At 43.7% G+C, this 144,179-nt stretch overlaps 7 protein-coding genes across 8 annotated transcripts; all 7 read left to right on the top strand.

The window, feature by feature from the left end:
• The first annotated feature begins 2,135 nt into the window (after positions 1-2,135).
• LOC139374846 (uncharacterized) lies at positions 2,136-14,644 on the top strand. 2 transcript variants are annotated; one of them, XM_071115997.1, is made up of 6 exons: positions 2,136-2,633; positions 6,552-6,682; positions 6,883-7,056; positions 12,402-12,563; positions 12,934-13,045; positions 13,331-14,644. In XM_071115997.1, the coding sequence occupies exons 1-6, from the start codon at positions 2,360-2,362 to the stop codon at positions 14,287-14,289; spliced, it is 1,812 nt and encodes a 603-aa protein (XP_070972098.1). In that variant the 5' UTR covers positions 2,136-2,359; the 3' UTR covers positions 14,290-14,644. The 2 variants fall into 2 exon arrangements, with proteins under 2 accessions (XP_070972098.1, XP_070972099.1); XM_071115998.1 differs by having other exon boundaries at positions 2,147-2,850.
• Positions 14,645-18,816: 4,172 nt separating this feature from the next.
• Positions 18,817-22,120, top strand: LOC139374849 (uncharacterized). The gene is made up of 3 exons (XM_071116001.1): positions 18,817-19,277; positions 19,626-19,756; positions 19,963-22,120. Exons 1-3 carry the CDS (start codon positions 19,001-19,003, stop codon positions 21,124-21,126), a joined length of 1,572 nt encoding a protein of 523 aa, XP_070972102.1. The 5' UTR covers positions 18,817-19,000; the 3' UTR covers positions 21,127-22,120.
• A 6,407-nt stretch (positions 22,121-28,527) lies between these two features.
• LOC139374845 (uncharacterized) lies at positions 28,528-55,246 on the top strand. The gene is made up of 6 exons (XM_071115996.1): positions 28,528-28,971; positions 44,498-44,628; positions 44,787-44,945; positions 53,175-53,339; positions 53,509-53,620; positions 53,841-55,246. The coding sequence occupies exons 1-6, from the start codon at positions 28,692-28,694 to the stop codon at positions 54,863-54,865; spliced, it is 1,872 nt and encodes a 623-aa protein (XP_070972097.1). The 5' UTR covers positions 28,528-28,691; the 3' UTR covers positions 54,866-55,246.
• Positions 55,247-61,396: 6,150 nt separating this feature from the next.
• On the top strand, positions 61,397-72,481 carry LOC139374414 (zinc finger protein 271-like). Its single transcript, XM_071115469.1, has 7 exons — positions 61,397-61,471; positions 61,595-61,720; positions 64,317-64,487; positions 65,027-65,380; positions 67,320-67,346; positions 68,905-69,016; positions 70,500-72,481. Exons 1-7 carry the CDS (start codon positions 61,397-61,399, stop codon positions 71,414-71,416), a joined length of 1,782 nt encoding a protein of 593 aa, XP_070971570.1. The 3' UTR covers positions 71,417-72,481.
• Positions 72,482-75,263: 2,782 nt separating this feature from the next.
• On the top strand, positions 75,264-84,782 carry LOC139374847 (uncharacterized). The gene is made up of 6 exons (XM_071115999.1): positions 75,264-75,792; positions 76,217-76,341; positions 76,514-76,690; positions 80,865-81,005; positions 81,395-81,506; positions 81,647-84,782. Exons 1-6 carry the CDS (start codon positions 75,501-75,503, stop codon positions 82,498-82,500), a joined length of 1,701 nt encoding a protein of 566 aa, XP_070972100.1. The 5' UTR covers positions 75,264-75,500; the 3' UTR covers positions 82,501-84,782.
• A 943-nt stretch (positions 84,783-85,725) lies between these two features.
• LOC139374848 (uncharacterized) lies at positions 85,726-90,368 on the top strand. Its single transcript, XM_071116000.1, has 3 exons — positions 85,726-86,219; positions 86,431-86,561; positions 88,764-90,368. Exons 1-3 carry the CDS (start codon positions 85,949-85,951, stop codon positions 89,988-89,990), a joined length of 1,629 nt encoding a protein of 542 aa, XP_070972101.1. The 5' UTR covers positions 85,726-85,948; the 3' UTR covers positions 89,991-90,368.
• Positions 90,369-103,101: 12,733 nt separating this feature from the next.
• Positions 103,102-134,231, top strand: LOC139374754 (uncharacterized). The gene is made up of 8 exons (XM_071115882.1): positions 103,102-103,615; positions 110,836-110,966; positions 111,178-111,342; positions 121,139-121,303; positions 121,665-121,776; positions 121,961-122,079; positions 132,503-132,614; positions 132,896-134,231. The coding sequence occupies exons 1-8, from the start codon at positions 103,342-103,344 to the stop codon at positions 133,894-133,896; spliced, it is 2,079 nt and encodes a 692-aa protein (XP_070971983.1). The 5' UTR covers positions 103,102-103,341; the 3' UTR covers positions 133,897-134,231.
• The last annotated feature ends 9,948 nt before the right edge of the window (positions 134,232-144,179 follow it).

Raw genomic sequence — 144,179 nt, 5'->3', positions numbered from 1 at the left:
GCCATCACCACAAACCAGATACTGACTGGTTTTCTGATCCACACCCCTACCTTTCAAGGTATCTGTAACCAGCAGATGCATATCTGTATCCCCAGTCATGTGAAATCCATTTATTAGGGCCAAATTAATTGATTTCAATTGACTGATTCTCATTAGAACTGTAACTCAGTAAAATCTTTGAAATTGTTTGCGTTTATATTTTTGTTCAGTATATATGACTCTGATGACTGAGGTAGACATTGTTTTTGTAATTTAGGAGACACTTATCCAGAACAACTTACAAGAGCAATTAGGGTTAAGTGCCTTGCTCAAGAAAACATCGACAGATTATTCACCTACTCAGCTCTGGGATTTGAACCAGCTCTAGAAAGATGCCCGAGTTTCCGACTTGGAATTCCTAGTTGTTTTGAAGGCAGCATCACTGTATAGACACCAGACGTTGACCAATAACCTAATTTCTCATATTAGCGTCATGGCAGCACCACAAGTTCCCCGGCAGCAACATTGAGACTTCCGGTTTTCCAATTTTTGCCTTCAAAATAAATGTCTGCGGTAAAAACGCTGTGTGAATGATACGAAATCAATATTTTTTTTCAGCTTAGTGCATAACGTTAATGTAAAAAACAACATATAAACTAAAAAGAGTGACTACTTTATATAAGTGTCACGACTTCCACCAAAGTTGGCTCCTCTCCTTGTCGCTCGCCGAACGCTGCCCGAACGTCACCGGCTTTCTAGCCATCGCCTCTCCATTTTTCATATTTCCATTTGTTTTGTGTTGTTCCATACACACCTGGTTTTCATTCGCTAATCACACTGAATGTATTTAGTCCTCTGTTTCCCTCCATGTCTTTGTGTGAAATTGTTTTATGTTATGTGGGTATTGTCACGCGCCAGACTTTTGTTTATGTTGCGTGCTTTTGGCACGTTTATGTACTTATGTGCTTTCGTTTGGACCGGAATAAAAAGTGTGCCTGTTAACTACACTCTGCTCTCCTGCACCTGACTTTGCCTCCATTACACACCAGTAACAAAAAACAATACACTGATTTCATTGAATCTCCGCCTTTCCTTCCAGTTCTCTGCTGCCAATGACTGGAACGAACTGCAAAAATCACTGGAGCCTCATATCTCCCTCACTAGCTTTAAGCACCAGCTGTCAGAGCAGCTCACAGATCACTGTACATAGCCCACCTGCACACCTGTACATAGCCCATCTGTAAATAGCCCATCCAACTACCTCATCCCCATACTGTATTTATTTATTTATCTTGCTCCTTTGCACCCCAGTATCTCTACTTGCACATTCATATTCTGCACATCTACCATTCCAAGGTATAATTGCTATATTGTATTTACTTCGCCACCATGGCCTATTTATTGCCTTACCTTCCTTATCCTACCTCATTCGCACATACTGTATATACTTTTTCTACTGTATTATTGACTGTATGTTTGTTTATTCCATGTGTAACTCTGTGTTGTTGTATGCGTCAAACTGTAGGCCTAAGAATTACATTATTGGCTTAGAGAGAGAAAAAACGATTATATGCGCCAGTGTAAAAGTGGGGTTGGAAATACTCAGTAGGGTCTGTAGAATATATGGTGTTATTTCATGGGCGACTGAGGTTGGTCCCAATGGAATGGGACCCAGGGTCGTTACACTACTCACTCCTTTCAAAGAGCGCGTCCTTGCGCTAGCTTGCGGCTCTACCTCTTACAGGAACGCGCTCACCGGCCAAGCACACGCACTGTCGTGGATGCAAGGTCCGATCACTTCCGACACCAATGTAATGAAACAGCAGGGAGCAGGTCTACCTTCTAGCCCGAGGTCCGGCGCGCTATCGACTGTGCTGCAAAAGTATGCTCGTACGGCCGGGCCGATTTCCGCGGTTATAAACCCAGGGTAGTTACAATAGTTTATGCTCTATAAGCCAATATGTATTCCATTAACAGTGATTCGCACTGGGGGCATTTATATGACTTTGGAACATGGTGCAAATTTCACTTAAATATGAATGAATGCAGGTTATTGACAGTTTTCTACTATTACTTGGGCGATCTTAATTTTGAAGAATTTCTAAAAGTCTGTGACCCGGAGGTACTTTAAGTGTTGCTACGACACGCGGATATTTATCTTCATTTCAGTGTAAACGGAAGTAAACAGTGACGAAGAACAATTTCCACGTTCGCGTTTTTATTTAGACGTTTATTAACACCATGGAAATCAAAATGTGACTCATTTAACTGCACAGCATCACATACTTACCCCAGGTAGTCTTTCATTCGCGTTGGATACAGGACTTGGTTTATAGATGTTGTCTATATAACGCTAGCTAGCTGCTAACGTTAGCTAACAATGGCTAACTGTATTGTTTTTCACGCTCAAATAGCCTCCATCATGGAGGTGCTAGCGAATGCAGCCGTGGCAGAGATCTGTAAACTCGTAGACGACGACTATGCAGTGTTTCGTTTGGAAATAACTCAAAGCCAGAAAGAAAACAGGGCATTGCGGAGGAAACTACAGCTACAGGAACTTAAGGTGTCACGAGAGGTGGCAATGCGAGAGCGCGTCCTTGTCAGTCGTCCAAGAAGTGGGAAGATCCTCGACCAATACAGAGGAATGGCAAGAGGTACATTTTGCATAAAGGCGCTGCATGGTCAACACGACGTATGCATTGGCAAAATAAAAAGACAATTGGATGAACATGACACTGATTTAATTGAAAAAATATAGCCTACCTACAGTATAGGCAGGCTATATCTTTTAATACATTTACGGTGATATGGCCTCTACTTCTTGCGTTTCGCGGAGCAGCACAGAGCTGTTGAAGGAAGTTGTCTTCTATGGTATGTTGGCAATCGCACAATTTAATGTGCATTCCTTCACCTTCTGAGTGATGGAAACAGGAAAGGGGGGGGGCTGGAGTTTCAGAAAAACTTTGCCTTCATAATCATTGACCTGTACAGAGAGTTAAGTCAAAACCACAAGTCCAAATCTCCATCCATGGCTTAGGAAAGGGCCGATTTAGTAAACTAGCTACTGCAGGACATCTACACAAGCAGACCAGAAACAATAATGAGGTTTTGCTTAGGATGTGATTTGATTGGTGTTCCCGGGAGCATAAGATACATAGGCTACACATACTGAGACAGAGGGGTGCTGTTTCCCTCGCTCTGATGATTTCTCCGGTGAGATTCAGCCACTTGTAAAATAAACGGAACATTTGGACAGAGAAAAAAACAGACATTATTTTATTTTTATTGGTCAAATATTTGGGGAAGACTCGCTTCCCTTGGCATCCATGAATACACACCACTGTATTTAGGCTATTGTTGGTATGTTTTTCACTCTGTTGAAGTAGAAATCGGAGTATAATGCTTATATGGATGTCAAGCTCAATATACACTGCTCAAAAAAATAAAGGGAACACTTAAACAACACAATGTAACTCCAAGTCAATCACACTTCTGTGAAATCAAACTGTCCACTTAGGAAGCAACACTGATTGACAATACATTTCACATGCTGTTGTGCAAATGGGATAGACAACAGGTGGATATTATAGGCAATTAGCAAGACACCCCCAATAAAGGAGTGTTTCTGCAGGTGGGGACCACAGACCACTTCTCAGTTCCTATGCTTCCTGGCTGATGTTTTGGTCACTTTTGAATGCTGGTGGTGCTTTCACTCTAGTGGTAGCATGAGACAGAGTCTACAACCCACACAAGGGGCTCAGGTAGTGCAGCTCATCCAGGATGGCACATCAATGCGAGCTGTGGCAAGAAGGTTTACTGTGTCTGTCAGCGTAGTGTCCAGAGCATGGAGGCGCTACCAGGAGACAGGCCATTACATCAGGAGACGTGGAGGAGGCCGTAGGAGGGCAACAACCCAGCAGCAGGACCGCTACCTCCGCCTTTGTGCAAGGAGGAGCACTGCCAGAGCCCTGCAAAATGACCTCCAGCAGGCCACAAATGTGCATGTGTCTGCTCAAACGGTCAGAAACAGACTCCATGAGGGTGGTATGAGGGCCCGACGTCCACAGGTGGGGGTTGTGCTTATAGCCCAACACCGTGCAGGATGTTTTTCATTTGCCAGAGAACACCAAGATTGGCAAATTCGCCACTGGCGCCCTGTGCTCTTCACAGATAAAAGCAGGTTCACACTGAGCACTTGTGACAGACGTGACAGTCTGGAGACGCCGTGGAGAATGTTCTGCTGCCTGCAACATCCTCCAGCATGACCGGTTTGGTGGTGGGTCAGTCATGGTGTGGGGTGGCATTTCTTTGGGGGGCCGCACAGCCCTCCATGTGCTCGCCAGAGGTAGCCTGACTGCCATTAGGTACCGAGATGAGATCCTCAGACCCCTTGTGAGACCATATGCTGGTGCGGTTGGCCCTGGGTTCCACCTAATGCAAGACAATGCTAGACCTCATGTGGCTGGAGTGTGTCAGCAGTTCCTGCAAGAGGAAGGCATTGATGCTATGGACCGCCCGTTCCCCAGACCTGAATCCAATTGAGCACATCTGGGACATCATGTCTCGCTCCATCTACCAGGAGATTGCACCACAGACTGTCCAGGAGTTGGCGGATGCTTTAGTCCAGGTCTGGGAGGAGATCCCTCAGGAGACCATCCGCCACCTCATCAGGAGCATGCCCAGGCGTTGTAGGGTGGTCATACAGGCACGTGGAGGCAACACACACTACTGAGCCTCATTTTGACTTGTTTTAAGGACATGACATCAAAGTTGGATCAGCCTGTAGTGTGGTTTTCCACTTTAATTTTGAGTGTGACTCCAAATCCTGACCTCCATGGGTTGATAAATTTGATTTCCATTGATCATTTGTGTGATTTTGTTGTCAGCACATTCAACTATGTAGAGGAAAAAAGTATTTAATAAGAATATTTCATTCATTCAGATCTAGGATGTGTTATTTTAGTGTTCCCTTTATTTTTTTGAGCAGTGTATGTTCATGTTATTGTCATCAATCAACTGCATTACAGTTAAAACTACTTTGACTACCACCACCGATGTTTATATGCTAGCTGTGCTACCAGTTTATACGAATGGGAGTTAGCATTTAGCAGTCACTTTTTCTAAACCTGAAAAGGGACAACTTTTAAATGTTAAGCAGCGAAAACAGCCAAATGTATCCAAATTGGATTTAAGTAACCACATTGTGGGCCTGTTACAATATATCAATCATGATGGATTTGACAAATATCCACTTTGTTAGATCAGATTTGTTGAATGTGCGTCAATCCAGCTTCCTTCTATCCCCTACGTCTGCATTTCATTGACCTCTTTACCCGCGTTATCCTCATTACCTTCCCGATCTCTTTCCAGGAGTTCAAACACATTTTTGTGTCTTTTGAAATCCGTACACGAGGTATCATAAATATGCTATTTTTTGTGAACTTCTTATGTTAAAGTTCTCCATGTTTGTTTGTCAAGAAAGTGAGTTTGTGTTTATAGAGGATTAACCGCCCCCACCTAGTGGCAACAAATCATGTCAGTGTGGAGCTATACGGAGCCCTCTGCATTGTTACACAATATGAGAGGCGCATGACATCGCTGTACAGAGCTGGATTTGGCCTCCACAATCCTTCGGATGCTCCGCAATTGCGTCACACTCTACGTACGAAGCCTGTGGATCAAGCATAAATTGGCTTTAAGCGAAAGTTCTCTCTGCTTAGTGTTTTGGGAAACACGTGAAATATTAGGCCGTTGTAGGAAAGATGTATCTTAAAACACTCCGAAGCCTAAGTTCCATTGCTATCGGGAAACCGGGCCCAGATGTGTTACCCAGAATTGGGTCTCGGTCAGTTTTTGGATAGTAGGCAATAATTCCCCATGATTAGCCATCTTCCGCAAAGACACAATATTATATTCCAACCAGATTCTGGATTGGGGCTGCAGGTAGATTAGCAGTTAAGAGTGTTGGACCAGCAACCTTTTGGGGGGGGGATGCAAATAGTCTGGGTAGCCATTTGATTAGATATTCAGGACTCTTATGGCTTGGGAGTAGAAGCTATTTAGGAGCCTCTTGGACCTAGACTTGGCGCTCCGGTACCAGTTGCCGTGCGGTAGCAGAGAGAACAGTCTATGAATAGGGTGGCTGGAGTCTTTGACAATTTTTAGGGCCTGGTATAGAGGTCCTGGATTGCAGGAAGCTTGGCCCAGGTGATATACTGGGCCGTACGCACTACCCTCCGTAATGGCTTGCGGTCGGAGGCCGAGCAGTTGCCATACCAGGCAGTGATGCAACCCGTCAGGATGCTCTCAATGGTGCAGCTGTAAAACCTTTTTAGGATCTGAGGACCCATGCCAAATCTTTTCAGTTGCCTGAGAGGGAATATGTTTTGTTGTGCCCTCTTCACGACTGTCTTCATGACTGACATTTATCAATAAATAGTATATCAAGAAGTTATGAGAAGTGTTACCTTACATCCTTGTCAATTCTAGACAGTGTCTATAGGGTACAATATAGAGTTGAGCATTGACAGTACCTAACTTAACCACCTCCCTTTCCCCAATCACTCTCTCAGGTGAAGGACATCTCAATGGAGGCCACAGAAGCTTTGTGACTCCAGCGGAACACAATACATGGAGAGATGACCAACCAATCACTGTTGACGAGGGGAGTGGAACCGCAACCCAGCACGTTATTGTGATAGAGGTCAGATTAATAGTGTTGCATAAAAATGACAGTATATCAAATGTGACGAGTTTATTTCAAAAAGGCTCCCCACAGCTATTCATTAGCTTACGTGTACATCATAATGTATTTGCCATATGGGAGCTTGTGAGACTTCTCCACGACATTGTCATCCAATTCAACTAATGTACTGATAATAACCTCCCCTCTTCTTGTGTCAGTCTGCAAATACAGAGGCTGCAGGTCCTGGGGTCAAGCAGGAGAGGACTGAAGGAGAGGAGGACGCAAGACACAGCAGAGACATCCAGACTGAAGCAGCAGGAGCGGCTCCTGTAGCTCCGGAGGATCCCACTGCCTCCCTAGTGCAGCCCAGGACCAGACGCAGCATCACGGAGGTCAGTGGAACGCTGAACGCCGTCCTCAAGTCAGAGACAGACACCGAGACTTTAACTGTAACACAAAGGCTTTTACACACAGGATCTGAACACAGATCAGACCCAGAGAGACTGGGGCTGGGGCCACAGGGCTGTCGTCCTGCTTCCAGCTCAGAGTCTTTACTTTACGGTAACACAAGCCTGAGGACGATTCAATCCCATCGGGACTCAGGTGATGCATTAGAGACTGGCAATGATCCGTCTTGTTCTTACACTACAGAGATGGACCGTGACAACATATCCTTGGGTTTAGAGACACAGACTGATCTGTCTAGAGGGGACTGGAACCAGTACAGTAGTAGTGTATACTCTGAAGGGTGCCTAGATAAGAAAGGGGAGGGTCTGGTCGTAGATGAGGTGACTGTGAAAGTGGAGGGTGACGTTCCTTCCACATGGAATGCAGATAGTCACCTCGGAGATGGACTCTCACAGGGCAGAGATTTCTTAGATTACAGGGAAAGCTTTGAATCAAATAAAAATGTTGCGACCCATTCCCCTTTACACTCTCTCAGGCATTGCGATCCAGTGTCCACGTCAATGGGTCCTACCGATTCACACGGCCATGTCCTTTTTGATCAGGAATTGAACTCAAACAACAGGGATAGAACCCAGGTTCAGGGAGGGGGAGCCACATCAGGATATAGTAAAGAGAAACCGTTCCTCTGCATGTTCTGTAACAAAGGCTTCAGTTGCTCCCAGAAGGTGGAGAGGCACCAGAGGGTCCACACAGGGGAGAAACCATTCAGCTGTACCCAGTGTCACATGCGCTTTGCCCAGTCTGGCCACCTGAAGAGACACCAGAGGGTCCACACAGGGGAGAAACCGTACAGCTGTACCCAGTGTCATATGCGCTTCGCCCAGGCTGGTGACCTGAAGCGGCACCAGAGGGTCCACACAGGGGAGAAACCCTATAGCTGCCCCCAGTGTGAGAAGAAGTTCTCAGAGAGGAGCTACCTCAGGCTACACCAGCAGAAAAAACATTCCACTCTATAACATAGAAAGTAACCATTCCACGCAATAGCTTCTGGCATTTAGATCAAACCCTGCATTAAAGACACATTTTCATTGTTTTCAGCAGAAAAGACCCACAGATGCATTTTAAATAACGAGAGTAACAGATTCCAGTGTTGAATATTGCATCCAGACATTGTGTGATATGATATACACTGAGTGCACAAAACATTAGGAACACCTTCTTAATATTGAGTTTGACCCCCCTTTTGTCCTCAGAACAGTCTCAATTCGTCAGGGCATGAACTCTACAAGGTGTCGAAAGCGTTCCACAGGGATGCTGGCCCATGTTGACTCCAATGCTTCCCACAGTTGTCAAGTTGGCTGGATATCCTTTTGGTAGTGGACCATTCTTGATACACACAGGTAACTGTTGAGTGTGAAAAACCCAGCATCATTGCAGTTATTGACACACTCAAACTGGTGCACCTGGCACCGACTACCATATCTCTTTCAAAGGCACTTTTGTCTTGCCCATTCACTCTCTGAATGGCACACATACACAATCCCTGTCTCAATTTCCTCAAGGCTTACAAATCCTATTTAACCTGTCTCCTCCCCTTTATCTACACTGATTGAAGTAAATTTAACAAGTGACATCAATAAGGGATAATAGCTTTCACCTGGATTCACCTGGTCAGTTTACGTCATTGAAAAAGCAGGAAAGTGAATCCTAATGTTTTGTACACTGTATAAGCTACATAAGCCTAAAAAGACTGTTACATATTGTGTTTGCACTGTGTAGAATGTGATGTTCACAAACGGCTGTTTCATTATTTCTTATTAAACTACTTAATTTGTTTTTATCCCCCAAGACATGTTTAATGAGAAAATAAATGCAGTTTATCAAGTTCATTAAGTTTTTTTTTTGAGATGTGTATGTGTGGTTTTAATATGGTGTATTTAAAACTTATGTTTAATAAACACAAAATGGGACTTTTCATTCTAAGACTTTCATTGAGATTCTCTTTAGTATACATCACATTTGGACCTGTATCCACAATGCATCTCAGAAAAGGTCCTAGGCATCCTGTTAAAACCTGTTAACATTTTTAAAAATAATAACCAGGTGGTAATGATGATGCAATCTCTAGTGCACTCCACACTGCCCTTTCAGACCTGGACAAAAGGAACACTTATGTGAATGCTATTCATTGACTATAGCTTAGCGTTCAACACCATAGTGCCCTCAAAGCTCATCAGTAAGCTAAGGGACCCTGGGACTAAACACCTTTAATTATTTATTTAACTAGGCAAGTCAGTTAAGAGCAAATTCTTATTTTCAATGATGGCCTAGGAACAGTGGATTAACTGCCTTGTTCAGGGGCAGAACGACAGATTTTTACCTTGTCAGCTTGGGGTTTCGATCTTGCAACCTTTTGGTTACTAGTCCAACAACTAGTCTGCAACTGGATCCTATACTTCCTGACTGGCCGCCCCCAGTTGGTAAGGGTAGGTAACAACACATCCGCCACGCTGATCTTCAACACGGGGGCCCCTCAGGGGTGCGTGCTCAGTCCCCTCCTGTACTCCCTCTTCACTCATGACTGCATGGCCAGGCACGACTCCAACATCATCATTAAGTTTGCTGATGACACAACAGTGGTAGGCCTGATCACCGACAACGATGAGATAATATAGGGAGGAGGTCAGAGACCTGGCCGTGTGGTGCCAGGACAACAACCTCTCCCTCAATGTGAGCAAGACACAGGAGCTGATAGTGGACTACAGGAAAAGGCGGGCCGAACAGGCCCCCATTAAAACCGACGGGGCTGTAGTGGAGCAGGTTGAGAGCTTCAAGTTCTTTGGTGTCCACATCACCAACAAACTAACATGGTCTAAGCACACCAAGACAGTCGTGAAGAGGGCAGGACAAAACCTACTAAGATTTGGCATGGGTTCTCAGATCCTCAAAAAGTTCTACAGCTGCACCATCGAGAGCATCCTGACGGGTTGCATCACTGCCTGGTATGGCAACTGCTTGGCCTCTGACGGCAAGGCTCTACAGAGGGGATTGCATAAGGCCCAGTACATCACTGGGGCCAAGCTTCCTGCCATGTAGGACCCCTATACCAGGCGGTGTCAGAGGAAGGCCCTAAAAATTGTCAAAGACTACAGCCACCCTAGTCATAGACTGTTCTCTCTGCTGCCGCATGGTAAGCGATCCCGGAGCACCAAGTTTAGGTCCAAAAGGCTTCTCAACAGCTTCTACCCCCAAGCCATAAACCTCCTGAACAGCTAATCAAATGGCTACCCAGACTACTTGCATTGCCCCCCCCCCCCCCCCCCATTTAAGCTGCTACTATTCTTTGTTTATTATATATGCATAGTAACTAACTCTAACCGATGCCCCCACACATTGACTGTACCAGTACCTCCTGTATATAGCATCGCTATTGTTATTTTATTGCTGCTCTTTAATTATTTGTTACTTTTATTTATTTTTTACTTAACTATATTTGACTTAACACGTATTTTTCTTAAAACTGCATTGGTGGTTAATGGCTTGAAAGTAAGAATTTCACTGTATACCTGTTGTATTCCGCGCATGCGACAAATACAATTTGATTTGATTTGAAGACACTGCCCGGGCAAACTCTGAGCCAGGAGTAAAATCAACTCATAAAAGTTTATCTCAGCTGATAGTCACGACATCCTGCAAAGGGAAGATAGTGATGACGCTCATTGACATTGTTGCAAAAGATAGGGAATAACCAATGAGGCATCGCCAGCTGTGAACTGTATAGCACGCTTCATACAACCACATTGAATGTGACTGTACATCAAATGTTGCGATGGTAAAACGTTTGATATAGTTTTCTCCTGACACGACCACGTTGCCTTCTCTTAATTATAGCCTAATATGTTGGCATAAATATGTTTTTTTTTTTTTTTTTTACCAATTCTGATTATTGTTAACTGAATTTTGACAATATTACCATTATACTGTTACCAACCCTCGTCACTTCCCTTTAACAACTTTTAACTCCCGTTTATCAAATCACTTGCCAATAATGTTGCATACGTTTGAAAGTTCTGGAATTTTCATCGGACACAATCAAAGTTTACATAAGCTTTAGATGCTTTCAGTTGCCCAATTTACCGGCATTCCCGATTTAGGCTTTTTCTTTTTACAACCTGATGTTGCGCTCCGACGGGATAACATGACATAGCATTATGTAGGTAATTAAATCATCGAAAGAAAAACGTGTTTATTTATTTCGTCTAGTCTTTATAAGTATTTAGGCATATCATGTGAAATAGGCCTCGTGAAATCATTGTCAGAAGCGCAAGAGTTACTGTTGCATGTAGGTCTAGATTATTTATGGATTGATCCTATAGAATTATACAAACATTATTTGAACAACTCCAAAGCAATTGCATGTGGCACAGGAACTATCGACTCGCTTCATCACCAGTAAACCTGCTGATAACTCTTAACTGGTTAGGACAGCTCGTGTGATTTCCTAAATATCTGTCGACTAGGTGGGACTGTTATGACTAAAGTAGCTTCATTCATCGCTTTTGTTTTTACCCATTAGAGTAGGAGTAAAATGTATCTATTCTCAGCACTTATGACCAATTTTCTACTCTGAGAGCCTTTTGTGGATACTGGCCCAACAAAGAGTCTTAGAGTAGAAGTGCTGATCGAGGATCAGGCCCTCGACCTGTCTACATCATCATGATCTGAAAGGCAAAACTGATCCTACATCAGCACTCCTCTGAGAGGCTTTGTGGATACGGCCCTTGATTTCACCCTATTCTACATACCCCCGACAGCGCATTTGACTTACTAAATATACCTACACATAACCACACACTAGCAAGCACCCACTGTACACCTCAAAATAGTTTAGTATTGTCGGATGATGACTTATCATAGCTGACTATTCACCCACACCATATTTACTGTTTGTCCACCATGATGGGTTTTAACAATGAAGTCATTCTGTAACTACAGTATAGGACCTAAACGTAGACACATGCACACACACAAACATGATAACATGTATTTTGTGTTGTAGATATGTGGTAGTAGAGTAGTGGCCTGAGGGCACACACTTAATGTGTTGTGAAATGTATTGTAATGTTTTCAAAATTGTACAACTGCCTTAATTGTGCTGAACCCCTGGAAGTGTAGGCCCTGCCTTGGCAGCAGCTAATGGGGATCCTTCATACATACAAACAGTGGGGATGGGTAAACACACCATGTTGAAAGTGTTATATTATCTGTGTGTGTGTGTGTACGTACCTGAGGGAGTGTATGTCTGTAATCTGTATCACCTCTCTTCCAGGATGAGGGTCCAGAGGTGCTGCTGGTGAAGGATGAGGGGTGTGAGGAGGGTCTGGGGAACCCTGAGGGGACCATGGTCATGGAGGACAACCAGCCTACACCTCCTCCTGAACCCACAGAGAAACCAGCTGAGCAGCACAGGACCACACACAGTCTCACTGAGGTGAGCCCACTGTGAACTACTGTCTGAATGGTATTAGGTCTGGGCCCGTATCCACAAAGCCTCTCAGAGAAGGAGTGCTGATCCAGGATCAGTTTAGCCTTTTAGGTCATAATTATGATTAAATGGAAAGATCAGCACTCTTACTCTGAGGCTGTGTGGATACAGGCCCAGATGTTGATTAATTTTGTTTTAAGTGTGGAACCCTGCATTTGAATTATCCAACAATTTACGTGTCGGGTAATCAAGTCAACTAACATGTTTACATAGTACTCATAGCAATCCCTCATTGTCCAATCAGAAGATGCTCCATAGCAGGGTGCTCATATCAGATTTCTTGATCCAACATCCTCTCACTCTGTATCTCTTATAGTCAGTAGACATGGAGGATGGGAAGCCTGATCTGCTGCTGGTCAAAGAGGAGACAATAGAAGACGGACCAGAGAGCATTGACCTGCTGAGTGGACTAAAGATGGGGGAGCAAGGCAAGAGAGAAATACATATAGCCTACATACAGTAATAGATCTTCAATGGGAATAGTGATGCACCTGACAAATGTTTTTCTTAAACACATATGAAACCTTATGAGTACTTTATTTCTAAAACAATATCAATACAATTTGTATGAAATTCAAAAACAAACAATACTATGTATATCAACATGACAGTCATATCATATCACCAGGCAAATAACACACACAAAATCCATGTATATGATTTTTGTTCTGTTGTCATGTTTGTTAAGTCTGGATTGTAACATTTGCCTGTAGGTGGTTTGCTGGAGGCTAAAAGAGGAGACATGGTGGCCATATTTGATTTCCAGACTGGTGCAGCCAAGAGCCCAGGGGATGACATCACAGAGCAGGCTGGGGCCAAAAGCGACATAGTGGAGGTCAGTGGATGGGACAGCGTCTTCAACTTCAGGCTGGGGAACAACACTGTTAACCACAGCCAGAAACAGACAGTCAAACGCAAAACAACAACCAAACTTAGTCTCCATGACAACAGACTGGCTGAGACCAGGACAAGGTTTAGATTTGGTCTGCAGGGACGGGGAGGTGTCAGTATGGGGCGGGAGAGAACAGACACAGACTCGGCTAGCGATGCTCCGTCCTGCTCCTATAGTTGTGATTCAGAGAGACAGATGGCACCTCAGGTTACCCCACAAACAGGTGCTGCCTTCAGCCAGCCTTCTATAGGATCTATAAACTGGAACATGGACCCTGCAACAACACAGACACTCCCTGGCCTTCATCCTGCTCACACTCTCCTAATGTTAAACCAGACCTCAGACAATGCCAGTGCCTCAACACTAAATGGCTACACAAGCCCATTGACAAATAACAGTAGTAGTGACGCTATCAGTAGATCCGGTGGCAAAGAGAAGTGCTTCCCATGTTCATTCTGTTGGAAAGTCTTCAGTTTCCGCAAACAGATGGAGAGCCATCAGAGGATGCACACGGGAGAGAAACCGTTTGGCTGCCACCTGTGTGAGAAGAGGTTCTCCCACCAGCACCACCTGAAGAGGCACCAGCGGGTCCACACAGGGGAGAAACCCTACAGCTGCCCCCAGTGTGAGAAAAGTTTCTCCCACCAGCACCATCTGAAGGCACACCTGAAGGTCCACACGGGAGAGAGGCCATTCACCTGTACACACTGCGGGAAGAGGTTCTCAGAGAGGAGCTACCTCAGGATACACCAGCAGAAAATGCACATGGTCCATGTATAGAGTAGTCAATTCTGTTGGTTTAGGATGTAGTAGGGAACTGGATGAGGTGAACTGAGAAAAGAATGAGTATGATGAGGCAGAGTAGATGATATGGTTGGTGTGGTGTCTGTAAAAATGCTTTACTTATGAAGAGTGACAATCTTGTCCTGTTGTTTGATGCTGGTGTTTTATAATGAGGAAATTATAGTGCCTTAATTCAGGTTTACGTGACCTGAAGTAGTGAAGTTGTGTGTAATGTTATGTTGAACCTTTTCCAAAGCATTCTAAAATTAATTTGATCAAAGCGAGGGTATCAGATCAAAGTTATTTTACTTGTCACATGTATAATTGTGTGCAATAAAAGTGCTGCACTTCACATTGTGAGTGTATGACCATTTTGTTTAAATGAACTACAAAATGTACTCTGTGCTGACTGACTTGGTTATTTTTGTGTCAATTCAGGGACTGAGTTTCCCTTACCTAAGTGGAACCAAAACATTATACTTCATTCTTGAATCAACACATAATTTTCCAATGGCTTATCGTGGAGAAATTACAAGATTATGTTCATACTTATAACGTCGTATAAAGACACATTTTTCATCAAACAAATGATCATTGCGGAGCTAATGTGATGTAGTAAAGTCATTGAAATATGTTGCATGAGAAAACATAATCCGCTTTTATTAAAAGGCGCATGCATGATCTCGCTTTACATCAATGGAGGTCGATTTAACTTGTTGACTGCTAATCTATTCATTTTGCGCATGTGAAAATCTCTGCGGAGAAACACTTGGAGGAACTTTAAGGCTATTTTCTGGAAATTGTGTCGTTATGTGCCAGATGTTAAGACGACAAACCATTGTAATTGGGTTATTTGCGGGATTCACTTTGTTATATCAATAGCATTGGGTCTACGGTATTGACTCAAATCTGGGATTCTGATTGAAATTCAACTATGGATATGTATTGAATATATGCTTGAGAATTGGCTGATATTATATATTTTATGTATTTTATACATTTGACGCATTACAGGTTCATCTTAAAATACTAGATGTTTAATAGGTGTGAAGCAGAGGTTGGTATTCAAAATATAGAGTCGTATTGTTTGGGTAGACTGAAATGAAAACAGCGCCTTCTAATCATTTGAATGGAAATATGTTATTAGTGTTTTTTTTTTCGGGTAGACTACGAATGCCCTGTTTTAGTCCGCTGGTGAAAGCGTGTGGTGCTCGCTGGGCTATATCAGGCTGTAAGGGACACAGTGGGTTAGTTTGGTGTAGAGATATGACTAAGTTGTATGGGAGATATGCTTTGGCACCATTTTGTTATCATTCATTACTCAATTCTATAGTTTAACACCAGTGAATTTGAGCAGGAAGGTAATTTCATTTCAAACGATAATCTGTTTCCGAACAGTGTCCAGTCATTAAAGTGGATTGCTGTTAGTTTTGACTGTTGCAACTTTTTGAAGGTTCTAGATTTGTTAAACAACAGGTTTATATTATTACAAAATGAATGCAACAGGTTGCAATGATTAGGTTACGGAAAGGGGTTATAGGTACGCTGAGAAATTAACACTTTCTTTTCCAGGAGAATGGGGGGAGTCATTTTCTCTCTCTTTTTGAAATGTTTTCTAAGGCTACGGTCTTAGGAGAACAGTTAGTGAAATTCGGCAGTTTTATAAGTATAAATCTACCCAACTTTATAAGGCCTGGCAATTTTTGTTTGTTTTTGCCATATGGTTTACCACACACACACACACACACAATTTACTGGTTATGAATATGGGTTAGTGCCGAGGTATCTTAAAGGGGCGCACACACACACTCAATTTTCTGAAGTCTTTTTTAATTAAACACGTGAATTATTTTGAATAGAAATGTACTGGAAACTCATTGTAAACCTGGGATACGAAATGTATGAAATGTTTGACTTTTTCATTAATTAGTCAAATATAGTAAGACACACTTCTTTGAAGGGTTTGTATGACCTCTGTCCTGACTTTCCACTGTGGTTTGATCGCCCTCAATGGAAAGCCATTCAGATGATGATTTGAAGGTCATTTGTAATACTGATCATTATGATGTAGTTCATAGCCATATTTGTGATTTGGACCAATGGGAAGAGGGAGAGGGCGTTGCCTTTGACTAAGGGTAGGCTGTATTAAGACTATTTTCCTATGATCGTATGGGTACAATGTTTTTCTTTATGGAATTATTAAATGGTAGTGATTCTTATTCAATTTGTTTTTTTTTGAACGAGTCGTGTCAAAATGGGGGAATTTACCAGTCCTCTGAGGTTTAGGTTTGAAGTTTACACACCTTGAGTGATATGTAGGAGTGTATTGAGTGATATGTAGAAGTGTATTGTTGTGCTGTATGTTCTGTTTTGTTTCGATACAAATCTCACTAGATTTGATCTGCTGGATTGTTGGGATTTCTCACGATGGGTTAGAGATCTAAAGTCCTGATCCTGTGGCTCTGCGATGACGTTGACAGTGTGATGGGGAGTATAAGCCAATCTGAAAACATTTGTTTCAGCAGAATGTGTTGTTATTCTCTTTGACATGTGTTTAGAGATTTGTATTAAAAATAATTGGTAAAAGTAATAATTTGTCATATAGTCAATGCTTGTCTGGATTTCCTGAATCAGAAATGAACTCAACTAAACTGTTGTTCTGATCTGTCCTCTCTCTCTCTCTCTCTCTCTCTCTTGGTTATCATGAAAAGTGATGTCAGATGGTGTCTTGATGCATGGGCGGGGATAATTCGGCCGAGGACGGTGTGAACCTCAAAACCCCCTCTACCCGCTGAAGAAGTGCGACAAAGGCGTTCAATATGGCCCTGTCCGCACCACTTCTACCCGAGAGACCTGAGCCACCAACCGGTGTACAGCATCCGACCGAAGCTATCAACTGTTTTTTCTCTTGTGTCTTTTCTCTCAGGAGTGTGACAGGAGTCGACGTAGAGTGAGCATGAAGGGAGATCTGTTCCAAACTTCTTTCATGTTGCTGGTATGCTGGTTGACAAATGGACAAGACATAATGGGTGGTAAAGGTGGTGGCGGCCCAGGTGAGACATTATCATGGGCCATCCACTTTGAAATATGAAGCTATCTGAAAAAGAACCAATGAAGAGACACCAGGAGAATCAGTGCCTGAAGGGGGGGGGGGTTAACTGTGCCCATAATTGATTTAGATTTGTCTAAAATTGTTTATTTTGGGTATCAGGTTGATTGTAGAGGTCTACACACTGCTACATGTATAGTAAATGAGATTAAGAATGCACTAAGATACTGATCTGTAATTATATGCATGATAAGAATGTTAATACTAGAATTATGGGTTCATTATACTGTATGTTAATATAAATGTACATTCTGCCAATGTTGGTGTATGCCAAATTGAGGGTTTTAATCACTGAACAATGTCATTCTAAATTTGGGTTGGATAATTAATTGGGTTTTGATTCTGATTTGGAAATTGAATGATTTTTAAAACTGACGGATTGATTGGTGAATGAGAGGGTGAACTCTGATCCGGAGAGTGGAACTGATCCTATATCAATTTGGTATATCCATTACCAAATTACATTTTTGATGATAATGATAATTCTCAGGAACCATAGCACGTATGGTGCTAATGGCACATAGAGTCTATAGGAGTGGCCTTATAAGTAGTGGAATCATGATGCTTGTTCTGGGTCATGTTGATTGGGCACCAATGCAATACATTTGACTTAAACCGGGATTCACTACCTGGATTTGTCCAACAAGATATGCTAATTTGAGTTCCTACAGGTGGTGTTATGGGGATGGAAATAGTTATTTCCACCATGCTGACCAATGGGAGTATGCTCAGTATCAACAAGATGATTTGTTTCATACTGATGAAAAATCTACTCTGATTTAGATTGCTGGTCATTTGTTAACGACAGTTGAATGTTTATATAATTCCCAATGAATGATAATTGTATGTTTAAAGGCCGTATCGCAAGCGATGAGTATTGACGTTTCTTAACGTTAAAACAAACGCGTCGGGATTGTAGTTCACATGAGCCAGTCGTGGGCAGAGCTAACAGCTGCTAACTGTAGGGAGAAGGCAGAATACTGCCGAGAGTTTAAGACCTAGGAGCCCCCCGGGGAGTAGGCCTGAAGAGAGAAATCCACAGGATGAGTTTAAGTAAGGTAGGATTTCTTGCGTTTATTGCTATGGTAATTAAATTGTACTGCACTGATGGGGCTTAAATCGCGGAAAATATATGTGGCAGTGGCAGCAGGACAGACATTTTTGGGTGTAAGAGTTTCCTCTTTGCAGAAGATCTACAGTTGGTTTTAAGAGAAGGGTTCCATCCTCCCAGGCTGTTGTAGTATCTGGTAAGGCTAAAGTAGTGGGATACGGGTGGTGTGTTTGTTTATGTGTAGAGTTAGGTGGAGGTGCGATTTAAAAAAAAAAAATCTGACAATGTGCAATTCACACTCCGACCTGTGAAAGGCAGCAATACGCAACACAACTAGTCTGCCGGAAACTCACACGAATAATTAACGGAAGTGAACAGTGACCAAGAACAATTTCCACGTTAGTGTTTTATTGTTGTTATTTCGATGTTAAAAAATGACTAATTTAACTGCACAGCATCACATACTTACCCCATATAGTGTTTAATTCGCGTTGGCGACAGGACTTGGTTGATAGACGTTATTTATGCAGGTTAGTTAGCAGCTAACAATGGCAAACTGTGTGGTTTTTCACACTCAAATAGCCTCCATCATGGAGGTGCTAGCGAATGCAGCCGTGGCAGAGATCTGTAAACTCGTAGACGACGACTATGCAGTGTTTCGTTTAGAAATAACTCAAAGCCAGAAAGAAAACAGGGCTTTACGAAGGAAACTACTGGAAATGAAGGTGGCACGGGAGCGCACAGAGAGGACAACGCGAGAGCGCGTCCTCGCCAGTCGTCCCAGTAGTGTCAAGATCCTCGACCGATACAGAGGAATGACAAGAGGTACATTTTGCAGAAAAAAGGCAGAGGCTGCGTAATTGGGTCTTGGTCAGTTTTTGGATAGAATGCAATAATTCCCCTGATTACTTAACTACCATGCCAAAGATACAATAGCATATTGTAACCAGATCCCTGATTTACTGTATTTCTTATTATTTACTAATTGCAAACAATGTGGTACATGGAACATAATCAGCCTACATCAATCAATAAGTAGTACATAAAGTAGTTATAATAAGTGTTACCTTACATCCTTACCAATTCTAGACAGTGTCAATAGTGCACAATATAGCGTTGATCAATCACAGTAGTTCACCTAAGCACCTCTTTCCCCCCCAATCACTCTCTCAGGTGAAGGACATCTAACTGGAGGCCACAGGAGCTTTGTGAAGCCAGTGGGACACAATACATGGAGAGATGACCAACCAATCACTGTTGATGAGGGGAGTGGATCCTCAACCCAGCACGTTATCGTTATAGAGGTTAGTGTAATAGTGTTGCATTGAAAATGTGTTACTATGTAAATGAAATATGGCCTGTTTATTTCAGAAAGGCTTCCCTCAGCTATTCACATGCTTACATGTACATCCTCATTTATCTGCCATAGGGGAGCTTGTGAGACTTCCCTACGGCATTGTTATCCAATACAACTAGTTACCAGTAACAACCTCCTCTCTTCTTGTGTCAGGCTGCAGATGCAGAGACTGCTGGTCTTGGAGTCAAGCAGGAGAGGTCTGAAGAAGAGGAGAACCAACGGCACAGCAGAGACGTCCAGACTGGAGCGCCCTCTTTAGCCACGGCAAACCCCACCGCCACCACGCAGCCCAGTACCAGAGGCAGCGTCACAGAGGTCAGTGGAACGCTGAACGGCATCCGCAAGTCAGAGACCGACACAGAGACTTTAACCGTAACACAGAGACCAGAGAGCCCAGAGAGACTGGGGCTTGGACCTCTGGGCTGTCATCCTGCTCTCAGCTCAGAGTATTTACTTTACGGTAACCCAAGCCTGAGGACAGTTCATTCCCATCCAGACGCAGGTGACGTGTTAGAAACTGGCAATGATCCGTCTTGTTCTTACTCTACAAAGATGGACCCTGGCAACATTCCCTTGGATTTAGAGACACAGACTGATCTGTCTAGAGGGGACTGGAACCAGTACAGTAGTAGTGTATACTCTGAAGGGTGCCTAGATAAGAAAGGGGAGGTTATAGTGGTAGATGAGGTGAAAGTGGAGGGCGACGTTCCTCCCACATGGAATGCAGATACTCACTTAGGAAATGGACTCTCACAGGGCAGAGATTTCTTAGATTACAGGGAAAGCTTAGAGACTAATCCAAATGTTGCAACCCACTCCCCTTTAAACGACCTCACGGATCGCAACCCAGTGTCCACGTTGATGCGGCCTTCCGATTCACACAGCCGCGTCCTTTTCGATCAGGTATTGAACTCAAACGACAGGGCTAGAGCCCAGGCTCAGGGAAGGGGAGCAACATCAGGCAATAGTAAAGAGAAACGGTTCCTCTGCATGTTCTGTAACAAAGGCTTCAGCTGCCCCCAGAAGGTGGAGATCCACCAGAGGGTCCACACAGGGGAGAAACCCTTCAGCTGTACCCAATGTCACATGCGCTTTGCTGAGGCTGGCAACCTGAAGCGGCACCAGAGGGTCCACACAGGGGTGAAACCCTTCAGCTGTACTGAGTGTCATATGCGCTTCGCCCAGGCTGGTGACCTGAAGAGGCACCAAAGGGTCCACACGGGAGAAAGGCCATTCGCCTGTAATCACTGCGTGAAGAGGTTCTCTGAGAGGAGATACCTAAGGATACACCAGCAGAAAATGCATTCCACTCTTTAACATAAAAGTTACAATTCCACTCGATAGCTACCTGGCTAGCTAAGTAAACAACAGCAGGAATAATCTAGCTAGCTGTAAAGTTTACAAGTATCCCCACTAGCTGGCTACTAGACAACCAATATAACATTTGGGCCTAAAGCTTTTTGTTGGGACCCAAGGCAAGCAACTCTTGCCTGTATCAGTATTGGACACTAGCTATAATGTGGACCAATACTTTTATAGCAATATAGCTACCTACTAATGTAATGGCCCAATGTATTGCACATTGTTTTGATAAACCGGTTAGAATAAGGCTGTCAAATCTATACCAATTGCATTGCCTATCAATTAGGGCTGGGCGATATATTGAATTCATTTGATTAATTCGACTTCATGTTTTTGTGCGATATTCCAAATGCCTGTATCGCATTTGGAATATTGATTTTTTTGTGTTTTTCTGAGCGTTTATGTCCCCTTGTTCTCATGTTGTCTTTTTGGTTTCGTTCGTTCCTTCTGTGCTGTGCACCTTCCCATTTACATCAGAGATCGGTATATAACGACGATATGCTCATGTCTCCCTGCCCTAACAATGGGGGGGGGGGGGGGGGGGGGGGGGGAGTCGCCCCAAAGGCAGAACGGCATTGGGCTTATTTTGGACAGATTATGACGAGAGTGAAACCTCTCGCTTTGTCTCTATCTCCCAAGCCCCTCCCCCTATCACTCACAACAATAAAGATGAGAGATCACTTCTTCCTCTCTGACAAACGGTTTCAACTCGCTATTTTGCATTTGAGGTTTGGTCCAACAGAATCGGTCATATGGACACCGAAACACATGGAGACATTATTTTACTGTTATAGAGGAGAAGGTAACCTTTAGAACCATACCAGACACTGCCAAAAAACGGATGTACCAATGAACATTCATTCTGGGTAATGTATGCTCAGTTTGTCATGCGCATATTACGGTACCACGTATCGCTAGCAGCATTTTTGTCAAATAAAGATTGTTTTACTAGCTGTTTAGTCTGTGTTTTCTGGATGTGGAATAAGCATAAAACAATTTATATAAGGAATTGGCAACTTGTCATTCTGAGAAATAAGGTAGGCCACTTGACCTCAACATCTGAACAAGGTGGACAGACTGTTCAAACAGTTGGAGACGGACAGAAGGGTGTGTTCATAACAATCCCAACTGTTTTGCCTTGTTAGCTGAATTCAGAGCATGTGAAATTATACCTAGATCCAAGTTGGCTAAACTTGAAATATAAATAGTAGCTGGCTACTCACTAGCACGTGGGCTTGTGCTAGAGAGCTTGTTTGAGACCGGTGTTCATTTTCTACAATACCTGCTACATTATTAGTGAATTTGCATCATGCTGTGTTAAATATGTAACAAAAGGGCATTTTCATAGACAGACTTGAAGCCAGATAAGTGATTATTGCAAAAAATCGGATTAAACTATTTTGATAAAATAATGAAAAGTATTAGTGGTTCTTATGATTGTGGAAGGCTTATATTCAGCCTAGGTATAACTTCACACGCTCTGAATTCAATAGATTATTGCAGGCTGTTTTAAATGAAGTGTATTTGACCTTTTAAATTGTACAACAAAGCTTATTTAGAGAACATAAAAAAAAAATATATATATATATATATATCTATATATATATATATATATATATATATATATATATATATATACACTGCAAAAAAAATAAGGGGAACACTAAAATAACACATCCTAGATCTGAATGAATGAAATATTCTTATTAAATACTTTTTTCTTTACATAGTTGAATGTGCTGACAACAAAATCACACAAAAATTATCAATGGAAATCAAATTTATCAACCCATGGAGGTCTGGATTTGGAGTGACACTCAAAATTAAAGTGGAAAACCACACTACAGGCTGATCCAACTTTGATGTAGTAGTGTGTGTGGCCTCCACGTGCCTGTATGACCTCCCTACAACGCCTGGGCATGCTCCTGATGAGGTGGCGGATGGTCTCCTGAGGGATCTCCTCCCAGACCTGGACTAAAGCATCCGCCAACTCCTGGACAGTATGTGGTGCAACGTGGCGTTGGTGGATGGAGCGAGACATGATGTCCCAGATGTGCTCAATTGGATTCAGGTCTGGGGAACGGGCGGGCCAGTCCATGGCATCAATGCCTTCCTCTTGCAGGGACTGCTGACACACTCCAGCCACATGAGGTCTAGCATTGTCTTGCATTAGGAGGAACCCAGGGCCAACCGCACCAGCATATGGTCTCACAAGGGGTCTGAGGATCTCATCTCGGTACCTAATGGCAGTCAGGCTACCTCTGGCGAGCACATGGAGGGCTGTGCAGCCCCCCAAAGAAATGCCACCCCACACCATGACTGACCCACCGCCAAACCGGTCATGCTGGAGGATAATGCAGGCAGCAGAACGTTCTCCACGGCGTCTCCAGACTCTGTCACGTCTGTCACGTGCTCAGTGTGAACCTGCTTTCATCTGTGAAGAGCACAGGGCGCCAGTGGCAAATTTGCCAATCTTGGTGTTCTCTGGCAAATGCCAAACGTCCTGCACGGTGTTGGGCTGTAAGCACAACCCCCACCTGTGGACGTCGGGCCCTCATACCACCCTCATGGAGTCTGTTTCTGACCGTTTGAGCAGACACATGCACATTTGTGGTCTGCTGGAGGTCATTTTGCAGGGCTCTGGCAGTGCTCTTCCTGCTCCTCCTTGCACAAAGGCGGAGGTAGCGGTCCTGCTGCTGGGTTGTTGCCCTCCTACGGCCTCCTCCACGTCTCCTGGTAGCGCCTCCATGCTCTGGACACTACGCTGACAGACACAGCAAACCTTCTTGCCACAGCTCGCATTGATGTGCCATCCTGGATGAGCTGCACTACCTGAGCCACTTGTGTGGGTTGTAGACTCCGTCTCATGCTACCACTAGAGTGAAAGTACCGCCAGCATTCAAAAGTGACCAAAACATCCGCCAGGAAGCATAGGAACTGAGAAGTGCTCTGTGGCCACCACCTGCAGAACCACTCCTTAATTGGGGGTGTCTTGCTAATTGCCTATAATTTCCACCTGTTGTCTATTCCATTTGCATAACAGCATGTGAAATGTATTGTCAATCAGTGTTGCTTCCTAAGTGGACAGTTTGATTTCACAGAAGTGTGATTGACTTGGAGTTACATTGTGGTGTTTAAGTGTTCCCTTTATTTTTTTGAGCAGTATAGTTTCTTATATGCTCTTCTGTACAATTTGTTTGCAGTCTGCAGTCCATGAGGACCTGCTGATATCCTGTGTTGCTATCGGGAGAGACTGGACCTCTGAAGTGGCTGGTTACAAACCCTGGCCACGGATCAGGACCCTGGAACAGAAAGAAGCCTTCGATCTTCCTTCCTGAGTCGGAACCGGGACCGAACCACGACTGACAGTTTCCACCACCACACAGAACACAACCAGTGGACAGGTGGACTGAACAACCGCAGTCCTGGTGGTCATCAGAGAGACCGAGGCTCCCGTCAGGGATCCAGTCTGCAGCCTAGACCCTTCTCTTCACAGTCTCAGTGCAGGGATGGAGCAGGACCTGGGGCTGATAGAGACAGACCTATGATAAAGTATCTATGATGAGCAGAGCAGGTCACCCTGGGCTTCAGCCATCACAGAGAGTGGTGTGAGACTCCCCTGATGGTAGTCTTTCAGGAAGTCTGTCTTCTCCTTACCTCAGGCTTACCACACCAATGCAGACAGGGCCAGGATGGGCGTTCACCACAAGAGGTACCTAGCCTATAACACAGCAAACAGCCCAACAACACCCAAACAATGGCTAGAGGAGGCAGCTCAGAGAGTAACCACCTGAGGGTGGTGGCTCCTGCTTCTACCTCCTCTGGTGTCATCGGGTCACAATTTGGGAGGCTGAGCATTAGGATGTACGCCGACAAGCCATACGCCTGCCCCACATGTGGGAAGCGTTTTACTGAGGCGAACTATGTGAAGAAGCACCAGACCATTCACATCAAGGAAGGAGAGGCGCTTGAAGATCAAACTATGTTACAAGAGCTTCTGCTTCCGGAGTATCCTCCCTAGACATAGGTGTGTCCACAATGGGGAGAAATTTTAGCAGTGTTCCTTGAGCTGTATTATAGTCATGTGAAGTGTCTTGGGGTAAGAGTTGTTTTGGATGACGAAATCCCTCAGTTGAGCATCTGGGTATTCTCACATGATTCAGACTTGTTGTTTGGTGTGCTGGCATAGCATGCTCCCTCAACATGAGACATCGGTGGCATTGTGTTGCGTGACGATACTGCACATTTTAGTGTACCCAGCATAAGGTGCACCTGTGCTTCTTGATATGCCACACCTGTCAGGTGGATGGATTCTCTTGGCAAGGGAGAAATGCTCACCGACAGGGGTGTAAGCAAAGTTAGCTTTTTGTGTGCACGGAACATTTCTCTTCTCTTTTACTTCAGCTCATGAAATATGAGACCAACACTTTACATGTTGCGTTTATATTTTTGTTCAGTGTACATCACCTCAGTAGGGTAAATATTCAACTGTCCTTTTTCTAGACTAGGTTTACACAAGCCTGTTTCAAATGACAAGTTAATAATGGGTTAATTACCCTCCTAAACAGAAGTAAACAAGTCGTACACTCTTAACCAGTTTGAAGAGACCCCTCTGAGATTAGCATAACCCAGGCATTTTATCCGGGTTTCTCATAACCGGGATACAAGCCTTTGTGTTATTGTAAATGGGATATGATGATTTAAATGTGTCAACTCAAAAGCAGAATACTTGAGTATCCCGAATAAAAACTGAATATTGGTGTGCATGTAGACGTGGTCAGTGATTTAAAAAATGTGTTTGATTGTTGGCAGAGGCAATGGGGTGAAAGTAAGGTAGAGATTTTTTATATTACAAGGAAATCTGTACTATCATGTAATGGGAATAGAAGGGAGAAGTTATGAGTGGATGAGATTAGGGCATATGCGATTTAATTCTTATTTTGAAATTGATAGGGAAACATGGTACTGGAATGAGGTTTGTAGGGAATTATTTTATTAGAAACTCTCTATAGCAGTATAGAGACCCACAGTGGAGGTGTCATAATACCCATAAAACCTAGTGGTCAAACAGGGAAATGGTTCCAAATGTTTTTCAACCACCACCAACATTTTTTCCCATAGGTGATTTTAGAAACACTTAATAAGAGCTGTGTTTCGTGTTGGCTTACCCTGGCGTGACATTTTGATAAGTCACCTTGTCCAATTTACAAGTTTATCAATACATTCGTCTCTATTTACTCTCAGATTTTAAAAAATCTAATTAGCATCAAAGTAGATCATCATGCAAAACTACAAATCCCTGCAAGCTCCTGCACATCATCTCTAGCTGACACCTTTGCTAACAGATATCGTGTCAGTTTAAAACATGCTCAAGACAGTTCACAGAATTTTCCATTTAAAGAAATGTTGCCAATTTATTCTTCACTACATTTAGCTAACATTACATAGTTAATCCAGAGATTCTTACCTTCGGCAGTCTCATACAGATATTCATGGAATTTGTAGTGCTTTATGATTGGCATATTAGCAATTAATAAGCATTTCATTTTAGGTGGGTAAATACAGGCAGATATATTTTTAAGTCACCTTGTCCTTGAGAGATTTACACGGCTATCAAAATGTCATGCCAGGGTAAGCCTACATGAAACTCAGCCCTTATATTAAGTGTTTCTAAAATCCTTAATGGGAAAATGAATGGTGGAAAAATTATTGGAACCATTTCCTTGTTTGACCGCAAGGTTTTATGGGTATAACTTATACTATGGTCCTCTAATGGCAGCGGCATGTATTCATGGATGCCAACAGGCTTCCCAAAAAATGGACAACAAAAAAAAAAATCTCTACTGTCTCTCTGTGTTTCATAATTTTCCCTCAATTTGCAAAAGGCTGAATGTATCTCACAGGAGAAATCATCTGAGCAAGCGATACAGCGCCCCTCGGCCTACAAGTATAGAGACAACCCATCTGATGCTGTCTGGCTCAAACGAGTATGACATTGTTGCCGCCCGTAGAATTTAAAGTAAGGGAAGCCAGCGAGCATTTGGCCTCCCTTGACATAAAATGTGCAAAATAACAAATCCCATTGAGAGCATATGGCATTAACTTGAATAGCTGCATCTCGTTGTGTTGCTGTCCTCCGGTGGCTAGCTAGCTAGCTAGCTAAAATTGTCCCTGTCCAAAATTAGCTACAGATGGAGCTAGGGATTTGGACTTGTGGTTTTACTTAATTCTCCATACTGGGCAATGACTATTACGGCGATTCTGATCCATTGTTGTGACCGGCCTAATTGGATGGAAGTTCCATATGTAGCTAACTGTAGATGTAGGCCTAAAAGGCTAATGTTAACTAGCCAACGTTGCCCATGAATGGAAGTTAGGCTAGCGAGCAAGCATTTTAGCCAGGTAGCCTAGGACAACAAACAATAAAAATGTGTATTATACTGTATGATAGAGTGATAGTGTTTTGTCAACATGAAAGAGAGGAGGCTGGCATTGGAGTGTCTCTACAAGTTGGGTGAGTCAACATGTTTTTCTACTTGCACCAATGCCCACACACAAGTCAGAACCATGGACAGCCACATCATATTTAGCTTACGTTGATTGTACTAAATTGTTTTTGGTATTAGACTAAGCATAGGTGATTTGATGTTGAATTTGAAATGTTGCTGGAATAGTGGAGGCAGCTCCTGTTGTTTTCTTTGCGACTTGTGGTAACTCTTTGTGGTTCTAAATCAATAGTTGTTTAGTGGTCCGAAAATGTCGGAAACATTTACTGGCTTGACCCCGCTGTAGGTCCTGTAACGGTCTGTTACTGTACATGCAATATGCTTTGTGGACTGCACTGGACAGAGGTTGCTATCAGTTTTTTTTATAAAACAAAAAAGGTATGGTTGAATTTATTCTGCCACTGTCTTCTTATTGTCTCTGCCTTTAGACCTATATATATATATATATATATCACTTTCGCAAGGCATATGAATTAACAGGTTACAGGCAAACAACACAATTACCACAACACAGGTTGTAATTTGGCTTCTTTTGGAGGGAGAGGGGGGTTACCCAAGCACTGCTACTGCTCTATAGCAGGGTTTCCCAAACGTGCACGTTTTGGGGTTTTGCCCTCGCGCTACAAAGCGGATTCTAATAACCAACTCATCATCAAGCTTTGATTATTTGAATCAGCTGTGATGTTCTATGGCAAAAAAAACTACGTGCACCCAGGGGGTGACCCCAAGAGGTTTAGGAAACCCTGCTCTATGGGGAGTCCGTAACCGGCCTCACACTCCAGTACAGTAGGTGGCGGTGTGTGTACCTTTCAGAAGAAGTAGTAAACGGAAGTGACCAATAATAATTTCCAAGTTAGCGTTTTTATTGTTGTTTTTCAGACATTTATTAATACCATGGGTTCATTTAATTGCACAGCATCACATACTTGTCCCAGGTAATCTTTAATTCGCGTTGGTGACCGGACTTGGTTGATAGCCAGCTAGCTTTACCTAGATAACGTCTAGCTGCGAACAATGGCTAACTGTATGGTTCTTCACACGCAAATAGCCTCCATCATGGAGGTGCTAGCGAATGCAGCAGTGACAGAGGTATGTAAACTCGTAGACGACGACTATGCAGTGTTTCGTTTGGAAATAACTCAAAGCCAGAAAGAAAACAGGACATTGCGGAGGAAACTACAACTACTGGAACTGAAGGTGGCACGGGAGCGCGCAGAGACAACGCAAGATCGCATCATCGCCAGTCGTCCCAGTAGTGTCAAGATCCTCGACAGATACAGAGAAGTAACAAGAGGTACATTTTGCAGGAGGCCTGTCGCCCGGTTCCTCTCGGTGCTTGTGCCTTTAGATGTATTACATTCTTATGGTTAAAAGGGAAAGATTCACCACTATACATTATTTGGGGTGTTTAACCACTTCACCTACATAATTATGAGTGATGAGGTGTTAAAGAAATAATGATGCACTATAGCGGTATTTTAATGTTCGTGCCAGATAGTTACACTGACGCCATCAGTTGATTGAGCGTGCTGTCTGATCTAAAAATTAATGGAGTCATGTTTTGTAGCAATTATTGTGGCACAATTTGTGTTTCGCTAATTGCACGATCACGAATAGATATGGTTGTCCCTGTTCAATAGAGCCATTGCAGGGCTTGAAATTCAGGTACATTTTCTAGTACCATGTGAAAACTACTGGCCCAAATGAAAAAAAATTACTGTTCCGAGCCAAGATTATAGGAAGGCAAGTTGAACATGCAGAATTTCAGTCATGGGTCGCTTCATTTGCAGCCTGCGCAAGTACCTTGTAGCCAACCATACCATCTGATATTTACACCGATTGTTTGGAAAAAGCTTCCTGCTGTTACTTTGTATATTGTCATGGCAGACCCTCGTTGTAAAAATGAAATAAATCAAACAGCACTGGAAACCTAGGATCCCGCTCTTTTCAATAATTGTTTTTACCGGAGATTACAATCGGCTGAATGAGGAGTTGTGGCTTTGCCACCCACCAGTTGATATTCCGATGATACATTTGTATTTTTTATTTCACCAGGTAGGCCAGTTGAGAACAAGTTCTCATTTACAACTGCGACCTGGCCAAGATAAAGCAAAGCAGTGCGACAAGAACAACAAATAAACGACATAGCTCATTTGTAGTTTGACCTAAGATAAAGACGCGCGACCACGAGGTTCTAGCTCCAGCCTGTTTATTAACCTAACCCTTGCATGTCCTACATAGGTACGGATGCCCCCAAGGGACATCCTACTACATCTTCCCCTCTCCCATGAACAAGAACTCAACATGCATAACCACTGAAGCATAACTGAAATGCAATTTGGAAACCAGTATTATTCTCTAACATGCTACTTCCCATCCTGAAACAGTATGAAAGCATTAAATCACACAGTATGAACATTAACTTAGGTACAGTCTCTTTTTGCTGGGTATGTTCCCCAGCAGTATGTTTTCTCTTCACGTAACAGTCTTTCAGCCACTCTGGTGGCTTCACATCCCTTTTGGGGCGCGCTTGTGGCTCTGTGAGCATTCTCTCTCCTTCACCCTCTTTTTGTGCATTTTCTGTGGCCTCGGTCTGTGTGGCTGGTAGATCTGGAAGAGCTCTGAGGTGTGTTTTGTTCCTTCGTACCTCTTCTGAGCCTGTGTCCACCACATAGGCGCGTGGGGAATCTGCTTTCCTCAGCACTATTGCTGGTGTCTTTGAGTTTGTAATCCACATGCGTTGACCTTCCGTCAGCTCTGGCCTCTCCTTAGCACGGTGTCTCCGATTAAAGTCTCCAGTTTGCGTTTGTTTCAGAAGTTTGTCCCTCTCAGCGAAGGCCTTTCTGTTAGGCCATCTGGGTTTGAGCTGAGCCGGCGAGACAGGCAATGGGGAACGCAGCCTCCTGCCCATCAGGAGCTCGGCAGGCGACGGCCCATGATGCAGTGGTGTAACTCTGTAAGCTAACAGAGCCCTGTATGGATCCTTGTTCTTTTTCAGCAGTCCCTTGACTGTTTTCACAGCTCTCTCTGCCTCACCATTACTCTGTGCATGGTAGGGGCTACTGGTCACATGTATGAAGTTATATTCTGTGGCAAAAGCAGAAAAGGAGCTCGCAGAGAACTGGGGAGCGTTCTCTGTAACCAGGACCTCAGCGACCCCTTGCCTGGAAAAAATAGACTTTAATCCATTGATAACACCAGCTGATGTGGTTATGGGTGTCTTTGCTATTTCAATGTATCTTGAGTAGTAATCTACCACTAGCAGATAAGTGTCATTTTTCCAATAGAACATATCCGCCCCTACCTTTTGCCATGGCCGTTTTGGCAGCTCCGTTGCCATCATTGGTTCCGGATGACAAGGTTGACATTTTGTACAGACCTCACACTGGGCCACTAGCTTGGCAATCTGAGTACTCAGACCAAGCCACCACACTGACTGTTGAGCCCTCAGTCTGCATTTGGTTATCCCCATGTGTCCATCATGCACTCTGTCTAGCATTTCTGGTTGTAGAGTCTCTGGGATAACTATCCGTAGTCCTTTCATGAGAAGGTCTCCATTACAGTGGAAGTCACTTTGGTGCACCCAATAGGGCTTCAGCAGCTGAGGCAGTTCCTCCTGCCTGGGCCATCCCTTTTTGCACTGCTGAACTATCTGTTGGCAGATGTGGTCTCGTTGTTGCTCCTCTGCAATCTGCTGCAGTTTGGTCTGAGATGCAGGTAGACTGCCCCTTATTGCATTAATGGACACCTGTACCTCACCCTCTAGACATTGCTCCTCCTCTGATAATGGATGTTTAATTGGGGCCCTGGAGAGTGCATCTGCTGTGATCAGTGCCTTCCCTGGCACATACACCATCTTGTAGGTGAACCTCAGTAATCTGAGGCGGAAGCGCAGAACTCTGGGAGGCAAGTCGTCCAGTGCTTTTGTCCCTAACAGAGCTAACAGTGGTTTGTGGTCAGTCTCTGCTGTAAACTGCAGGCCAATAAGGTATTGGCTGAGCCTTTCACATGCCCATGTGATAGCCAACGCCTCCTTCTCCACTTGAGCATATCTTTGCTCTGTGTCGGATAAGCTTCGGGAGATGCATGCTATTGGACGCCACTCCATGTTGTCCTGCATCTGTGTGAGGACCGCCCCTAGCCCAAAGGATGATGCATCTGCTGATACTTTTGTCTTAGCGTGGGGACGGTACTGGGCCAGCACTCTCTGTGAGGCCAGATCTCCTTTGATTTTGTCAAACGCTACCTGTTTCATGTATCCCCGTGACCAGTCATTCTCTTTGGCTAGTAAGTCTCTCAGAGGTTTGGTTGTATCTGAGAACTGTGGGAGGAACTTACCCACATATGTGGCCATGCCTAAGAAGGTCCTGACTCCAGCCACATTCTGGGGTCTGGGCATATCTGTGATGGCGCTGATCTTCTCTGGGTCCGGCTCTATTCCAGCTGCACTGATTTTGTGTCCCAAGAACAAGACTTCTGATTGTGTTAAAGTGCATTTTTCATTGAGTGTCAGGCCAGTCTCCTGGAGTCGGGTCAGAACTGCTGTAAGCCTTACATCATGTTCTGCTCTGTCCCTTCCGCACACGAGCACATCGTCCGCGTGGACTATGACGCCACTCAGCCCCTCCAACAGCTGGGACATGCGTCTTTGGAAATGCTCAGGACCGGAAGCGATTCCAAATGGCAAAACGTTAAAACAGTACCGGCCAAACGGTGTTATAAACGTTGTGAGCGCCCTACTCTCTGATGACAGCGGTATCTGCCAGAAACCGGAGCGGGCATCCAGCTTTGTGAAGACTTGTGAGCCATCTAACTGAGCCAGTGACTGCTCCACTGATGGTAAGATGTGTCTCTCTCTGCAGAGTGCCTCATTCAATTTAGTCATGTCCACATAGATCCTTATTTCCCCATTGGCTTTTGGGACCACCACCATCCCTGCACACCAGTCTGTGGGACTCTCTATTTTAGACACCGCCCCAATGTCTTCCATCCTCCCCAACTCTTCCTTTACTCTGGCCAATAAAGGGATAGGCACCCGGCGGGGGGTGGTAAGGGCATAGGGGACAGCATCCTCTTTCAGGTGGATTTTGTAGTCACCTTCTATCCTTCCTAGACCAGAAAACACTTTTGGGAATTTATTTTTGAAAACCTCACCTGGGTCCTCCAGTTCGCTCACTTTCTCAATGAGTTGCAATGCTTCAATTGCTGGCAGCCCCAGCAATGGTCTGGCTAGAGAGTCAATGACGAAGACAGGCTGGATGGCACTTTTGTCTTTACTCTCCAGTTTGATCACCAAGTGCCCTACCACTGGTAAAATGTCATTACTGGGCCCGTACAGTTTTTTGTTTGTAGAGAGCAAAGGGCCATCTCTGCTATAGCTATACAGCCTAGTTGGGATAGCTGTCACTGCTGCCCCAGTGTCTAGTTTAAATGACACAACCTCCCCATTGAGTTTGTCTGAATGCCAGCCAGTATTGTTTCCCTTTACTTCTCCCAGCAAGATGCTGTCCTGCTGTACCTCCTCTGAAACCTCATGCATTTGCTTTAATCGACAGACAGCTGAAAAGTGTCCTCTCCTGTGACATTTCCTGCATTCAGCATCCTTTGCTGGGCAATCTTTCCATCTGTGGAAAGGGGATTTCCCACATTTGCGACAAACATTTGAACTAGCTACTGATTCTGTCTGTGATTGTTTTCTCCACGTCTGTCTCTGTTTTGTGTTCCCCTCCATTTTTTTTAGCTCTGTATGAAAATGCATGTATTTCCTCACACTCTTCGTTCTGCAAGGAGCTGCTGTCGCGCAGTATCGTCTGCTGTCTTTTTACTGTCTCACTATGCCTAACCTGGTTTACAGCTTTGGACAAGGTAAGCTGGGAATCCAACTGTAACTTTTCAGAAAGTGATATTCCTTATTCCGACTACAATCCGATCTCGGATCAGCTCTTCCCTGAGCGCGCCAAACTGACAATGTTCTGCTAGTTTGTTAACAGCTGTGATAAAACTGTCGGTGGTTTCACCCTGCTCCTGTTTGCGCATATTAAACCTAGCTCTCTCAAAAATAATGTTGTGTCTCCCTACAAAATGCGTTTCAAAACAGTCTTTAACAGCACTGTAGTTAAGTTTCTCTTCCTCGGTCAACGTTGAAGCATTTAATATATCCTCGGCTTCATCACCCATAGAGTAGATCAGTGTATTAACTTGAAATGCCTCATTTTTCACGTTTAAGCCTGATGCTACCCTGTACCTTTCAAAGCGCCTGATCCATTTCGGCCAGTTTTGAATGTCCATACAAACAAAATTCTCCGGGGGACTAATGCGAAATCCGTCAGCACTAGCCCCTGGCCTGTCCATGTTTGCGCCAGAGCCCGTTGAACTTGGAGTCGCAAACCCTGAAATCGCGCCAGCTTCTTCCTCTTGCAACATGTTGCTTAGTCCTTGCTCGTTAGCTAGCAAAATAATGATATGCGCTGTTTTATCTCCAACACTGTGCCCTCTCTGCTTTGAAACAGCCTGAATGTATGATTTACTTGGTACCTCCTTCACGTTTATGTGAATTTTAAAACCACTTCTGACACCATTTAGTATGATCTAAAATAAAGATGCGCGACCACAAGGTTCTAGCTCCAGCCTGTTTATTAACCTAACCCTACATAGGTAACCCTACATAGGTACGGATGCCCCCAATCCTACTACAATTAACAGCTTCTGGAATGAAGCTGGTTTTAAACAATTATATAGACTACAGAATAGCATTATTACAATATTCACCAACAAGTAAGTGATGTGTAAATTTGTCTTGACAAGCAAGCAGCTACATAGTGTAGGCCTACGTAAACCTTTATTTGCTAATAATGGCATCTGTGTAGGATGTCTGGCGGAGGACTTTTATTCTGTGTTGGTGAAATACGCCTGCCGATGTTCAACCTTGCCTCCGCTGTGAGGAGTCTAGCGTGAGTATCAGGCCATACTCAGGCGGGGCTCTATAGTCTAGACCGAGGGAATGTCTTGACATTCTTGCCTCAGCTTGGAAATCGAATGCTGCTTGATAACTGTGAAGCGTCAGATGTCGGCAAGATTGTAAAGGATTAAATACAAATATACTTTTTCTGTTTTGGTGTTTGAAAATGTACTGGCCCAAGCAGGACATATGGAAAGCATGATTAACTTTGGTGAGCTCAAGCAGATGTTGCTGGGCCAACGGGCAGCCCTGTAATATTCATGTGTAAACATACTGAATTGTAATTGGATGCATTTTACCGCCATATCATACTGTGCTATGATTGGTTAAGACTACCCAAATGGTTAGGTCATGGGCAGTTTGATCCTGGTTGGCTATACGTGAACATGCCAGTTATAGCTAGCTAATAAAGAGCTACGTTAAGAAATATCCTGTAGTACTGCATTTTATTAGTTTGTACAAAGTGTGCAAAACAAGACATGGTGTCAGAGTAAAAGGTCTTACAAGATGGATTTTTCTGGAGTTCCTTCACCTCGAATGGACTGGGAGTCTACAAACTTACCCGATGCATGGCGTGGCGTAAGTACAAACAGCATGTGGAGCTAATGTTCACGGGTCCTCTGAAGGAAAGAGGAAACGTGCAGCTACCTGCTCCTCTGAATCGGTGAAAAAGGGAGAGATATTTACAACACATGGACACTTACCAAGGCTGAATCAAAAAGGTACTGAAAACATTCTACGATCGTTTTGAAGCATATGTTGTGCCGAAGACCAATACGATTTTCGCTAGGTACACATTCCATGAGAAAGTACAGGGAGCTAGTGTCAGGGTTGCGTCAATTTGAATCTGGTATCAGTATAAATATGACATTGAGTCAGATCGTATACTATGTATTTTTTATTAGCTAAGCAATAAGTGGTAAATGCAATTTTCGTATATACAGGCTCTCTGTCAAACCTCGCAGGGCAAACAGAGAACTGACTCGTTCCTGACAAAGATATAAATATACTCTGACAGAGGTAGTTCCTGCTTCCGAGCCGGCCTGTCAGAGTAGAGACTGGGCGTGGTATCGTTGATTGTTGGCGCAGAGGCTGGTCCCAGCCCCCTAAGCGCTTCAGTGGTCAGTCGTTGTAGCTGTGTAGAATATACAGTTATCAGGCACCTGGCTCCTGTAATCTAACAAAATACCGTTTGTTCTCGCAACACTACGTTCTGAATGTGCCCACCGCAACTCATTGCACAGTTCCTATCTTCATGTTATTCTGTATTTTTCCATCATGAGAAAGGCCCATGGCCCTGAAACTGTTAACAATATTTCAAGTCAGCTATGTTGCATAACACATACATCCACACAAGCCAACAGCAGATAATATTCAATCACATATATGGTAACGGGCTATAGTGCATAACACAGAATCCTCATACTAGCGAGTCTTTCGAACAGTTTGTGACAGAGCTGCGTCTGCTTGTGAAAGACTGATTATGCAAACAAGGATGGGATGGTCAGGGACCGTATTGTATTTGGAATACACTCACCGCGAGTGAGAGAGAGACTTTTGAATGTTGGGTCTGAGGTAATGCTGGACAAAGCTATCGACATAGCCAGATCTCACGAGCTAGCACAGGCTCAGAAAACCATTTAGCGCGGTAGCACGAGTGCATCACGTGAACAAGCAGTGCAAGCAGTCAGGCAGACATCAAAGCACACCTCCGGTGCCCAGAGAGCGCGTTTTAGAACGGAGCGAGACATAACTCCAAAACAGAGCGACACAAACTCAAAACATGTGGATATTGTGGATACAAAGTGCATGGCGAACAAGGAAATTGCCCAGCTAAAGGCAAACCGTGTACTAAATGTGGTAAATGGAATCACTTCGCAAAAGTGTGCAGAGCTTACCGTGGAAAAACAGTACACACAGTGAGTGAAGATGAAATGTCAATCAAAGAGTCAAACGCCGATGAACTGTTTATTGATTCAGTGAGACAGAAAAGTCAGAGACAGAGCAAGCCTTTGCTGACATCGAGATAGGAACACAAGGCAGAAAGTAAACCTTATTCCTCTGAATAAATACCGCAGCTTGACATCTGAATGTGAGCTACAGCCCACCAGGTGCAGACTGACTGGTTATGGTGGTGAACAGCTCCCAGTAAAAGGCACATGCACTTTCAAATGCAAATACAAGGAAAGTGACATGATGTTGGACTTATATGTTGTTGACACTAGAGCACCTGCAGTGCTAGGTCTAAAAGCATGTTTAGACATGGACCTCATCAAGCTAGTTTTATCAGTGACAGCACCAGTAGAGACAGACAATGTACTGGAGGAGTTTGCTGATGATTTTACAGGAATAGGATTATTCCCAGGAGAATGTACCATTCACCTTGACCCAGAGGCATCCCCTGTGGTCTGCCCACCGAGAAAGATTCCCCTTGCTCTCTGTGCCCATCTGAAGAAAGAGTTGGAGCATGGCGCAATCTGACATAGTCACCAAGGTTACAGAACCGACTGACTGGGTAAACGCGTTAGTGGTGGTGGAACCACGCACAGGCAAGCTCCGAGTATGTCTCGACCCAAGAGACTTGAACAAGGCTATCTAACGCCCCCATTATTCTTTATCGACGCTAGATGGCATCACACACAAGCTAGCGGGAGCACACTACTTCAGTGTCATGGACGCTAGATCAGGCTACTGGGCTATCAAGCTCACAACATTCAACACACCTTTTGGACGCTACAGGTTCCGTCGCCTGCCTTTTGGGATTATCTCACCCCAAGACGAGTTTCAGCGAAAGATCGAAGAAGTGTACGAAGGCCTCGATGGAGTTGTGGCAATTGTGGACGACATCCTTGTCTATCGTCGAACCAAAGAGGAACACGACCAAAAACTCTGCATGATGCTGCAAAGGTCCCGCGAGAGAGGAGTCCGGCTCAACCCCGAGAAGAGCACAGTCGCGGCGCTAGAGGTCAGCTGCTTCGGACATTCTCACAGCGACTGGGATCAAGCCAGATCCACAGAAGATCTTAGCCATAAAAGAAATGGAGCCACCAAAGAACCGTGCAGAGCTGGAAACAGTGCTTGGCATGGTCAACTACTTAGCCAAGTTCGCACCCAGCCTCTCCAATGCTAATGCACCTCTGCGTCAACTGCTAAAGCAGTCCAGTGAATTTCTCTGGGACAAGCAACACGACATTGCTTTCCAGAATGTGAAAGACTTGATCACAAGAGAACCAGGACCAATCCTTGCCTACTACGACTCCGACAAAGAGCTCAGATTCCAAGTGGATGCGTCAAAGTATGGACTAGGTGCAGTGCTACTGCAAGAAGGAAAGGCCATCGGCTACGCTTCCAAATCTCTCACAGACTGTGAAATCAACTACGCTCAAATCAAAAAGGAGCTCTACGCCATTCTGTTCGGATGTAAATGTTTCCATCAGTACATATGGACGACAAGTCATTGTGGAATCCGACCACAAGCCCCTTGAGTCAATCGTGAGGAAACCACTAGCCGCTGCCCCGCCAAGGCTACAGAAAATGCTCCTTCAACTACAAAAATATGACTTCACAATCACTCACCGTCCAGGCAAAGACATCCCTGTCGCAGACACAGTCTCCAGGAAGTTTCTTACCTATAAGGACAGCAGCTTCAGTGAAGGCATGGACATGCAAGGGCACACTGTGTACAGCAACTTTACCAGTTAGTGACACAAAACTGAAGGAGATCCAAGCAGAAACAGAAAAGGACTTGCAACTCGCACAGCTGAGGAAAGTCATACAGGTCCCAGAGGAGAGGAGAAAATGCCCTCAGAGCGTCTCAGAATTCTGGAACCATCGTGATGAACTATCACAGATCGACGGAATAATTTTCAAAGGAGAGAAAATCATTATTCCTACCAGTCTCAGAGAAGAGATTTTGACAAAGATCCATGCTGGACACATGGGCATGGAAAAGTGCAAACAGAGAGCAACAGGACATTTTGTTTTGGCCCGGAATGTGCAAACAAAGAGGACATTGTTGGTAAATATGCCATATGTGTTGAACGACGACCCTCAAACACCAAAGAGCCAATGTTACCTCACTGTATCCCAGACCGACCCTGGCAGGTCGTGGCAACCGATCTGTTCACCTGGAACAACGAGGACTACATCATAACAGTGGACTACTACAGCAGATACTTCGAACTCGACAAGCTTCACAGCACCACATCTGCGGCTGTGATACACAAGCTGAAAGCAGTCTTTGCCAGGCATGGCATTGTAGAGACTTTAATATCTGACAATGGGCCCTGTTACAAATCAAATGAATTTGAAAGCATGGGAGTTTACACATGTCACCACAAGCCCACATTACCCTCAAAGTAATGGCCTTGCTGAAAAATCTGTGCAGATTGTTTTTGCTTTCTCCATGAGTAATTTATCAGACGAGAGACCCCTACCTCAGTCTCCTTGAATACCGCAACACTCCAGTTGACAACTTCCAATCACCAGCCCAGCTGTTGATGAGCCGCAGACTTTGCTCAACCCTTCCCAGCACCAACTAGCAGACAACAACAACAAAATGCGATACTACGACAGGTCAGCTTGACCACTGATCGACGGAGAGTCAGTTAGAATCCAGGAGCATGGCCTCTGGAAGCCAGCAGTCGTCATCCAGCCTGCTGACACTGAATGTTCATATCACGTCCGCACCGCAGAAGGAGCGGTGTACCGCCGCAATCGTCGTCACCTACTGAACACAAAAGAACAACACACTGAGATGAACTGTTCCCCTGAACGAGAACGTGAAGGACTAAACACACACACAACATACATCATACTTACCTGAATACCTGCAACACCACAAGAACTGTTGACTGATACAGAATCATGCTCAGCATCATATCGCACAAGGTCAGAAAGAGAGGTCAAGCCCAGAGCTGTCCTAGACCTGTGAAATGTCAAAGGGTGTAGGCGGATCGGTGCCCTAAAAGAGTTTGACTGTAAACTTATTGAAAGTTCACTTAATGCTTTGGTATTGTATTTGTTTGAAATGTTAAGATATTTCTACAGTGAAAGCTGAGATGCTGAGAATCCCTTGTTTGAAAAGTAACAGTATGTTGGATTATTGTTTGAGTCTTGATTCATTTGGTGTAGTATGCAATATAAATGGTTCCTTACCTTGAGTTCAAACTACAGACCATATATTCAAAAGAAACCCTTAGAATATGTAAACATTTCTTGTTTTAAAAGGGGGATGTAATATTCATGTGTAAACATACTGAATTTTAATGGGATGCATTTTACTGACATACTGTGCTATGATTGGTTTAGACCACTCAAATGGTTAGGTCATGGGCAGTTTGATCCTGGTTGGCAATACGTGAACATGCCAGTTATAGCTAGCTAATAAAGAGCAACATTAAGAAATATCCTGTAGTACTGAATTTTTTTATTTTGTACAAGGTGTCCAAAACAAGACACTTCCTTGTCCAATTGTGTTCCCACCCTGAAAGCAGGCTCTTCAGAGCCTCAGATCAGGCATGGGTGTAACAGTACTCTTCTTGCGTTGTGTACAATCAATCATCGACACAAATTCCAACTTGTAGCACCAGTCATGGAGCTTTATTCTGATAGAAACAGCACAAAATTGCACGTTATGCAATGTACAGCTCATCATCCAACTCTGCACTCACGCACTGTACACAATATACGAACCCCCCCCCCCACCAGACACAGTAAGTTGCTAGCTAATATTAGCTGGAATTCTTTGCATAAAAAAAAAACGCTACATCTTGTGTGGTGTTCTAATAACATTGGCAAACAAATTGATATAAATTGTACATTTAAATCACGTGGGGGTATAAAAATCACTTTTGACGTACAGTGCTTTGCAACCAACAACTTACCACTGGTTTGGTGCTTGTTCACTGGGACGAGTCTAACTGAAACATCCTCGTAAGCAAGCTACGCAATGATAAGATGCCATGTTGAGTAGGTGAAGGCAAGACAAAAACTAAAACCAAAAACCCATTGGCAAGGGGAATCACCAATATAACCCTGTTACATGGGCAAATCCAGTCCTCGGAGCTGGAGTGGTCACTTTTTCCCCTAGCAAACACAGCTGATTAAACTAATTACATTCTAAACTGAAGATCATGATTAGTTGATTATTTGAGTCAGGTGTGTTAACTAGGGCTGGAGCAAAAGTGTGACACCGATCAGGCCCCGAGGACTGGAGTTCCCCAGGCCTGTCCTAGATCAACTGACGGTGGCAGCCAAGACCAACTGGGATAATGAGTAAGTTGTTTTGTTGTTGGTAGCTAGTTAGCAATATAAGCTCTCTTTTTACACGAGGCAGTGTTATTCAGTACAATTGTGATCAGTTCGGCCATAATGGTGCTAGCTAGTACCACTACAAGTCAAGATATCCAAGTTTAGCTGTTCACTATACCTAAAATGTACTGTAGTCTAGTGTTATAATTAACTAGCCTCAGTGCAGGTCATTAGGAGCGAAGTGTAAATGGCTTTATGACTCATGAGTAACTATACCCATGTTGGAGCTAGCTAGCTAACATTTTGTATTTGGTTAGGATCCCCATTAGCTGTTGCAAAAGCAGCAGATACTCTCCCTGGGGTCCAAAACATGTCTGAGATGTCTCATTCCACATGTTGCTGCTACACAAGGATTGCCCATTCATTTCTAATAGTGTTTTTGTCTTTCTCGCACAGACAATACAAAGAAGTTGATGACTCAAGGACATGTGAAAGGTCCCATAACAATCTCCACTTGTATCAAAGTGACTCTGAACACCTCACTACAACACATAAATACGTCATATGCAAGTATTCCCTTTGTAGAACTGTAGTATTTATATATATATATATATATATATATATATATATATATATATGTTGTACTGTATATATTTATATATGCCCTACATTGTCATAACCGTTCCTGCATACTACTGTGTAAAGTCACCGTCTCCAGAGCAAATACACTGTCTGGAATACAAGCCATGTCTACTATCTTTAAATCTATTTGCAATATAAAATCAACTGTTTTATTGAAACATGTTTACTTGCCAACAAATGATACACCAACTCCCTGCATCATTTTGTTTAGCAGTACGATTGTAGGTAGTTTAGACAAATGTATTTCATGAATATCACAATGAATTGATCGAAGTTGGAAGTCAACACTATTGGTTTCTGACGCAAATGGAATCATGTAGTCACTTGTCAGTACAATTGTGAAACAATTTAAAATAAAACATTTGATCAAACTCCATTATACAGTACCAGTCAACTGTTTGGACGCACCTACTCATTGCAGGGGTTTTATTTATTTTATACTATTTTCTACATTGTAGAATAATGGTGAAGACAATGAAACAACACATATGGAATCAATCACCCGACCTCAACCCAATTGAGATGGTTTGGGATGAATTGGACCGCAGAGTGAAGGAAAAGCAGCCAACAAGTGCTCAGCATGTGGGAACTCCTTCAAGACTGTTGGAAAAGCATTCCTCATGAAGCTGGTTGAGAGAATGCCAAGAGTGTGCAAAGCTGTCATCAAGACAAAGGGTGTCTACTTTGAATAATCTATAGTATATTTTGATTTGTTTAACTTTGTTTTGCTTTCTACTAGATTCCATATGTGCTATTTCATAGTTTTGATAGCTGTACTATTATTCTACAATGGAGAAAAGTCAAATTAAAGAAAAGCCATGAATGAGTAGGCGGGTCCAAACTTGACTGGTACTGTATACATGCGTAAAAGGAGTGGCTCCGTAAGAAGCATCTCAAGGTCCTGGAGTGGCCTAGCCAGTCTCCAGACCTGAACCCAATAAATCTTTGGAGGGAGCTGAAAGTCCGTATTGCCTAGCGTCAGACCCGAAACCTGAAGGATCTGGAGAAGGTCTGTATGGAGGAGTGAGCCAAAATCCCTGCTGTAGTGTGTGCAAACCTGGTCAAGAACTACAGGAAACGTATGATCTCTGTAATTGCAAACAAAGGTTTCTGTACCAAATATTAAGTTCTGATTTTCTGATGTATCAAATACTTATGTCATGCAATAAAATTCTGGATTTGTGTTTTAGATTCCGTCTCTTTAGATTCCGTCTCTCACAGTTGAAGTGTACCTATGATAAAAAGTACAGACCTCTTACATGCTTTGTAAGTAGGAAAACCTGCAAAATCCGAGTCAATGAGGGACTGATTTAGACCTGGGTTTCACAAAAGAATCGTAGCACTAAGAATCTTTCGTCTCAGCCCAAGTGGGATTTAATGATCAGGTAGAAAATAACACTAGCAGGCCCCAGACTTCGTAGGGTAAGAGTTGATTCCCAAAAAGCTTCTTACGGTTGTGTTCATTGTTTGAACCTTTTTGTAGGAGCATTGTTTAATCTGAATTTTTTCCCCCCAAAACCAGCGTTAGTAGACCACTCCTAGAACAGCTAAGTACATCGTTAATGGACCCCCCCCCCTTGTAATGTTTAGCGTATTATGTATGAAAGCGAGCTAGATTTTGGTTTAGATAAACCCGTGTAGTTCGCTTGCTAGTTAGCTAAACCAAAAAGCATTTTATTTGTCACATGCGGCTAAATACGACAGGTGTAGACTTTACCGTGAAAGATAATTAAAATCAATGTTTTATTGGTCACATACACATTTAGCAGATGTTATTCCATTTGGAGCGAAACGTTTGTGTTCCTATCTCCGAGAGTGCATTAGTATTTAACAATTAATACACACATGTAAAAGAATGGAATTAACAAATTAGGATGAGCAATGCCGGATTGGTATAGACTAAAATACAGTATATACATATGAAATGAGTAAAGCAGTATGTAACGTGTTAAGGTAATTGAGGTGATATGTACATAAATGTAGGGTTAACGTTAGCTAAGTTACCTCAGCTCGACATCTTCTTTGCTGCACTGATCGGATGCCTTACTCTTTTGAAGTGGAAAAAAAAAATCAATGGAATAGCATCACTTTTCAACCTTCGACGATCTGGTGTAACGTATGCGCTTGGAGTCAGGAAGCAGGTGCAGAAGGGGAGTTTAATAAACACGAACATGGCAGATAAACAACACAGGAGATGCGTACTGAACGTGAACAAAACCACTAGGCCACATAAAGGAGCGTAATCAAGGTGATGGAGAAGACCAGGGGTGCGTAATGATGGGGAGCAGGTGCATGTGACAAGGGTGACGCCTGGCAACCTCATTAGTTGAGACTTCAGGTCTGTTTCGAAATCCCCTGGCTGAAAGTGCTGCCTACAAATACTGGCATTTGGATATTTCTCAAAGAGAGTATTCACATCAACTGGATCCACCTCTACCGGGACGGTACTACGTCTTGAAATCGCTATGAATTCTGGATGTTGTGGTTCACTTACAACCAAGAAATGTGGATGGCCCGTTTCTACCGTTGAAATGCAGAAACGCTCATATGCGTGTAGTGGGCAAATTCTCGATTCTTTATGAAAAATGCTATGTTAATAACATATTCATGGACGTATACAGTGAAATAGAGCAGCGGTGAAATTTCCCTTTAGCCAGAATTCGGTCTTGGTCAATTTTTGGGAAGTATGCAATAAATTCCCCTGATTACTTATCTATCTTGCACAAAGACACTATCATATTCTAAACAGATTCTTGATTTACTGCATTTCCTATTATTTACTAATTTGAAACAATATAATACATGGAACATAATATCGATCTATAAATAGTACTCTATATCAAGAAGTAATCCGAAGTGTTACCTTACATCCTTGCCAATTTTACACAGTGTCAATAGGGTAAAATATACCATTCAGCATTGACAGTGGCTAACCTAACCACCTCATTTCCCCCAATCACTCTCTCAGGTGAAGAACATCTCACTGGAGGTCACAGGAGCTTTGTGAAGCCAGCGGAACACAATACATGGAGAGATGACCAACCAATAAATGTTGATGAGGGGAGTGGAACCTCAACCCAGCACGTTATCGTGATAGAGGTCAGTGTAACAGTACATCAAATGTGGCCAGTTTATTTCAGAAAGGCTCCCCTCAGCTAGTCACTTGCTTACATGTACATCCTCATTTGAGCTTGTGAGACATTTATCTAATTTAACTAATATTGTACCTGTAATAACCTCCTCTCTTCTTGTGTCAGTCTGCAGATGCTGTAGGTCTTAGGGCCAAGCAGGAGAGGTCTGAAGGAGAGGAGGACCCATGGCACATAAGAGACATCCAGACTGGAGCGCCCCCTGTAGCCACGGAGGACACCGCAACTGACCCAGCGCTGCCAAGGACCCGACGCAGCATCACGGAGGTCAGTGGAACGCAGAACGCCATCAAGTCAGAGACAGACACCGAGACTTTAACTGTAACACAAAGGCTTTTACACACAGGATCTGACCACAGGTCACACCCAGAGAGACTGGGCTGTCTTCCTGCTCCCGGCTCAGAGTATTTACTTTACGGTAACCCGAGCCCGAGGACATTTCATTCCCATCGGGATGCGTTAGAGACTGGCAATGATCCGTCTTGTTCTTCTACTACAGAGATGGACCCTGACAACATGCCTTTGGGTTTAGAGACACAGACTGATCTGTCTAGAGAGGTCTGGAACCAGTACCGTAGTAGTGTATACCCGGAAAGGTGCTTAGATAAGAAAGGGGAGGGTTTGGTCGAAGATGAAGTGACTGTGAAAGTGGAGGGCGACATTTCTCCCACATGGAATGCAGATAGTCACCTAGGATACAGACTCTCACAGGACAGCGATTTCTTAGATTACAGGGAAAGCTTAGAGACTAATCCAAATAACACGACCCACTCCCCTTTACACACACTCAAGGATTACAACCCAGTGTCCACTTCAATGGGGCCTTCCGATTCACACGGACGCAGCCTTTGCGATCAGGTATTGAACTCAAACGACAGGGCTAGAGCCCAGGCTCAGGGAAGGGGAGCAACATCAGGCAATAGTAAAGAGAAACGGTTCCTCTGCATGTTCTGTAACAAAGGCTTCAGCTGCCCCCAGAAGGTGGAGATCCACCAGAGGGTACACACAGGGGAGAAACCCTTCAGCTGTACCCAGTGTCACATGCGCTTTGCCCAGGCTGGTGACCTGAAGCGGCACCATAGAATCCACACAGGGGAGAAACCCTACAACTGCCCCCAGTGTGAGAAGAGGTTTTCCCGCCAGCACCATCTGAAGATGCACCTGAAGGTCCACACGGGAGAAAGGCCGTTTGCATGTGCACACTGTGGGAAGAGGTTCTCAGAGAAGAGCTACCTCCGAATACACCAGAAGAAAAAACATTCCACTCTTTAACAAAGTAACCATTCCACTCGATGGCATCTGACGTTTAGGTCAAACCCTACTTTAACCCCTTACACTTGTGGGAATTGGCCTATATGGATGGAGCTACATTGAAATGTTTCTTACAGAAGAAATAGGGAAAGCATATGCATAACCATGGTAGCAATCAAAGGGGAACAGTTTGGAGATTATGTGAAAGTTATTAGACTAAAAGTGAGGACACAACAGTTCACCTGACACAAGACTGAATCCAAACATTACATTGTTGATTTTATGCACATTTTACATTTACTCTACTTATGTTTTACTCTACTGATGTTTATGTTTAAAACGAAATCAGAAAATACTCTGGATACTTTCAGTAACTTAATAAGAATATTCCTGGATGTAGGGTAGGTGCAACATAAGAACAAAAATTATAAGGGTTTGAGTAAGGTGTAATTGGTGTTTCCAAGTGGCAACACACCTCTCCAAATTGTACACAGTTCCTAAGTAATGTCAATGCACTTATATATCTTTCTTTACACAAGGACTGTTGTTTAAGCAATCCAAAAACGGTCCTTTTACAAAGCACAATCTGGGTCAGGTGTTCATCATTTGAAACCTTGTTCTAATGCCAACATGAATTATGAACGCTGAATTATAAAATATGTCTAACACAGTGTTAGGCTTTCACAAGGCTATTCAGAGAAGCAGATCTTAAATTTTCATGCGCATGGAATAGAGTCATAAGTAAATTCAAATGCGTGGTCTGCGGCAACTCTTCACAATACAACAAACAGGCTCATTCTGTTCAGGACAACCCAGGGTATAAAGCCATGTCATCTTGTAACTAGGGCTGTTGCAGTGACCATATTACTGCCACACCAGCAGTCATGACTGCGGTAAAATTCCACTTGTCATGGTAATCTCATTTTATGCACTCTGGACATGCTTTGTTAGTACCCAACTTGCTAACAACCATCAGGTCCTAATGGCTCTATTGTCCCTCTAACCACTCTGACATCACATCAAACACATATCATCAAAACAGAACGCCTATAGTACTTTTAAAACTCACATCACTGTGATAATCAAATTTGAAGAAAGAAGTTCAACAGCAGGTTGAAACAGTGTGAAACATGGTCGTTCTGGATGTTGTTTCAAATCCTAACAACGAAATGGACAGCACTTTCAAAGGTGATGATTCATTCAAAACACCCATACACACAGAGTTGATGAGAATCGCAGAATGATGAACTTACTAAATGACAGAGTTTGACTGTGTAAATATTTTCAGTGGATTTTAATGATTTGTATGAGCCTAAACCCGAAATTATGATTGTGCCTTTTATACAGTACATAGCCTACCGCATATTACGCATGGCAGAAAAACATAAAACAAAACTGATTTAAGATGTCTTTGGTACATAATTGGTCTAGCTTATACTCCAAAACTAAACAAATTCGAGTAATCGCCTCGGAGTGTGGCCTGTATTATACTGGATAGATTTGTAACTTTCTGCTACGCTCCATGAGTCGGGGAGAGAATGTATAGCTCTAGGCGATGCTGTTGGTTCATTGATTGATTGTGCAGTGCGGCTTACAAGTTTGCCTACAATTAGTGAATTTGTATTTGATTTTGAATAGCCTAGTTAAAGGGCATTTAAAAAAATATATATTTTAGTAATTGATTTGGTCAGACATTACCTTTATACATATCTCACCGCCAGGCGTTACCATCTCCTCCTCGCTCTCCTTTATTCCTGTCTCGCGGGCTGTCAACAGTTTAGTGAAATATGTTTCACTAACGATGTTCCCGAACAGATTTCAATTGGTTTCCCAAATTAAATCAGGAACAAGGTTGATGGCCTCCATTCGCTATTCGAGTGCCAACAGATGAAATTAATATTTTTCCTCGGCCACTGTTGATAATGGGCCATTCTAAATCGACATTTTACATATTAGTAAAGACTAGATTAATTTGAGAATAGTCTGATGGGAGAAAATCTCAATTGATGAGAGAACAGCTGTGCAGCCTGAGGCAAGGAACATTGAACAAGCTTGTTTTTCTTTCTACTTTCTCAAATCGTCAATACCCAAGAGTCACACCATGCAGCCTATATATGTTTTGCTTTATAAGGCATTTTAAGGTTTGTATCATTCAAAACTAAAGTTGCCAAATAACTAAAACTAGCAAAAAGGACCTGTTTCAATTGCTAACTTTTTGTACGCTCAACATAGCCACTTCATATGCGCAGTAATTGGAAAAATATGACTTAGCTAAGTTCAATTATATTCTTCTTACTGTAAAATAAAATAAATGCCACAGGACTTAAGCATATATTGTCAGCTAGACTTAACAAGCCTACAGCCTATGGCATGGAGCATAGCCAGATAACATACAGTGCCTTGCGAAAGTATTCGGCCCCCTTGAACTTTGCGACCTTTTGCCACATTTCAGGCTTCAAACATAAAGATATAAAACTGTATTTTTTTGTGAAGAATCAACAACAAGTGGGACACAATCATGAAGTGGAATGACATTGATTGGATATTTCAAACTTTTTTAACAAATCAAAAACTGAAAAATTGGGCGTGCAAAATTATTCAGCCCCCTTAAGTTAATACTTTGTAGCGCCACCTTTTGCTGCGATTACAGCTGTAAGTCGCTTGGGGTATGTCTCTATCAGTTTTGCACATCGAGAGACTGACATTTTTTCCCATTCCTCTTTGCAAAACAGCTCGAGCTCAGTGAGGTTGGATGGAGAGCATTTGTGAACAGCAGTTTTCAGTTCTTTCCACAGATTCTCGATTGGATTCAGGTCTGGACTTTGACTTGGCCATTCTAACACCTGGATATGTTTATTTTTGAACCATTCCATTGTAGATTTTGCTTTATGTTTTGGATCATTGTCTTGTTGGAAGACAAATCTCCGTCCCAGGCTCAGGTCTTTTGCAGACTCCATCAGGTTTTCTTCCAGAATGGTCCTGTATTTGGCTCCATCCATCTTCCCATCAATTTTAACCATCTTCCCTGTCCCTGCTGAAGAAAAGCAGGCCCAAACCATGATGCTGCCACCACCATGTTTGACAGTGGGGATGGTGGATTCAGGGTGATGAGCTGTGTTGCTTTTACGCCAAACATAACATTTTGCATTGTTGCCAAAAAGTTCAATTTTGGTTTCATCTGACCAGAGCACCTTCTTCCACATGTTTGGCGTGTCTCCCAGGTGGCTTGTGGCAAACTTTAAACAACACTTTTTATGGATATCTTTAAGAAATGTCTTTCTTCTTGCTACTCTTCCATAAAGGCCAGATTTGTGCAATATACGACTGATTGTTGTCCTATGGACAGAGTCTCCCACCTCAGCTGTAGATCTCTGCAGTTCATCCAGAGTGATCATGGGCCTCTTGGCTGCATCTCTGATCAGTCTTTTCCTTGTATGAGCTGAAAGTTTAGAGGGACGGCCAGGTCTTGGTAGATTTGCAGCGGTCTGATATTCCTTCCATTTCAATATTATCGCTTGCACAGTGCTCCTTGGGATGTTTAAAGCTTGGGAAATCTTTTTGTATCCAAATCCGGCTTTAAACTTCTTCACAACAGTATCTCGGACCTGCCTGGTGTGTTCCTTGTTCTTCATGATGCTCTCTGCGCTTTTAACGGACCTCTGAGACTATCACAGTGCAGGTGCATTTATACGGAGAATTGATTACACACAGGTGGATTGTATTTATCATCATTAGTCATTTAGGTCAACATTGGATCATTCAGAGATCCTCACTGAACTTCTGGAGAGAGTTTGCTGCACTGAAAGTAAAGGGGCTGAATAATTTTGCACGCCCAATTTTTCAGTTTTTGATTTGTTAAAAAAGTTTGAAATATCCAATAAATGTTGTTCCACTTCATGATTGTGTCCCACTTGTTGTTGATTCTTCACAAAAAAATACAGTTTTATATCTTTGTTTGAAGCCTGAAATGTGGCAAAAGGTCGCAAAGTTCAAGGGGGCCGAATACTTTCGCAAGGCACTGTAGGTCTACAGTAGGCCAACTCATACTCTGTTCTTCTGAAATACATTTTCTTCATATCATAATGTTTATTTAGACCTGACTAAAATAAATAATGGATTTATTATACTTTTTTTTTTTTAATGTAGATGTTCCAAAGGCCCGCATTGGCAGCTTGTATGGGCGGAGGCCTGGAGATGCTTAACGGTCAATTACCGTGAGACCTGCAGTCTCTTGCATGACAATAACCGTCTGACAAAATTTCATTGACCACAGCCCTCTTAATTTACATTCCCCTCACTCAGACAATAAAAACATTTGCCAAAGTTGCCCAATTAGCCGGATGGAGGGATGCATCTTCTTGTAGTGTGGTGCTCAAGTTCAGAACGTCTGTCAGTCAAAACCCATTCAGCGCTGAGACCCTGAGCTCCAACGTCATGTATAGCATGTTACTGTACAGCCACTTCCTTCCAATTTAAGTGCATTTTCATTGTCAACAGAAAAGCTCCACAGATGCATTTGGAATAAGGAGAGTAACATAATTTCATTATTAAATATTCCTGAGTATAATATTGCATCCAGACATACACTGAGTATACCAAACATTACCAACACCTTCCTAATATTGACTTGCCCCCCTCCCTCCCTCCCCTCCCTTTTGCACTCAGAACAGCCTCAATTCATCAGGGCTGGCCCATGTTGACTCGAATGCTTCCCACAGTTGTGTCAAGTTGGCTGGATGTCCTTTGGGTGGTAGACCATTCTTGATACACACAGGAAAATGTTGCGCATGAAAAACCCAGCAACGTTGCAGTTCTTGACATAAACCAGTGTGTCAAACCTTTTGTTTTTCCCATTCACCCTCTGAATGACACACACATCTCAATTGTCTCAAGACACCTTTAACCCATCATCTACACTGACTGAAATGGATTTATCAAGTGATTTCAATAAGGGATCCTAGCTTTATCTGGTCAGTCTATGTAATGGAAAGAGTTCTTAATGTTTTGTACACTCAGTGTGTAAGGCATACATAAGCCTAAAAAGTATGTTACATATTGTGTGTAGGCTATAATGATGTTCACAAATGCCTATTTCACTACTTCCATTCAACTACATTTTTTCCCCACAAGAAACGTTTTTAATGAGAAAATGAATATAGTTTATCAAGTTCATGCAGAATTATGTATATGTGTGTTTTTCATATGGTGTATTTTAAACTTGTTTATGTTTAATAAACACAGAAATGGGACTTTTCATTCTAAGACTTTCATTGAGACTCTCTTTAGTATACAGTTGTGGCCAAAAGTTTTGAGAATGACACAAATATTAATTTTCACAAAGTCTGCTGCCTCAGTTTGTATGATGGCAATTTGCATATACTCCAGAATGTTGTGATCAGCTGAATTGCAATTAATTGCAACGTCACTCTTTGCCATGCAAATGAACTGAATCCCCAAAAAACATTTCCACTGCATTTCAGCCCTGCCACAAAAGCACCAGCTGACGACATGTCAGTGATTCTCTCGTTAACACAGGTGTGAGTGTTGACGAGGACAAGGCTGGAGATCACTCTGTCATGCTGATTGAGTTTGAATAACAGACTGGAAGCTTCAAAAGGAGGGTGGTGCTTGGAATCATTGTTCTTCTTCTGTCAATCATGGTTACCTGCAAGGAAACACGTGCCGTCATCGTTGCTTTGCACAAAAAGGGCTTCGAAGGGGAAAAGATATTGTTGCTAGTAAGATTGCACCAGAATCAACCATTTATAGGATCATCAAGGAGAGTGGTTTAATTGTTATGAAGAAGGCTTCAGGGCGCTCAAAGTCCAGCAAGAGCCAGAACCGTCTCCTAAAGTTGATTCAGCTGCGGGATCGGGGCACCACCAGTACAGAGCTTGCTCGGGAATGGCAGCAGGCAGATGTGAGTGCATCTGCATGCACAGTGAGGCGAAGACTTTTGGAGGATGGCCTGGTGTCAAGAAGGGCAGCAAAGAAGCCAATTCTCTCCAGGAAAAACATCAGGGACAGACGGATATTTAGCAAAACGTACAGGGATTGGACTGCTGAGGACTGGGGTAAAGTCATTTTCTCTGATGAATCCCCTTTCTGATTGTTTGGGGCATCCGGAAAAAGGTGAGTACTACCATCAGTCCTGTGTCATGCCAACAGTAAAGCATCCTGAGACCATTCATGTGTGGGGTTACTTCTCAGCCAAGGGAGTGGGCTCACTCACAATTCTGCCTAAGAACACAGCATGGTACCAACACATCCTCCGAGAGCATCTTCTCCCAACCATCCAGGAACAGTTTGGTGACGAACAATGCCTTTTCCAGCATGATGGAGCACCTTGCCATAAGGCAAAAGTGATAACTAAGTGGCTCGGGGAACAAAACATAGATATTTTGGGTCCATGGCCAGGAAACTCCCCAGACCTTAATCCCATTGAGAACTTGTGGTCAATCCTCAAGAGGCGGGTGGACAAACAAAAATCCACAAATTCAAAGCATTGATTATGCAAGAATGGGCTGCCATCAGTCAGGATGTGGCCCAGAAGTTAATTGACAGCATGCCAGGGTGGATTGCAGAGGTCTTGAAAAAGAAGGGTCAACACTACAAATATTGACTCTTTGCATCAACTTCATGTAATTGTCAATAAAAGCCTTTGACACTTATGAAATGCTTGTAATTATACTTCAGTATTCCATAGTACATCTGACAAAAAATATCTAAAGACACTGAAGCAGCAAACTCTGTGGAAATTAATATTTGTGTAACTCATCTGATCTCACCCTATTCTGCATACATCTGACTACGCTTTATACCCAATATACACTTACTAAACATACCAACACTAACATACCTATTGTACACCTCAAAATAGTTTAGTCAGATTTCTCTAATGACGACTTATCGTAGCCAACTTATTCTTTACCAACAACATAGGTCTACCATGATGATAATAATGCAATTTAAAATCAAAAGGACCAGACAAAACAGGACAGATAGTTTAGGTTGGGCGAACACAGGGGAACTAGGAAGGCACAAAAGGGGATGGGGTGACAGAGTCAATCATAGACGCGAGCCTATATGATAGGTGTAACAGTGAAGCTATTCTGCAACTACAGTATAGGACTCGAACGTAGTGGGGATGGGTAAACACTCCATGTTGAAAGTGTGTTTATTATTTGTGTGTACGTACCTGAGGGAGTGTATGTCTGTGTAATCTGTATCACCTGTCTCCTCCAGGAGGAGGAGGGTCCAGAGGTGCTGCTGGTGAAGGAGGAGGGGTGTGAGGAGGATCTGGGGAACCCTGAGGGGACCATGGTCATGGAGGACAACCAGACTACGCCTCCTCCTGAACCCACAGAGGAACCAGCTGAGCAGAACAGGACCACACACAGCCTCACTGAGGTGAGACTTTGAATTATCAAACCATTAGAGTGTCAAGCAATCAAATCAACTAACATGTTTGCATAGTACTCATAGCAATCCCTCATTGCCCAATCAGAAGCTGCTCCATTGCAGGGTGCTTATATCAGATTTCTTGATCCAACATCCTCTCACTCTGTATCTCTTACAGTCAGTAGACATGGAGGATGGGAAGCCTGATCTGCTGCTGGTCAAAGAGGAGACAATAGAAGACGAACCAGAGAGCATTGATCTGCTGAGTGGACTAAAGATGGGGGAGCAAGGTAAGGGAGAAATACATATAGCCTACATACAGTAATAGATCTTCAATGGGAATACTGATACGCCTGGCTATTTATTTTCATTCATAAAATTAAATCAATACAACTTCTTTAAATACAAAAAAACATTAAACATTTACTTCACCAGGTAATTGACTCAACTAAATGTTTAGAGTTTCCTCTGACATGTTTGTAAAGTCTATTTTGTAACCCCTTCCTGCAGGTGGTTGGCTGGAGGCTAACAGAGGAGACTGGACAGCCATCTTGGATTCCCAGACAGGTGCATCCAAGGGCTCAGGGGATGACATCACTGTGCAGTCCAGGACCAGAGGCGACATAGTGGAGGTCAGTGGATGGAACAGCATCCTCAACTCTGGGCTGGGGTACAACACTGTTAACCACAGACAGAAACAGACATCTGAACTTAGTCTCCATGACAACAGACTGGCTGAGACCTGGGCGAGGCGTAGACTTGGTCTCCGGGGACGGGGAGGTGTCAGTTTGTGGCGGAAGAGAATAGAAACGGACTCGGCTAGCGATGCTCTGTCCTGCTCCTATAGTTGTGATTCAGAGAGACTGATGGGGCCTCAGGTTAACCCCCTAGCAGGTGCTGCCTTCAGCCTGCCTTCTATAGGATCTATCAACTGGGACATGGACCCTGCGACAACACAGACTCTCCCTGGCCTTCATCCTCCTCACAATCTCCTAATGTTAAACCAGACCTCAGACAATGCCAGTGCCTCAACACTAAATGGCTACACAAGCCCATTGACAAATGACAGTAGTGGAGATGGAATCTGTAAAAGTGGCTGCGCCAAAGAGAAGAGCTTCCCGTGTTCGTTCTGTGAGAAAGCCTTCAGTTTCCCCAAACAGGTGGAGATTCACCAGAGGGTGCACACGGGGGAGAAACCATTCCTCTGCCACCTATGCCGGGTCAGTTTCTCCCACTCGTCCAGCCTGAAGAGGCACCAGAGGGTCCACACTGGGGTGAAACCCTTCAGCTGTACCCAGTGTCACATGCGCTTCGCCCAGGCTGGTGACCTGAAAAGGCACCAGAGGGTCCACACAGGGGAGAAACCATACGGCTGTACTCAGTGTGAGAAGAGGTTCTCACACCAGCACAAGCTGAAGATGCACATCAAGATCCACACGGGAGAGAGGCCATTCACCTGTACGCACTGCGGGAAGAGGTTCTCAGAGAAGAGCTACCTCAGGATGCACCAGCAGAAAAACCATTCCACTCTATAACATAGAAAGTAACCATTCCACTCGTTAGACGTTTAGATCAAACCCTGCATTAAACACAGATTCATTTTCATAGTCAACAGAAAATAGCCACAGATGCATTTGGAATATTTCAGTGTTAAATATTTCATGGTAGAATATTGTATCCAGACATTGTGTGCTATATAATCCTACAAAGTCTGCTACATATTGTTTGTACTGTGTAGGATATATGATGTTCACAAATGCTTATTTCATTACTTCCATTCAACTATTAAATGTTTTTCCCAAGACACTTTTTGATGAGAAAATGAATCAAGTATATCAAGCACATGCCGATTTAATTGAGACGTGTATGTGTGGTTTTCATATGGTGAATTTAAAACTTGTTTAATAAAGACAAAATGGGACTTTTCATTCTAAGAATTTTATTGAGACTCTTTAGTACACATCACATCTGATCTCACCCTATTCTGCATAAACCCAATAGTGCTTTATAACCAATATACACTAACTAAATATACCTACACACTAACAAACACCTACTGTACACGTCAAAATAGGTTTGTCTGGTGGTGACTTCACTGATCATAGCTGACTTATTTTTACCCACAACATATTTATGTCGTGGGAATGGGTAAACACTCCATGTCACTCCGTTTCTGTGTGTACACACCCGAAGGAGTGTACAATGAGAATACCAAACATTAGGAACACCTTCCTAATATTGAGTTGCACCCCCTTTTGCCCTCAGAACTGCCTCAATTTGTCGGGTCATGGACTCGACACGGTGTTGAAAGCGTTCCACAAGGATGTTGACCCATGTTGACTCCAATGCTTCCCACAGTTATGTCAAGTTGGCTGGATGCCCTTTGGGTGGTGCACCATTCTTGATACACACAGGAAACTGTTGAGCATGAAAAACCCAGAAGCGTTACAGTTCTTGAGATAAACCGGTGTGCCTGGCACATTACTAACATACCCCGTTCATAGGCACATTCACCTTCTGAATGGCACACGTGCGCAATCCACTCGAGGCTTAAAAATCATTTTTTAACCTGTCTCCTCCCCTTCATCTACACTGATTGAAGTGGATTTAACAAGTGGCATCAATAAGAGATCGTAGTTTTCACCTGGATTCACCTAGTCCGTCTGCCATGGAAAGAGCATGGATTCTTAATATTTTGTAAACTCAGTTGATGTCTGTATCATCTGTCTCTTCCAGGAAGAGGAGGGTCCAGAGGTGCTTCTGGTGAAGGAGGAGGGGTGTGAGGAGGTTCTGGAGAACCCTGAGGGGAGAACCAGACAACACCTCCTCCTGAAGCCACAGAGGAACCAGCTGAGCAGCACAGGACCACACACAGTCTCCCTGAGGTGAGCCCACTGTGAACTACTGTCTGTATGGTATTAGGTCAGGGCCTGTATCCACAAACCCTCACAGAGAAGGAGTGCTGATCTAGGATCAGTTTAGCCTTTTAGATCATAGTGAATACGGTTATTTGTAAATATCTTAGATCAACACTCCTGGTCTTAGATGCTTTGTGGATACGGGCCCTGGTCTTGACAAATTTTGTGTTAAGTGTAGAACCATGCCTTAGAATGACCAAACCATCAAAGGCATAGTTCGGGATTCTGGCAATGGATCCCTTTATCCACTTCCCCAGAGTCAGGTGCATACCATTTTTACGTCTCTACATCCAGTATGCAGGAAGTTAGAGGTAATTTCATGAGTCAATGATAACTACACCATATTATGTTACATTACAGCCTTATTCTAAAATGGATTCAATACATTTTTTTCTCATCAATCTACAATCAGTACTCCATAATGACAAAGCAAAAACTGCTTTTTGGAATTTTTTGCAAATGTATACCTAAGTATTTAGACTAGGAGACTCGAAATTGATCTCAGGTGCATCCTGTTTCCATTGATCATCCTTGAGATGTTTCTACAACTTGATCGGCGTCCACTTGTGGTAAATTCATTGATTGGACATGATTTGGAAAGGCACACATCTGTCTATATAAGGTCCCACAGTTGACAGTGCATGTCGGAGCAAAAACCAAGCAATGAGGTTGAAGGAATTGTCCGTAGAGCTCCGAGACAGGATTTTGTCGAGGCACAGATCTGGGCAAGGGTACCAAAACATTTCTGCAGCATTGAAGGTCCTCAAGAACACAGTGGCCTCATCATTTTTAAATTGAATAAGTTTGGAACCCCCAAGACTCTTCCTAGAGCTGGCCACCCCGCCAAACTGAACAATTGGGCCTTGGTCAGGGATGTGACGAAGAACCCAATGGTCACTCTTACAGAGCTCCAGAGTTCCTCTGTTTAGAAGGGAGAACCTTCCAGAAGGACAACCATCTCTGCAGCACTCCACCAAACAGGTCTTTATGGTAGAGTGGCCAGATGGATGCTTACTCCTCAGTAAAAGGCAGGACAGCATGCTTAGAGTTTGCCAAAAGGCCACTAAAGGACTCTCTGACCATGAGAAACAAGATTCGCTGGTCTGATGAAACCAAGATTGAACTCTTTGGCCTGAACTTACAGCCTTATTCTAAAATAACCGCCATAAAATAAGTCATTTTTTGGGGTGTGGAACGAACAGCTGACTTTAGACGGAATTAGGAATTTTCTAATCTGACTTCTCTGTGGCCGTGTATGGAAATTGTCTTTCTGGGCCGGGTGTCAGTTAAACTACAATACCAAATAAATTCATATCTTGCAATAAACTACTTTAACCTCAAGAGAAGACAGGTTAAATGTAAAAAATAAAAAACATAATTCTCGTACTTAAAACAGTCCTGATCAGACAGGGCTAGACAATATCCAAAACAACTAACAATACACTGAATTCATATATTTTCAATAATTTACAACACAATACCACAACAATGTTTTTCAATCTCGGATGTCAACTCAATAAAGTATTCGATAATTTGTGTATTTTGGATGCCATTAAAATGTACCAGAAGCCGCCAGAAGAGGGCTAGTTTTCCAAAAAGTTCTTAACCCGGGGGATCCTGGCTGGCTACTCCATGTGCTTGTGGAAAACACTAAGCCCTACCATGGACGTCAGGTGGTCGGCCGTTACCAATTTAGTAACATAATTGCGAGTTTCAATCCCTTGATATCAGAAAAAAGAATAACTAATTGGTACAGTAAGTCTACTTTTACATGTTACTTATGACCTGTAATTATGCTTCCTCCTCATGAGTGTAAACTGTGTAACAAGAGTTTCTAAGTAACCTTATCAGACATAGGAGTGTTCACAACGGGGAGAAATCGTATCAGTGTGGTACACAGGGGATATCTGGGAACTATTCTTTAGCTGACATATTATGACTATCATGTGAAATGTCTTGGGGTAAGAAGGTAATTCATCCCCCTTGGCGTTTTTCCTATTTTGTTGCATTACAACCTATAATTTAAATAGATTATTATTTGGATTTCATGTAATGTACATACACAAAATTGTCCAAATTGATGAAGTGAAAAAAATAACTTGTTCAAAAAAAACATTATAACGGAAAAATGGTGCGTGCATATGTATTTAACCCCTTTGCTATGAAGCCCCTAAATAAGATCTGGTGCAGCCAATTACCTTCAGAAGTCACATAATTAGTTAAATAAAGTCCACCTGTGCGCAATCTAAGTGTCACATGATCTGAGTGTATATATATACGCCCCAGAGTCTGCAACGCCACTAAGCAAGCAGCACCATGAAGACCAAGGAGCTCTCCAAACAGGACAGGGACAAAATTGTGCAGAAGTACAGATAAGGGATGGGTTAAAAAAAAAATATCCAAAACTTTGAACATCCCGCGAAGCACCGTTAAATCCATTATTAAAAAAATGGAAAGAATATGGCACCACAACAAACCTGCCAAGAGAGGGCCACCCACCAAAACTCACAGACCAGGCAAGGAAGGCTTTAATCAGAGAGGCAACAAAGAGACCAAGGATAACCCTGAAGGAGCTGCAAAGCTCCAGTGGAGATTGGAGTATCTGTCCATAGGACCACTTTAAGCTTTACACTCCACAGAGCTGGGCTTTACGGAAGAGTGGCCAGATAAAAATCCCTTGCTTAAAGAAAAAAATAAGCAAACATGTTTGGTGTTCGCCAGAAGGCATGTGGGAGACTCCCCAAACACACGGAAGAAGGTACTCTGGTCAGATGAGACTAAAATGTAGCTTTTTGGCAATCAAGGAAAACGCTATTTTTTCCTTGCAAATAGTTATGCACGCTCAAGTTTGTTTTATTTCTTGTTTGTTTCACAATAAAAAATATTTTGTATCTTCAAAGTGGTAGGCATGTTGTGTCAATCAAATGATACAAACCCCCCAAAAATCTATTTTAATTCCAGGTTGTAAGGCAACAAAATAGGAACAATGCCAAGGGGGGTGAATACTTTCGCAAGCCACTGTGTCACTCAACAACCCCTTTGTTAACTTGTCATTTGAAACGGGCTTGTGTAAATATGTTTTTAGAGAAACTAAACCTAGGCTAGAACAAGGTCAGTTGAATATTTAACATACTGAGGTGATGTACACTGGAAAAAAATATAAACGCAATATATAAAGTGTTGGTCCCATGTTTTATGAGCTGAAATAAAAAGATCCCAGGAAATTGTCCATACGCACAAAAAGCTTATTTCTCTAAAATGTGTTTAAAATGAACAAGATAAAACAAACATTCAGATAGGATGATGGGGACAATTTCAGTGAAAAATATAAGAGGGCAACAGTACTTGTGCAGTTTCAGAATGATAACTTCCAAAATAAGTATGCTACATGACATTTATCATGAAGTCACCCAGGTGTCCCACACAAGTAGCCCAAATGTACCCAAGTGGCCAAATTCGTGAAGGTATACATTTTGAAACAAATAACTATACACGAAATACCAAAATGGTATTCTAACACACCCCCCCCCCCAAAAAAAAATGGAGAAGAAAAAAGAAATAATAATAATAATGGAAAAAATAATAATTATTGATTAACCTGCGGGATTGTCGGAGACCAGCCATCCAGACAGCTGATGAAACCGAAGAATTTCTGCACAAACTGTCAGAAACGGTCTCAGGGAAGCTCAGCTGCGTGCTCTTCGTGCTCACCAGGGTCTTGACCTGATTGCAGTCTGGCATCGTGACCGACTTAAGTGGGAAAATGCACACCTTCGATGGCCGCTGTCATGCTGGAAAAGTGTACTCTTCCCGGATGAATCGAGATTCAACTGTACCGGCCAGATGGCAAACAGTGTGTATGGCGTCGTGTGGGCGAATGGTTTGCTGATGTGATGAGATCCTGAGGCCCATTGTCGTGCTATTCATCCGCCGCCATCACCTCATGTTTCAGTATAATGCAATGACCCCATGTCGCAAGGATGGGTACACAATTCCTGGAAGCTGAAAATGTCCCAGTTCTTCCATGGCCTGCATACTCACCATACATGTCACCCAATGGAGCATGTTTGGGATGCTCTGGATCGACACGTGCGACAGCGTGTTTCAGTTCCCGCCAATATCCAACAACATCACACAGCCATTGAAGAGGAGTGGGACAACATTCCACAGGCCATACATAATCAACTGCCTGATCAACTCTATGGGAAGGAGATGTGTTGCGCTGCATGAGGCAAATGGTGGTCACGCCAGATACTGACTGGTTTTCTGAACCAGCCCCTACTTTGTTTTAAAAGGTATCTGTGACCAATATATGCATCTGTAATCCCAGTCATGTGCAAACCATATATTAGGGCCTAATTTATTTATGTCAATTGACTGATTTCCTTATATGAACTGTAAATCATATTTTTGTTCAGTGTAGATGGAATAAAGTAATTATATATATATTTTTTTTTAATGCTTTAAACACTAACAGCGATCCTTGAAGCACCATCTCTGAAACCATTAACACTCGTAGCCAATGCATTAACCAAGTGTACCAAACTGAATGCACATTCTCTGCTTTACACTCAGTTTGCAATTTAATAACATACTTCTAGCAAAACTGTAAACATTGGTCTCTACATTGCTACACAATTTCGCCAATTGCCTTTCCACATGTGAAAACACTTTTAGATAATGAGTTCACTTACAAATCAGAGCTTGAGCACTATAAATAGGCCACAGGCAAACATTTGGTTTGGACAACAATGTTGTCAACCATGGGATGAGCATGAGGGCAACGGGTTCAACCAAATCTGAGCCACTATACTGTTGCAGGTATCATCTGGATATTTCGAAATGAGACTAAGTGCTGTAGTCTTACTGGTACAGTAATATGTACTGTACTTTCATAATGATAAGGATCTATCACTAAAACCATTCAAATGTTTTTACAGAACTGCAAGAAAACCAGTATCTGGTGGAAGAGGTTGACTGTTCACCCCAGAGCAGGAGACCCACATTGTAAATATGGTCATTGCAAATAACTGCATCAGACTCAGAGAACTGCAGGACCACATAATGGTAGATAACACCGTATTCCAAAACGTCAACCGAGTGAGTCTCTCTGCACTGTCTCGTCTACTGAAACGCAATAGAATTAGGATGAAGCAGCTGTCCAGAGTCCCTTTCGAAAGAAACGCAGACCGTGTAAAACAACTGAGATATGAATACGTGCAGGTAAGCTATACTATCCTATCATTGGTACTGGATCTGGAAGTGTATGGTGCTACATCATATTGTCTTACATCATAAGACATCCCTGTCTTTTCCTACTGTGCTACATTGTCTTGTCTCTTTCAGAGCGTCATGGAGCTAGAAGCAGATGCAGTGCATCATGAGCTAATATATGTGGACGAGGCAGGTTTCAACCTTGCAAAAACAAGGAGCCGCGGCAGAAATATCATTGGACACCGTGCCATCATCAACGTCCCGGGACAACGTGGTGGCAACATAACAATGTGTGCGGCTATTAGTCAAAACGGCGTCCTTCACCATCATGCAATCCTAGGCCCATACAACACTGCACACATTATCACATTTCTGGACACCCTCCACAACAGACTAATCCCTGATGACCAGGGGCCAGAGCATCCCAGGTACGTTATTATCTGGGACAATGTTAGTTTCCACCGGGCTGCTGTGGTCCGCAATTGGTTCACAGGTCACCCACTTTTCATCTCACTCAATCTCCCCCCATACTCTCCGTTCTTGAGTCCTATTGAAGAATTCTTCTCTGCATGGCGTTGGAAGGTGTACGATCGCCAGCCCCACCAACGCATACCCCTTCTACAGGCAATGGAGGAGGCTTGTGGAGACATCGATCAGGGGTTATGCCATGCCTGGATACGGGACTCCAGGCGATACTTTCCACGCTGCCTAGCTCAAGACAACATCGCATGTGATGTGGATGAAGTCTTATGGCCAGACCCACAAAGGCGGCGAGATTCAGCCTAATTTTCTTCTGTTCTTTTTTTTCTTCTTGCACCAATGTTTTTGTTTTCTTCTACTGCGCTTGTTGTTTGAGGAGTGTTAGAACATTGAGGGGTAAAAAAAAAAAAACTTTTCCCCCTTATTTGTATTGATAGTGTGTTATGTTCGGAATACACATCCATAGTTTACACATTTGGATACCTGTGTTTACTACCTGTATGACAAAACTTTATTGCAAACTGCTATGCCCTGCACACAGAAAAAGTAAAAGCCACAAGTGTTTTTCCATTTGTACTATCAGTGCGTAGTTGGTGCTTCATGTGCTTATTCAAATGATGGGCTGTGTGTACGGAATTGACGCAAAAACACTTTTTTTTTAAAGAGTGAAGGGTTTTGCAAGAATTGTATAATGTTTTGGTGGCTAGTGTGTAGAGTTTTGCAAAAAATAGCCTATAGTTTCAAAAGATAGTGCCTAAGCAATCAGAAAAAAACTGTAATGGCAAGAGTTGTGGAACAGGGAGGGAAAGGGAAGACACCTGTATAAGATCCAGGAAAAGGTGGGGGAGGTCCTTGGGTCAACAGAGAAGGGAGGAAGACGTAATCACAAAACTGAAACTGGGACACACAAGGCTCAACAGCACTTTGAAATTAGGGAAACAATCCGACTGGGAAGTGTGATCAATGCCAGGAGATGGAGACAGTGGAACACATCCTATTTCAGTGACAGCGATATGGGAGGGAACGGGACAGTTTTATTAGTAGGAGTAATGGCATTGAACAGCCTAGTTTAATTTAATTGTTAAGAAAACCTTAAGGTGATATTGTAGTCAATGATGTATTCCGATAGGGAGAATTGTTAAATTGGGTAGGATTCAACTTCAGACCTTATCCATCTCTGGTCCACAGTCCAGTAGGTGGCGGTAATGCATCACTAAATTTGGTTGTCGAACGCGATTTACAAACCACTGAAGAAGTGTACACAGAAGTGACCAATAATTTTCACTTTAGCGTTTTTGTTGTTATTTAGACGTTTATTAACACCCTGGAACTCGAAATATGACTCATTTAACTACACAGCATCACATACTTACCCCAGGTAGTTTTTAATTCGCGTTGGGGACAGGACTTGATGGATAGATCTGTTAATAGGTAACTAACGCTAGCTAGCTGCTAACAATGGCTAACTGTATGGTTTTTCACACTCAAATAGCCTCCATCATGGAGGTTCTAGCGAATGCAGCCGTGTCAGAGATCTGTAAACTCGTAGACGACGACTATGCAGTGTGTCGTTTGGAAATAACTCAAAGCCAGAAAGAAAACAGGACATTGCGGAGAAAACTACTAGAACTGAAGGTGGCACGGGAGCGCGCAGAGAGGACAACGCGAGAGCGCGTCCTCGGCAGTCGTCCCAGTAGCGTCAAGATCCTCGATCGAATGGCAAGAGGTACATTTTTCTGAATGTGGATGCTGCAGGGCCTATCGCCCCGTTCACATCTGCGCACGTGTGACTTCAGATGCGTTAACAACAGGTTAACCAGATTTGGGTCTTGGTCAGTTTTGGGATAGTATACAATAACTCCACTGAATTTACTTAACTAACTTGCAAAAAGACAATCATTTTCTAACCAGATTCTTGATTTACTGCATTTCCTATGTAACAATCAATCCATCTATAAATTGTATATCAAGAAGTTATGCTTAGTGTCACCTTACATCCTTGACAATTCTAGTGCCAAAACTGTCATTAGTGTACAATATAGCATTGACAGTGGCTAACCTAACCACCTCTTTTCCCCCAATCACTTTCTCAGGGGAAGGACATCTCACTGGAGGTCACAGGAGCTTTGTGAAGCCAGCGGGACACAATATATGGAGAGATGACCAACCAATCACTGTTGATGAGGAGAGTGGAACCTCAACCCAGCACATTATTATGATAGAGGTCAGTGGAATAGTGTTACAGTACATTTCAGAAAGGCTCCCCTCAGCTATTCACTTCCTTACATGTACATCGGCATTTATCTGCCTGTGAGACTTCACTATGCCATTGTTATCCTATTCAACTCATGTATCGGTAATAACCTCGTGTCAGGCTGCAGATGCAGAGGCTGTAGGTCCTGGGGTCAAGCAGGAGAGGTCTGAAGGAGAAGAGGACCCACGGCAACGCAGAGACATCCAGACTGGAGCGGCTGGAGAGCCCCCTGTAGCCACGGAGGACCTCGCCACCACCACCCAGCCCAGGAACCGATGCAGCATCACGGAGGTCAGTGGAATGCCGAACGCCGTCCTCAAGTCAGAGACAGACACAGAGACGTTAACTGTAACACAAATGATCTCACACACAGGATCTGACCACAGATCAGACCCAAAGAGACTGAGTCTGGGTAGACTTTGCTGTCCTCCTGCTCCCGGCTCAGAGTACTTATCGGTATTACACCAGAGCCAGGGGACGGTTAATTCCTATGGAGGTAGTTATGCGTTAAACACTGGAGGTGATGATCCGTCTTGTTCTTACACTACAGAGATGGACCCTGGCAACATATCCTTGGTTTTAGAGACACAGACTGTTCGGTCCAGAGGGGACTGGAACCAGTACAGTAGTAGTGTATACTCTGAAGGGTTCCTAGATAAGAAAGGGGAGGGTCTGGTCGTAGATGAAGTGAAAGTGGAAGGCGACACTCCTCTGACATAGAATGCAGATGAGACTCCGTTAGGAGAAGGACACTCGCAGGGCAACACCAGTGACTTCTTAGACTACAGGGAAAGCTTAGAGACAACCCACTCCCCTTTACATGCGTTCAGCGGTCCCGACCCAGTGTCCAGCATCCCAGCATCCTTTTTGATCAGGTATTGAACTCAAAAGACAGGACTAGAGCCCAGTCTCAGGGAGGGGGAGCCACATCAGGCACTAGTAAAGAGAAACGGTTCCTCTGCATGTTCTGTAACAAAGGCTTCAGCTGCACCCAGAAGTTGGAGATCCACCAGAGGGTCCACACAGGAGAGAAACCCTTCAGCTGTACCCAGTGTCATATGCACTTCGCCCAGGCTGGCAACCTGAAGAGGCACCAGAGGGTCCACACAGGGGAGAAACCATACAATTGCCCCCACTGTGAAAAGAGGTTCTCCCACCAACACCAACTGAAGATGCACCTGAAGGTCCACACTGGAGAGAGGCCGTTTGCCTGTAATCACTGTGGGAAGAGGTTCTCAGAGAGGAGCTACCTCAGGATACACCAGAAGAAAAAACATTCCACTCAATAACATCGAAAGAAACCATTCCACTCGATAGCTTCTGACATTTCAATCAAACCCTGCATTAAAGCTAGACTCAGCTAGATGATGTACATGCACAAAGTAAACAACAGTAGTGGGTAAATTTGCGCAACTACTAAGAGTGAGGCTTAACTTCTCTGCGGTTTTGGTACAACAGCTACCATGTTGTAGCAACGTGAAGCGAACCCGTGTGCATGCACAGATACTCTGTGTGACTGTGAGAGAGCAGTCTAACATCACGCTCATCAAAATATCTTCGGTTCTGATAGTGGTAACCTCAGTCTTCCTTTAAAAATGCAGGTTCATCTTGATTGTTGTCAGAATAACGGGAATAACAGATTTCTGGGTAGAATATTTTATTCAAGCATTGTGTGATTTATGAAGGCATATATAAGCTTAATGAGTCTCTTACATAGTGTTTGTACTATGTAGGCAATATGATATTCACAAATGCCTATTTCATTACTTGCATTCAACTACTTAATTTTTCCCCCCCCAAGACACTTTTAATGAGAAAATGAGTGCAGTTCATCAAGTCCATGCAGATTTGTAGTTGGGCCGGAGGTATGTGGTGGTTTTCACATGGTGTAATTAAAACGTGTTTATGTTTAATAAACACAAAATGGAACTTTTCATTCTAAGACTTTCATTGAGACTCTCTTTAATATACATCTCACCCTATTCTGCATACACCCAACAGTGCTTTATAACATATACACTTACTAAATATACCTACACTAGGGCTGTGACAGTCATGGAATTTTGGATGAAGGTAATTGGCCTGCCACATTTTAAAGGCACATTTTCTCCTCTCCTTCACTCCTGACTGCATGTTCTGCCATAGAAATATAATGACTAGAACCGGCGTCCCCTTCAAGTCATTGATGGCATAATACAACATGTTGCTTGTTTCAGCAAGGAGCTACAAAGTTTCATTGCCTTGTTAGGAGTCCATGTTACAGGAAAAATGGACTCAACCGCACAAATGCCTGACCGTCCCATCTTCAGTCCGCTGTTCGTTCCACAATTATATATACAACAGAAATATAAACGCAATATGTGAAGTGTTTGTTCCATGTTTCATGAGCTGAAATAAAAGATCCCAGATATTTTCCATATCCACAAAAAGCTTTCCCAAATTTTGTGCACAAATTTGTTTGCATCCCTGTTAGTAAGCATTCCTTGAGGACCAATTCAAATCTGATAACCTCCCTCTCGCAAAGACTGCATCATTACCTCTTCATTTGAGTAAGAACACTTCAATATTTTATTAAATCAAATGGTTTTTTGTGTTAAATAGTGAAATACCTGTCACATTATTTAGTAATGACAGAATGCATTTGAAACTTCACAGCACAGTAAAACTTTTGTTTGACAAATACAATTATGATTAAAATATATATAAGAGTGGGAAAAAGGATGCTCATACATTGATAAGCACAACAAAAATGGCATTAATGCTAAGTAATAAAATTAAGACAGTACTTCTAAAATCCTATTCACACCATAGCCTGCTGAACTTGCAAGCTTCTACCTTCATTTTGATTTCGGCACAAATGAAAATGTGGCACTGACCCACCCATGGATTGATGTTTCAGTGTTGTCTCAATGAAGAGTTCGGCGTTCGACTAGCCCTGAGCGATATGCACACACAGATCCAGGCCTGCTAGAGTTAGCAGGCAGGCGGATGAGCAATATCCACCGTTGTAATACTGATGAAGCCTGAGCTGGATTGTGAAACCCTGAGTAGATCTAGCTGGCTTCGTATGATACACCTCTGAGGGAGTGTATGTCTGTGTAATCTGTATCACCTCTCTTCCAGGAGGAGGAGGGTCCAGGGGTGCTGCTGGTGAAGGAGGAGGGGTGTGAGGAGGGTCTGGGGAACACTGAGGGGACCATGGTCATGGAGGGCAACCAGACTACACCTCCTCCTGAACCCACAGAGGAACCAGCTGAGCAGCACAGGACCACACACAGTCTCACTGAGGTGACCCCACTGTGAACTACTGTCTGAATGGTATTAGGTCTGGGCCCGTATCCACAAAGCCTCAGAGCAGAAGTGCCGATCTAGGATTTTTTTTTTTTTAAGACAGTTTTACCTTTTAGATCATAATGAATAAGACGATGTAGACAGCTGGTGACCTGATCCTCGATCAGCACTTCTACTCAGACTTTGTTGGGCCCGTATCCACAAAGCGACTCAGAGTAGAAAATTGTGCTGAGAATAGAGACATTTTACTTCTACTCTTATGGGTAAAAATAAAAGCTATGCTTGAAGCCTCTTTAGTCATGAGTCCCACCTAGTTGACAGATATTTAGGAGACCTCATGAGCTTTCCTAACCAGTTAAGAGTTATCAGCTTTCCTAACCAGTTATTTCCTAACCAGAGATATCAGCAGGTGTCTTGATAATAGGAAAATGCAGCGAGTCAGTGGTTCCTGCGCCATAGACAGGCAATTGCTTTAGAGTTGTTCATTTTGTTTGTCGATATTTCTATATGATCAATCAATAAATAATCCAGACCTACATGCAACAGTATCTCTTGCGCCTTTTGACAATGATTTCACGAGGCCTATTTCATATGTTATGCTTAATTACCTAGGTGTTATTTCAAGTTGTCCCTTTGGAGCTTAACATCAAAACTGCTCAAAAATATGACCTATGCCTTTAACGGAGTGAGCACTTGTCATTCACTCGAGTCGGACACTTTTTTTTGGCCAAAATGATAATTGAGACGATCAGAGCGCACTTGTATCCCAACTGGAACTTGTCAATATTCCAAAACCAGTGCTTAATTAGAGGAACTGTTTCGTTCCGGTACCTTGAAGAGGAGTGAGACAACATTCCACAGGCCACAATCAATCAGCAGCCTGATCAACTCTATGCAAAGGAGATGTGTCGCAAAGGTTATTTCTTTAAAATGGCAACATTTTAAGCAATCATCACGATTGTTGCAAATTATGGGGAATTGCCAATGTCAATAAGCATTATCACAGTCTTTCCTTTGCAGTACCTCAAACTGTCGCGATAACCAGCTGAGAAACTTATGAGTGGATTTTACTCCTGGCTCAGAGTTTGTCTGGGCAGCGTCTTAACCCCACCCTAAAACCTACTCTGAGCTGTTTTTTGTTTTTGTTGTTGTCTGAAAACAGGTCTTAACAGAACTCCTAAGACCTTTTCTGAGAGGGTTTGTGGATACGGCCCTGTTCTTGATACATTTTGTCTTAAGGGTGGGACCATGCCTTTCAATGATCAACCCATTAAAGATTGTCAAGTAGTCACATCAACTAACATGCTTGCATAGTACTCACAGCAATCCCTCATTGCCCAATCAGAAGATGCTCCATAGCAGGGTGCTCATATCAGATTTCTTGATCCAACATCCTCTCACTTTGTATCTCTTACAGTCAGTACACATGGAGGATGGGAAGATTGATCTGCTGCTGGTCAAAGAGGAGACAATAGAAGACGGACCAGAGAGCATTGATCTGCTGAGTGGACTAAAGATGGGGGAGCAAGGTAAGGGAGACATACTCACACAGTTTATTAGGGACACCATCCCGTTCACGAAAATGGTTTGCTTCTGCAGACAGTGATTCATGTGGCCGTAGCTTGCTATATAAAGCAGGCAGGCAGGCACAGAGGCATTCAGTTACTGTTTGATTGAACGTTAGAATGGGCAAAACGAGTAACCTAAGGGACTTTAAGTGTTGTATGATCGTTGGGCCAGGCGCACCGGTTCCAGTATCTCAGAAACGGCCTCCTGGGCTTTTCACGCACAACAGTGTCTAGGGTTTACTGAGACTGTGTGACAAAGAAAAAAACATCCAATCAGTGGTAGTCCTATGGGTAAAAGAAACAGCCAGAATTGTGCAAGCTAACAGGCGGGTCACAGGCGGGTCACATACAGGCAAAGAAAAATGGCGCAGTACAACAGTGCTGTGCTGAACAGCATCTCCGAACGCACAACTCGTCGGTCCTTGTCACGGATAGGCTATTGCAGCAGATGACCACACCGGGTTCCACTCCTATCAGCTAAAAACAAAGAGGAAGTGGTTCCAGTGGGCACGTAATCACCAACACTGGACAATTGGAGTGTGAAAAACATTTGCTGGTCCGACTAATCCCGGTTACTGTTGCCTCATGCTGATGGCAGAGTCAGGATTTGGCGTAAGCAGCATGAGTCCAGGGCTCGATACTGCCTGGTGTCATCGGTACAGGCTGGTGGTGTAAGGGTGTGGGGAATGTTTTCCTGGCACGTTAGGTCCCTTGATACCAACTAAGCAACATTTGAATGCCACAGCGTATCTGTCGCTGTTCTGGAGGAAAAAGTGGGCCCAACCTGTACTAGATGGGTGTACCTAATAAAATGTGTATAGCCTACTTTTTAAAAATATTTTTTATTTTATTTATTTGTTCAGGGGGATTCGATCGAGCAACCTTTCGGTTACTGGCCCAACGCTCTAACCACTAGGCTACCTACCAAGTACGTGTCTTGACTGCATCAAACCGAGAGAAGCTAGTTGGCTAAAATAGCTAACTAAGTTAGCTAGCTGGGCTAATTGAGTCTGCATGCACTTTTTTCCTGTCCGTCAGTAATAAATAACAACACCTCCATTCAGATGATCAAATAGCAGCCTACCTGTTGGGTCTTGTTCGTTGTAGCATATACAGCAGATCAGAACGACAGATTTTTACATTGTCAGCTCGGGGATTCGATCCAGCAACCTTTCGGTTACTGGCCCAACGCTCTAACCACTAGGAATAGTGGTTAGAGTGTTGGGAATAGAATATATCTTCAATGGAATAGATCTTCAATGGGAATAGTGATGCACCTGGCTGTAATTATTTCTTCATTTTCTTCATTCATAAAATGAAACTTACGTTTACATGCAAAAACACGCATTATAATGTATGAATTTGACCAGGTAATTGACTCAAACTCCATTTGTAGAGTTCTCTGCCATGTTTGTAAAGTCTATTTTCTAAACTCTTCCTGCAGGTGGTTGGCTGGAGGCTAACAGAGGAGACTGGGCAGCCATCTTGGTATCCCAGACGGCTGCATCCAAGGGCCCGGGGGTCGCCATCACCAAGCAGGCCAAGACCAGAGACGACATAGTGGAGGTCAGTGGATGGGACAGCATCCTCAACTCTGGGCTGGTGAACAACACTGTTAACCACAACCAGAAACAGACAGTCGAACACAAAACAACAACCAAACGTAGTCTCCATGACAACAGACTGGCTGAGACCAGAGCGAGGCGTAGATTGGGTCTGCGGGGACAAGGAGCTGTCCCTATGTGGCGGGAGAGAACAGACACAAACTCGGCTAGCGATGCTCCATCCTGCTCCTATAGTTGTGATTCAGAGAGACTGATGGGGCCTCAGGTTAACCCCCTAACAGGTGCTGCCTTCAGCCTGCCTTCTATAGGATCTATCAACTGGAACATGGACCCTGCGACAACACAGACACTCTCTGGCCTTCATCCTCCTCACACTCTCCTAATGTTAAACCAGACCTCAGACAATGCCAGTGCCTCAACACTAAATGGCTACACAAGCTCATTGACAAATGACATTATTGGAGATGGAATCTGTGGGAAAGCCTTCAGTTTCCCCAAACAGGTGGAGAGCCACCAGAGGATTCACACGGGGGAGAAACCATTCGGCTGCCAACTGTGCCGGGCCAGTTTCTCACATTCATTCAACTTAAAGAGGCACCAAAGGGTCCACACAGGGGAGAAACCCTTCAGCTGCCCCCAGTGTGAGAAAAGGTTCTCACACCAGCACCAGCTGAAGATGCACCTGAAGGTCCACACGGGAGAGAGGCCATTCGCCTGTACACACTGCGGGAAGAGGTTCTCAGAGAGGAGCTACCTCAGGATACACCAGCAGAAAATGCACACAGCCCGAGTATAATGACATGTAATGTAGTACTAGTTAGTTTGTAGTTAATTGTGTTGGCTTTGGATGTAGTAGGGAACTGGGTGAGCTGAGGAAATAATGAGTATGATGAGGCAGAGTAGATGATATGGTGATGGTTGGTGGGATGGTGTCTGTAAAAATGCTTCACTAATGAAAAGTGACAACCTTGTCCTGTTGTTTAATGCTGGTGTTTTATAATGAGACGGTAGTGCCTTAATTCAGGTTTACTTGACATGAAGTAGTGAAGCAATGTGTGCATTTGTACATATTTAGTTATTTTTAGGTGTTTTTAATATGTCTTTTTTAAATCAGGTCTTTTGTTTTTAAAAACATCAAGTTTTTTTTATTGCAAATGTCTGCCATTTTTAAGCCAAGGATTTGCAGATTGACTGACAGTTTAACACTTTTTGGCTTTGCTAGCTTTGTTTCCAAAATGCAGCCGGACACAGTACCATCTTTTTTAAAAATTTCACCTGGTTGCCAATTCCAGATCTTTTAAGAACATCATTTGAGGAGTCTCCTGAAGCGTGAGAGGAATGGGAGCTAGAGGAATCCACTAGTGCTGAGGGCTCGTAACGAAGGATGACCGGCTACTATTCTGAGCTGAGTGCGGTGAGCTTTCTGGCGAACAGAGCTGCTGGAGCATCACCTAAGTGGCTGCTGCACAGAGGAGAAGTCCAGGCTGACTCAGGCTGGTTCCCAGACTTACCTCTACAAGATCGTCAGCAAGACTTCGTCACCATCCTCTGTCTAGCTCCCTTCGCTCAAGCCATGAACTGACCCTCTCCGTCTTCGGAGGATGCCGCTTTCAACGACTTGGTCCACTATTGGTTGACCCGTCATGATATATTGCTTGTTTTTTGTCTTCTTTTAGCTCTTGAAGCACGTTGAGATTCTATGAAAAGCGCTATAGAAATGTAATGTTGAACCTTTTCCAAATGATTCTAAAATTAATTTCAGCAAAGCGAGTGTACCATATTTACAGAAAAGTAAATAGTGGGAAGTTATGCTACTTGTCACATGTATTGTTTTGTGCAATAAAAGTACTGTAATTCACATAATGTGAGTGCATGACCATTTCTTTGAAATTAAATACAAAATTGACTGTGCTGATTGACTTGGTTGTTTTTGTATCAAATCAAAATGTATTATCATTGCAGGGACTGAGTTTCCCTTATCTCCGTCTAACCAAAACATTATACTTAATTCTTGAATCAACACAGATGGACATTTTCTATAATAAACTCCAATGGCTCCATATTGTTAGGTACTTGAATCACAGTGTTAGAGATGGGCTTGACTGTGGTTAACATTTTATAATATCATGTTTCTGTTTGTACAGCAAAGTTTCTTATATAAACCTTTATGTTCTTCTGTTCAATTTGTGTTTATAGTCAGCAGTCCATGAGGACCTGCTGATGTCCGGTGTTGCTGACGGGAGAGACTGGACCTCTGAAGCTCCTGGTCACAAACCCTGGCCCCAGATCAAAACCCTGGATCAGGAGCCGTTGCTCTTCCTTCCCGAGTCAGAACCAGGACTGAACCGTAAGGGACAGAGACTCCACCACCACACAGAACATAACCAGTGGACAGGTGGACTGAACAACCTCAGTCCTGGTGGTCATCAGAGAGACTGGATCCCTGACTGGAGCCTGTCTGCAGCCCAGACCCTTCTCTTCACAGTCTCAGTGCAGGGATGGAGCAGGGCCTGGGGCTGATAGAGACAGACCCTCCTGTTCCTATGATACAAACACCACAATATCCATGATGAACAGAGCAGGTCACCCTGGGCTTCAGCATTCACAGGGAATGGTGGGAGACCCACCTGGTGGGGTTTGGGTTCATAGAAAGCCTGGGTCTAGCCTTCCTCAGGTTTACCCCACCAATACAGAGAGGGTCAGGATGGGCGTTCACCACGAGAGGTACCTAGCCTATAACACAGCACACAATCCCAACAACACCCAAACAATGGCTAAAGGTCAAATAGGGAGCTCAAAGACTAACCACCTGAGGGCGGTGGCTCCTGCTTCTACCTCTTCTGGTGTCATTGGGTCACAACGTGGGAGGCTGAGCATTAGGACGGACAGCGACAAACCGTATGCCTGCCCCACGTGTGGGAAGCACTTTACTAAGGTGAAATATGTGAAGCAGCACCAGACCATTCACACCAAGGAGAGGCCCTTCAAGTGCAAACTATGTTACAAAAGCTTCTCCCGCCTGAGTAACATTATCAGACACAGGAGTGTCCACAACTGGGAGAAGTTGTAGCAGCGTGTCTTGAGATGTACACAGAGAATATCTGGGAACCATTCTTTGGCTGAAATATTATAGTGATTATGTAAAGTAGGGCAAGGCGGTATATCATATTTTACTATATAGCGGTAGTTTGTGTTTTTACTTGTATAACGGTCTTTCAGTGTTTGGTTTGATAAACGTGTTAAGCCAGTATAATGTCCGTTTTTATAGTTTGCGACTTGAGTAGTCTCCCTTCCACACACACCAAGCCCTGCACTCGGTGTCACTCAAGGAGAGCATGTTTTGCTGCTTACCACGAGTCACAACTACCACTTGCAGTGACAGTCTGCATGGTCAATGCATTCTATAATTTCACTATTAGTTTGTGTATCTTACTGTCTGCAAACAGCTAGTTTGTCTTTTCTTAGCAAGGTGTGGCTAAAATAAATCGTATTAGCTAATGCTAATCGCACCTAGTTAGAGCAAACGCAGCTATCTAGCCGGATACCTGGTGTAGGCCGTGTTATATAAGTATTCATACACATAGCTCATATAAACAAAGACAGTCCGTCGTAAGAACACATACCACAAGACTGACCCCCTCTATTGGTCGGATGCTCAGGATAAGGCTCTGCTGTGCACCAATGGGGCTTCTGCTCTGGCTAGAGCAAGGCCCGCCTCCAACCCTCCGACCAGTCAAGAAGACCGAAACGACAAGACTCCACCTACTTTATTCTATGTATAAAAATGAATGTAACCGTTGTATAGGCCTCTTTTTCACCTGGCTCCTTGCCGAGTTATGTGAACTAGGTCCGTGCACGTAAAACTGCGGGACAAGATATCTCTGACTCATTAAAACTGTCTTTTGTTACAACTGAAATCCACTCTGTCCAACGTCCGTGATTTGGTCTCAACTCTCCAGTTTTTGAACACTAACAGCCGAACATGTTGTTTGTGCAACGGTATATCATAAATCGAAGAGGAACAGGCAAAGCATAAATATTTCAGCTACAGTAAGCGAAACATTTCATGTAACGTTCATTAGGGTCCACTGACCAACATTGGTTCCTACCCTGTCACAATAACCTTCCCTGGCTTTTTAATTCGTTATGTCATACCTATTCAAAGTGACCACTATATTCCAGATTTTGGTTGAAGTTTCATTAAACAGTATAAAACCCATCAGAATGTACAAAGCCCCATTTATTTGCGTGTTTATCATTTAGAATTAGAATTTCCTTCGAACCTTGCCACCGATATGATCTAGCCAGCCGTTCTTTTTAGGTAATTTACTGCTCTGAGTTTGAAAGGGTTTTCACTAGATAACACAGCCAAAGTCTAAATTGGTTATATCATAAAAATACATGAAAATAAAAATGAGCTTTCTGGTCTTAATTTAAGGTTAGGTGTAAAAATCAGTGTTAAGAGAAATTGTAGAAATAGGCAGAGTTCAGCCATAATTATGACTTTATCTGTGTACGCTAGAGAAACAGATCGAAATATACTAATCATGAATTGGTTGATGTAACGTAATAAGCATTACCGTAAGTCAATGAACAGCACGCATACCCCTTTTCATTTGCCACGCCCTTTGAGCCATGACGCCAACCAATAATATCCTTTCTCTAAAGTGCAAACGAAAGTAAACAGTGACCAAGAGCAATTTAAACTTCAGCGTTTTCTATTGTTATTTAGACGATTATTAACGACATGGAACTCAAAATATGACTAATTTAACAGCAAAGCATTACATACTTACCCCAATGTAATATTTAATTCGCGTTGGAGAGGACTTGGTTGATATATGTTATCTAGGTAAGGCTAGTTACTTTACCTGCTAACAATGGCTAACATTACTAACTGTATGGTTTTTCACACTCAAATTGCCTCCATCATGGAGGTGCTAGCGAATGCAGCCGTGGCAGATATCTGTAAACTCGTAGACGACGACTATGCAGTGTTTCGTTTGGAAATAACTCAAAGCCAGAAAGAAAACAGGGCATTGCGGAGAAAACTACAGCTACTGGATCTGAAGTTGGAACAGGAGCGCGCAGAGAGGACAACGAGGGAGCGCGTCCTCGCCAGTCGTCCCAGTAGTGTCAAGATCCTTGACCGATACAGAGGAATGGCAAGAGGTACTTTTTGCAGAAGGCTGCGTGACCTGTCTCCCGGTTCCCATCAGCGCATATGTTCCGATGTGTTGTTACCTAGAATTGGGTCTTGGTCAGTTGTTGGATAGTATGCAATGCTAGCTCCTGATTACTGAGCACAATTTTATTTTACCAGGCAGGTCAATTAAAAACAAATTATTATTGCACAAAGAAAAACACTATTCTAACCAGATTCTTGATGTACTGAATTTCATATTATTATATACAATGAAAACAATGTGATGCATAGAACATAATACATCGCTCAATAAATTGTGTATCAAGAAGTTATAAGAAGTGTTACCTTACATCCTTGCCAATTGTAGACAGGGTCAATAGTGTACAATATAGCATTGAGCATTGACAGTACCTAACTTAACCCCCCCCCCAATCACTCTCTTACATGAAGGACATCTCACTGGAGGCCACAGGAGCTTTGTGAAGCCAGCCGGACACAACGTGTGGAGAAATGACAAACCCATAGCTATAGATGAGGGGAGTGGAACCTCAATGCAGAATGTTATTGTGATAGAGGTTAGTGTTATAGTGTGACATAACATTTTAAGTACAGAAAATGTGGCCTGTTCACTTGCTTACATGTACATCCTTATTTATCTGCCATAAGGGAGCTTGTGAGACTTCCCCATGACATTGTTATCCAATTCTACTAATGTACCGATAATAACCTCTTCTCTTCTTGTGTCAGTCTGCAGATGTAGAGGCTGCAGGTCCTGGGGTCAAGCAGGAGAGGTCTGAAGGAGAGGAGGACCCACGGCACAGCAGAGACATCCAAACTGGAGCAGCCGCCGGAGTAGCGCACCCTGTAGTTCCGAAAGACCTCGCCGCCGGGCCCCAGGCCAGGACCCGACGCAGCATGACAGAGGTCAGTTGAAAGCCGTCCTCAAGTCAGAGACAGACACAGAGACTTTGACACACAGGCTCTTACACACAGGATCTGACCACATATCAGAGAGACTGGGCCTGAGGAGACTGGGCTGTCGTCCTGCTCCCAGCTCAGAGTATTTACCGGTATTTCACCAGAGCCAGAGGGCGGTTCCTTCTCGTGGTAATTGTGACGCGTTAGATATTGGTGTTGATGATCTGTCTTGTTCTTACACTACATAGATGGACCCTGGCAACAAATCCTTAGGTTTAGAGGAGAGATGGATCCTGGCAACATGTCCTTGGGTACTGCATATCAATTTCCAAAAACAGATATAATTTTTTATATATATATATATTTTTTTAAATTTGGTTGTGCATCAGCAGTTAATCTTGTGTCAGTCACTGACTGCTGAGCAATTAGCCCATGTCAGCTAACATTTTTAAGATTGGTAAGTCCAGCCAGCTATCTAAACTTGTAGTGATCATGGTCAAATTACCGACTGGGGGGCCCCCATTGATTATGTTTGTCACTCTCACTCGGATATCATATTCAAAACTGCAAACATTTCTCTCCGCCCCATCGCAAAATGTGTAGAGTCAGGGATCGCGACTCAGTGTCCACGTCGATGGCACCTTCCGATTCACACAGCCCTGTTCTTTTCGTTTGGGTATGAACTACAATTTAGTAGATATTAAGATGGTGCCGAAGAGGATCGCTGAATTTTTACATGCTCTTAACTGTGCTATTTTGTTCGTTTTTTTGCGTTGCTTAACTTTTGTTGTACATAATGTTGCTGCTATCGTCCCTTATGACCAAAAATAACTTACCGACATAGGAACAGAGATTATTCACCTTGAGCTAGAAGAAGCTTTTTCCTTTAACAAGTTCGATGAGAAGGATATACTACTTTCCCGGGAACAGGCCATAATCCCTGTCATTTGCGTGAAGAAAAGATGGAGGAAAAGGGGGCGCAGGTCGGGCTGCCTTCTGAGAATCCGTAGGCGAGCGAGTAAACTCCCACTGCCATCCGTTCTACTAGCTAACGTGCAATCATTGGAAAATAAAATTGATGACCTATGATTAAGATTATCCTACCAATAGGACATTAAAAACTGTAATATCTTATGTTTCACCAAGTGTTGGATGAACGAAGACATGGATAATATAGAGCTGGCAGGATTTTCCATGCATCAGCAGAACAGAGAAGAAGCTACGTCTGGTAAGACGAGGGGCGGGGGTGTGTGTGTATTTGTCAATAACAGCTGGTGCGCAATGTCTAATATTAAAGAAGTTTCGAGGTATTGCTTGCCTGAGCTAGAGTACCTTAAGATAAGCTGTAGACCACACTATCTACCAAGAGTTCTCTATATTATTCGTAGCCTTCTATTTACCACCACAGACCGATGCTGGCACTAAGACCGCACTCAACCAACTACAAGCAAACAAGAAAATGCTCATCCAGAAGCGGCGCTCCTAGTGGCCGGGGACTTTAATGCAGGCAAACTTAAATATGTTTTACCACATTTTTACCAGCATGTCACATGTATAACCAGAGGGGGAAAAACTAGACCACCTTTACTGCACACACAGATGCATACAAAGCTCTCCCCCGCCCTGCATTTGGCAAATCTTACCATAATTATATCCTCCTGATTCCTGTTTACAAGCAAAAACTAAAGCAGGAGGTACCACTGACTCGCTCAATACGGAAGTGGTCAGATGACGCAGATGCTACGCTACAGGACTGTTTTGCTAGCACAGACTGGAATATGTTCCGGGATTTATCCAGTGACATTGAGGAGTATACCACCTCAGTCATCAGCTTCATCAATAAGTGTATTGACAACGCCGTCCCCACAGTGACCGTATGTCCAAATCCCAACCAGAAGCCATGGATTACAGGCAACATCCGCATCGAGCTAAAGGCTAGAGCTGCCGCTTTCAAGGAGCGGGACTCTAACCCGGAAGCTTATAAGAAATACCACTATGTCCTCAGACAAACCATCAAACAAGCAAAGCATCAATACAGGATTAAGATTGAATCCTACTACACCGGCTCTCACGCTCGTCGGCTGTGGCAGGGCTTAAACTATTACAGACTACCAAGGGAAACCCAGATGCGAGCTGCCCAGTGACGCGAGCCTACCAGACAAGATAAATGCCTTTTAATGCTCGCTTCGAGGCAAGCAACACTGAAGCATGCACGAGAGCACCAGCTGTTCTGGATGACTGTGTGATAACGCTCTCGGTAGCCGATGTGAGCAAGACCTTTAAACAGGTCCACATTCACAAAGCCGTGGGGCCAGATGGATTACCAGGACATGTACTCAAAGCATGCCAGACCAACTGGCAAGTGTCTTCACTGACATTTTCAACATCTCCCTGACCGAGTCTGTAATACCTACATGTTTCAAGCAGACCACCATAGTCCCTGTGCCCAAGGAAGTGAAGGTAACCTGCCTAAATGATTACTGCCCCATAGCACTCACATTGGTAGCCATGAAGTGCTTTGAAAGGCTGGTCATGGCTCACATCAACAGCATCCTCCCGGATACCCTAGACCCACTCCAATCCACATACCGCCCCAACAGATCCACAGATGATGCAATCTCAATCACACTCCACACTGCCCTTTCCCACCTGGACAAAAGGAACACCTATGTGAGAATGCTGTTCATTGACTACAGCTCAGCGTTCAACACCATAGTGCCCACGAAGCGCATCACAAAGCTAAGGACCCTGGGACTTAACACCTCCCTCTACAACTGGATCCTGGACTTCTTGACGGGCCACCCCCAGGTGGTAAGGGTAGGCAACAACATGTCTACCATGCTGATCCTCAACACTGGGGCCCCTCAGGGGTGTGTACTTAGTCCCCACCTGTACTCCCTGTTCACCCATGACTGCGTGGCCCAACACCATCATTAAGTTTGCTGATGACACAAGTGGTAGGCCTGATCACCAACAATGGATGGACAGCCTATAGGGAGGAGGTCAGTGTGGTGCGCCAGGACAACAACCTCGCCCTCAATGTGAGCAAGACAAAGGAGCTGATCATGGACTATAAGAAAAGGCAGGCCGAACAGGCCCCCATTAACATCGAAGGAGGTGTAGTGGAGCGGGTTGATAGCTTCAAGTTCCTTGGTGTCCACATCACCAACAAACTATCATGGTCCAAACACACCAAGACAGTCGTGAAGAGGGCACAACAAAACCTTTTCCCCCTCAGGAGACTGAAAAGATTTGGCATAGGTCCCCAGATCCTCAAAGTTCTACAGCTGCACCATCGAGAGCATCCTAACTGGTCACGGCCTGGGATGACAACTGACCGTAAGGCGCTACAGAGGGTATTGCGTACGGCCCAGTACATCACTGGGGCCAAGCTTCCTGCCATCCAGGACCTCTATACCAGGCGGTGTCAGAGGAAGGCCCTAAAAATTGTCAGACTCCAGTCACAGACTGTTTTCTCTGCTACCGCACGGCAAGCAGTATCGGAGCTTGCCGTCTAGGACCAAAAGGCTCCTTAACAGCTTCTACCCCCAAGTCATAAGACTTCTGAACAATTAATCAAATGGTCACCGGACCCCATTTGTTTTGTACACTGCTGCTATTTACTGTTTTATTATCTATGCATAGTCACTTCACCCCTACCTACATGTCAAATTACCTCAACTAACCTGTAAACCCGCACACTGACTCGGTACCGGTAACTCCTTTTTATAGTCTCTTATTTTATTGTTACTTTTTTATAATTTTTCTACTTTAGTTTATTTGGTCAATATTTTCTTAACTTTTCTTGAACCGCACTGTTGGTTAAAGGCTTGTAAGTTAGCATTACACAGTAAGGTCTACACTTGTTGTATGCGGCGCATGTGACAATTTTATTTTATTTGAATTTATTGTTGTCAGCAGAAAAGATCCACATATGCAATTGGAATAACGAGAGTAAATTATTTCAGTGTTGAATATTCCTGAGTAAAATATTGCATACAGGCATTGACTTTTGACGTATCATAGCTGACTATTTACCCACATGATATTTATGTCCACTATGATGGGTTTAACAACAATTAAGTAATTCTGTAACTACAGTATAGGACTCAAACGTAGTGAGGATAGGTAAACGCTCCATGTTGAAAGTGTGTTTGTCTGTATCACCTGTTTCTTCCAGGAGGAGAGTCCCGAGTTGCTGTTGGTAAAGGAGGAGGGGTGTGAGGAGGGTCTTGGGAACCCTGAGGGGACCATGATCATGGAGGACAACCAGACTACATCTCCTCCTGAGCTGCACAGTACCACACATAGTCTCACTGAGGTGAGCCCACTGTGAACTACTGTCTGTATGGTATTAGGTCAGGGCCTGTATCCACAAACCCTCTCAGAGAACGAGTGCTGATCTAGGATCAGTGGAAGCCTTTAATATAATTATGAATAAGGTTATGTAGATGGGTGGGGAACTGATCCTGTATCAGTACTCCTACTCTGAGACTCTGTGGATCAGGGCCCAGGTCTTCATTAATTTAGTGTGGGACCATGCCTTTTCAATGTTCAAACCATTAAAGAATGTCAAGTAATAAAATCAACTAACACTTTTGCATAGTACTCATAGAAATCCCTCATTGCCCAATCAGAAGATGCTCCCAATCAGATGGTGCTCCAATCAGATTTCTTGATCCAATATCCTCACTCTGTATCTCACTAAAGTCAGTAGACATGGAGGATGGGAAGCCTGATCTGCTGCTGGTCAAAGAGGAGACAATAGAAGACGAACCAGAGAGCATTGACCTGCTGAGTGGATTAAAGATGGGGGAGCAAGGTAAGGGAGAAATACATATAGCCTCCATACAGTAATAGATCTTCAATGGGGATAGTGATGCACCTGGCTATGTGTTCTTATTTTTCTTAATTCATAAAATTATATCAATACAACTTGTGTTTACATACAAAAACATACAGGTGGTTGGCTGGAGGCTAACAGAGGAGACTGGGCATCCATCTTGGATTCCCAGACCGGTGCAGCCACTGAGCATGCAAGGACCAGAGATGACATAGTGGAGTCCTGTGGATGGGACAGTGTCCTTAACTCTGGGCTGGGGAACAACGCTGTTAACCACAACCAGAAACAGACTGTCGAACACAAAACAACAACCAAACTTAGTATCCATGACAACAGACTGGCTGAGACCAGGGCGAGGCGTAGATTTGGTCTGCGGGGACGAGGAGGTGTACATATGCAGCAGGAGGGAACAGATACAGACTCGGCTAGCGACGCTCCGTCCTGCTCCTATAGTTGTGATTCAGAGAGACTGATGGCGCCTCAGGTTAACTCCCTAACAGATGCTGCCTTCAGCCTGCCTTCTATAGGATCTATCAACTGGAACATGGACCCTGCGACAACACAGACACTCCCTGGTCTTCATCCTCCTCACACTCTCCTAATGTTAAACCAGACCTCAGACAATGCCAGTGCCTCAACACTAAATGGCTACACAAGCCCATTGGCAAATAACAGTAGTAGTGACGCTATCAGTAGATCCGGTGGCAAAGAGAAGCGCTTTCTGTGTCCATTCTGTGGGAAAGCCTTCAGTTTCCCAAAACAGGTGGAGATCCACCAGAGGATGCACACGGGGGAGAAACCTTTCGGCTGCCACCTGTGCCTGGCCAGTTTCTCTGACTCGTCCAACCTGAAGAGGCACCAGAGAGTTCACACAGGGGAGAAACCCTTCACCTGCCCCCAGTGTGAGAAGAAGTTTTCCCATCAGCACCATCTGAAGAAGCACCTGAAGGTTCACATGGGAGAAAGGCTGTAGGCACTGCGAGAAGAGGTTCTCAAAGAGGATCTACCTCAGGATACACCAGAAGAAAAACCATTCCACTCAATAACATCGAAAGAAGCCATTCCACTCGATAGCTTCTGACATTTCAATCAAACCCTGCATTAAAGCTAGACTCCGCTAGATGATGTACATGCACAAAGTAAACAACAGTAGTGGGTCAATTTGCGCAACTACTAAGCGTGAGGCTTAACTTCTCTGCGGTTTTGGTACCACAGCTACCATGTTGTAGCAACGTGAAGCGAACCCGTGTGCATGCACAGATACAGCTGGATGAGGTGAACTGAGGAAAGAATGTGTATGATGAGGCAGAGTAGTGATGTTGAACCTTTTACAGAGTATTCTAAAATGTATTTTTTATCAACATAGTGAGAAGTTATTATACTTGTCACAGATTGTTTTTGAAAGTAGGGGAGAGTGGGGTAAGTTGAGCCTTTTCATACATTCAGGGAGCTTGCAATTGGCATGCTGACTGCAGGAATGTCCACCAGAGCTGTTGCCAGAGAATTGAATGTTCACTTCCTGCCTCTTATGTTGTTTTTGTGAAATTGCAATTGCAGACCACGTATATAGCATCCTGTGGGCAAGCGGTTTCTGATGTCAGTGTTATGAACAGAGTGCCCCATGGTGGCGGTGGGGTTATTGTATGGGCAGGCATAAGCTACGGACAACAAACACAATTGCATTTTTATTGTTGGCAATTTGAATACACAGAGATCTGTGACCAACAGATGCACATCTGTATTTCATGTCATGTAAAATCCATTGATTAGGGCCTATTGAATTTATTTCAATTGACTGATTTCCGTATATGAACTGTAACTCAGTAAATTGTGGGAAATTGTTGCATATTGCATTTTATATTTTTGTTCAGTATATTTCAGGATGTTGTGTATCCCTGGAAATAATCTGCATGTATTTAAACATTACAGTTTAGAAAACTTATGGGGTAAGTTGAGCTGCGGGACAGGGTAAGCTACACATTTTTGTTCTGTACCATTTTTATTTACCAAACAACATTTTGAAAATCCCCCCCAAAAAAGAAAGAAATTCAACACAATTGCTTTTTGGTATTTTAATTATTTAAAAAATGAACACAAGCTTAACACCTAACATAGTGTCCTCCAAGCTCATCACTAAGCTAAGGACCCTGCGACTGAACACCTTCCTCTGCAACTGGATCCTGGACTTCCTGACGGGCCGCCCACAGGTGGTGAGGGTAGACGACAACACATCCACTGCACTGATAATTAACACGGAGCCCCCACAAGGGTGCATCCTCAGCCCCCTCCTGTACTCCCTCTATACCCACGACTGCGTGGCCTCACACAGTTCCAACTCCATCATCAAGTTCGCTGACGACATGACAGTAGTAGGCCTGATTACCAACAACGATGAGAAGGCCTACAGAGAGGAGGTAGGCACTCTGATGGTGTGGTGCCAGGTAAATAACCTCTCCCTAAAAATCAGCAAACCAGGAAGAACCAGGCTGGATGCCCCCCATCCTCATCAACGGGACTGCCATGGAAAAGGGAAAAAAACATTTAAGTTCCTCGGCGTACACATCTCCAAGGAGCTGAAATGGTCAAACCACAGACACTGTGGTGAAGAAGGCAAGACTGCGAGTCTTTGACCTCAGGAGGCTTGATGCCTTTCCCCGAGGGTCCTCACAGTGTTCTACAAGAGCACCATTGAGAGCACACTGTCGAGCTGCATCACAGCCTGGTATGGCAACTCCACCGCCGCTGACCGCAAGGCTCTACAGAAGGTGGTACGCCCATTTGAACACAACATTGGGTTCACACTGCCTGTCCTTCGGGACACCTAAAACACCAGGTGTCGCAGGAAGGCCAAGAAGATCATCAGGGACCCTCAGCCACCAGAGCAACTGCCTGTTCTCCCCGCTTCCATCACTCAGTACTGCAAAAACTGTCAGACTGGCCTATAGCTTCTACACCCAGACCATCAGGCTGCTGAATAATCACCGCTAGACAGCTACCCGCCCCCCCCGGACTTCCTGCCCGCTGCCCCCCCATGGGCACTCTTCACCCCCCAACTGACATTTACCCTGCCCCCACCCCCCAATGGACATTTATCATTGTTGTGGTTGTAAATATGTATATTGTTATTTTTTTATTATCGTTTCATTCACTTTTTTTTTACCTGCACTGTTGGAGCTTGGAGCTTAAAAATGTCTCCGTACCCTGCTGTTACACAAATTACACCTGTGCATGTGACTAATAAACTCATCTAATCAATACCTGGGGCTGACAGAAACGTCCATCTCTATGATACAAACACCACAATATCCATGATGAACAGGGCAGGTCACCCTGGGCTTCAGCCTTCACAGAGAGTGGTGGGAGACCCCCCTAGTGGTAGTCTATCAGGAAGTCTCTTCTCCTTCAGGGTCTCATCTAATGCCTAGTGACTGAGTCTGTAAAAAGCCTCGAGTTGGACCCTATTTTTACCCCACCAATACAGATCGTGTAAGGATGGGCGTTCACCACTAGAAGTACCTAGTCTATAGCACAACACACAATCCTAACAACACCCAAACAATGGCTAGAGGTCAAGGAGGGAGCTCAAAGACTACCCCCCTGAGGGGGGTGGCTCCTGCTCTACCTCATCTGGTGTCATTGGGTCACAACGTGGGAGGCTGAACGTTAGGTCGGACGCGAATAAGCCGTACAACTGCCTCACGTGTGGGAGGCGCTTCACTGAGGCAAACTATGTGAAGAGGCACCAGATCGTTCACACCAAGGAGGCAAATCAAGTGCAAGAGCTTCTCCTTTCTGAGTTACTTTCAGACATAGGTCCACAATGGGGAAAATCGTAGCAGTGTGGCTGAGATGTTCAAAGGGAACCATTCTTTGGCTGACATATTATAGTTATCATGTGAAGTGTCTTGGGGTAAAAGTGTAATTAACCACATAACCCTCTGTTAAATTGTCATTTGAAACAAGATACCAAGAGACCGTTAACCTAAGCTAGAACAAGGAGTTACTGAGCTGAATAAAGTAATTATATTATTTTATACTCTTACTAACACACTGTTCTTTCTAAACACGAGCTTAAAAGATACTGATCATAGGATAATTGATGTGTAACGTAATAAGCAGTACCGTATTTAAAAGAACAACGCGCAAACTTTTAAAATTTCACCACACCCTTTGACCTATGACTCACACCAATAAGATCGTTTCTCTTCAGTGTAAACGGAAGTGAACAGTGACAAATAACAATTTCCACGTTAACATTGTTATTTAGACGTGTATTAACACCCTGGACCTCAAAATATGACTCGTTTAACTGTACAGCATCACATACTTACCCCAGGTAGTGTTTAATTTGCGTTGGAGACAGGGCTTGGTTGATATATGTTATATAGGTAACGCTGCTGACGTTAGCTAACTGTAACGTTATGATTTTTCACACTCAAATAGCCTCCATCATGGAGGTGCTAGCGAATGCAGCCGTGGCAGAGATCTGTAAACTCGTAGACGACGACTATGCTGTGTTTCGTTTGGAAATAAGTCAAAGCCAGAAAGAAATCGTCGCATTGCGGAGGAAACTACAGCTACTAGAACTGAAGGTGTCACCGGAGCGCGCAGAGAGAACAATGCGAGAGCGCCTCCTCGCCAGTCGTCCCAGAAGTGTCAAGATCCTCGACCGATACAAAGGAATGGCAAGAGGTACATTTTGCCCCGTTCCCCTCTGCTCATGTGTTTGGATAGTAATGCAATAATTCCTCTGATTACATAGCTATCTTGCAAGAAGTTATGAAAAATGTTACCTTACATCATTGACAATTCTAGACAGTGTCAGTAGTGTACAATAGACGGTTGTGTCATTGACGATAGCTCACCTGCCTAACCACCTCTTTCCCCACAATCACTCTCTCAGGTGAAGGACATCTCACTGGAGCCTACAGGAGCTTTGGGAAGCCAGCAGGACACAATACATGGAGAGATAACCAGCCAATCACCGTTGATGAGGGGAGAGGAACCTCAACCCAGCATGTTATCATGATAGAGGTTAGTGTAATAGTGTGTCAGAAATATTTCATACCCCTTGACTTATTACACATTTTGTGTTATACCCTTAATTTAAAATAGATTCAATTGCTTTTTCCCCCACCCATCTACACACTACCTTATAATGACAAAGTGAAAACATGTTTTAAGAAATGTTAGCAAATTTATTAAAAATGATATACATAAATATCTCGTTTAGATAAGTATTCAGATTCCTGACACAATTTATAGAATCACCTTTGGCAGCGATTACAGCTGTGAGTGAGTCTTTCTGGGTATGTCTCTGCTTTCCACATCTGGATTGTGCAACCTTTGTCCATTATTCTTTAAACGTTTTTTTTTAAGCTTTGTGAAATTCATTGTTTATCATTGCTAGACATTCATTTTCAGGTCTTGGCATATATTTTAAAGGAGATTTAAGTCATCTGTAACTCGGCCACTTAGGAACCTTCATTGTCTTCTTGGTAGCAACTACAGTGTATATTTGGCATTGTGTTTTAGGTTATTGCCCTGCTGAAAGGTGAATTCTTCTTCCAGTGTCTGGTTAAAAGCAGGATTTTGCCTGTGCTTCGCTCCTTTCCGTTATTTTTTTTATCTTGAAAACTCCTCAGTCCTTAACGTTTACAAGCATACCCATAACACTATGCTTGAATAACCCATAACACTATGCTTGAATAACCCATAACACTATGCTTGAATAACCCATGACACTATGCTTGAATAACCCATAACACTATGCTTGAATAACCCATAACACTATGCTTGAATAACCCATAACACTATGCTTGAATAACCCATAACCACTATGCTTGAAAATATGGAGTGTGGTACTCAGTAATGTGTTGTATTGGATTTGCCCCAAACATAATACTTTGTTTTCAGGACAAAACGTTTATTGCTTTGCCACATTTTTTGCAGCATTACTTTAGTGCCTTGTTGCAAACAGGATGGATTTTTAGGATTTGTTTAATTCTGTACAGGCTTCCTTCTTTTCTCTCTGTCAATTAGGTTAGTATTGTGGAGTAACTACAATGTTGTTGATCCATCACAGCCATTAAACTCTGTCACTGTTTTAAAGTCATCCCTGAGCAGTTTCCTCCTTCTCCGGCAACTGGGTTAGGAAGGATGCCTGTATCTTTGTAGTGACTCTGTGTATTGATACACCATCCCAAGTGTAATTAATAACTTCACCATGCTCAAAGGGATATTCAATGCCTGCTTTAAAAAAATATTTCAACCCATCTACCAATAGGTGCCCTTCTTTGCAAGGCAATGGAAAATCTCCCTGGTCTTTGTGGTTGAATTTGTGTTTGAAATGCAATGCTCAACTGAGAGACATTACAGAAAATTGTATGTGTTGAGTACAGAGATGAGGTAGTCGTTTAAAAAAATCACTAGGCCTATTATTGCACACAGAGTGAGTCCATTCAACTTATAATGTGACTTGTTAAGCACATTTTTAGTCCTGATCTTATTTAGACTTGCCATAACAAAGGGATTTAATACGTATTGACTCAAGACATTTCAGCTTTTTATTTTTTATTCATTTGTATAAAAAAAAAATGGCGGAAACATGATTCCTCTTTGACATTATGGGGTATTGTCTGTTGGCCAGTGACAAAACAAAAATCTAAATGTAATCCATTTTAAATTCAGGCTGGAACAAACAAAATGTGGAAAAGGTCAAGGAGTGTGAATACTTTTATAAAGAGAGTATATCTCCCATTGTGGCGTCTGTGAAAGCATGGGCCATTTGAGACGGTGACGAAAATCTAAATTTTGAAGTAGTACATTTTATTTTTCTACTACTTCTATGAGATGGCAAACAATCTGAACGGGTGCTCACTGCCACCTAGAGTCTGTTGCTTGAGCAGGTATGAAGTCAATGTTGATGATTTAGTGGCACCTGCATTTACTCACAAGTATAATTAATTGGCTGATCAAAGATCCTTCCTGATGACCTGAATATAATTATGTGATCCTTCCTTAACCTACAGAAAGTCCCACTGAGTTGACTGCTTCAAAATGGTGTAAGTCCTCAATGGCTTTGCCCATGCTAAAACAGGATTTTGGGCACCTGACTCCTCTATCTCTGTGGTACATCCTCATTTATCTGCCATAACGGAGCTTGTGAGACTTCCCTATGACGTTGTTATCCAATTCAACTCATGTACCGGTAATAACCCTCTCTCTTCTTGTCAGTCTGCAGATGTAGAGGCGGCAGGTCCTGGAGGATCATCTCTGGTCAAGCAGGAAAGGTCTGAAGGAGAGGTGGACCCACGACACAGCAGAGACATCCAGACTGGAGCAGCAGCTGTAGTTGCGCCCCTTGTTGCCATGGAGGACCACGCGACCGCCGTGCAGCCCAGGACCCGACGCAGCATCACAGAGGTCAATGGAACGCTGAATGCCATCGTCAAGTCAGACACAGAGACTTTAACTGTAACACAAAGGCTCTTACACACAGGATCTGACCACAGATCAGACCCAGAGAGACTGGGGCCGGGGCCACTGGGCTGTCCTCCTGCTCCCGGTTCAGAATATTTACTTTACAGTAACCCAAGCCCGAGGACGGCTCATTCCCATCGGGACTCAGGTGACGCATTAGAGACTGGCAATAATCCGTCTTGTTCTTACACTACAGAGATGGACCCTTGCAACATGACCTTGGGTTTAGAGACCCAGACTGATCTGTCTAGAGGGGACTGGAACCAGTACAGTAGTAGTGTATACGAAAGGTGTTTAGATAAGAAAGGGGAGGGTTTAGTCGTAGATGAAGTGACTGTGAAAGTGGAGGGCGACATTTCTCCCACATGGAATGCAGATAGTGACCTAAGAGACGGACACTCACAGGGCAGAGATTTCTTAGATTACAGGGAATGCTTAGAAACTAATCCACATGTCACGACCCACTCCCCTTTACTCGCTCTCAGAGATCGCGACTTAGTGTCCTCATCGATGGGGCCTTCCGATTCACACAACTGCCTTTTTGATCACGTATTGAACTCAAACGACAGGGCTAGAGCCCAGACTCAGGGAGGGGGAGCCACATCAGGCAATAGTAAAGAGAAACGGTTCCTCTGCATGTTCTGTAGCAAAGGCTTCAGCTGCCCCCAAAAAGTGAAGATCCACCAGAGGATCCACACAGGGGAGAAACGCTTCAGGTGTACCCAGTGTCACATGCGCTTTGCCCAGGCTGGTGACCTGAAGAGGCACCAGAGGGTCCACACAGGGGTGAAACCCTTCAGCTGTACCCAGTGTCATATGCGCTTCGCCCAGGCTGGCCACCTGAAGAGGCACCAGAGGGTCCACACAGGGGAGAAACCCTACAGCTGCCCCCAGTGTGAGAAGAGGTTCTCCCGCCAGGACCAGCTGAAGATGCACCTGAAGGTCCACATGGGAGAAAAACTGTTGGCTTGTACGCACTGAGCTACCTCAGGATACACCAGCAGAAAAACCATTCCACTATATAACATAGAAAGTAACCGTTCTACTCTATAGCTTCTGACGTTTAGATCAAACCCTGCATTGAAGGCAAAGATTCATTTTCATTGTTGTCCGCAGAAAAGATCGACAGACGCGATTTGGAGTAACGGGAGTAACATATTTCGGTGTTGAATATTCCTGGGTAGAATATTGCATCCAGACATTGTGTGATTTTATAAGGCATATATATGCCTAGAAAGTAAAATCAAATTGTATTTGTCACATGCTTCGTAAACAACAGGTATTGACTAACAGTGAAATACTTACTTACGGGTCCTTTTCTGACAATGCAGAGTTAATGAGAAAAATGAAGAAAAAAAATAGAAAGTAATAAGAGTAAAAAATAGACATAGAATAGCAATGATGAGTTAAAACAACATGGCTATATACAGGGAGTGCCAGTACCAAGTCGATGTGCAGGGGTACGAGCTATGTACATATAGATAGGTACTAGGCCTTACAAAAAATTGTATGTGTGGGGTACAGAGATGGGGTAGTCCTTTAAAAATAATGTTAAACACTAATATTGCACACGGTGTCCATGCAACTTATTGTGTGACTTGTTAAGCACACTTTTTTCTTTTGTCGTGAACTTATTTAGGCTTGCCATAACAAAATGGTTGAATACCTATCGACTCAAGACATTTAAGCTTTTCATTTTTCATTAATTTGTAAACATTTCTAAAAACATAATACCATTTGACCAAGCGGTGATGCAGTCAGTCAAGATGCTCTCGATGGTGTAGAACTGAGGGCCTATGCCAAATCTTTTCAGCCTCCTTAGGGTGAAGAGACATTGTCGTGCCCTCTTCACAACTGTGTTGGTGTGTTTGGACCATGATAGATTCTTTGTGATTTGGACACCAAGGAACTTGAAGCTCTTGACCTGCTCCACTACAGCCCCGTTGATGTGAATGAGGGCTTGCTCGGCAATCTGTTTCCTGTCGTCCACGATCAACTCCTTTGTCTTGACAACGTTGAGAGAGGGGCTGTTATCCTGGCACGACACTGCCAAGTCTGTGACCTCCTCCCTATAGGCCACGTCGTGTCGTCAGCAAACTTAATGAGGATGTTGGAGTAGTGCACGGCAGTTGTGGGTGAACAGGGAGTAAAGGAGGGGACTAAGCACGCACCCCTGAGGGGCCCCCGTGTTGAGATCAGTGTGGCGAATGTGTTGTTGCCTACCCTTCTGGTTGGGATACGTACGTACGGTCATTGTGGGGACGACGTCGTTGGTGCACTTATTAATGAAGCTGGTGATCAATGTGGTAAACTCTTCAAACAGTCCTGTAGGATAGCATCCGCTTCATCGGACCACCTCCGGGACCACTTGCACTGGTACTTCCCATTTGAGTTTTTGCTTGTAAGCAGGAATCATGAGGATAGCGTTATGGTCAGATTTGCCAAATGGAGGGGGAGGTCGAGTTTTGATGCGTTTCTGTGTGTGGAGTAAAGCTGATCTAGAGTTTTTTTTCACCTTTAGTTGCACAGGTGACATGCTGGTAGAAATGAGGTAAAACGGAATTCAGTTTCACTGCATTAAAATCACCAGCCACAAGGAGCGTTGTTTTAGTATTTTCTTGTTTGCTTATGGCCCTATACAGTTTGCATTGGTTTGTACTTAGACAGCTACAAAAAATACAGATGGCAATTCTCTTAGTAAATAGTATGTTCTACAGCTTATCATGTGGTATTCTAGCTCAGGCGAGCAGAACCTTTAGACTTCCTTAATATTAGAGATCAGGCATCAGCTGTTGTTAACAAAGAGACACACACACCTCCCCCTGAGTTTACCCAAAGCTGCTGTTCTGTCCTGCTGATGCATAGAAAAACCAGCCAGATGTATAATGTCCTTGTTCAGCCAGGATTCAGAGAAACATAGGATATTACAGTTCTTCAGGTCCCGTTGATAGGAAAGTCTCGAACAGAGCTCGTCCAGTTTGTACTCCAGTGATTGTACGTTCGCCAATAGAACGGAGAGTAGATGCTCTCTGTGGACATGCTGTCGGAGTTGGTACAGCCACCAGGATTCTTTGTGCGTCGCTCCGACAGGAATTAACATCCCTCCGGGAAGAAGAAGGGCGGGGGTGTATGTTTCATGATTAACAATTGGTGTAATTGTAACAACATACAGGAACTCAAGTCCTTCTGTTCACCTAACCTAGAATTTCTTACAATCAAATGCCGGCCGATACCACGACAGTCCTCAAGGATCTCCACTGGACTCTATGCAAAATGGAAACCATATATCCTGAGGCTGCATTTACTGTAGCTGGGGACTTTAACAAAGCAAATTTGAGAACAAGGCTATCTAAATTCTATCAGCATATTGATTGTAGTACCCGGGCTGGCAAAACACTGGATCACTGCTACTCTTACTTCTGGGATGCATACAAGGCCCTCCATTCGGCAAATCTGACCACCACTCCATTTTGCTTCTCCTCTCCTATAGGCAGAACTCAAACAGGATGTACCCGTGACAAGGACCATTCAACGCTGGTCTGACCAATCGGAATCCACACTTCAAGATTGTTTTGATCACGCGGACTGGGACATATTCCGGGAAGCCTCAGAGAATAATATTGATTTAAACGCTGATTCTGTGATTGAGTTTATAAGGAAGTGCATAGGAGATGTTGTACCCATTGTGACTATTAAAACCTACCCTAACCAGAAACCATGGATGGTGGCATTCGTGCAAAACTGAAAGCGCGAACCTACGCATTTAACCATGGAAAGATGACCGGGAATATGGCCGAATACAAACAGTGTAGTTATTCCCTCCGCAAGGCAATCAAACAAGTGAAATGTCAGTATAGGGACAAAGTGGAGTCGCAATTCAACGGCTCAGACACGAGACGTATGTGGCAGGGTCTACAGACAATCACTGTCAACAAAAAGAAAATCAGCCACGTCACTGACACCAACGTCTTGCTTCCAGACAAACTAAACACCTTTGCCCGCTTTGAGGATATCACAGTGCCACCGACACAGTGCCCACTACCAAGGACAGCGTGCTCTCCATGGCCGACGTGAGTAAGACATTTAAACATGTTAACCCTCGCAAGGCTGCCGGCCCAGACGGCTTCCCCAGCCGCGTCCTCAAAGCATGCGCAGACCAGCTGGCTGGTGTGTTTACAGACATATTCAATCTCTCCCTATCCCAGTCTGCTGTCTTTACATGCTTCAAGATGGCCACCATTGTTCCTGTACCCAAGAAGGCAGAGGTAACTGTACTGAATGACTATCGCCCCGTAGCACTCACTTCTGTCGTCATGAAGTGCTTTGAGAGACTAGTCAAGGATCAAATCACCTCCACCTTACCTGCCACTTAGACCCACTGCAACTTGCATACCGCCCCAATAGGTCCACAGACGATGCAATCGCCATCACACTCCACACTGCCCTATCCCATCTGGACAAGAGGAATAGCTATGTAAGAATGCTGTTCATTGACTACAGCTCAACATTCAACACCATGGTACCCTCCAAGCACATCATTAAGCTTGAGGCCCTGGGTCTCAACCCCACCCTGTGCAATTGGGTCCTGGACTACCAGACAGGCCGCCCCCAGGTGGTGAAGGTAGGAAACATCTCCACTTTGCTGATCCTCAACACTGGGGCCCCACAAGGGTGTGTGCTCAGCACCCTCCTGTACTCCCTGTTCACCCATGACTGCATGGCAATGCATGCCTCCAACTCGATCATCAAGTTTGCAGACAACACAACAGTAGTTGGTTTGATCCCCAACAACGACGAGACAGCCTATAGGGAGGAGGTGAGGGTACTCGGAGTGTGGTGTCAGGAAACCAACCTCTCACTCAACGTCAACAAAACAAAGGAGATGATCGTGGACTTCAGGAAACAGCAGAGGGAGCACCCCCTATCCACATCGACGGGACAGTAGTGGGGAGGGTGGAAAGTTTTAAGTTCCTCGGCATACACATCACGGACAATCTGAAATGGTCCATCCACACAGACAGTGTGGTGAAGGCGCAACAGCTCCTCTTCAACCTTAGGAGGCTGAAGAAAATTGTCTTGTCACCTAAAAAAACTTTTACAGATGCACAATTGAGAGCATCCTGTCGGGCTGTATTACCGCCTGGTACGGAAACTGCACCGCCCACAACCGCAGGGCTCTCCAGAGGGCATTGCGGTCTGCACAATGCATCACCAGGGGCAAACTACCTGCCCTCCAGGACACTTACAGAACCCGATGTCACAGGAAGGCCAAAAGGATCATCAAGGACAACAACCACCTGAGCCACTGCCTGTTCACCCCGCTACCATCCAGAAGGCGAGGTCAGTACAGGTGCATCAAAGCTGGGACAGAGAGACTGAAAAATGCTTTAAATCTCAAGGCCATCAGACTGTTAAACAGCCATCACTAACACAGAGAGGCTGCTGCCTACATACAGACTTGAAATCATTGGCCACTCTAACAAATGGATCACTAGTCACTTTATTAATGCCACTTTAATAATGATGTTTACATATCTTGCATTACTCATCCCATATGTGTATACTGTGTTTTATACCATCTATTGCATCTTGCCTATGCCACTCGGTCATTGCTCATCAATATACTTAGATTTGTGTGCATTAGGTAGTTGTTGTGGAATTGTTAGATTACTTGTTAGATATTGCGCACTGTCAGAACTAGAAGCACAAGCATTTTGCTACACTCAATAACATCTGCTAACCATGTGGATGTGACCAATAAAATGTGATTTGATTTGAATATGGCCTGGTCAGGGGTAAGCAATTTGTCCCGCGCCGCCAACCCATTGCAATAGAAATCTTAATCAAAATCAAGGTTAGTAATCGCTGTTCTGATGTCCAGAAAACAAACTAATGGCGGAAACATTATGCACTAAAAAAGGTAAAACGGCAGCTATTACAATCCAGTAGGGCTGTGATGGATTTGTTTTTGTACATCTCTGTTCGGTCCGCACCGTGAACCCGAATGAATACATAAAAAAACATTGTTATAAAATACATTTTTAGATTAGGCCTAATGGCTTCACAGTCGTTTACAAGTGCGATGGACAGAGATTGTGGATAAAAAAGTTAATAGTATGTTCTCCACTGCTCAACTACAATAGCCTATGCAGAGTGGCGGATGTAGCTTGTTGTTGGCCAATCACAAGTCATCAAAGTGCCACTACAGTCATAGAGCCTCCTTGTGTGGGTAAGCAAATTAGATTATCTAATAAATTGAAAATGGAATTAATATGATGGAATTAAACGTTAAAGGAGTATATGTATGTGCTACAACGAACAAGACCCAACAAGTAGGCTGCTATTTAATCATCTGAATGGAGGTGTTGTTATTTGTTAGTGACAGACAGGAAAAAAGTGCATGCAGACTCAATTAGCCCAGCTAGCTAACTTAGTTAGCTATTTTAGCCAACTAGCTTCTCTCGGTTTGATGCAGTCAAGACAGGTACTTGGTAGGTAGCCTAGTAGTTAGAGCGTTGGGCCAGTAACCGGAAGGTTACTGGGTCGAATCCCTGAGCTGACAAGGTAAAAATCTGTTGTTCTGCCCCTGAACAAGGCAGTTAACCCACTGTTCCCCGGTAGGCCGTCATTGTAAATTAGAATTTGTTCTCAAACTGACTTGCCTAGTTAAATAATAAATCATATTGGATGATAAATAACCTAGCTATGACAAGCTAGAAGTTAATATACTAGCGCAAGTCAGCTCAGTTTGTTGATGCCTCTCCCTTGCTCCAGTTTCACTTGCTCATGGTATACACACCTCACAGTATACACACCTCACAGTACAACACCTTCTAGCCTTTCCTCCACCTGCTCTCCCTCGCACTGTATCAGCTCTAGTTAATAAACTAGCTTACAAATGGATTTTTCTGCTGCTTCCCTCACTAAGATCTGAACACGTCTATACAGAACTGGTCATCCTCGGGTCCGTTCGGAATGGGTCTCTGTATTTATGCATATTTGTCCGGGTGGGAAAGCCCCAGATTCATTTCGGAACAGGTCAAATTTTTTTGACCTCTATTTGTCAAAACAGGAACAGGAACAGGAATGATGTCACCAAAACTGGAGTTGGGCCACAAATAGGGTGCTTTTTAATTTAGTGTATTTTGCCAAATAAACAAAAATGAACTACAGTAACTGTTAGAATTTCATTTTTCCTCTGTATCATAACCGCACCGTGACCCCAAAACCGCAATACGTACCGAACAGTGGGTTTGGTGAACCGTTACCTCCCTGTAAATAAATTAATGAATCACAGACCAGCCTAAATGTAGAGCTGCGCTCTTTCATGGTCCTTTGTTTCACCGGATTTGGGACTTGCTGCCACCACTATGACAGCTTACAGAGAGTTCGCAGGGGACTTGCCATACAGACCTTGGCCCTCGGATTATGCCCCCCTTTTCTTCACCAGCATGTGGAGTAAAGGCAGCTTCCGGTTGTGGGGAGGACTTGGAGTTTGACTCACGGCTTCGCCAGGATTTTATGAATTCCTTCTGCCTGTTTAGGCATTGACGTTGTGAACTTAAAGCCTCATTCAGTCGGGGGAACCCATCCCTCACAGCTGAGAGGGTGGCAGGACAGGTGACTGGGGATCTTGAGCAGGGATGTACCACCTCCTCGGCCCCAGCAACGCTACAGGGGATGTCTGTGACTAGTGGTGTCAGCCTTCAGAAGTCACTCAGCATCAACTCATCACCCCTTGCACACCTCTTCTCTGTACCAACAGGCCCAGCCAGCTGTACCCAGCTTGGTCCTCAGCCTGCGGGACCTGAGTTCCAGCCTCCAGCCCGAGCAGCATTGCTCCAGGCACCATCTCATTAACCTGTGCGTCAGCCATCAGACCGTGCACCGGTCCAGGAAGGAGCCCTGCCCCCACCAATCCCGTCTGCGGTGCTCCAGTGGATGCTGCAGCCTTCATCACTGCCTACACAAGGGCCTCAGGCACCCCAACTGTGCCAACGCCAGCACTCCACAAGTGAGACTTCTGGATGTTAAGCCTGTGATGGAGAAACCTCCAGACCCAGGAGTGGACCACCATCCTGTCCCGGTAGGAGAGCCTCTACCATGCCTACCCTACTCCTCTGCCTCCAACCTTGGGACACTATCAGGCTCTGTTGGGGAACCTACCCCAACACCCTACTGGACATAGTGGACTAGCTTTAGGGTGCCTAGACACAGTTTGTCCCCTGGCCATTCCTTACTTGCCACTGACAGACGGCGACATGGGGGTGCCGGAATATAGCTGGTCGAGGAGGGCTCCCAGCTGACTGTTGACACTCAGGCAGGTGAAATCCTTCTTCTCTAAGACCCAGAAAGTAAATCATTATTATACTGACTGATCTCTAGCTCATTGGAGAGGGTTCTCCATAACAGATCTAAGTTGCCTTTGCCATGTAGAGGAAAAACACACCTCATAACCAAAAAAGGTCAAAGAGGGTGTCACAGTGATCCCTGGAACCATGTTCTCCCGTGGGACAGGGAGGAAATATGGTTAGGGTTCCCCTGCCTTGTTGTCCAGAGCAGTGGTTTTCAACCGGTGTGCCTTGAGGAACTCTCAGGTGTGCCCCGAAATGTTTCCTAATCTTGAAAAAAACAACACTCCCTTATAAACGTGACCTGTGGAACGCAAATTGAATTTTGACTTGAGGGCACCAGTGCCGCTCAGATAATATATCGAATGGCACATAGTTGCATCTGTATCGTTGTTTCAAGTCCAGTGCGGTCAGGCTGTTGTTATATTTGAATCATTCATGAGCAAAGTAATTTATCATTTTACTTCGCCTGTGAGAACCATTAGCACAGGCAAGTCTGATTATTAGTCTTAGCTCTACCAGAGCCTCTGCCATAGAAACAAACGGAGCAAGGCTTTGTGTCGGTGGTTTCACCTTTTACAATGCAGAAAACCACTTGCCTCTAGCTCAAACCATTCGAAACTAAAGACCTATTTTTTTCCCGGATCTACATTAATTTCTTTCTTCTTAAAGGGGTACAAACAAATTAATCATGATGAGTAAGGAACTATGCAAACTATGAAAATAGTTCAAATAAACCCTATTTAATCTCTAATGGGGATGGGTAAATACTCCATATTGAAAGTGTGTTTATTATCTGTGTGTACGTACCTGAGGGAGTGTATGTCTGTGTAATCTGTATCACCTGTCTCTTCCAGGAGGAGGAGGGTCCAGAGGTGCTGCTGGTGAAGGAGGAGGGGTATGAGGAGGATCTGGGGAACCCTGAGGGGACCATGGTCATGGAGGACAACCAGACTACACCTCCTGAACCCACAGAGGAACCAGCTGAGCAGCACAGGACCACACAGTCTCACTGAGATGAGCCCACTGTGAATGGCATTAGGTCAGGGCCCTAGTGCTGATCTGCAACATTCTTTCACTCTGTATCTCTTACAGTCAGTAGACATGGAGGATGGGAAGCCTGATCTGCTGCTGGTCAAAGAGGAGACAATAGAAGACGGACCAGAGAGCATTGACCTGCTGAGTGGACTAAAGATGGGGGAGCATCTTAGCCTCCCGCCAAACATCTGCAGGAAGAGGTTTTAACCTCATAACAGTTGCTGCCTTTAGCCTGCCTGCTACAGGAGATATCAACTGGAAGATGGACCCTGCGACAACACAGACTCTCCCTGGCCTTTGTCCTCCTCATACTTTCCTAATGTTAAACCAGACCTCAGACAATATCAGTGCTTCAACAGTAAAAGGCTACACAAGCCCATTGACAAATAACAGTAGTAGAGATGGAATCAATAAAGGCGGAAGCACCAAAGAGAAGCGCTTCCTGTGTTCATTCTGTGGGAAAGCCTTCCGTTTCCTCGAACTGTTGGAGATCCACCAGAGGATGCACACGGGGGAGAAACCAGTTGGCTGCCACATGTGCCAGGTCAGTTTCTCCCACTTTTTCCACCTGAAGAGGTACAAGAGGGCCCACAAAAGAGGGAAATCTTACAGCTGGTCCCAGTGTGAGAAGAGGTTCAGCACCAGCTGACGATGCCCCTGAAGGTCCACATGGGAGAGAAGCCGTTCGCCTGAATGCACTGCGGGAAGAGGTTCTCAGAGAGGAGTTACCTCAGGATACACCAGCAGAACAAGCACACGGCCCGTATATAGTGACATGTAATGTAGTACTAGTTAGTTTATAGTTCATTCTGTTGGTTTTGGATGTAGTAGGGAACTGGATGAGGTGAACTGAGGAAATAATGAGCATGAGGCAGAGTAGATGATATGCTGATGGTTTGTGTGATGGAGTCTGTAAAAATGCTTAACTTATGAAGAGTGACAACCTTGTCCATTTAGGTTGATACGGGTGTTTTATAGTAAGATAATGATAGTGCCTTAATTAATATTTACTTGACAAGAAGTAGTGAAGCTGTGTGTAATACCTTTTCCAAAGTATTCTAAAATTAATTTTATCCAAGTGAGGTACCAGATTTACAGAAAATGTAAAGTGTTACCATAATGAAGTTATTATTCTTGTCATATATCATTTTGTGCAATAAAAGTACTGTACTCCATAGTCCCTAATGTGAGTGTATGACCATTTTATTGAAATTAAATACAAAATCAACTTACGTTTTTGTTGTTGACAGAGACTCCACCACAACCACCACACACACAGAACACAACCAGTGGACAGGTGGACTGAACAACCTCAGTCCTGGTGGTCATCAGAGAGACAGAGGCTCCAGTCAGGGATCCAGTCTGCAGCACAGACCCTTCTCTTCACAGTCTCAGTGCAGGGATGAAGCAGGGCCTGGTAGAGATAGACCCTCCTGTTCCTATGATACAAACACCACAGTACCCATTTGGAACAGAGCAGGTCACCCTGGACTTCAAGCATTCACCATGAGAGGTACCTAGCTATAACACAACACACAATCCCAACAACACCCCAACAATGGCTAGCGGTCAAGGAGGGAGCTCAATGACTAACCACCTAAAGGTGGTTGCTCCCGCTTCTACTTCTGGTGTCATTCACAACATGCCCTTCAAGTGTAAACTGTGTTAAAATATCTTCTCCTTCCTGAGTAACCTTATCAGACATTGGAGTGTCCACAAGGGGAAGAAGTTGTATCAGTGTGGCTTGAGATATATAAAAAAATATTTCATTAAACTAGGCAAGTCAGTTAAGAACCTATTATAATGACGGCCTACCCCAGCCTAACCCGGACGATGTTGGGCCAATTGTGCTCCACCCTATGGGACTCCCAGTCATGGCCAGTTGTGATACAGCCTGGAATCGAACCTGGGTCAGTTGTGAAGCCTCTAGCGCTGAGATGCAGTGCCTTGGAGCGCTGCGCCACTCGGGAGCCCAAAATCAGGGCTGGGGTCAATTAAAAATAAAGGCAGTCAATTCAGAGAGTAAACTTAAATAACAATTGGGGGATTAAATCTAATATTTTCAATTACTCCTCAAACTAATAGAAGATAATTTTTTCCATGTTTTAATTTTAAATTAAAATCACTTCCTGGATTAACTGCCTTCAATTCAAATTGACCCCAGTCCTGCTTGAGATGTACGCAGATGATGTCTGAGAACTATTCATTTGCTGAAATATTAGATATCATGTGAAGTGTCCCGGGGCAAGAGTTTATTTAGATTTTTGGGGTAAGCTCACTTTTTATTGAAGTGTAACATATTTCCCCTCTGAGTTTGGTTTTGCCTATGTTTTATTAACCTCTCTAGGGTACGTGGGATGGTGCGTCCCACCTCGTCAACAGCCAGTGAAACTGCAGGGCGACAAATTCAAAACAACAGAAATCCCATAAACATACATGTATTTTACACCATTTTAAAGGACACTTGTTGTAAATCCAGCCACAGTGTCTGATTTCAAAAAGCCTTTACGACGAAAGAAAACCAAACGATTATGTTAGGTCAGAGCCAAGTCACAGAAAAACACAGCCATTTTTCCAGCCAAAGAGAGGAGTCACAAAAAGCAGAAATATAGATACTAATCACTAACCTTTGGTGATCTTCATCAGATGACACTCATGGGACTTCATGTTACACAATACATGTATGTTTTGTTCGGTAAAGTTCATTTTTATATCCAAATATCTGAGTTTACATTGGCGCGTTATGTTCAGTAGTTCCAAAACATCTGGTGATTTTGCAGAGAGCCACATCAATTTACAGAAATACTCATAATAAACATTGCTAAAAGATACAAGTGTTATGAATGGAATTTTAAATCCACTTCTCCTTAATGCAACCGCTGTGTCAGATTTCAAAAAAACTTTACGGAAAAAGCACACCATGCAATAATCTGAGTACGGCGCTTAGAGACCAAAACAACCCAAACAGATATCCGCCATGTTGTGTAGTCAACAGAAGTCAGAAATAGCATTATAAATATTCACTTACCTTTGATGATCTTCATCAGAATGCACTCCCATGAATTCCAGTTCCACAATAAATGTTTGTTTTGTTCGATAATGTCCATCATTTATGTCCAAATACCTCCTTTTTGTTTGCGCATTCAGTACACAATCCAAACTCACGATGCGCGATCACTAGGAGCAGACGAAAAGTCAAAATGTTCCGTTAGTCCGTAGAAACATGTCAAACGAAGTTTAGAATCAATCTTTAGGATGTTTTTAACATAAATCTTCAATAATGTTCCAACCGGAGAATTCCTGTAGAATTGCAATGGAACAGAGCTAACTATCACGTGAACGCGTGAGACTGAGCTTGTGGCTCTCTGGCAGACCTCGGACTCATTCCCCTCTCATTCGCCCCCACTTCACAGTAGAAGCATCAAAACATGTTCTAAAGACTGTTGACATCTAGTGGAAGCCTTAGGAAGTGCAATGTTATCCCATAGACACTGTGTATTCGATAGGCCAAGAGTTGAAAAGCTACAAACCTCAGATTTCCCACTTCCTGGTTGGATTTTTTTCTCACGTTTTTGCCTGCCATATGAGTTCTGTTATACTCACAGGCATCATTCAAACAGTTTTAGAAACTTCAGAGTGTTTTCTATCCAAATCTTGACAATTGACGTTAAAGGTAAAAAATACAATTTTCATAAAAAAAACGTACTTCAAGAAATTATTAAATATTTTGACAACCCTATTTATAAGCTTTTAAATTATATCAAACTCAACCGTTAATATTTTCTAATGATGAAGACATGGATGTCCCATGGTGGGGGAAGCAAAATGTGTCAACTTTGAGCATCTCTATCTCCTGAATGTTCTGGCATTCAGATACAAAAAGTCACTTTCTGACCACTTGGGCAAATATGTACGGTAAATTTCATTCAAATCAAAAGGGGTGTGGTCAAAAAGTGATTGAAATCAAATGGAACGAGCCTTTTGTTTAAGAGGGTAATAGAGCTAGCCAGCTTGTATTCCTAAAAATCGGAGATGAGTTACCTCTGGTTCGTTCAGCCATTCCTATGGGGGAAAATAATGTTGTTTTTTTGATAAACGGTGAAAATAAGGTCTGAGGTAAATTACAGGTTATGGGGATATTTTATGTTATGTTCTATGATATATCATCAGACCTTTATGAATTATGAAGCCTTTGTGTGATTGTTTTGATTACGTAAATGCTTCAGAATTCCCCCAAAGTTATGTTAGCTGATGAATCAGATCTCTTAAGCCTCAAGTCAGCTCTGATCTGGAAAGATACTGATGAATAGGAGATGTGTAATGTAACAAGCAGTACCGTATACAAAGAACAGCGCGCATACGCTTTTCTTTGTTTTATTCTTATTTTTTAATTATTTTATTAACAAATATCAACAAACAAAAGAGGAATAGTCACATGCAAACAAGCATACATACAAACTATTTACATTGCCAGGAATCCTAAACAAACAAATCATATTCATTAATAATACAAGTTTTAATTGCCTTTTTGACCAACCAAAATGACCAACTGACCAACCAAAATAATTTTATTCTCAAACCAGTTACGAAAAAAAAGAGATTTATACGATTTTAAAATATATTTGTTGTTCCATGTAAAGTATCTGTGAGGGGGAAAAGCGCGCAAACGATTTTCATTTAGCCACACCCGTTTTGAGCTAACGTTACGTCCTTTCACCTCAGTGTAAACGGAAGTAAACAGTGACCAAGATCATTTCCACGTTACAGTTATTTGATATTTATACTTTTTGTTGACACGATGGAACTCTAAATATGACTCGTTTAACTGCACAGCATCACATACTTAACCCGTGCAGTCTTTATTTCGCGTTAGAGACAGGACTTGGTTACAGGACTTGATAGGTGTTATCTAGGTAACGCTAGCTGCTAAGGGTTAGCTAACAATGGCTAACTGTATGGTTTTTCACACTCAGATAGCCTCCATCATGGAGGTGCTAGCGAATGCAGCCGTGTCAGAGATCTGTAAACTCGTAGACGACGACTATGCAGTGTTTCGTTTGGAAATAACTCAAAGCCAGAAAGAAAACAGGGCATTACGGAGGAAACTACTGGAAATGAAGGTGGCACGGGAGCGCGCAGAGAGGACAATGCGAGAGCGGGTCCTCGCCAGTTCCAAAAGTGTCAAGATCCTCGACCGATACAGAGGAATGGCAAGAGGTACATTTTGCAGAATAGTCCAGGCGAAATGAAAATGATGTTCACTGTTTCATAAAGCATATAATTTGCAACACTTGTACAAATTGTGGCCCTGAACATTTCAATACTATCCATCTGCAGCCTTGCGGTATAACCTGCGTCTAAAACTAGTCTGTCAACAAAATCAATACTATCGCCATCTACTTGTAGGGATTAAGGATGATTTTCCTTCCCCCTGAATTCGTATTTTATGACAATAGATGTAGAAAACACATTCATTAAAAAAAAACACACGATTAACTCTGGATACAATCGCGTTTGATCACAAACATGTATATTTATGCAATACATTTTCCAAAATGGATGAAAAGAAAACTGCAATGATATGTATGTCCAAAATAAGAGGTTTTGAGGTACTGATAATTACAAAAACATGTTATAGAATAGCGAACACTTTAAAATTAACTCAGTGGAAACGTATCTGAATTCTTGATAAATGGAGGAGGACGTTCAATTATAAATCATGTAGGTAATTAAGAACAGTGGTATGATATGACATAACAATTTTTGCAATTTTATTTATCTTGCAGTGTTAAATTGTGTTCATATGATAAAAAGTTTGAAACCAGTTTCTGCATATGTAAATATTTATATTTAAAGATGATAACAGGTTATAGCTACAAACATGCCAGTCTGGTGGTTTTAAAGGCCCGAGGTAGGGCTGAAATGTTAAACCTATATTAAAAGTGAGGTTTTCCCTTCAGCCCCACTAAAACAGAATCAAACTCATCAGAAAACAGTCACATACTGACAACGTATCAGGCTCCTTAACGCAATGACAAACACCACACTTTTCTATTAAAAAAATCTTACAGTATGAATATGTATAGGTTAACCCTAATGTCCATTTGTTAAAATACACTCGTCTTTTTCATCAAAAAGATATGATACATGACAGAGATGTTAGAATCCCTCTTCTCTTTTCTTCCCTCGCTATATCTGAAACTAATTACAGGCCTCTCTCATCGTTTTAAGTGGGAGAACTTGCACAATTGATGGCTGACTAAATACTTTTTTGCCCCACTGTACATGCCAAATATAGAACATAGTTTTCCATGAAGGTAATAGAAAAGAGCTCATACTCTTTCTTTTATCTGTTCAGACACCAATCCTACCTACAGGTCTGGAAAATTAGCTCTTTTAGTATTTCTCCAGCAGGTTTCCTCCCGGTTTCCTCATGTCAAAGATAATAAAAACAAAAACACTACAGTAAATACTACAGTATACAACAATCCGCAAAAACACTTACGATAGTATATACTACAGTTTTCTTTCACTAAAGTATTTATACAAGACTTAACAGTAAATACTACAGTATTCACTGTTGTGTTTTTCCAGACTTCAGTACACAAAAACACTAGTAGTAGAGTATAATATAGTCTCTTTTTTTTTATTAGGGAAGCGAGAGATACTTCACATTGTTCCAGTTTTCCAGACGGTCAATGACTGCCGAATGGGTCTAAATGATAGTAATCAGAAAATGATAGTGTAGGGGAAAAGTACATCAATAAATAACCTCATAGCCATGTTCACAGATGGTTGCAAAAACACATTCATATGCACATGTAGTGACTGTTCAAATAAAAAGACTAAGTCATCACCTGAAGTAACCTCTTCAATAAGAGACACACATGGAGACTGAGCAGAACATTGTCATTGAAGTTGTGTAGCCACACTCATAATAAGAAGTGGTTGTTTCAAAGACAGAAACATAATGTTTGAATTTAGGCACACGGGCTGTGGTCTCAACAGACAAAACAGACTGAGCCATAGCCAGACATAGGAGCTTCAGGCACTCAGACATCTGGTCTCCAATCCATTTATTTCCTAGCATCTCCGACAAAACATCTTCCCTCATGTTTTCTCTTTCCGCTGTAGATGTACAATAGTCCACTAACTATTTGAAAGAAAATAACACTTGATCGTTGTGCTAGTTCATGGTTAGACTGGCATTGAGGTGACTCGCAGTACACTTCATATGCCTCCTCCTTTCTCTGTTTGTGAAAAAGCACACTTGAACCGTGCATTGTTTTGACAACAGCAAATACTCCATTTGCCTCTGCTGGATCCAGGAACTGGCTGGGCAGGTTTGAAGTTGAGGTGACATCCCCATGGTGAACACCTGAGTGCTTACTTAATACGTGCTTGGATAGCTTTTTCCTGTTTTCTTTCATGTTACATTTGGGGCGTACTACCGTTTGCCTGTTTTTATATGACACATACCCACCGGGAGATTATTTGATGTCCCAGCCTCTTCCCCGTTGTGTGGTGTCCCAGCCTCTCCCCCGTTGTGTGACCAGGTGTGTGGTGTCTCAGCCTCTCCCCCGGTGTGTGGTGTCCCAGCCTCTCCCCCGGTGTGTGGTGTCCCAGCCTCTCCCCCGTTGTGTGACCAGGTGTGTGGTGTCCCAGCCTCTCCCCCGGTGGGTGGTGTCCCAGCCTCTCCCCCGGTGGGTGGTGTCCCAGCCTCTCCCCCGGTGTGTGGTGTCCCAGCCTCTCCCCCGTTGTGTGACCAGGTGTGTGGTGTCCCAGCCTCTCCCCCGGTGTGTGGTGTCCCAGCCTCTCCCCCGTTGTGTGACCAGGTGTGTGGTGTCCCAGCCTCTCCCCCGGTGGGTGGTGTCCCAGCCTCTCCCCCGGTGGGGGATGTCCCAGCCTCTCCCCCGGTGGGTGGTGTCCCAGCCTCTCCCCCGGTGGGTGGTGTCCCAGCCTCTCCCCCGGTGGGTGGTGTCCCAGCCTCTCCCCCGGTGGGTGGTGTCCCAGCCTCTCCCCCGGTGGGTGGTGTCCCAACCTCTCCCCCGGTGGGTGGTGTCCCAGCCTCTCCCCCGGTGGGTGATGTCCCAGCCTCTCCCCCGTTGTGTGACCTGGTGTGTGGTGTCCCAGCCTCTCCCCCGGTGGGTGATGTCCCACCCTCTCCCCCGGTGGGTGATGTCAAAGCCTCTCCCCCGGTGGGTGGTGTCCCAGCCTCTCCCCCGGTGGGTGGTGTCCCAGCCTCTCCCCCGGTGGGTGGTGTCCCAGCCTCTCCCCCGGGGGGTGGTGTCCCAGCCTCTCCCCCGGTAGGTGGTGTCCCAGCCTCTCCCCCGGTGGGTGGTGTCCCAGCCTCTCCCCCGGGGGGTGGTGTCCCAGCCTCTCCCCCGGTAGGTGGTGTCCCAGCCTCTCCCCCGGTGGGTGGTGTCCCAGCCTCTCCCCCGGTGTCCCAGCCTCTCCCCCGGTGTCCCAGCCTCTCCCCCGGGGGGTGGTGTCCCAGCCTCTCCCCCGGTGGGTGATGTCCCAGCCTCTCCCCCGGTAGGTGATGTCCCAGCCTCTCCCCCGGTGGGTGGTGTCCCAGCCTCTCCCTCGTTGTGTGACCTGGTGTGTGGTGTCTCAGCCTCTCCCCCTGTGGGTGGGGTCCCAGCCTCTCCCCCGTTGTGTGACCTGGTGTGTGGTGTCTCAGCCTCTCCCCCGGTGGGTGGTGTCCCAGCCTCTCCCCCATTGTGTGACCTGGTGTGTGGTGTCTCAGCCTCTCCCCCGGTGGGTGGTGTCCCAGCCTCTCCCCCGTTGTGTGACCTGGTGTGTGGTGTCTCAGCCTCTCCCCCGGTGGGTGGTGTACCAGCCTCTCCCCCGGTGGGTGGTGTCCCAGCCTCTCCCCCGGTGGGTGGTGTCCCAGCCTCTCCCCCGGTGGGTGGTGTCCCAGCCTCTCCCCCGGTGGGTGGTGTCCCAGCCTCTCCCCCGGTGGGTGGTGTCCCAGCCTCTCCCCCGGTGGGTGGTGTCCCAGCCTCTCCCCCGGTGGGTGATGTCCCAGCCTCTCCCCCGGTGGGTGATGTCCCAGCCTCTCCCCCGTTGTGTGACCTGGTGTGTGGTGTCCCAGCCTCTCCCCCGGTGGGTGATGTCCCACCCTCTCCCCCGGTGGGTGATGTCAAAGCCTCTCCCCCGGTGGGTGGTGTCCCAGCCTCTCCCCCGGTGGGTGGTGTCCCAGCCTCTCCCCCGGGGGGTGGTGTCCTAGCCTCTCCCCCGGTAGGTGGTGTCCCAGCCTCTCCCCCGGTGGGTGGTGTCCCAGCCTCTCCCCCGGGGGGGTGGTGTCCCAGCCTCTCCCCCGGGGGGGTGGTGTCCCAGCCTCTCCCCCGGGGGGGGTGGTGTCCCAGCCTCTCCCCCGGTAGGTGGTGTCCCAGCCTCTCCCCCGGTGTCCCAGCCTCTCCCCCGGTGTCCCAGCCTCTCCCCCAGTGTCCCAGCCTCTCCCCCGGTGGGTGGTGTCCCAGCCTCTCCCCCGGTGGGTGATGTCCCAGCCTCTCCCCCGGTAGGTGATGTCCCAGCCTCTCCCCCGGTGGGTGGTGTCCCAGCCTCTCCCCCGTTGTGTGACCTGGTGTGTGGTGTCTCAGCCTCTCCCCCGGTGGGTGGTGTCCCAGCCTCTCCCCCGTTGTGTGACCTGGTGTGTGGTGTCTCAGCCTCTCCCCCGGTGGGTGGTGTCCCAGCCTCTCCCCCGTTGTGTGACCTGGTGTGTGGTGTCTCAGCCTCTCCCCCGGTGGGTGGTGTCCCAGCCTCTCCCCCGTTGTGTGACCTGGTGTGTGGTGTCTCAGCCTCTCCCCCTGTGGGTGGTGTCCCAGACTCTCCCCCGGTGGGGAGATGGAGGAACTGATTCTTATTCAAAAACAAAGTCGCAAAAACAATGGAAGTGAGCCTGCACCCTGAAACCAAGGTTGCACCTGTCGATGCAACATCCTGTGGGAACAAATACAAAATGCAGAATACATTAACTCCAGATCAAAATGAATGAACACTAGTGACAAATATTATTGACCAACTGTTATATTGAATTGCTCTACCGAGGTGAGCATTTAAATGCAGGTTTAGTTTGCTTCAGTCGGTGGCCATAGGGATTGTAGAGGCCCACAGAGGACAGTGATACAGCTTGCAGCACTGTGTGCATTTCTGCCCCGGGGGTGGCTGCGTCCCTTCCTGCACACTGTGATTTGACAACAAAAAAACTAGAGTTATCGAGGACATTGCTAGCTAGAACAACAACAATATGAATGAGGATGTACTTTCTGAGGACTAAGGATACATTGGAGGTTGGAACGAAAATATACTCCAGAACTTTCTAAGTGCCCTAGTGGTAAATTGAACGTCACCAAGTCAGCCTTCTTCCATCTGAAAAACATCTTACGACTCAGACCCTCTCTCACTGAGCCCACTGCTGAAACCCTCATTCACACGTTTGTTTTATCACGCCTGGACTACTGCAGCGCCATTCACTACGGACTCCCCACCAAAACACTGGACAGACTTCAACATGTAAAAAAAAAGAAAATGAGGCTGCGCGAGTCCTCACACACACCAGCCCTTGAGACCCCATCACCCCACCCTCATCGAACTCCACTGGCTCCCAGTTCAATACAGGATCATCTTCAAATTGCTCATGCTCACCCACAAAGCACTCAATGGACTGGCGCCCACATACCTTACTGACCTCCTGCACCCCTTCACTCCCACCTGTTCACTGCGCTCCTCTGACACCGGCCTCCTCCACCTCCCTCGCACCAGGCTCCGCTCCATGGGAGACCTGGCTTTTAGCACTGCAGGTCCCCAACTCTGGATCTCCCTCTCCATGTCAACCTCACGATCCATACACATATTCAGGTCCACACGAACACACTTCTTCACACAGGCTTACCTGGATTCTCTGTAGTCTTGAGCTTTTATCTGTCCGTCAAGTTCACGTCCCAGGTTAGTCTGTCGTCATGTTTAGTGTTCTCCCTGGTTAGTCTGTCGTCATGTTTAGTGTTCTCCCTGGTTAGTCTGTCGTCATGTTTAGTGTTCTCCCTGGTTAGTCTGTCGTCATGTTTAGTGTTCTCCCTGGTTAGTCTGTCATCATGTTTAGTGTTCTCCCTGGTTAGTCTGTCGTCATGTTTAGTGTTCTCCCTGGTTATTCTGTTATCATGTTTAGTGTTCTCCCTGGTTAGTCTGTCGTCATGTTTAGTGTTCTCCCTGGTTAGTCTGTCATCATGTTTAGTGTTCTCCCTGGTTTGTCTGTCGTCATGTTTAGTGTTCTCCCTGGTTAGTCTGTCGTCATGTTTAGTGTGCTTTTATATACTTAATTTAATATAGGATTTTATTGTTTTTTTTATCCTGTTGACTTTGGGTGTCGTGATAATAATAATAATACTTTTTTTAAAATTATCATTATCATTGTGGGAGGATTTGCTGATTTTCTGTTTCTCTCTAACTGAACATCTCAAAATGAGCTTGATTTGATGTTATCTTGACTGGGAGTGTGATCATAAAGTGCTCCAAAATGGAAATGTTCTCTTCTGAAATATAATTTGAGGAATGGTAGTTGACCCATAAAGTGCCCATGAAATCACCAGGTTCCTGGGTCCAGACCAATCAAAGGCCTTTGTGTCCCATGAATTTACACAAAGTTACAGGGTTTACACAGTCCACCATTATATAATAATCGGAAATCTTTATGATCCAAAAATGCCGATTAACAATTGTTATGAAAACTTGAAATCGGCCCTAATTAATCGACCATTCCGATTTAATCGGTAGACCTCAAGTGCATGGCGTCATTGTCATCCTTGACCATCAAAACATAGGTGTAGACATCACCTTTTCTGTGTTAATGTTTGATTCAGAAGATAACGCAAAATAGATTATTCGGTTATGGCGGAATGGAAAATGGCCACCAAGAGGCATTTTTGTTATGCCTCCATATCAGAAAATGTAAAGGGAGCCAAATTGTACAAGTGTGCCAAGTTTTATGCTTTTATGAAAAAGTTAAGTTGTCACCTAAAACTTGGCGCATATTCCCTGGACTAGAAGGCAGAGGCTGCGGGGCCTGTTGCCCTGTTCTCCTCTGCGTGTGATTTTTGATGTGTTAACCACATATATGGTTAACCAGAATTGGGTCTTGGTCAATTTTTGGATAGTAATGCAATAATTCACCCGATTACTTAGCAATCTTGCACAAAGACCCTATATCATATTCAAACCAGATTCGTTATTTAACGCAATTCCTATTATTTACTCATAGAAAACAATGTGACGCATGGAACATAATAAATGAATCAATAAATAGTATATCAAGAAGTTATGAGAAGTGTTACCTTACATCCTTGTCAATTGTAGACAGTGTCTATATTGTACAAAATACCATTCAGCATTGACAGTGGCTAACCTAACCACCTCTTTTCCCTCAATCACTCTCTCAGGTGAAGGACATCCCACTGGAGGCCATAGCAGCTTTATGAAGCCAGCGGAACACACTACATGGAGAGATGACCAACCAATCACTGTTGATGAGGGGAGTGGAACCTCAAACCAGCACGTTATTGTGATAGAGGTTTGTGTAATAGTGCTGCATAAAGAAATAAACGTTTTACTTTGTAAATCAAATGTGGCCAGTTTACTTCAGAAAGGCTTCCCTCAGCTATTCACTTGCTTACATGAACATCCTTATTTATCTGCCATAGGGGAGCTTGTGAGGCTTCCCTACGACATTGTTATCCAATTCAACTAGTTACCGGCAACAACCTCCTCTCTTCTTGTGTCAGGCTGCAGATGCAGAGGCTATAGGTTCTGGGGTCAAGCAGGAGAGGTCTGTAGGAGAGGAGGACCCACGTCACTGCAGAGACATCCAAACTGGAGCGCCCCCTGAAGCCACGGAGGACCTCGCTGCCGCTGTGCCCCATCCCAGGACCCAACGAAGCATCACGGAGGTCAGTGGAACGCCGAACGACGTCCTCAAGTCAGAGACCGACACAGAGACTTTAACTGTAACACACAGGCTCTTACATACAAGATCTGACCACAGATCAGACCCAGAGAGACTGGTGCTGGGGAATCTGGGCTGTCCTCCTGCTCCTGGCTCAGAGTATTTACCTGTATTTCACCAGAGCCAGAGGACGGTTAATTCCCATGGAGATGGTGATACGTTAAACACCGGAGGTGATGATCCGTCTTGTTCTTACGTTACAAAGATGGACCCTGGCAACATATCCTTGGGTTTAGAGAGACAGACTGATCTGTCTAGAGGGGACTGGAACCGGTACAGTAGTAGTGTATACTCTGAAGGGTGCCTAGATAAGAAAGGGGAGTGTCTAGTTGTAGATGAGGTGACTGTGAAAGTGGAGGACGACACTCCTCTGACATGGAATGCTGACAAGACTCACTTAGGAGAAGGACACTCGCAAGGCAACACCAGAGACTTCTTAGACTACAGTGAAAGCTTAGCGACAAATCTAAATGTTGTGACCCACTCCCCTTTACACTCTTTCAGGGATCGCGACCCAGTGTCCACGTCGATGGCTCCTTCAGATTTACAAGGCTGTGTCCTTTTCGATCCGGTATTGAACTCAAACGACAGGGCTAGAGCCCAGGCTCAGGGAGGGGGAGCCACATCAGGCAATAGTAAAGAAAAATCGTTCCTCTGCATGTTCTGTAACAAAGGCTTCAGCTGCCCCCAGAACGTGGCGATCCACCAGAGGGTCCACACAGGGGAGAAACCCTACAGCTGTACCCAGTGTCACATGCGCTTTGCCCAGGCTGGAACCCTGAAGAGGCACCAGAGGGTCCACACAGGGGTGAAACCCTTCAGCTGTACCCAGTGTCATATGCGCTTCGCCCAGGCTGGTGACCTGAAGAGGCACGAGAGGGTCCACACAGGAGAAAAGCCATTCGCCTGTAATCACTGCGGAAAGAGGTTCTCTGAGAGGAGATATCTCAGGATACACCTGCAAAAAAACAATTTCCACTCTTTAACATAGAAAGTAACCATTCCACTTGATAGCTTCTGATGTTTAGATCCTACATTAAAGGAACACTCAGAGAGGTGACGTAGATGCAAAAAGTAAACCGCAGCGGTGGGTCAATTTCTACAACAACTACGAGCGTTGAAGTGCAAGGCCCAGACATTGTTGGATATACAGTAATGTCAGAAATAATTCACACTCCTTGATTGTTTTCCACATTTTGTTGTGTTACAGTCTGATTTTTTGTTATTACTGAAATTGACATTTTGTGTGTCACTGGCCTACATACAATACCCCATAATGTCAAAGTGGAATTATGTTTTTAGACATTTTTACAAATGAATAAAAAATTCAAAGCTGAAAGATCAAATCACATTTTATTGGTCACATACACATGGTTAGCAGATGTAAATGCGAGTGTAGCGAAATGCTTGTGCTCCTAGTTCCGAAGATGAGCGATGACTGAGCGGCAGAGGCAAGATGTAATAGATGGTATAAAATACAGTATATACATATGAGATGAGTAATGTAAGATATGTAAACATTATTAAAGTGGCAAGTGATCAATTTATTAAAGTGCCCAATGACTTTCAGTCTGTATGTAGGCAGCAGCCTCTCTGTGTTAGTGATGACTGTTTAACAGTCTGATGGCCTTGAGATATAAGCTGTTTTTCAGTCTCTCGGTTCCAGCTTTGATGCACCTGTACTGACCTGACCTTCTGGATGGTAGCGAGTTGAACAGGCAGTGGCTTGGGTGGTTTTTGTCCTTGATGATCTTTTTGGCCTTCCTGTGACATCGGGTGCTGTAGGTGTCCTGGAGGGCAGGTAGTTTGCCCCCGGTGATGCGTTGTGCAGACCGCTCCACCCTCTAGAGAGCTTTGCGGTTCTGGGCGGTGCAGTTGCTGTACCAGGCGGTAATACAGCCCGACAGGATGCTCTCAATTAAAAAGTTTGTGAGGGTTTTTAGGTGACAAGCCAAATTTCTTCAGCCTCCTGAGGTTGAAGATGCGCTGTTGCGCCTCCACCACACTGTCTGTGTAGTTGGACCATTTCAGTTTGTCTGTGATGTGTACGCCAAGGAGCTTAAAACTTTCCACCCTCTCCACTACTGTCCCGTCGATGTGAATAGGGGTGGGCTCCCTCTGCTGTTTCCTGAAGTCCATGATCATCTTTGTGTTGTTTATGTTGAGAGAGAGGTTGTTTTCCTGACACCACACTCCTGGCCCTCACCTTCTCCCTGCAGGCTGTCTCATCATTGTTGGTAATCAAGCCCACTAATGTTGTGTCGTCTGCAAACTTGATGATTGAGTTGGAGGTGTCCATGGCCACACAGTCGTGGGTGAACAGGGAGTACAGGAGGGGGCTGAGAACACAACCTTGTGGGGCCCCAGTGTTGAGGATCAGCGAAGTGAAGATGTTGTTTCCTACCTTCACCACATGGGGGAACCTGTCAGAAAGTGCAGGACCCAGTTGCTCAGTGTGGGGTTGAAACCCAGGGCCTCAAGTGTAATGATGAGCTTGGAGGGTACTATAGTGTTGAATGCTGAGCTGTAGTTACTGAACAGGATTCTTACATAGGTATTCCTCTTGTCCAGATGGGATAGGGCAGTGTGCAGTGTGATGCCGATTGCATCGTCTGGGGATTTATTCGGTCAGTATGCAAATTGAAGTGGGGTGGCAGGTAAGGTGGAGGTGATATGATCCTTGACTAGTCTCTCAAAGCACTCCATGATGACAGCAGTGAGTGCTATAGGGAGATAGTCATTTAGTTCAGTTATCTTTGCCTTCTTGGGTACAGGAACCATGGTGGCCATCTAGAAGCATGTGGGGACAGCAGACTGGGATATGGAGAAATTGAATATGTCCGTAAACATGCCAGCCAGCTGGTCTGCACATGAGTCAATAAGTATTCAACCCCTTTGTTATTGCGAGCCTAAACAAGTTCAGGAGTAAGCATTTGCTAAAATGTCACATAATAAGTTGCATGGACTCTGTCTGCCATAATAGTGTTTAACATGATTTCTGAATGACTGCCTCGTTTCTGTACACCACACATGCAATTATCTGTAAGGTCCCTCAGTCGAGCAGTGAATTTCTAACACAGATTCAACCACAAAGACCAGGGAGGTTTTCCAATGTCGCACAAAGAAGAGCACCTATTGGTAGATGGGTTAAAAATATAAAAATACTGTACATTGAACATATCCCTTTGAGCACGGTGAAGTTATTAATTGCACTTTGGATGGTGTATCAATACACCCAGTCACTACAAAGATGCAGGTGTCCTTCCTAACTCAGTTGCCAGAGAGAATGAAACTGCTCAGGGATTTCACCATGAGGCCAATGGTGACTTTAAACTAGAGGTCGACCGATTATGATTTTTCCTCGCCGATACCGATTATTGGAGGATCCCAAAAAAAAACGATACCGATTATTCAGACGATTTTTTCAAATTTATTTGTAATAATGACAATTACAACAATACTGAATCAACACTTATTTTAACTTAATATAATACATCAATAAAATCAATTTAGCCTCAAATAAATAATGAAACATGTTTAAATAATGCAAAAACAAAGTGTTGGAGAAGAAAGTAGAAGTGCAATATGTGCCATGTAAGAAAGCTAACGTTTCAGTTCCTTGCTCAGAACATAAGAACATATGAAAGCTGGTGGTTCCTTTTAACATGAGTCTTCAATATTCCCAGGTAAGACGTTTTAGGTTGTAGTTATTATAGGAATTATAGGACTATTTCTCTCTACGATTTGTATTTCATATATCTTTGACCATTGGATGTTCTTATAGGCACTTTAGTATTGCCAGTGTAACAGTATAGCTTCCAACCCTCTCCTCGCCGCTACCTGGGCTCGAACCAGGAACACATCGACAACAGCCACCCTCGAAGCAGCGTTACCCATGCAGAGCAAGGGGAACAACCACTCCAATTCTCAGAGCGAGTGACGTTTGAAACGCTATTAGCGCGCACACCGCTAACTAGCTAGCCATTTCACATCGGTTACACCAGCCTACGCTTGAAGTCATAAACAGCGCAATGTTTGAAACATTGCGAAGAGCTGCTGGCAAACACAGTAAAGTGCTGTTTGAATGAATGCTTACGAGCCTGCTGGTGCCTACCATCGCTCAGTCAGACTGCTCTATCAAATCATAGACTTAATTATAATATAATAACACACAGAAATACGAGCCTTAGGTCATTATTAATATGGTCGAATCCGGAAACTATCATTTCGAAAACTAAACGTTATTCTTTCAGTGAAATACGGAACCGTTCCTTATTTTATCTAACGGATAGCATCCCTAAGTCTAAATATTTCTGTTACATTGCACGACCTTCAATATTATGTCATAATTACGTAAAATTCTGGCAAATTAGTTCGCAATGAGCCAGGGCGGCCAGAACTGATGCATATACCCTGACTGCGTGCAATGAACGCAAGAGAAGTGACACAATTTCACCTGGTTAATATTGCCTGCTAACCTTTCTTTTAGCTAAATATGCAGGTTTAAAAATATATACTTCTGTGTATTGATTTTAAGAAAGGCATTGATGTTTATGGTTAGGTACACGTTGGAGCAACGACAGTCCTTTTTCGCGAATGCGCACCGCATCGATTATATGCAACGCAGAACACGCTAGATAAACTAGTAATATAATCAACCATGTGTGATAACTAGTGATTATGAATGATTGATTGTTTTTTATAAGATAAGTTTAATGCTAGCTAGCAACTTACCTTGGCTTCTTACTGCATTCGCATAACAGGCAGGCTCCTCGTGAGGCAGGTGGTTAGAGCGTTGGACTAGTTAACCGTAAGGTTGCAAGATTGAATCCCTGAGCTGACAAGGTAAAAAACTGTCGTTTGGCCCCTGAACAAGGCAGTTAACCCACCATTCCTAGGCCGTCATTGAAAATAAGAATGTGTTCTTAACTGACTTGCCTCGTAAAATAAAGTTGTAAAAAAAATAATTTAAGAAAGGCAAAATCGGCATCCAAAAATACAGATTTCCGATTGTTATGAAAACTTGAAATCGGCCCTAATTAATCACCCATTCCGATTAATCGGTCGACCTACTTTAAACAGTTAGAGTTGAATGGATGTGATAGGATAAAACTGAGGAAACTGAGTGAAAAGAAGGAAGTCTGTACAGAATAAAATATTCCAAAACATGCATCCTGTTTGCAAATGGCACAACTAGTACAACTGAAAAAAATGTGGCAAAGAAATTGTCTTGAATATGTTTGGGGCAAACACATCACTGAGTACCACTCTTCATATTTTCAAGCATGGTGGTGGCTGCGTAATGTCATGGGTATGCTTGTCGTCGGCAAGGACTAGTGAGTTTTTTTTAGGATAAAATTAAAAGGAATAGAGCTAAGCACAGGCAAAATCCTAGAAGAAAATCTGGTTGTTTGTTTTCCAACAAACACTGGGAGAAGAATTCACCTTTCAGCAGGACAATAACCTTAAACACAATGCCAAATATACACTGGTTGCTAACCAAGACGACATTGAATGTTCCTGAGTGGCCTAGTTACAGTTTTGACTTAAATCGTCTTGAAAATCTATGGTAAGACTTGAAAATGGCTTTCTAGCAATGATCAACAACCAACTTGACAGAGCTTGAACAATTGTTTAAAAGAAAAATGTGCAAATATTGTACAATCCAGGTGTGCAAAGCTTTTCGAGATTTACCCAGAAAGACTCACAGCTGTAATCGATGCAACAGGTGATTCTAACATGTATTGTCCCAGAAGTGTGAATGCTTATGTAAAGGAGAAAGTTTCAATGCATTTGCTAAATTTTCTAAAACATGTTTTCACTTTGTCATTGTGGGGTATTGTGTGTAGATGAGTGAGGGGAAAAATCGATTTAATCAATTTTGAATTCAGGCTGTAACACAACAAAATGTGGAATAAGTCAAGGGCCATGAATACTTTCTGAAGGCACTGTATAAGGCATATACAGTATAAGCCTATAAAGTATGTTACATAGTGTTTGTACTGTGTAGGCAAGTGTTTACCAACTCCAGTCCTCAAATCTCCCAACAGTACACATTTTTGTTGTAGCCACAGACAAGCACACCTCATTCAACTCAGAGGGCTTGATGATTAGTTGACCAGTTGAATCAGGTGTTCTTGTTCAGTGGTACAATAAAAATGTGTACTGTTGGTGGTACTTGAGAACTGGAGTTGGGAAACACTGGTGTAGGCTATATGATGTTCACACATGCCTAGTACATTACTTCCATTCAACTGCAGAATACAATTCCCTGGGCACTTTTAATGAGAAAATGAGTACACTTTACCAAGTTAACAGACAGATTACCTGTTGTCCGGGCCTCTGGCAATCTCTATAGGGGTGCCACAGGGTTCAATTTTCGGGCCGACTCTCTTCTCTGTTTACATAAATGATGTCGCTCCTGCTGCTGGTGATTCTCTGATCCACCTCTATGCAGACGACACCATTCTGTATACCTCTGGCCCTTCTTTGAACAATTTGTTAACTAACCTCCAGACGAGCTTCAATGCCATACAACTCTCCTTCCAAGGCCTCCAACTGCTCTTAAATGCAAGTAAAACTGCAGTGGGGAAAAAAAGTATTTAGTCAGCCACCAATTGTGCAAGTTCTCCCACTTAAAAAGATGAGATAGGCCTGTAATTTTCATTATAGGTACACTTCAACTATGACAGACAAAATGAGGGAAAAAAAGGAAAAAAAACACATTGTAGGATTTTTTATGAATTTATTTGCAAATTATGGTGGAAAATAAGTATTTGGTCACCTACAAACAAGCAAGATTTCTGGCTCTCACAGACCTGTAACTTCTTCTTTAAGAGGCTCCTCTGTCCTGCACTCGTTACCTGTATTAATGGCACCTGTTTGAACTTGTTATCAGTATAAAAGACACCTGTCCACAACCTCAAACAGTCACACTCCAAACTCCACTATGGCCAATACCAAAGAGCTGTCAAAGGACACCAGAAACAAAATTGTAGACCTGCACCAGGCTGGGAAGACTGAATCTGCAATAGGTAAGCAGCTTGGTTTGAAGAAATCAACTGTGGGAGCAATTATTAGGAAATGGAAGACATACAAGACCACTGATAATCTCCCTCGATCTGGGGCTCCACGCAAGATCTCAGCCCGTGGGGTCAAAATGATCACAAGAACGGTGAGCAAAAATCCCAGAACCACACGGGGGGACCTAGTGAATGACCTGCAGAGAGCTGGGACCAAAGTAACAAAGCCTACCATCAGTAACACACTACGCCGCCAGGGACTCAAATCCTGCAGTGCCAGACGTGTCCCCTTGCTTAAGCCAGGCCCGTCTGAAGTTTGCTAGAGAGCATTTGGATGATCCAGAAGAAGATTGGGAGAATGTCATATGGTCAGATGAAACCAAAATATAACTTTTTGGTAAAAACTAAACTCGTCGTGTTTGGAGGACAAAGAATGCTGCGTTGCATCCAAAGAACACCATACCTACTGTGAAGCATGGGGGTGGAAACATCATGCTTTGGGGCTGTTTTTCTGCAAAGGGACCAGGACGACTGATCCGTGTAAAGGAAAGAATGAATGGGGCCATGTATCGTGAGATTTAGAGTGGAAAGCTCCTTCCATCAGCAAGGGCATTGAAGATGAAACGTGGCTGGGTCTTTCAGCATGACAATGATTCCAAACACAATGCCCCGGCAACGAAGAAGTGGCTTCGTAAGAAGCATTTCAAGTTCCTGGAGTGGCCTAGCCAGTCTCCAGGTCTCAATCCCATAGAAAATCTTTGGAGGGAGTTGAAAGTCTGTGTTGCCCAGCAACAGCCCCAAAACATCACTGCTCTAGAGGAGATCTGCATGGAGGAATGGGCCAAAATACCAGCAACAGTGTGTGAAAACCTTGTGAAGACTTACAGAAAATATTTGACCTCTGTCATTGCCAACAAAGGGTATATAACAAAGTATTGAGAATAACTTTTGTTATTGACCAAATAGTTATTTTCCACCATCATTTGCAAATAAATTCTTTAAAAATCCTACAATGTGATTTTCTGGATTTTTTTTCTCATTTTGTCTGTCATAGTTGAAGTTTACCTATGATGAAAATTACAGGCCTCTCTCATCTTTTTAAGTGGGAGAACTTGAACAATTGGTGGCTGACTAAATACTTTTTTGCCCCACTGTAAATGCATGCTCTTCAACCGATCACTGCCCGCACCTGCCCGCCCGTCCAGCATCACTACTCTGGACGGCTCCGACTTAGAATATGTGGACAACTACAAATACCAAGGTGTCTGGTTAGACTGTAAACTCTCCTTCCAGGCTAAAATTAAACATCTCCAATCCAAAATTAAATCTAGAATCGGCTTCCTATTTCGCAACAAAGCATCCTTCACTCATGCTGTCAAACATACCTTTGAAAAACTGACCATCCTACCGATCCTCGACTTCGGCTGTGTCATTTATAAAATAGCCTCCAACACTCTACTCAACAAATTGGATGCAGTCTATCACAGTGCCATCCGTTTTGTCACCAAAGCTCCATATAATACCCACCACTGCGACCTGTATGCTCTCGTTGGCTGGCCCTCGCGTCATACTCGTTGCCAAATCCACTGGCTCCAGGTCATCAACAAGCCTCTGCTAGGTAATGCCCCGCCTTATCTCGGCTCACTGGTCACCATAGCAGCCCCCACTTGTAGCAAGCGCACCAGCAGGTATATCTCACTGGTCACCCCAAAGCCAATTCCTCCTTTGGCCGCCTTACCTTCCAGTTCTCTGCTGCCAATGACTGGAACAAACTGCAAAAATCACTGAAGCTGGAGACTCATATCTCCCTCACTAGCTTTAAGCACCAGCTATCAGAGCAGCTCACAGATCACTGCACCTGTACATAGCTCATCTGTAAACAGCCCATCCAACTACCTCATCCCCACACTGTATTCATTTATCTTACTCCTTTGCACCCCAGTATCTCTACTTGCACATTCATCTTCTGCACATCTACCATTCCAGTGTTTAATTGCTATATTTTAATTACTTCGCCACAATGGCCTATTTATTGCCTTAACTCCCTTATCTTACCTAATTTGCACTCACTGTATATAGACTTTCTGTTTTATTTTTTTCTACTGTATTATTGACTGTATGTTTTGTTTATTCCACGTGTAACTCTGTGTTGTTGTATGTGTCAAACTGCTATGCTTTATCTTGGCCAGGTCACAGTTGCCAACCTGTTTTAAATAAAGGGAAAATGTAAAAAATTATGCAGATTCTTTGTTGAGACGTGTATGTGTGGTTTTCATATCGTGTATTTACTAATTGTTTATGTTTAATAAACACAAAATGGGACGTTTCATTCTAAGGCTTTCATTAAGACTCTCTTTAGTATACATCACATCGGATCTCACCCTATTCTGCATAAACCCAACAGCACTTTATAACCAATATACTAAAAATACCTACACATACCCACACACTAACAAACACCTACTGTACACGTCAAAATAGTTTAGTCAGGTTTGTCTGATGGTGACTTAGAACTTATCATAGCTGAATTATTTCTACCCACAACATCATATTAATGTCCACCATGATGGGTTTAACAATAATGAAGTCATTCTGTAACTACAGTATAGGACTCAAAAATAGTGGGGATGGGTAAACACTCCATGTTGAAAGTGTTTATGTGTGTACGTACCTGAGGGAGTGTATGTCTGTGTAATCTGTATCACCTGTCACTTCCAGGAGGAGGAGGGTCCAGAGGTGCTGCTGGTGAAGGAGGAGGGGTGTGAAGAGGGTCTGGAGAACCCTGAGGGGACCATGGTCATGGAGGACAACCAGACGACACCTCCTCCTGAACCCACAGAGGAACCAGCTGAGCAGCACAGGACCACACACAGTCTCACTGAGGTGAGCCCACTGTGAACTACTGTCTGAATGGTATTAGTTCAGGGCCCGTATCCACAAAGTGTCTCAGAGCTGATCATTGATCATAATGAATGAGACTATGTAGGTGGGGAGCTGATCCTTGATCAGCACGTCTACTCTGAGACTCTTTGTGGATACTGGCCCAGATCTTGATTAATTTTGTGTGAAGTGTGGGACCATGCCTTTGAATTATCAAACCATTAGTGTCAAGTAATCAATTCAACTAACATGTTTACATCGTACTCATAGCAATCCCTAGTTGCCCAATCAGAAGATGCTCCATAGTAGGGTGCTCATATCAGATTTCTTAATCCAACATCCTCTCACTCTGTATCTCTTATAGTCAGTAGACATGGAGGATGGGAAGCCTGATCTGCTGCTAGTCAAAGAGGAGACAATAGAAGATGGACCAGAGAGCACTGACCTGCTGAGTGGACTAAAGATGGGGCAGCAAGGTAAGGGAGACATACATATAGCCTACATACAGTAATACATCTTCAATGGGAATAGTGATGCACCTGGCTATTGTTTTAAACAAATTAGAATGTGTGAACTTGACCAGGTGATTGTCAAACAAAAAACTCCATATGTAGAGTTCTCTGCCATGTTTGTAAAGTATTTTGTAACCGCTTCCTGCAGGTGGTTTGCTGGAGGCTAACAGAGACTGGGTGGCCATCTTGGATTCTCAGACTGGTGCATCCAAGGGCCCAGGGGACGACATCACCGAGCAGGCCAGGACCAGAAGCGACATAGTGGAGGTCAGTGGATGGGACAGCGTCTTCAACTCTGGGCTGGGGAACAACACTGTTAACCACAACCAGAAACAGACAGTCGAACACAAAACAACAACCAAACTTAATCTCCATGACAACAGACTGGCTGAGACCGAGGCGAGGCGTAGATTTGGTCTGCAGGGACAGGGAGGTGTCAGTATGTGGCGGAAGAGAACAGACACAGACTCGGCTAGCGATGCTCCATCCTGCTCCTATAGTTGTGATTCAGAGAGACTGATTGCGCCTCAGGTTAACCCCCTAACAAGTGCTGCCTTCAGCCATCCTTCAATAGGATCTATCAACTGGAACATGGACCCTTTGACAACACAGACACTCCCTGGCCTTCATCCTCCTCACACTCTACTAATGTTAAACCAGACAGACAATGCCAGTGCATCAACACTAAATAGCTACACAAGCCCATTGACAAATGACAGTAGTAGTAACGCTATCAGCAGATCCGGTGGCAAAGAGAAGCGCTTCCCGTGTTCATTCTGTGGGAAAGCCTTCAGTTTCCCCAAACAGGTGGAGAGCCACCAGAGAATGCACACGGGGGAGAAACCATTCAGCTGCCACCTTTGCCAGGCTAGTTTCTCCCACTCCTCCAACCTGAATAGGCACCAGAGGGTCCACACAGGGGTGAAACCCTTCAGCTGTACCCAGTGTCACATGCGCTTCGCCCAGGCTGGTCACCTGAAGAGGCACCAGAGGGTCCACACAAGGGAGTAATCCTACAGCTGCCCCCAGTGTGAAAAGAAGTTCTCCTGCCAGAACCAGCTGAAGATGCACCTGAAGTTCCATACGGGATAGAGGCCTCCTACGCACTGCAGGAAGAGGTTCTCAGAGAAGAGCTACCTCAGGATACACCAGCTGAAAAACCATTCCACTCTATAACAAAGAAAGTAACCACTCCACTTGATAGCTTCTGACTTTTAGATCAAACCCTGCATTAAAGACAATTAATTTTAATTGTAGTCAGCAGGAAATCTCTACATATGCATTTGGAGTACCGAGAGTAACATATTTTAGTGTTGAATATTTCTGGGTAGAATATTGCATCTAGACAATGCGTGACATATAAGGCATTTAAGCAATGCAAGAACTTTCCATTATAAATTTCAATCTGGTTCTGGTGGGCATCATTTGAAAGCTTATTATATTTCCAACATGACTAGCTAAGTTCTAAAATACGATCTTACAGTGTTCGGCTTTGACAAGGAACTTTAGACAAACAGATCGGCGTTTTGGTGCGCGTAGAATGGAGTCATAAGTGCATTCAAGTGCGTGTTCCACTTCAAATTTTCCTCACAATACGACAACCATGCTCATTATGTTCAGGACAACCCAGGGTATGACATGTGTCATCCTTGTCACTGTACATCAAACATGACAAACGTTGATACTGCAAATGACACGGGTTTTCAAATGTGAAACGTGAAGTGCACATTTTTGTTGACAAGCTCCATTACTGCAGGAATGAAATAATACAGTTTGATTGTTTAAGAAATCTAAAAAGTCTCTCTTTTTTGTTTACAATCATTCCATGACACTTCTCACAAAAACGTCTGTAGCGTCCGAACGGTTTTGCCTGCAAACTAATATGACCCCTCTATGGAAAGATGAGGCGCTCCCGAACATGATGTTCTCCGTTTTGCTCTACGGCCCCCATAAGTGTCACAGGACTTGTCGGAAGGTAACCGATGCTGATTAAAACAATGCATGGAAGTATGGAAGTAGTTTTGTGCCTACCCCAAAAAAGAAGAATACACTAAGATCGTGTTTTGTAACTTAGCTAGTCATGTTGGGAAAATAATAAGATTTAAAATGATGCCCACCTGACCCAGATTGAGATTTATAACGGAAAATGTTTGCATTGCTTAAACAACGATAGTAATTGTGTTATGGTGGGAACAGAGGGCAGTGTAATTATATATATATTTTTAAATAAATAGATGTGTGCTTGCTTCAGTTCCTCAACATCGAAGCTAGGGGAGCTCAAAAAGCGCCTTATATTTGAAGGCTCTTTCCTTGATTCATAAAAGATCATTATTTTGTAGGAACTGCACAGTTTGGAGAGGTGTGTCCACTTGGAGTCACCAGTTAGTCCTCACTTAAACCCTTGTCGTTTGTTGGTCTTATGTTGCACCTACCCCCATTTTTCCAATGTTATTATCATGTTACTGAATGTATCCATTTCGTAATCAACAAATGTGGCAAAGTCCAGTAAAATGAACGTGAAATCAAGTGTCATGTTTGGATTCAGTCTTGTCAGGTGAACTGTTGTGTCCTCACCTTTAGGAGATCATGGGGAAATGATCAGACCAAAGTGTTCTCTTTCAACTGCTACCATGGTAATGCATATACATTTACATATTTCTTCTGTTGGAAACATTTCAATATGGCCCTTTCTATATAGACAAATGTCCACAAGTGTAAAGGGTTAATGAGAAAATTTCTCAAGTTCAATTTCTCAAGTTCATTACGTTTTTTTGTTGTTGAGACGTGTATGTGTGGTTTTCTTGTGTATTTAAAACTTGTTTATGTTTAATAAACACAAAATGGGACTTTTCATTCGGAGACTTCCATTGGGACAATTTTGTATACATCAGGGTCTGTATTCACAAAGCGTCTCTGAGTAGAATATTTGTCATAAGTGCTGAGAATAGATACATTTTACTCTGATGGGTAAAAATAAAAGCTATGCGTGAAGCGTCTTTAGTGATAAGAGCCATGCCTAGTTGACAGATACAGTATTTAGGAGACGTCTTAACCAGCTTAAAGTTACCAGCAGGTGTCTTGATGATTAGAAAAAAGCAGCAATTCAGTGTTTATTGCACCACATGCAATTGCTGTGGAGTCTTTGGAGTTCTTAAAATAATGTTTTTTCATCAATCTAAATGAACAATCCATAAATAATTTAGACCTACATGCAACAGTATCTCTTGCACTTCTTTGGATTTATAAGCTGGAAGTAGAAACTAAAATGTTGTTGTTCATTAGTTTACGCCAATAAGGGGAGGGGTGGTAGGGTTAGTAGAAAATAATAGAGTAAAATAAAAATAAAATTACATTGTTTATTTATATATGTATTTTATATGTGTTATGGCGGTGTAAAGGAGGCGAAGTCAGGTGCAGGAGAGCAGAGTAGAGTAAACATGAGCACTTTTATTCCGTTCAACAATAGGCACAAAAAAATTACATAAGTGCCCAAAAACACGGAACATAAACTATAAAAGTATCGCGCGTGAACATACACCATAAACAAAGAACAATTACACACAAAGACATGATGGGGAACAGAGGACTAAATACATGTAGCTTGATTGGGGAATGAAAACCAGGTGTGTATGGAACAAGACAAAACAAATGGACATATGAAAAAGGGAGCGGCGATGGCTAGAAAGCCGGTGACGTCGATCGGCGAACGCCGCCCGAACAAGGAGAGGAGCCGACTTCAGCGGAAGTCGTGACTGTGGGCCAGATAAACTGGAACATATATACGCCCGACCGGACACTGGAGGGGAGCGGGTTCTGTACGCAACGCCTGCTCAATGTCCGCGTCCAACTCCCACACGACCGGTGCTACCAGGCAAGAGGCCGGGAGTATGGGAGTCTGATCAATGGGCCGCTCCTCTGTGTCATACAGCCGGGACAGTGCGTCTGCCTTCGTATTCTGGGAACCTGGTCTGTAGGACAGGGTAAACACAAAATGGGTAAAGAACATGGCCCACCTTGCCTGACGAGGATTCAGTCTCCTCGCTGCCCGGATGTACTCCAGGTTGCGGTGGTCAGTCCAGATGAGGAAAGGGTGTTTAGCCCCCTCAAGCCAATGTCTCCACGCCTTCAACGCTTTAACCACAGCCAACACCTCCCGGTCCCCCACATCTTAGTTAGGCCCACTGGGCTGAGCTTCTTCGAGAAGACAACACAGGGGCGGAGTTTTGGTGGCGCACCCGAGAGCTGTGAGAGCACGGTTCCTATCCCAGCCTCGGATGCGTCCACCTCCACTATGAACGTCAGAGAGGGATCCGGATGGGCCAGCACGAAGTAAACAGAGCTCTTAGCTGCCCAAAAGCCCTGTCCGCCTCAACCGACCACTGTAACCATACGGGACCCCCCTTCAGCAGTGAGGTAATGGGAGCAGCCACCAGGCCAAAACCCCAGATAAATCTCTGGTAGTAATTGGCAAACCCTAAAAATCGCTGCACCTCCTTTACCGTGGTGAGAGTCGGCCAAATACGCACGGCTGCAATGCGGTCACTCTCCATCTCCACCCCTGATGTGGAAATGCAATATCCTAGGAAGGAGACGGCCTGCTGAAAGAACAGGCATTTCTCAGCCTTGACATACAGGTCATGCTCCAACAGTCGTCCGAGTACCCTGCATACCAAGGACACATGCTCGGCGCGTGTAGCGGAGTATATCAAAATGTCATGTAATTTAAGAATGTGAAATGTCAGAATAATAGTAGAGAGAATTATTAATTTCAGCTTTTATTTCTTTCATCAGTGGGTCAGAAGTTTACATACACTCAATTTGTATTTGGTAGCATTGCCTTTAAATTGTTTAACTTGGGTCAAACGTTTGGGGTAGCCTTTCACAAGCTTCCCACAATAAATTGGGTGAATTTTGGCCCATTCCTCCTGACAGAGCTGGCGTAACTGAGTCAGGTTTGAAGACCTTGCTCGCACACTCTTTTTCAGTTCTGCCCACACATTTTCTATAGGATTGAGGTCAGGGCTTTGTGATGACCACTCCAATACCTTGACTTTGTTGTCCTTAAGCCATTTTGCCACAACTTCGGAAGTATGCTTGGGGTCATTGTCCATTTGGAAGACCCATTTGCGACCAAGCTTTAACTTCCTGACTGATGTCTTGAGATGTTGCTTCAATATATCCACATCATTTCCTGCCTCATGATGCCATCTGTTTTGTGAAGTGCACCAGTCACTCCTGCAGCAAAGCACCCCCACAACACAACATGATGCTGCCACCCCCGTGCTTCACGTTTGGGATGGTGTTCTTTGGCTTTCAAGCCTCCCCTTTTCCTCCAAACATAACGATGGTCATTATGGCCAAACAGTTCTATTTTTGTTTCATCAGACCAGAGAACATTTCTCCAAAAAGTACAATCTTTGTCCCCATGTGCAGTTGCAAACCGTAGTCTGGCTTTTTTATGGCTGTTTTGGAGCAGTGGCTTCTTCCTTGCTGAGCTGCCTTTCAGGTTATGTCGATATAGGACTCGTTTTACTGTGGATATAAATACTTTTGTACCTGTTTCCTCCAGCATCTTCACTAGGTCCTTTGCTGTTGTTCTGGGATTGATTTGCACTTATAGCACCAAAGTACGTTCATCTCTAGGAGACAAAACGCTTTCCTGAGCGGTATGACGGCTGCGTGATCCCATGGTGTTTATACTATGTTTACTATTGTTTGTGCAGATGAGCGTGGTACCTTCAGGCGTTTGGAAATTGCTCCCAATGATGAACCAGACTTGTGGAGGTCTACAATTATTTTTCTGAGGTCTTGGCTGATTTATTTTGATTTTCTCATGATGTCAAGCAAAGAGGCACTGAGTTTGAAGGTAGGCCTTGAAATACATCCACAGGTACACCTCCAATTGACTCCAATGATGTCAATTAGCCTATCAGAATCTTCTAAAGCCAGACATACATTTCTGGAATTTTCCAAGCTGTTTAAAGGCACAGTCAACTTAGTGTTTGTAAACTTCTGACCCACTGGAATTGTGATACAGTGAATTATAAGTGAAATAATCTGTCTGTAAACAATTGTTGGAAAAATTACTTGTGTCATGCACAAAGTAGATGTCCTAACCAACTTGCCAAAACTTTAGTTTGTTAACAAGACATTTGTGGAGTGGTTGAAAAACAAGTTTTAATGACTCCAACCTAAATGTATGTAGACTTCAACTGTATGGAATCATGTAGTAACCCAAAAATCTTTTAGATTTTAGATTGTTCAAAGTAGCCACGCTTTGCCTTGATGACAGCTTTGCACACTCTTGGCATTCTCTCAACCAGCTTCACCTGGAATGCTTTTCCAACAGTTTTGAAGGAGTTCCCACATGTGCTGAGCACTTGTTGGCTGCTTTTCCTTCACTCTGTGGTCCAACTCATCCCTAACCATCTCAATTCATTCAACTCAACTCAATTCATCGTCATCTACAAGACCCTGCTAGGTAAAGTCCCCCCTTATCTCAGCTCGCTGGTCACCATTGCATCTCCCACCTGTAGCACACGCTCCAGCAGGTATATCTCTCTAGTCACCCCCAAAACCAATTCTTTCTTTGGCCGCCTCTCCTTCCAGTTCTCTGCTGCCAATGACTGGAACGAACTACAAAAATCTCTGAAACTGGAAACACTTATCTCCCTCACTAGCTTTAAGCACCAACTGTCAGAGCAGCTCACAAATTACTGCACCTGTACATAGCCCACCTATAATTTAGCCCAAACAACTACCTCTTTCCCTACTGTATTTTATTTATTTATTTATTTTGCTCCTTTGCACCCCATTATTTTTATTTCTACTTTGCACATTCTCCCATTGCAAATCTACCATTCCAGTGTTTTACTTGCTATATTGTATTTACTTTGCCACCATGGCCTTTTTGCCTTTACCTCCCTTATCTCACCTCATTTGCTCACATCGTATATAGACTTGTTTATACTGTATTATTGACTGTATGTTTGTTTTACTCCATGTGTAACTCTGTGTCGTTGTATGTGTCGAACTGCTTTGCTTTATCTTGGCCAGGTCGCAATTGTAAATGAGAACTTGTTCTCAACTTGCCTACCTGGTTAAATAAAGGTGAAATAAAATAAAAATAAATAAAAAAATTAGGTTGAGGTCAAATAGCCCTTACACCGCCTGGAGGTATGTTGGGTCATTGTCCTGTTCAAAAACAAATGATAATCCCACGAAGCACAAACCAGATGGGATGGCGTATCTCTGCAGAATGCTGGTTAAGTGTGCCTTGAATTCTAAATAAAAAATCGGCAGTGTATCAAATACTTGTTCTCCCAACTGGATAGGTTGGGAGAACATAGGTACCCTTCAACTGTGAGAGACGGAATCTAAAACAAAAATCCAGAAAATCACATTGTTTGATTTTTAAGTAATTAATTAGCATTTTATTGCATGACATAAGTATTTGATACATCAGAAAAGCAGAACTTAATATTTGGTACAGAAACCTTTGTTTGCAATTACAGAGATCATACGTTTCCTGTAGTTCTTGACCAGGTTTGCACACACTGCAGCAGGGATTTTAGCCCACTCCTCCATACAGACCTCCTCCAGATCCTTCAGGTTTCAGGGCTGTCGCTGGGCAATACGGACTTTCAGCTCCCTCCAATGATTTTCTATTGGGTTCAGGTCTGGAGACTAGCTAGGCCACTCCAGGACCTTGAGATGCTTCTTTCGGAGCCACTCCTTAGTTGCCCTGGCTGTGTGTTTCGGGTCGTTGTCATGCTGGAAGACCCAGCCACGACCCATCTTCAATGCTCTTACTGAGGGAATTAGGTTGTTGGCCAAGATCTCGTGATACATGGCCCCATCCATCCTCCCCTCAATACGATGCAGTCGTCCTGTCCCCTTTGCAGAAAAGTATCCCCAAAGAATGATGTTTCCACCTCCATGCTTCACGGTTGGGATGGTGTTCTTGGGGTTGAACTCATCTTTCTTCTTCCTCCAAACACGGTGAGTGGAGTTTAGACCAAAAAGCTCTATTTTTGTCTCATATGACCGCATGACCTTCTCCCATTCCTCCTCTGGATCATCCAGATGGTCATTGGCAAACTACAGACGGGCTTGGACATGCGCTGGCTTGAGCAGGGGGACCTTGCGTGCGCTGCAGGATTTTAATCCATGACGGCGTAGTGTGTTACTAATGGTTTTCTTTGAGACTGTGGTCCCAGCTCTCTTCAGGTCATTGACCAGGTCCTGCCGTGCAGTTCTGGGCTGATCCCTCACCTTCCTCATGATCATTGATGCCCCACGAGGTGAGATCTTGCATATGGAGCCCCAGACCGAGGGTGATTGACCGTCATCTTGAACTTCTTCCATTTTCTAAAGATTGCGCCAACAGTTGTTGCCTTCTCACCAAGCTGCTTGCCTATTGTCCTATAGCCCATAAGTAAATAACACAAACAGCACTTACAGTTGACCGGGGAAGCTCTAGCAGGGCAGAAATTTGACTAACTTGCTTGTTGTAAAAGGTGGCATACTACGATGGTGCCATGTGAACGTCACTGAGCTCTTCAGTAATGCCAATCTACTGCCAATGTTTGTGTATGGAGATTGCATGGCTGCGTGCTTGATTTTATACACCTGCAACGGGTGTGGTTGAAATAGCCAAATCCACTAATTTGAAGGGGTGTCTACATACTTTTGGCCATGTAGTGTAGTTGAAGGCTTTTTCTTTGCGTAATAAAAATGCAGTGAAACTACTTAGGAACTGTACAGTTTGGAGAGGTGTGTGGCCACTTGGAGAGACACCAGTTAGACTTCTCACTCAAACCCTTGTAATAGGTTTTTCTTATCTTGCACCTACTCCAACGTTTCAATGAATATTTGTATTATGTTACTGAATGTATCCAGAGTATTTTCAGATTTAGTTATTGACAAATGCTGTGAAAAGTACAGTAAATGTAAAATGCACATAAAATCAACAGTGTCATTTTTGGATTCAATTTTCTGTCAGGTGAACTGTTATGTCCTTACGTTTGGTCTTATAATTTCCATATAATCTCCAAAGTGTTTTCTTTCAATTGCTACCATGGTAAATCATAAGCTTTGTACAGTTCTTCTGTTAGAAACATTTCAATTTGGCCCTATCCATATAGGCCAATTTCAACAAATGTAAGGGGTTATCAAGTGTGGGACCATGCCTTTGAATAATCAAACCATTAAAGACTGTGAAGTAATTATTATACCTTTATTTCAACAAGGAACACAGACTAAGACCAAGGTCTTGCATATACATGTTTACACATACAGTTTAGGTACAATGATTAAAAAACTACACAAGACAAACAAAACTATCACAAAAAAAAAAAAAAATACACCAATAGATTTCATTTACACATAGGTTATTCTACTAACAGCACAAGAACTTGCATTCCCCGAAACAGTTACAAACAATACAAAAATAAAAATGCTCCAATAAATATTTAAAATGAGCAACAGGGGGACAAGAGTCTCAAGTTTTAAGTTTAGTCTGCAGGCTATTCCATAAGCAAGGAGTGTAACAGGAAAAGGCAGCCATACCCAACTCTGTGGAAATCGCATGGGCCTCAAGTGTAATCCATGCTTGAGACCTGGTTTTAGGAATTCTAATTCTAATATTGATGAGTGATGATAAATAAGAAGGTAGTTTATTCAGAAGTGCTTTATAGACAAACACGATAGCATGTTGTTCTCGTCTCACGGACAGCGAAGTCCAACCCACATTATGATATAAAACACAGTGGTGAGTTCTGTAGCTAGCACCCGTAATAAACCTAAGTGCACAATTATAAGTAGAATCCAGCGATTTAAGTGTTGTTGCCGTAGCATGCATGTAAATAATATCCCCATAATCTATAACAGACATAAAAGTAGCTTGCACAATTTGTCTTCTATTTGCAGAGGACAAGCATGTCCTGTTTCTATAGAGGAAGCCTAGCTTGATTTTTAGCCGTTTACAAAGTTCGTCAATATGCATTTTAAAAGACAGTTCATCATCAAACCAAATCCATAAGTATTTATATGCACAGACCTGATTAATTCGAGAACCATCTAAGGTACCATCTAAGCATCTAAACAGTAATTGACCAAGTATAGAACCTTGTGGGACCCCTTTAACCAACTCCAATGGCTCTGACTGGATGCCGTCGACTCTAACAGCCTGACTTCTATCCTTTAGATAGTCATGAAACCAACGACAGACATCCAGGCCCAGTCCTATTGACGACAGCTTACCCAAAAGTATCACATGGTCTACAGTGCCAAAAGCTTTAGATAAATCTATGAACAAGGCGGCACAGTACTTTCTATTATCTAGGGCATTAGTAATTTCATTTACAACACGTACAATGGCCGTAATAGTACTGTGTTTAGGTCTAAAGCCAGATTGATTACTAGAAAGAGTATTGTTAACAGTTAAAAAACATTGTAGTTGCCTATTCACCAGTGACTCTATTTCTTAGAATCTATAGCAGATAGTGCAGATAAGACCTCATCTTATCTATTTAAAGCAAACTAACATCTCTGCATAATATCAAATCAGCAAACATGTTTGCATAGTACTCATAGCCTTCCTTCACTGTCCAATCAGAAGATGCTCTATAGCAGGGTGCTCATATCAGATTTCTTGATCCAACATCCTCTCACTCTGTATCTCTTACAGTCAGTAGACATGGAGGATGGGAAGCCTGATCTGCTGCTGGTAAAAGAAAAGACAGTAGAAGATGAACCAGAGAGCATTGATCTGCAGAGTGGACAAAAAATGGGGGAGCAAGGTAAGAGAGAAATGCATATAGCGCATTGTCTTCCAACAGGTAGCATCGCTTCTATGCAAGGCTCATCCCTCATCAGTGCTGGAGGGATCGTCTCACTATCTGACATAAAACAATGCATATAGTCTACATACAGTAATGCATCCGACAATTGTTTTGTTCTTCTTCATTCATAAAATGAAATCAGTACAACTTATGTTTGCATACAAACGCAGACATAATAAATTAACTTGACCAGGTTATTGACAAATAAAAAAATAAAAAAATCAAACCTCTTCCTGCAGGTGGTTGGCTGGAGGATAACAGAGGAGACTGGGCGGCCATCTTGGATTCCCAGACGTGTGCAGCCAATGGCCAAGCAGAGGTCATTGGATGGGACAGTGTCCTCATCTCTGGGCTAGGGAACAACACTGTTAACCATAATCAGATACAGTCAGCCGAAAGCAAAGCATCATCCAAACTTAGTCTCTATGACAACAGACTGGCTGAGACCAGGGCGAGGTGTAGATTTGGTCTGCAGGGTCGGGGAGGTGTCCGTATGCGGCTGGAGAGAACAGACACAGACTCTGCTAGCGATGCTCCGTCCTGCTCCTATAGTTGTGATTCAGAGAGACTGATGGTGCCTCAGGTTAACCCCCTAACAGGTGCTGCCTTCAGCCTGCCTTCTATAGGATCTATCAACTGGAACATGGACCCTGCGACAGCACAGACTCTCCCTGGCCTTCGTCCTCCTCACACTCTCCTAAAGTTAAACCAGACCTCGGACAATGCCAGTGCCTCAACACTAAATGGCTACACAAGCCCGATGACTAATCACAGTAGTAGTATTGCTATCAGTAGATATGGTGGCAAAGAGAAGCACTACCCGTGTTCATTCTGTGGGAAAGCCTTCAGTTTCCCCAAACAGGTGGAGATCCACAAGAGGATACACACAGGAGAGAAACCTTTCAGCTGCCACCTTTGCCAGGCCAGTTTTTCACACTCATCCAGTCTAAAGAGGCACCAGAGGATGCACACAGGGGAGAAACCATTCAGCTGCCACCTGTGCCGGGCCAGTTTTTCCCACTCATTCAACCTGAAGAGGCACCAAAAGGTCCACACAGGGGAGAAACCATACAGCTGTACCCAGTGTGAGAAGAGGTTCTCCCGCCAGCAGCGGCTGAAGATGCACCTGAAGGTCCACACAGGAGAGAGTACGTTTGCCTGTACGCAGTGCGGGAAGAGATTCTCAGAGAGGAGCTGCCTCAGGATACACCAGCAGAAAATGCACACGGCCCATGTATAGAGTATAGTGACATCATAATCTAACTGAGCAGCAGCAGTTAGGGAGAGCTCCTTGTAAAATGTTATTATTTTTGTTAAATTATTTTGTATTTAGTGAACAGATTGGCTGTTTCAATGCAGTGCTGTGTTTTCCACATCTGGAGATGTTAGTAGATGTTTTTCCTTTGAGAAGATTGTTTGTTTTTGAGAGAATGATCAACCTGGCTCTAAAGACTAGATAGTCTACTAAGTCATCTTGATCATCTGGCAAGAAGCAACAAGGAAAAGATTGAGGGACTAGGGCATCAGGACAAGAGAAGTAGGAGGAGAAATAGAGGATAAAACCAACAGAAAAAAGGAATTGATTTGGAGGATTTCTAAAGGAAAGACAGTACAAGACATTGGAAAGTCAACCAACAAACAAAAACACACACAAAGGAGAGGTAGGATTGTTCTGGACAATGTAATTGGTGACTACAGTGTTAATTACACAACTAATAGCATTATATTTTCATTATAAATAGTGCATTATTTAAAACCGTTACATGCATGTCAGTGGAGGCTGGTGGGAGGAGCTATAGTAGGACAGGCTCATTGTAATGGCTGGAATGGAATATATGGAACGGTATCAAACATATGGAAATCATGTTAGACTCCGTTCCTTTTATTCCATTCCAGCCGTTACAATGAGTCGGTCCTCCTATACTTCCTCCCGCCAGCCTCCACTGACATGCATCAATACTCAAATTCTAAAAAGAACAATGGCAACAGTAACAGAAGCTTGGCATATTCCATTTGATCTACTAGCAGAAAAAAACTCTGAACATTATAAACCATACTAAAACTGCTGAGGGAAAATCCAGAGACATTGTTGGCTGATTACACCCTAATTGGAGACTCTGTTCACAACGTTGACATCAGCTAACCGCTCGCCCACACCATCTGCCTGGTACAGTTGAAAGCAGAATTAATCCATGAAGAGCACACTTCTCCTGGGTGCCAGTGGCCAATCGAAGGTGAGCATTTGCCCACTGAAGTCGGTTAAGAGGCCGAACTGCAGTCAGGTCAAGACCCTGGTGAGGATGACGAGCATGCAGATGAGCTTCCCTGAGACGTTTTCTGACAGTTTGTGCAGAAATTCTTCAGTTGTGCAAACCAACAGTTTAATCAGCTGTCCAGGTGGCTGGTCTCAGACCATCCCGCAGGTGAAGCAGCCAGATGTGGAGGTCCTGGGCTCGTGTGTTTACACGTGGTCTGCGGGTTGTGAGGGTAGTTGGACGTACTGCCAAACTCTTTAAAAACGACGTAGGCAGGTTTTTGGTAGAGAAACGAACAGTCAATTCTCTGGCAACAGCTCTGGTGGACATTCCTGCAGTCCGCATGCCAATTGCAAGCTCCCTGTAAAACTTGAGACATTGGTGGCATTGTGTTGTGTGAGATGCCTTTTACTGTCCCACGCACAAGGTTCTTGATATGCCATTGCAAAGGAGAAATGCTCACTAGCAGGGATGTAAACAAATATTTGCACAAAATTTGAGAGAAATAAACTTTTTGTGCCTATGTAAAATTTCTGGGATCTTTAATTCCAGCTCATGAGAAATGGGACCAACAATTTACAATTGCGTTTATATTTTTTTTCAGTATATTCTTTAAAGAACGAAGAAGTTAACTACTGACCTTCACCATGCATATAGGGAAAGGCACTCAACTTGTACTGCAGTGACTCAGATGACTCAGATGACTGATGTTTGGATAAAATAAATGGATAATAAGATGATATTTGGAGCTGTATTAGATTTATTAGATTTCAATGTTGCATTGTATGTTATTGATCATGATTTGTTATTGAAAAACCTCACTTGTTATGGTTTTACATCACATGCCATCACAGTTACTACATCAGAGTTACTTATCCAATAGAACTCAAGAGAGTATTCTTCAGTGGTAGCTTCTCTAACATCAGATATATACAGTGCGGTATCCCTCAAGGCAGTTGCCTTGGGCCGCTACTCAATTTTTACAAATTATTTGCCACTTGTCTAAAATGACTATGTATGCTGATGATTGCACACTCTACACATCGGCACCTACAGCCAGTACAGCCAAGTAGTTAGTAAGTGTCATAATGGGTCATTAAAAATAAACTGGTCATAAATACGTCTACAACCAAAAGCATTGTATTTGGTTCAAAGCATTCTCTTAGACCTAAACCGCAACTGAAGTTTTGCATAAAGGGTGTGACCATTGGACGAGTTGAAGAAGCTGAACTCCTAGGAGTAACATTGGATGGTCAGTTATCATGGTCAAGTCATATTTGGCCTCCCGAGTGGCGCAGCGGTGTAAGGTGCTGCATCTCAGTGCTCGAGGCGTCACTACAGACACCCTGGTTTGAATCCAGGCTTTATCACAACCGGCCATGATTGAGAGTCCCATAGGGCGGTGCACAATTGGCTTAGCGTTGTCCGGGTTTGACTGCTGTAGGCCGTAATTGTAAATAAGAATTTGTTCTTAACTGACTTGCCTAGTTAAATAAGGGTTAAAAAAATATACACTGCTCAAAAAAATAAAGGGAACACTTAAACAACACAATGTAACTCCAAGTCAATCACACTTCTGTGAAATCAAACTGTCCACTTAGGAAGCAACACTGATTGACAATAAATTTCACATGCTGTTGTGCAAATGGAATAGACATCAGGTGGAAATTATAGGCAATTAGCAAGACACCCCCAATAAAGGAGTGGTTCTGCAGGTGGTGACCACAGACCACTTCTCAGTTCCTATGCTTCCTGGCTGATGTTTTGGTCACTTTTGAATGCTGGCGGTGCTTTCACTCTAGTGGTAGCATGAGACGGAGTCTACAACCCACACAAGTGGCTCAGATAGTGCAGGGCAACAACCCAGCAGCAGAACCGCTACCTCCGCCTTTGTGCAAGGAGGAGCACTGCCAGAGCCCTACAAAATGACCTCCAGCAGGCCACAAATGTGCATGTGTCTGCTCAAACGGTCAGAAACAGACTCCAAATCAAATCAAATCAAATCAAATTTTATTTGTCACATACACATGGTTAGCAGATGTTAATGCGAGTGTAGCGAAATGCTTGTGCTTCTAGTTCCGACAATGCAGTAATAACAAGTAATCTAACTAACAATTCCAAAACTACTGTCTTGTACACAGTGTAAGGGGATAAAGAATATGTACATAAGGATATATGAATGAGTGATGGTACAGAGCAGCATAGGCAAGATACAGTAGATGGTATCGGGTACAGTATGTACAAATGAGATGAGTATGTAAACAAAGTGGCATAGTATAGTATAAAGTGGCTAGTGATACATGTATTACATAAGGATACCGTCGATGATATAGAGTACAGTATATACGTATGCGTATGAGATGAATAATGTAGGGTAAGTAACATTTATATAAGGTAGCATTGTTTAAAGTGGCTAGTGATATATTTACATCATTTCCCATCAATTCCCATTATTAAAGTGGCTGGAGTTGAGTCAGTGTCAGTGTGTTGGCAGCAGCCACTCAGTGTTAGTGGTGGCTGTTTAACAGTCTGATGGCCTTGAGATAGAAGCTGTTTTTCAGTCTCTCGGTCCCAGCTTTGATGCACCTGTACTGACCTCGCCTTCTGGATGATAGCGGGGTGAACAGGCAGTGGCTCGGGTGGTTGATGTCCTTGATGATCTTTATGGCCTTCCTGTGACATCGGGTGGTGTAGGTGTCCTGGAGGGCAGGTAGTTTGCCCCCGGTGATGCGTTGTGCAGACCTCACTACCCTCTGGAGAGCCTTACGGTTGAGGGCGGTGCAGTTGCCATACCAGGCGGTGATACAGCCCGCCAGGATGCTCTCGATTGTGCATCTGTAGAAGTTTGTGAGTGCTTTTGGTGACAAGCCGAATTTCTTCAGCCTCCTGAGGTTGAAGAGGCGCTGCTGCGCCTTCTTCACGATGCTGTCTGTGTGAGTGGACCAATTCAGTTTGTCTGTGATGTGTATGCCGAGGAACTTAAAACTTGCTACCCTCTCCACTACTGTTCCATCGATGTGGATAGGGGGGTGTTCCCTCTGCTGTTTCCTGAAGTCCACAATCATCTCCTTAGTTTTGTTGACGTTGAGTGTGAGGTTGTTTTCCTGACACCACACTCCGAGGGCCCTCACCTCCTCCCTGTAGGCCGTCTCATCGTTGTTGGTAATCAAGCCTACCACTGTCAAGCCTACACCCTCCATGAGGGTGGTATGAGGGCCCGACGTCCACAGGTGGGGGTTGTGCTTACAGCCCAACACCGTGCAGGACGTTTGGCATTTGCCAGAGAACACCAAGATTGGCAAATTCGCCACTGGCGCCCTGTGCTCTTCACAGATGAAAGCAGGTTCACACTGAGCACATGTGACAGAGTCTGGAGACGCCGTGGAGAACGTTCTGCTGCCTGCAACATCCTCCAGCATGACCGGTTTGGCGGTGGGTCAGTCATGGTGTGGGGTGGCATTTCTTTGGGGGGGCCGCACAGCCCTCCATGTGCTCGCCAGAGGTAGCCTTTAGGTACCGAGATGAGATCCTCAGACCCCTTGTGAGACCATATGCTGGTGCGGTTGGCCCTGGGTTCCTCCTAATGCAATACAATGCTAGACCTCATGTGGCTGGAGTGTGTCAGCAGTTCCTGCAAGAGGAAGGCATTGATGCTATGGAATGGCCCGCCCGTTCCACAGACCTGAATCCAATTGAGCACATCTGGGACATCATGTCTCGCTCCGTCCACCAACGCCACATTGCACCACAGACTCTCCAGGAGTTGGCGGATGCTTTAGTCCAGGTCTGGGAGGAGATCCCTCAGGAGACCATCCGCCACCTCATCAGGAGCATGCTCAGGCGTTGTAGGGAGGTCATACAGGCACGTGGAGGCCACACACACTACTGAGCCTCCTTTTGACTTGTTTTAAGGACATTACATCAAAGTTGGATCAGCCTGTAGTGTGGTTTTCCACTTTAATTTTGAGTGTGATTCCAAATCCAGACATCCATGGGTTGATAAATTTCATTGCCATTGATCATTTTTGTGTGATTTTGTTGTTAGCACATTCAACTATGTAAAGAAAAAAGTATTTAATAAGAATATTGCATTCATTCAGATCTAGGATGTGTTATTTTAGTGTTCCCTTTATTTTTTTGAGCAGTGTATATACACTACTATTCAAAAGTTTGGGATCACTTAGAAATGTCCTTGTTTTTGAAAGAAAATCTTATTTTTTGAAGGCCAGTATCCCAGAGTCGCCTCTTCACTGTTGATGTTGAGACTGGTGTTTTGCGGGTACTATTTAATAAAGCTGCCAGTTGAGGACTTGTGGGGCGTCTGTTTCTCAAATTAGACACTCTAATGTACTTGTCTTCTTGCTCAGTTGTGCACCGGGGCCTCCCACTCCTCTTTCTATTTTGGTTAGAGCCAGTTTGCGCTGTTCTGTGAAGGGATTAGTAAACAGCATTGTACGAGATCTTCAGTTTCTTGGGAATTTCTCACATGGAATAGCCTTCATTTCTCAGAACAAGAATAGACTGACGAGTTTCAGAAGCCTGTAATTAAACCCACAAATGCTGATGCTCCAGGTGCTCAACTAGTCTAAAGAAGACCAGTTTTATTGCCTCTTAAATCAGAACAACAGTTGTCAGCTGTGCTAACATAATTGCAAAAGGGTTTTCTAATGATCAATTAGCCTTTTAAAATTATCAACTTGGATTAGCTAACATAACGTGCCATTGGAATACAGGAGTGATGGTTGCTGATAATGAGCCTCTGTACGCCTATGTAGATATTCCATAAAAAATCAGCCGTTTCCAGCTACAATAGTCATTTACAACATTTATCTACACTGTAATTCTGATCAATTTGATGTTATTTTAAATGGAAAAAAATGTGCTATTATTTAAAAACTAAGTGACCCCAAACTTTTGAACGGTAGTGTATATATATTGACAAAGTTGTTGTGAAGATGGAGAGAGGTATGTATGTTAAAAAAACATGTTCTGCGTTATTGGCACAAAGATCAACTGTACTATTTGTTCAGGCTTGGATCTTGTTGCTCAGTTATGTATAGAGCCATGTCATCGTGGAATGCTTTAAAAAAACATATTCTATCACAGCGCCTCTCCTCTTTCTAAACATCTAATTTAACTGTACTGTATATAAGAATAGGAATATTTGAATAGTATTTTTGTTGTCTCTTGGTGTCTTTCCTATATATACAGTGCCATCAAGAAAGTATTCAGACCCCTTGACTTTTTCCACATTTTGTTACATTACAGCCTTAGTCTAAAATTATATATTTTTTAAACATCCTCATCAATCTACACGCAATACCCCTTCATACATTTTTGCAAATGTATAAAAAAAAAGATCATCCTTGAGATGTTTCTACAACTTGATTGAAGGCCACCTTTGGTAAATTCAATTGATTTGACCTGATTTGAAAAGGCAAGACATGAGGTTGGAGGAGTTGTCCGTAGAGCTCCGAGACAGGAAGGGTACCAAAATATTTCTGTAGCATTGAAGATCCCCAAGGACACAGTGGCCTCCATCATTCTTAAATGAAAGAAGTTTAGAACCACCATGACTCTTCCTAGAGCTGGCCGCCCGGCCAAACTGAGCAATCGGGGGAAAAAGGCCTTGGTCAGGGATGTGACCAAGAACCCAATGGTCATTCTGATAGAGCTCTAGAGTTCCTTTGTATTGATGGGAGAACCTTCCAGAAGGACAACCATCTCTGCAGCGCTCCACCAATCAGACCTTTATGGTAGAGTGGCCAGACAGAAGCCACTCCTCAGTAAAAAGCACATGACAGCCCGCTTGGAGGAAACCTGGCACCATCCCTACGGGGAAGCATTATGGTGGCAGCATCATGCTGTGGAGATATTTTTCAGTGGCAAGAGACTGGGAGACTAGTCAGGATCGAGACAAAGATAAACGGAGAAAAGTACAGAGATCCTTGATGAAAACCTGCTCCAGAGGACTCAGGACTCAAACTGGGGCAAAGGTTCACCTTCCAACAGGACAATGACTCTAAGCACACAGCCAAGTCAACGCTTTGGGACAAGTCTCTGAATGTCCTTGAGTGGCCCAGCCAGAGCCTTGACTTGAACCCGATCTAACATCTCTGGAGAGACCTGAAAATAGCTGTGCAGCAACGCTCCCCATCCAACCTGACAGAGCTTGAGAGGATCTCCACCAGAGAATAATTGGAGAAACTCCCCAAATACAGGTGTGCCAAGCTTGTAGCGTCATACCCAAGAAGACTCAATACTGTAATCGCTGCCAAAGGTGCTTCAACAAAGTACTGAGTTAAGGGTCTGAATATTCTAAAAACCTATTTTTGCTTTGTCATTATGGGGTATTGTGTGTAGATTGATGAGCGGAAAAAACAATTGAATCAATTTCAGAATAAGGCTGTAATGTAACAATGTGGGAAAGGTCAAGGGGTGTGAATACTTTCAGAAGGCACTTAATTCTTATGTTTTCATTTTTCATTTTTGTTGAATGTAATAACTAGTTCTTGTCTATTACAGTTCTGTACTTTGTCATGTATTTGTATGTTTATGTGGACCCCAGGCAGAGTAGCTGATGCATGTGCAGTAGCTAATCGGGATCCTAATAAACTAAACATGTAATGTATTACTAGTTAGTTTGTTTGTAGTTAATTCTGTTGTATTTGGATGCAGTAGGAAACTAGATGAGGTGAACTGAGGAAAGAATGAGTATGAACAGGCAGAGTAGATGATATGGTGATGGTTGGTGTGATGGCCGGGGGCTTTACTTGGCTCATCGCGCTCTAGCGACTCCTTGTGGCAGGCCGGGCGCCTGCAGGCTGACCTCGGTTGTCAGTTGAGCGGTGTTTCCTCCGACACATTGGTGCAGGTGACTTCCGGGTTAAGCGGGCGGGTGTTAAGAAGCACAGTTTGGTGGGTCATGTTTCGGAGGACGCTTGACTTGACCTTCACCTCTCCAGAGCCCGTTGTGGAGTTGGAGCGATGATACAAGATCGTAATTGGATATCTCGAAATTGGGGAGAAAAAGGGGGGTAAACAAAAAAACAATGATAAGCATTGTCTGTACAGTAAAATGCTGTAAATGACGTCAAGAGCTCAGGCTCTGTGCTTCACAGCGCTGGATGGGTTTTGAATGACAGCTGTTCTGAACTTGAGCAGCACACGTGACAAGAAGTTGCCCCCATCCCTCCCTCTAATCGGGCAACTTTTGCAGATGTTTTGTTTTCTGAGGGAAATGCTGTAAATTAAGAGGTCTCAATGTATTCTGAAAGATGAGACGTTGAGGATTATAATAAATACTGCTTTGATGTCATACTTGCAAGTCAAGAACCTGTGAGTCCGGACGTGCTCTTCACATTTCCATGTCATCAAATTCATGTCATAAACACTGTGAACATTTATGATCACTATGTTTGATGTACATTTACTAGATGACATGGCATCATACCCTGGGTTGTTCTGAACAGAATGAGTCTGTCTATTGTGAAGAAAATTTGTCACGAAACACACACCTGAATGCACCCGACTCCTTTCTATACCCTGTACAATTACAACCCGTTTCTCTGAATTGCCCTGTGAAACCTTAACACTAAGATTGTACCTCATGTTGGCAATAGAACAAGCTTTCAAATGATGCTTACCTGACCCAGACTGAAATGTATAATGGGCTGTTTTTGGATGGCGTAAACAACAGTAATTGTGTGATGTCGGGGATGCAGGTCTGTGTTCAAAACAACTACAAGTCTGTTTGCTCTAGTTCCTCAATGGCACAGCTAGGAGCTCAAAAACGTACCTGATAGTTGAAGACTTTGTGTCATGAAATTACTTAGGAACTGTGCACACTTTGGAGAGGTGTCACCAGTTAGCCCTCACTTAAACCCTTGTCATTTTTTGGTCTTATGTTGCACCTACCCCACATTTTCCAGGAATATTCTTATCATGTTAATGAATGTATCCAGACTATTTTCAGATTTCATTATCAACAAATGTGGTGAAAAGTGCAATAAATGTAAAAAATAGTGATTTTGGGACTTAGTCTTGTATCACATGAAATGTTGTGTTCTCAACTTTGGTCTGATAATGTTCCTATCAGCTCCTAACTGTTTCCATTTTAATTGCTACCATGTTTATGCATATGCTTTTCATCTTTATTCTGTAAGAAACACCTCCCTGACCGAGGCTCCAGTCATGGATCCAGTCTGCAGCCCAGACCCTTCTCTTCACAGTCTCAGTGCAGGGATGAAGCAGGGCCTGGGGCTGATAGAGACAGACCTTCCTATTCCTATGATACAAACACCACAGTATCCATGATGAACAGAGCAGGTCACCCTGGGCTTCAGCCTCCACAGAGAGTGGTAGGAGACCCTCCTGGCGGTAGTCTATCAGCAAGGCTGTCTTCTCCTTCAGGATCTCTCCTGGTGACTGGGTTCATAGAAAGCCTGGACCTGGGTCCAATACAGACAGGGTCAGGATGGACATTCACCACAAGAGGTACCTAGCCTATAACACATCACACAATCCTAACAACACCCAAACAATGACTAGAGGTCAAGGAGGGAGCTCAAAGACTAACCACCTGAGGGTGGTGGCTCCTGCTTCTACCTCCTCTGACGTCATTGGGTCACAACGTGGGAAGCCGGGCATTAGGACGGATGCTGACAAGCCGTACGCCTGCCCCACGTGTGGGAAGCACTTCACTGAGGCGACTTATGTGAAGAGGCACCAGACCGTTCACACCAAGGAGAGGCCCTTCAAGTGCAAACTGTGTTACAAGAGCTTCTCCTTCCTGAGTATCCTTATCAGACATAGGAGTGTTCACAACGGGGAGAAATCATAGCAGTGTGGCTTAAGATGTAAACAGGAGATATCTGGGAACCATTCTTTAGCTGACATATTATAGTTATCATGTTTAGTGTCTTAGGGTTTTTTGGATTACTGAGGGTTTTTTGGATTACTAAGTCCCTCAGTTGAGCATCTGTCTCACATGAAACAGACTTATTTTTTAGTGTGCTGGCATACACAAAATATTGTCATTGAAGTGTAACTATATTCCCCCTCTGAATTGGTCTGTTCTATTCATAAAAAATATACTGTCCCTCTTTTGTATAACACCCCATTCCCCCAAAAAAACATTAGCAGTGGTGAGGTAGACCAGAATTAAGTGGTAGAGACTTACAATATTTGCCTTGTGAAGCCTACCGGAATAGATTTTGGACTGGTGGGATTTTTTGTGTGCATCCTCCACCCAGAGGAAGTGGATGCT

The sequence above is a fragment of the Oncorhynchus clarkii genome, chromosome 19 (assembly GCF_045791955.1).
Source record: "Oncorhynchus clarkii lewisi isolate Uvic-CL-2024 chromosome 19, UVic_Ocla_1.0, whole genome shotgun sequence".
NCBI lineage: Eukaryota > Metazoa > Chordata > Actinopteri > Salmoniformes > Salmonidae > Oncorhynchus > Oncorhynchus clarkii.
Note: the sequence above shows the minus strand (reverse complement) of the source record. Positions and strands in the feature narration are given on the sequence as shown.

Bases quoted from the DNA above. Each gene is read 5' to 3' on its own strand.
- LOC139374846 (XM_071115997.1), top strand. From the start codon at position 2,360: ATGGCTAACTGTATTGTTTTTCACGCTCAAATAGCCTCCATCATGGAG. The intron at 2,634-6,551 runs GTACATTTTGCA...TCACTCTCTCAG, and splicing joins ATACAGAGGAATGGCAAGAG to GTGAAGGACATCTCAATGGA. The intron at 7,057-12,401 runs GTCAGTGGAACG...CCTCTCTTCCAG, and splicing joins CCAGACGCAGCATCACGGAG to GATGAGGGTCCAGAGGTGCT.
- LOC139374849 (XM_071116001.1), top strand. From the start codon at position 19,001: ATGGCAAACTGTGTGGTTTTTCACACTCAAATAGCCTCCATCATGGAG. The intron at 19,278-19,625 runs GTACATTTTGCA...TCACTCTCTCAG, and splicing joins ATACAGAGGAATGACAAGAG to GTGAAGGACATCTAACTGGA. The intron at 19,757-19,962 runs GTTAGTGTAATA...TTCTTGTGTCAG, and splicing joins AGCACGTTATCGTTATAGAG to GCTGCAGATGCAGAGACTGC.
- LOC139374845 (XM_071115996.1), top strand. From the start codon at position 28,692: ATGGCTAACTGTATGGTTCTTCACACGCAAATAGCCTCCATCATGGAG. The intron at 44,629-44,786 runs GTCAGTGTAACA...TTCTTGTGTCAG, and splicing joins AGCACGTTATCGTGATAGAG to TCTGCAGATGCTGTAGGTCT. The intron at 53,621-53,840 runs GTAAGGGAGAAA...CCCTTCCTGCAG, and splicing joins ACTAAAGATGGGGGAGCAAG to GTGGTTGGCTGGAGGCTAAC.
- LOC139374414 (XM_071115469.1), top strand. From the start codon at position 61,397: ATGAAGCAGCTGTCCAGAGTCCCTTTCGAAAGAAACGCAGACCGTGTA. The intron at 61,472-61,594 runs GTAAGCTATACT...TGTCTCTTTCAG, and splicing joins TGAGATATGAATACGTGCAG to AGCGTCATGGAGCTAGAAGC. The intron at 61,721-64,316 runs GTCCCGGGACAA...ACCTCGTGTCAG, and splicing joins GACACCGTGCCATCATCAAC to GCTGCAGATGCAGAGGCTGT.
- LOC139374847 (XM_071115999.1), top strand. From the start codon at position 75,501: ATGGCTAACATTACTAACTGTATGGTTTTTCACACTCAAATTGCCTCC. The intron at 75,793-76,216 runs GTACTTTTTGCA...TCTTACATGAAG, and splicing joins ATACAGAGGAATGGCAAGAG to GACATCTCACTGGAGGCCAC. The intron at 81,507-81,646 runs GTAAGGGAGAAA...AAAAACATACAG, and splicing joins ATTAAAGATGGGGGAGCAAG to GTGGTTGGCTGGAGGCTAAC.
- LOC139374848 (XM_071116000.1), top strand. From the start codon at position 85,949: ATGATTTTTCACACTCAAATAGCCTCCATCATGGAGGTGCTAGCGAAT. The intron at 86,220-86,430 runs GTACATTTTGCC...TCACTCTCTCAG, and splicing joins ATACAAAGGAATGGCAAGAG to GTGAAGGACATCTCACTGGA. The intron at 86,562-88,763 runs GTTAGTGTAATA...TCTTCTTGTCAG, and splicing joins AGCATGTTATCATGATAGAG to TCTGCAGATGTAGAGGCGGC.
- LOC139374754 (XM_071115882.1), top strand. From the start codon at position 103,342: ATGGCTAACTGTATGGTTTTTCACACTCAGATAGCCTCCATCATGGAG. The intron at 111,343-121,138 runs GTCAGTGGAACG...TGTCACTTCCAG, and splicing joins CCCAACGAAGCATCACGGAG to GAGGAGGAGGGTCCAGAGGT. The intron at 122,080-132,502 runs GTCAGTGGATGG...TATCTCTTACAG, and splicing joins CCAGAAGCGACATAGTGGAG to TCAGTAGACATGGAGGATGG.